The sequence below is a fragment of the Diadema antillarum genome, unplaced genomic scaffold (genome assembly GCF_040938485.1).
Source record: "Diadema antillarum isolate AM-2024a unplaced genomic scaffold, OU_Dant_1.0 seq00001428_RagTag, whole genome shotgun sequence".
In the NCBI taxonomy this organism is placed as follows: Eukaryota; Metazoa; Echinodermata; class Echinoidea; order Diadematoida; family Diadematidae; genus Diadema; species Diadema antillarum.
In genome coordinates this window covers 19,476-141,371 of record NW_027272180.1, presented here as the reverse complement: position 1 = coordinate 141,371, position 121,896 = coordinate 19,476, and the positions used below count along the sequence as shown (strand labels likewise).

At 37.9% G+C, this 121,896-nt stretch overlaps 3 protein-coding genes across 3 annotated transcripts; 2 read left to right on the top strand and 1 right to left on the bottom strand.

The window, feature by feature from the left end:
* Nucleotides 1-865: 865 nt before the first annotated feature.
* Nucleotides 866-75,057, top strand: LOC139709374 (transmembrane protein 198-like). Its single transcript, XM_071621333.1, has 5 exons — nucleotides 866-973; nucleotides 43,902-44,240; nucleotides 55,598-56,161; nucleotides 68,056-68,189; nucleotides 74,757-75,057. Exons 2-5 carry the CDS (start codon nucleotides 44,027-44,029, stop codon nucleotides 74,979-74,981), a joined length of 1,137 nt encoding a protein of 378 aa, XP_071477434.1. The 5' UTR covers nucleotides 866-973; nucleotides 43,902-44,026; the 3' UTR covers nucleotides 74,982-75,057.
* Nucleotides 22,685-26,734, bottom strand: LOC139709367 (52 kDa repressor of the inhibitor of the protein kinase-like). The gene is made up of 4 exons (XM_071621325.1): nucleotides 26,706-26,734; nucleotides 24,139-25,998; nucleotides 23,551-23,755; nucleotides 22,685-23,044 (listed from the first exon to the last, which is right to left on the bottom strand). The coding sequence occupies exons 1-4, from the start codon at nucleotides 26,732-26,734 to the stop codon at nucleotides 22,685-22,687; spliced, it is 2,454 nt and encodes an 817-aa protein (XP_071477426.1).
* Nucleotides 75,058-91,568: 16,511 nt separating the features above from the next.
* LOC139709368 (zinc finger MYND domain-containing protein 11-like) lies at nucleotides 91,569-121,446 on the top strand. Its single transcript, XM_071621326.1, has 13 exons — nucleotides 91,569-91,634; nucleotides 94,397-94,690; nucleotides 95,797-95,946; nucleotides 97,419-97,502; nucleotides 99,965-100,057; nucleotides 102,043-102,186; nucleotides 105,008-105,088; nucleotides 112,330-112,448; nucleotides 113,672-114,056; nucleotides 117,364-117,453; nucleotides 118,474-118,686; nucleotides 119,522-119,695; nucleotides 120,172-121,446. The coding sequence occupies exons 2-13, from the start codon at nucleotides 94,409-94,411 to the stop codon at nucleotides 120,292-120,294; spliced, it is 1,938 nt and encodes a 645-aa protein (XP_071477427.1). The 5' UTR covers nucleotides 91,569-91,634; nucleotides 94,397-94,408; the 3' UTR covers nucleotides 120,295-121,446.
* Nucleotides 121,447-121,896: the final 450 nt, after the last annotated feature.

The following is a 121,896-nucleotide window of genomic DNA, read 5'->3' as shown; positions in this document are numbered from 1 at the left end:
CTCTAGACACATAATCTCCTGTAAATGAATAGAACTGCTCTTCTTCGGACACTTGTTAGTCTGTTTATGTCCTTTTGTAGATACGGATCCCAGGGCCCCGTCTTATAAAGCCTTCAAATCAATCACAAGTCCCCAAATCAATTGCAACTTGCATTGCAGCTCTCAAAAAACTTGTGATTGATTTCTATCACAAGTCATTGTAAGACAGGCCCCAGGCAGTGGCACCGTAGGCCTATTCAAGAAGTGATCTTACTGTAGTAAGACAGGTTGAACTCCGTGCTCGGAACTCGGTTTGGTTGTATGGATGGCAATTATATCTGCCACCTGAAGTATATATATGGTTGGCGATAGTATATCTGCCACCAGGAATATATATCATATATGGTCGGCGATGATATTATATATAATAATATATGAAATTCTGCTTCCTTTCCCCTGCCTTAGATTCACAATATGAAATTTTCAAAAGAAAAATGAAAAGTTAAAGCTTATAATCAAAATGATACTGGATTGGAAGGTATAAGACTATATTAGTCCACCCCATCACACGCCCAGGGATGTGCCCGACTTCCACCTTCAATGTTCATAAACGACGCCCAACAAACAAACCCCACAGAAATCCGGCTGATTGCATATGGAAGAGCGCCATCTAGTGCTTGACTTACACACATACTACTGTAGTAGGCCGAAAATTCGATTGCACCGCAAGTTTACACGGTACCAACAGTGAACATTATACATTCACACAGGTATGGTTATATTCTGCTGTGATCAATGCCGCCGCCAGCGCGCAGTCAGTGTCGTCAACGCCGTGCGTCCCCGCCCGTTTATATGGCCGTACGTATGACTACTATACATGTTTACGTGACTGTCTGTCTATTGCATTTTGAAGACGTCTTGGAAGAGACCATCGTCTAAGTAAAATATTGAGGAGCATGTCCACCGTCTGACGGAATATTGAACGAAGGATGAGGTATGAACGTTTTCTTCCTTTAATTTAGAAACTCTAACGTTAGTGTAATTATTACAGTCTAACATTGGGCTAGGGGGTCTGGTACCAGTGGTAGTGTTACTGTTAATGCTAACTGCGACCAGCAGCCCCATACTCCTATGCGCGGCGTATGGGGCTGCTGGTCGCAGTAGCTAACGGGGGTCTGTATACAGCCCTGTCGTTGTACTGAAGTCGCGCGGCGGCTGATCGGCGGGTTAGTAATTTGTGTGCACTTGAAACCGGGAGAAGATGCCAGATGAGTTGTTAGAACCTCACAAGAGCTGCACAAACGTGCGACTGCACGGTGTTTAAGATCTGGTTCTGGGTGTTATGACCATACGTGGTCGGACCGGACAAGTTGTGGGACCGGACTAAAAATTTACTTCCTCAAACACAATAAAATCCCATAAAAATAAGCATAAAATACAATTGCTTTTGAATAAATATTTTAAATTTATACAATTTTTTAGGTAACTTCTCTAACGTTAACGTCAAGTACGGTATGGTCGCCACTTGTGTGTAATATTTTCCTATGCACTTCCGGGTTGGGGAACTAATATCGGCACTGAATTAGTTCGCCGCCCATGCATAGCCTGCCACATATTATTAGCATGTGTGTTTATGCACACACTTCAATGAAGGATGCATCGTCCGTCACCACGTTTGAAAACCTCCCTTAGTCTGCAACCTGAAATCCATTCTAAATCAAAAACATCCTCACATTAAAAATGGTTTTATCACCTCTTACATATGCCAAATGGTAAAATATATTTTGATTACAATTATTTGTGTTTTTACGGAGGAAAAAGGTGAATTACGAATGTATTTTGAGGGTAATGAAAATCCGTCGCCCAAGCTGATCTCCGATCGCGGCGCGCGTTACATGCGATGTGAATGTCTGGCGACCTTACCGCAGTGGCGACCATACGATAATTGACGTTAAAGCAGAATTCGGTGATTTGTTTCATGATTTGTCAACCAGAAGAAGCGCGTAATATTCTATCACACGCGCAATGTGAAACTTGTGCGCGTGTTTGAGTCAGAAACAACAAACCTCAGTGTTAATCCATTCCCAGCATCTAGGCCCTGTAGACAATACACACAGGCTGGCTACAACGTTCAAAATATATTTGCAAGGGTTTCAGTTAAGTTCTCTAATTACGACAAAAATTGATTTTGTTTGCCTTGCTTTGGAAGAACTGTTAAGTTTCATTTTCAGAACCTCATCATTGTGTAGAATCTATTTGAATATTTTTATTGAGAATGGCAATGTGAAAAATTCATCTAGGGCTAGGCCCTAACAGTTAAATCTCAACTTGTAAGTGTCCGGGTACACAACCCCCCATCATACTAGACCTTCTAACGTCAGTAGTGTCTTTGTTAAAAGTTTGCTCTTCTACTGTTGAGTATACAGCTGTATCTACGATAAGATATTTCTAGATTTTAGAGAGGTTACACAAATTGGAGGCTATAAGTGATAAATGGTGTAAGGTGGAAGACTTGTGTAAAAAGCTTGAATCCGACATGAAGGACTTGAAAGACACCATAAAGTCTAAGGACGTGAAAACTCATAGTGATGTGCTTGAATTTCATAGCGATGTGCTTGAATCTACCGTCGAGTCTATTGTCCAAGAAAAGAGGCTGAGGACAGGTAAAGGGAAAAGAGAAAACATTAAATCATTATATCAGGTTTGTCAGAGTTTAGTTCTGAGGATCCGAAGGAGCACACATACCACGATACAGCCAAAGTCTGCCAAGTCTTAGAGTGTCTCGAGGTGGACTACGAAGTTAGGCGAGTGCAGCGGCTGGGCAAGAGGAACCCTGAACAGGAGTCTGAATCAGAGAAATCCCTCCCATGCCCCCTACTGGTAGAGTTCTCAACTGTTGAATCTTGTACCGCCACCAAGGCAAGGGCAAGCAAACTATGTTTCGCTACAAATGACTTCGAGAAACTGTATCGATCCAGCCTGACAGAACAAAGGAATGAGCTGAAAGGAGAGAACTGGTTAGGGAACTGAAGAGAAAACAGGGTGAAGGTGAAGGAGAGTGGATAATACATGGAAACAAGACAGTAAAGAAAGGGGACTATAGGTCCCAGCATAGAAAGGATCCTGCCCCCCGCAAGCGAGGCCAGCCCTTTCGAGAAGAGTACGGACAGTAATACTGCAGATGTCAAAGGTAGAGTTGACAGTAAGGTTTACAGTCAGGTTTTTAGTGATGATATACATGTTGCAGGAAGAAACTGTGTTAATCGTTTATCATGTGTATTTAGTAACGTTGATTCTCTTAGTAACAAGAAATCTATATTGGAAGCAAGGATTTCCATTACCAATCCAGATATTATAGCATTGGTGGAAATATACCCTAAGAACAGTTTGTATTCAATAGATGAAAGTGAACTTCAGTTGCCGGGATATAGTCTGTTTTTACCTGTCAAGTGTCAAAGAGGAGTTGCCATCTATTACAGAAAGAGTCTTCACTGTAAACAAGTTTTCTTTGATAAATCTGACTTTGAAGAAAGTGTCTGGTGTTCTGTGAAGGACAGCAATGAAGAGTTACTGTTTGGCTGCATTTATAGAAGTCCAAATAGCCTCGAAGCTAATAATACAGCTTTGTTACAACTCTTTCAAGAAGTTGAGAATTCTCAGTACAAGAATTTGCTTATCGTGGGTGATTTTAACCTACCAAATATTGATTGGGAGATCCCTGCTGTATAGGGAACAGGTGCAAATGACTTTGCAAATGCATTTGTTCAAGTCATTCAGGATTTATTTTTGATGCAGTTAGTAAATGAGCCTACTAGAATCGTTACACACATCTTCCCCAGTAGGCAAGAGTGACCATTTAGTTCTTGAATTTGAACTGTATTTGCCAGGTTGCTACTTATCTACTGAGAAACCTGAACGTTATGCATTTTTAGAGGAGATTCTGATGGTATGAGGAAACATGTGTGACAATGACATTTTTGATGTGTTGGATACAGAAGGATATATTAACACTGCAAATTATGTTTTTGTGAATGTAATTGGAATGCTTACTGACAAGTTTGTACCTGAAGTCAAACCAAGAGTGAAGGAGAAACCTCTGTGGTTGAATAGTTCTGTTAAGCAAGCAATTGTCATAAAACATAAAGCTTGGAGTCGTTATCAAAAGACAAGAAGTCAGAAAGACAGAGACTGCTACAGAAAAGCTAGAAATGAAGTAACTAGAGTGGTATCTGGAGCAAAAAGGGATTTTGAATGCAAACTGATATCTGAATTGCGTTGTAACCCCAAGAGTTTTTGGAGGTACAAAGTGCAAAGCAAAACCAAATTCAAACCCTATTTAAGTATTTTGGAGAAACCAGATGGAGGTAGAGCAGTAAACTATGCAGAAAAGGCAGAAACACTGAACAACTTTTTTGCCTCTGTTTCTACACATGAAGACTTATCGAATGTTCCAGTTCTGGATCCCAGGATTCATGATGTACAATTAGATACAGTCATTTTTACAGAACAAGTCGTGAAAGATGTTATATTGAAACTGGACCAAAAAAAAATCCCCCAGTCCAGATAATGTGCAGAATCGTATTTTGAAAGAAATTGTAGATTGTGTTTCGAAACCACTTGCAGATTTATTTACTATGTCAATGTCAAAAGGTGAACTTCCAAAGACATGGGAGAATGCTAATGTTTCTCCAATTTACAAGCAAGGAGATAAGAAGAAACCAAATAACTATCGGCCGGTGAGTTTGACTAGTAATATTTGCAAGTTAATGGAAACCATGGTCAGAGACAAAATTGTACAACACATGGACTCAAATCTGTTATTTACAGAGGAGCAATGTAGTTTTAGGAAAGGAAGAAGCTGTGGTGCACAGTTATTATCTGTGTCAGAAACATGGACAAAAGTATTAGAAAATGGCGGAAACGTCGATTGTATATATTTAGATTATAGTAAGGCGTTTGACAGTGTACCTCACGAACGACTGATTGGGAAAGTAGAAGCGTACGGGATCACTGGGAATCTTTTGAAGTGGATTAAGTCTTTCTTAAGTGAAAGATCACAACGAGTGGTGGTCAGTGATGTTTCATCTTCACAAACTGCGGTATCTAGCGGAGTCCCACAAGGTAGCGTTCTGGGGCCAATTTTGTTTCTGTTGTACATAAACGACCTTTCTGATGTGTTATTAAGTGGCAGATTTGAAGTTAAGCTTTTTGCTGATGATACCAAGTTGTATTCACAGATATATGACAGTGATGATGTACTGAATCTGCAAGCTGATCTAACCAGAGTGATGGAATGGTAAAAAAAGTGGCAGCTTCCTTTTAACCAGGAGAAGGTAAAGTTATTCATTATGGAAGGAATAACCCATGTGTCAATTATACAATGGATGAATCAGACCCGCCCATTCCATTAGCTACATACATGTACATGTATGTACAATGTAAAAGATCTTGGAGTAAATTGCGACAAGAAGTTAGATTTTACTCATCATGTGGACACAATTTGTACTGCAGCGAATCGTACACCTGTAGGATTGGAATTATTAACCGTACATTTTCTAGTTTCAATGAGAAAGGATTTATTCAACTGTACAAGTCTATTGTTAGACCGACATTAGAATATTGTTCGTCAGTGTGGCATCCTCATTGGAAGAAGAATGTTGTAAAAGTAGAGAATGTACAGCGTCGAGCTACCAGAATGATACGTCCACTCAGACCTAGGAGTTATAAAGCAAGACTTAAACACTTGAAATTGCCTTCATTGGCATATCGACGGCATAGAGCTGATATGATACAGATTTTTAAGATTGTGAATGGGATTGATGATATGAAGTCTTCAGACTTTTTTGAGTTCTCAATTGGAGGAAGGACGCGTGGTCATAAATTTAAGATACTGAAGAAACGTGTAAAGTCCAAAGTGAGACAGTGCTCTTTCTCTCAAAGAGTTATTAGTGAGTGGAATAAGTTGCCATCATTTGTAGTTGACAGCCCATCCATGAATAGTTTCAAGTCAAACCTAGAGAGGTTCTGGAGTCAAGACAAGAACAAATACAACCCCGATGGGATATTTTTTTGTCCATGTAATATTGCACAGCGCCTAACAAAAAGTTATTAATGTCATGTAATGACAACATCGAGGAGCAAATAAGTTAAGTCTAACTTTACGCCCACATCCAAGGTATGTTTATCCAAGGTATGTTATATCTGCAGTTACAAGCATTGATTGCAGTCTCAAACCTTGACCAAAAGATTGGTTTGTATCTTGTCAACGGGGATATGTTCTGCAGCAGAGTCAGAGACAATGTCTGGCTTCATGGGATCCCCTCCTATACAGAGGAGAGCCGTAAATGTCAAAAAAGTGATAAGCCACAAACTGTGTATGGATATTGAATCTGCAAATTCAAACTTATCTTGTAAAATCAGCATTTCATAAATATACATATTGTAATGCACTCACCAGCTGTTTGAAATATCCAAGATTTGGGTGAAATTTTCTTGGGAAACACACAACTACTAGCCTGTCGATACATTCGCAACAGCTCTGCAACATATTATGAATCTGTTAGCCAATCAAATGTGATGCACATGTAACGGGAATGGTCCCTTCGGCCAGAGCATGGCTTATGTACACGTATCAAATGGCGACTGACAGCTAGTGAACGGCGATGTTGAGATATCAGCGATATGGATACAAATTTCTACGATCTAGCCTAGTTAAATGTGAGTATTTCAATTGCACAATGTGGGAAAGTTACCCCAAATATTGCTACATAATGTGTCATATCATGTCAAACTTGTTTGACTGTAAAAAAGCTGTAAGAAAATGGGGTTATGGTAGCATTTGGTCTGTGCGCGACAGCGGGCAGAGCAGCCCTACAGGAGCCAGGACGACAGCCTTTGGTCTGTATAGGAGGGGATTCCATGAAGCCAGACGTAGTCTCCGTGGAACATCCCCGACGACAAGGTACAGACCAGTCTTTCTATCAATTATGACCCCCAAAACGATAGATGTCTACTCTTTGATCATTCAAATGACATAACAGTAGAAATTCTTACATGTTTCATCTTCCCAGTGCCATTATTATAACAGTTCAGTTTGAGCAGTCAAAAAATGAATTTACAGCCATAGATATTGCGTGATGCACTCGAAAATACCATGAAACTGGTGAACGAATTACCATCACTACCCGCCAAGAGCAAAACAGCCGCCACTGTCCTATGGTTCTTTGCTGTTTAAAGCCATCATACCCTGGCGATGTCGCGGCAGTGGCTCACTAACTTCATCAGGGAGTGCACGTATAACAGGCCCCTAGACAAATGCATGCACGCTGATAATGCTTAGCGATCGACGAGTACCCTAAGTCTCGGTCACACAGTGTTTTTTAGTGCATCCAGCAATATTTATAGCTGTAAAAATTCATTTTCAACTGCTCAAATTGAACTGTAATGACGGCACTGAGAAGCTTAAACTTGGAAACAAAGAATGCTGTTATAATAATAATAATAAGTATAGCATTTGTGACCCTACACCTCAAAAGAAACAAAAAGTCGCCAGACATGAATTTTTAGTTAAGACCATTATTCTGAAAGAGCAGACCTTAAGCTTTAAAATGATGTATAACTCATATCAAATGGATTCTCCTAACCTATCTAAATATTGGAAAGAAAGCACAAACTCAGGAAAAGTGTGAACTGAGAAAAGAGGCTCTGAAGTACAGTGTCTGTTCAAGCGCTTAATCTTTACCTAACCATGCTGGCTGTGCAATGAATGGGACAAAAAACAGGAAGTAAACCACCAGAGTAACAACAATGAAGGGATTATCAGATTAAACTGAAATTAAGCATGCCTCATTAACACATTCTGTCCATAATTAATGCCAACTTTCAAAGCAGTAGCACTATCCTTTCATAAGTTATTAGAGTTGAAAGTGAAGAGCGTGGACAAGGTTTTTCAGAAATGAAAAAGGGATTCTAAAGACACACCTAATCACACTATTCTACCAAAAATGTTCGAGATAAACTGCAAAAAAAAGAAACACTTTCCTGCCCGTCTTATGATACCAAATTTTAGCATATTGTAAAAGAAAACCCGCTCTTTCAGAAAATATGAAAAAGTCAAGTTCGGCTAGGTGGACCCATTTCACTTATTTTCAGTCCTCACGCAAAATCAGTGTGTGCGACTTTATGTTCGTTTTGAGGTGCACGGTCACATTTGTAATAGAAAATAGAATAAAGAAGAATAAAAAAAAACAAAGAATCAGTACAGATACAGAAGGTGATCCGAGAGGATACTCGGATCACCTAACAAGATGCGAACATACATGACTTCAGAAGCTTTTTAAATATGTCAATGGTTTCTGCTGATCGGATCCTGTTATGTCATTTGAATGATTATGATGATATCCCATGAACCACCACGCACCACAGAGTTCTTGTAGGGAATGCCATTTGACAAGTATTATTTGTTTCAAGCCCTCCTCACACTGCAATTTTGACTAGTAGGTACAGTAACAATGTATTTCATGGAACACTATACAAATGATGCACAGGATAGAGTGCGTTAGTGTAGGCGTAGTGCACTCGAGGGTATTTACAATTGTGAAACATGCACGAGGCGAAGCCGAGTGCATGTTGCACTACATTGTAAATACCCGAGAGTGAGCTACGCTACACTAACGCCACGAAATAATCCTGTGCATCATTTGTTTTATAAATGGGTCGAAAATTCGAAAACTAACATCATTTTTCAGCGTTTTTCACTTACCTTTGTGGGTCAAGACGTCCGAAGATGTTCGTCCCAAACTTTTACGCACGTCGCACTCGCGGAAGTCCCGCACATACAGTATAAGTATAATGGGGGTTGGGTTTCCGGACACCCGCATGAAAACTTACTTATTTTACATAGAATATGCACCCTTTACCTTAAAGACTTGATATAGACTCCTCATATAGGCCTACTAGACAACATACTCTGAAAACGGCGTGAGAATTAACCTGCTAAATCGTTGGATTTGCTCTTCAAAGTGACTCCATGTACGCGTCCGGTCCCATAACGCTTGGTCTACTGTACTGTACAAAGTGTACGTATAGTACAGTATAACGTACGTACGCCACATATGTTACAAGGGAAGACAGGCCGGCCGGCCGGCAGCCCGAACTAGAAGTTGTTTACAGGATTGACAGCGCGTACGCGTATGCATGCAATTCATCAAAGGAGCCGCCGCGCGCACAGACGATCGGCAATCTACCATAGGATTACAGGCAGTGCAGTTGTACTGAAGTAAAGGAAGGAGGTGTGTCTCATTTCAGCGCTTCCTATTGGCTACATTCTTGAACCCATTTTATAATGAGCGATATCGCATGCCATTGCTCTCTGTTGCAGGATTAACAAGTTTTACATACCTTCTTATTCACATGATTTTAAGCCCACCGCACACTGATTTCTTGCAATACAATTTTGCATCACAGATAAATTGCCAGATAGTGCAAAGTGTGAGGAAGTCTGTGCTATGACAGGTGAACAGCCTCCGTTTTTTTAACATCCTAGCTAGCCACGTTAATCATGTAGATATTTTTATGCCTCTTGCATCCATCTGCCACTGCTGCAATTCGCGCAAACCACCCATGCAGGTGCGGCGCATGTGTGTGTGTGTGCATTAGCACCCTGTCTGCTCGATCACGCGGCGCATGGAAGGGCATTTACAATTCAGGTACCGAGTATGTGGCGCCGTTTGCTCTACAATTATTGTAGAGCAAACGGCGCCACGTACTCGGTACCTTAGGTGCACACACACACACTGCATCCCCACACGAAATTCCACACTCCATACCAGAACACATGTTGTCGAACCCGCAGTGCTTGATAGGTTTTCGAATTTGCATGCACTGCTCGATTAGGGGAAAATCTTCAATCGATAATTCAGGGCCCTAAAGTGCATGATTGCCAAAAATTCTATTTAGTGTATAATTATGTAATTATTCTGTGAACACAAAAATGGGCACTTAAGTACTGGCACTAATGTACTTCCGTATCCATGTAGATATCTTGAATTCCACTGAACCAAATTGCACCAAAATCATACAATGTATGATAGACACTTAAAAACTTTGAACCAAAGTTAGCCGTCTAATGTTATGTGAATGGGGACTCACTCAATATGGGGGCTAATGATTGTAGCAAGTTGAAAGAAGTTGGTTATTGAGAAATGTGTGTGTGTTTTTCTGTCTGTCTGTATTTTACCTCCCTGACCTGTCTGTCTGTCTGTACTTGTGTGTGTGTGTGTGTGTGTGTGTGTGGTCTTGTGAGATCTAAGAACTGTATTTCTCATCCAGCTTCAGTCAACTTGCCATAAATCATATGAACATTGATTTTTTGTTCCCAGTTACTTGAAAAGTTCGCTGCATGATACTAGACAGATGCATGGTTTTTTAACCAATGGGCGTATCATACTGAGTGCGCGAACACTTGCTTAGTGCGCGAACCTTTGCTACGAGTGCGCGTACTCTTGCTACAAGTAAGCGATAACATGTTTACTCTGTGAGGCAGCATGTGGCCAGTAGAAAATCAACACACTGTTCTCGACCAATGAGATCGCAGGATTTTCGCTACCCATTTTATAATGTACACTGCATGTACAGTATTGTATCTAGTGGGCTTGTTTATTTATGAGACAGTCATGCTTCTCTTTATATTTTACACCCGATACATGTACGTATGTAAATTTGAAGGACATAGATATTGCTTTCAGTAAAAGATTGTAATTTTACATTGTAGGTCCACATTTCATGCCAGATATTTGTACGGTCCATACTGCACAATGAGTTAAAAATGCAAGATCTATAATGATGAGAAGATTTCTCACTGCCATACTACCGGGTACATATGGTATTGTATATTGTGACCAAGGTGTTATCATTCACACTGTATTGTGACACAGATGCAAATGAAAGTATTGACTGGAGGCTACTGATGAAGGCATTCTTTGTTATGATTCTATGGACAGGCTAATGTACCATACACATCCTTTACAGTTTCTATGTTCATGAACAGATTTTGAGTGGGTGGAACAATAAGAAATCTTCTCTTTTTTTTTGAATCTCGTGTGATTTCCAGATGGCTGCAACCATTGTTGGAGACCTCGCACAAGTCTGAATGAACTTTGCACTATAAAGGCAGACATAAACTGTACAGTGCACTTGTATGTCACAGTGTATGTTAGTTTGATAAGGGATAATTTAGGGGGGGGGGGGAAATGACAAATTGTAGGAGTACATGTAGAAGTCTCACTCACCACCGATTATCTACAATGCATCAGCTCTGTCAGGGTGGTTGGGGCATATAGTTGAAGAAATAATAGTAGACATGTTTATTACTCTTCTTCCTCTCTGTGTTTTTGTTTTGTTTGTATGTTTGAGGACCAACTGTCATCCCTTCAACTTCCAACTAAAATGTCAGCGTAAATGACATTCACATCTAGTGCTCTGACAATCACAGTTACATGTACAGTCTGTACATGCTGTTAAAAATAAAGTGGTAAAGGACCATACTGATATTTCTACAGAGTAGAGTGAGCTGTTCAACATGTCTGGCATTCAAGAATGTTAAATTGCTACATGATTACATGGTTACTGCTCACACTGGCTTCAGGACTGGGCAAATTGTTGCCATGGCAATCCCCAATGACATCACAGGTCAACCTAGCCATTACAATTTTCCAAGCACATGTCTCTTGCATAGCTGGCAATGTGTGTAGTGTTGGTCTTGCTGTGTTTGCGTAGTGCATTATGGTTCTTGAGAAAAATTAGATTAGATTGCCTATTAATCATGTGATTTATGTGTAATATCTGCAACAGCAGTAAGGCAAAACAAATACATTAGGGTATCCATTGTTGAATGGTACAGAGATTGTCCAGGTTATTTTCCAAACGTTCGTGATCTACTTTATTAAGGTGAAGGTGTAATTTCTGGTCCTCTGTCACTATCAATATTATAATATTACCAGTGCATCTATCAACATATCTATGTATATTTTTATTTTAGATTAACTAAGCAAAATTTGATGATGATCATTTTAACCATACATGGTTATATTTGATGAACTGAGTTTATAGTCCTGAAATCAAAATTAAATACATGTGTATGTATTGAAGGGAGGGATGTACTGTGGATATGCAAACGTGCATGTCTTCAAGAGGAGGACAGCATGTAGTGAGCTATGAGCGGCCTGTTCTCATCTTGGAATGCAGCTCATTATATCTTGTTGCCACAGGCCAGTCTCCTATCACTATTCATTCACATTCCTCATGACACACACACTTTATCCTACACCACTGCTTGACAAGAGGTTGCTGATCACAAGCCAAAGATAGCATGCCTGCTGGAATTTGACAGCTAGGGCAATGTCAAGTTATTTGTCAATGATGTATCTTCTTTCTTTTTCCTGTGGTAATTTTGATACTGTTCAATCATTTACTGAGTTTTCAAAACTGGGGAAGTATACCCCAGTGTAATACAGATGGCGCTGGACACAGATACACAGGATGTTTCAACCCCATATAGAGCAAATTGCAGGTACAAGTTAAAGTACCAGTTAACAAAATATGATTATCAGTGTTAGACCAAACAAGGAAGAGGGAGACAAGATCTTCTTAATGACTAGAATGTCATAGGCTAAAATTGATACACCATTTATTAAATGACCATGCAATATGTACACTGTACAAACGTGTACATAATCTTTCATGGTTACCCAATAGATGATACTTTCAATTATAGTCACAGCTGCTGTAGCATAAGCTTTGATTTGATAGCTATGCAGCATTGTGTACATTGCATTCAGGGCATTGGGTTAAAGGACAAGTTCACCTTCATATACATGTGGATTGAGTGAATGCAGCAATATTAGTAAAACACATCAATGAAAGTTTGGGGAAAATCCGACAATCCATTCAAAAGTTATGAATTTTTAAAGTATCTGTGCAATCACTGCTGGAGGAGAAGACTGCTACAGTGTATGATGTCACATGCGTACAACAATATAAGGAAAATAAAAAGAGAATTTCATAAAACTTGACTTTTTGAATAAAGTGCACATTTCTTCGACATGTTACTGACTTATATTAGGGGTAATATTATTTCCCGTGACATCTGAAAGAGAAAAGTCGAGTGTTCTTTTATTATATGAGAAAAGTGAGAATATCTTGAATTTTATTTATATTTCTTTATATAGTTGTACCCATATGACATCACAAGCTATAGTGTCTTCTCATCCAGCCCTGACTGAGCAGAAACTTCAAAAATTCATAACTTTTGAACGGATTGTCCGATTTTCCTCAAACTCTCATTGATGTGTTCTACTAATATTGCCGCATTCACTCAACCCACATGTCTATGAAGGTGAACTTGTCCTTTGAAACCATCAGCACTGGCATGAAGTACATTGTATACGTTATAAAGATCATTTGTACATATAAAAAAGTACCTCCATAACAGATGGTACCACAGTCATACATTTGTTTCTCTCCAGTTAAATTTAAATTTTGGACAAGAATTTCATTATTGCTGCTTTATAAATAGGCACTGGGAAGAAGGTTGTTAAAATAATTCTAAAGGAAGAAGAAGAAAAAAATGCACAAGATTTCCTACAAAGATTATCCCACAAAGATTATCCCATTAAAGGCATGATTTACCATTTGCAGATGAAACAAAAACCCAGCATTAGTGCTTTAAAATAGTTCTAAAATGTGAGTTAGGGATAGAAACAACTACTGTAAAAATTTTAATAAGTAAAATCAATGTTAAATATTGTTAAATATAATAAAATGTGAACAATAGTTATAATACAAATGTTTCTAGACTAAACCGCGTACAGTTATGGTTTATTGAGAAAAATACTGATATCTCCTTATATTTTAGGCTTTATTGCAAAATTTTTATATGGTAGGATGTTTTGTGGTACAACAGACCTACACATATCTGCATGAAATATGATACTAGTATCTTGAACATTCTTAAATCACTGCTCCCAAAGGTAAACAGGACCTTTAAACTCCAAGTGCATTCATCTCTATGATTCTTACCAATATAAGAAATGTTACATTTGTGATAAGCAGACAGAAAATCCAGTCCAGTGCAAGTGCTCTACCAAGTTAAAGGCATAAAATGTCAAGATTATTTCAAAATTGTATGGTTTTCATTATGATCTTCTGCATGTACGACTATTTAGTGTGTGTATCTCAGCCAGGTGTATGCAATACATACTGTACATGTACATTGTACATGTGTAATGATACATTTGTAGCTATGAAGTTTTGCCCATCCCATTTTGATTTGATCGTAGTGATAGCAAAGTGTGAAATACAGTACATCAGAACTTTTATTGTCCAGTACAGGTTGTACATCAGTGACTAGAAAAATGCTTGTAACCAGATGCAGAAATGTGACCTACAATTTGAGACAGACTGTCACTCACAAAGAGGTACCCATGTATGTCTGTTCAGTCACAAAAGATGCTGCTCGAGCCAAGCTAACAGCAAGTACCGGCAAGATACTACCCATGTCCATTCTTTAATAGTCAGTGGCCCTCAACCTGTAATCAGACTGGAAATATATGTTTTACATAAGATTGTTTTCAAAAAATGTAAGAACTACAATGTGTGGTGGAAACAGAAACATGAATTACACTGTGTTCAGATCATTGGAGTTTGAGTGTAAGTGGCATAATGTGTAATGTGTACCAAGAATATTTTATTTCATTAATGTCTCTTTAAAAGTAGCATCTTTCACTGATGACAAATTTGCATATCACTTGTCATTGATGTTGGGGATACAGGAAGATACATTGTGTAGATGTCTGATGAACTTCTCAGTCTAATGGAGACGTCAGATGTCAAAAGGGTTTCACCACAAGAGGAAGGCTGGGAATTCATGTTATGGGCCATTCTTTGAACAGCCACTCACAGTGCACCATCAGACAACTTCTTTTAATTTGCTGCCACTCTCTTTTCTTGCACAAAGGTACCATGTGTTTTAACTACAGAGGCATGTATCTGTTAAATTGAAATTAGTTTTAAACATTCATACATCTAATATTTCTTCAAGGAACAGGTTTTGTAGGAACTATTGTCTTGTGATGCAGGTTAATCGCTGTTGAATGATATCTGATGTTCAAAGTTGCAAGTGCTTTGACAGTTATGTGTGTTGAGAGCAAATTTATTTGTCCTTTTTGTGATTGGTAACTTTTGAAATTATACATGTCTGTCAAGCCACTTGATGTTCCAAATTGAAATAGGACTGTCAGAATACTCTTTTAGAGCCTAAACCTGATTTTGTTATGTGCCAGTTTGTAGTCTTGAAATACATACTGTTATTTTTTGTTCATAATGTATGAAACAAGATATTGATACTAGAAATGAGATTTAATATTGAAAGTGATCATAGAATAAATGTTTGCATTGCAAAATGAAGGTCTATACTACAATACAATGTATATAACAGGAGCTTCTAGAGGTTGAAGATTTGTGTGCAAAGTTCAGGATAAGCTAAGAGTGCCCAGGCACTTTCATATCTTCACAAACATTCACAAACATTCACAAACTTCACAAACAGCTTGGTACACCGCCCACTGAGTTTGTGCTCCCCCCAAAAGATGACAGTCATATTGTATGCGAAGCTTAGCTTGAACACAGACTGAGCCCAGGCTTAGCCCAGATTGAAGTGAAATATGAAAAAGGTATACCATTAGTTGGACACCACAGGGAAACAAACTTTATACCCAGCTGGAATGAAAGGCAGAAATCAAATACTATGGGGTAGGGGCCTATGTATGGAGGTCTCACCCTGAATGTGATCAAGTGAATATTGAAATCATGTCTTGGGTGGGAATGCACTTGAAATGAAAATGTTATAAATGTATCTCAACATTTCAGTCATGGTTATGATGTTCGAGAATACTGATTGTCTAGCATCATTGTTTGTAATGAAGAGTTAAAGTACATGTGTAGTAACCTTTTTGTTCATTCCCCCACACACACCAATTTACAAAAGTTATATGTAAAGTGTCCCATACCTTTTGTAACAAACATTGCTGACCACATAAAGCTTACTCTGAGGCCTGCTGGACATACATATATACTTTACCTTGATAGTTTCTGCTTAAAACTGTGGGCAGTAGTAATTCCAAAATAGTACTATATTCACCCAGAGGCACAGCTCCAAGGTGAATAATGCTCCTGGAGGCTCTGAGGCCCATAGTTTTAACCAGAAATTCCAAATTAGGCAGAGGATATTTATCTTATATTTTGAATAAAAATCTAAACCAAAAGGTGGGAAAAAATTAGGGGAGAAGTTGTGTGGTACACGGAAGATGCGACGATGTGGAGGGATCCTACCGACTGTGCGAAGTAGGGCGCAATGCCACAATTGCTTTGTCATTTCACAAAGTGACCGTATGAAGCAGCATGCAATGTCACAACATCATGTCACAGGTAGTGTACTACAGTGTATTTGGAAAATGTGATCATTAAAAAGTGACAAACAGTATACAAAGAATGAATGTTTATGAGTGCAATGGACAGAATATTTCATTAGGTGAAAGATGAAATGATCCATTCAACTCTGCTGCGCCTCGTTGAATGGATCAAACATTTCATCTTTCACGTCATGAAATATTCTGTCCATCGCACGAATGAAAAACATTTATTATTTGTTTTATATAACGCCTAAGATAGATCCCTGTCATTTGATGTTTTATTAATTTAGAAACAGAGAGAGATGTGAGATCACGAGAGTGCTCACTGAGTGCTTTACACTAGCGCGCTGTTGGATGTCACACTGCAAACGCAAGCGTTTTACATCGGCTCTCAGCGAGCGTGCAATGGATCAAATCATATGGACCCAAAATTGCACGGTAAATGGAGTCACATTGCACGGATGATGATGTCATAGTGAAATGGGCAGAATGATCAGTATCAAACAACCAATCAGATGACAAAGATCTCTTCGCATGTTATATGATATACCATGGAGTGTCAAACAGGCCAACATTCTGAAATAGTTGAAAATATGTACATTATGTGATAATGAAGCTCATTCAACCAATAAGTAGTGGATAAGTTTTTTGATCCATAATCTAATAACAAATAATGCATGCAAACTGGATTCCAAGTACTGAAGTGCATTAAAAATGTGGTGGTAGGTGGAATAGCTGTTTACCAGGTCCTCCAAAGGACTTGTATCCATATACAAAACATACTTTAATTCATCATTTTAGTAAACCAACCCATTGTTCCAAACTGCCACATTATGTTTCTATGAGATAGGAAGACATTGCTTTAACTTTATTGCCTTTGAATGCATGTTATCAGGTAAATACAGTAAATGCCTGCAAATAGTGAAATATGACTTCATAAGACAAATTACAATAAGTGCTTTATTACTTTGAAGGATCCAGATCTGCTTATCAGCTATTAGTTGCACAAAGCTCACACAAGAAAACAAACTTAGTCGAAATTAAAGCCTTGTATAAACACATACACATACAAATATTATAGGGACACGTTTGTAACTTGGAACATTTGTAGACAGGGGAACTTTAAGCCTTGAAACTAAAGAAGGAGATAGAGAGAGAATGAGGGAGATAGAGACTTTGAGATTGAAGAGAAGCAGACATTTGATTGATCATGCTACCTCAAGAAGAGGAATTTTAGGGAAGTAGACACCAACACTCTGAGGTTCTTCTGCCATATTTATTATACAAATGTATTTGCTCTATCAATTGTCATAATGTGAGAGAATACAGAGAAACCATTCTGGCACCACATGATCTGAGTTGTTTAAAGCAGTTTCTGCAGACTTGCCTTGTTTTCTACATCTCCTTCATCAAGCACGCATAAGAAGCCAGGGTTAGTGCCCCTCCCTGCTAGTCCTCAGCTTTGGCGTCAGTCCCTGTTTATGGGTAGCTACAAACAAAACTCCTTGCATCTCTTAGGGGCACAAAGCCATTGATTGGCATTTCAGAGCAAATAACATCAAATTCAGATTTCTTTAATACCCTTCCTCATCTTCCCTAGATGTTCTCTTTCTTGGTTTATGAAGGCATTCTTTCTAATACAGTTGTGTGACATTTGAGAAAGTCACTGTTTCTAGTGCAGTTTCAGGCTATGTTGAAGAAATTAAAGCATGTCTGTCTGCAGACCAATTTCTTGCCATCTGTAGAAGTGCTGATATCAGAAAGCCCTCTGTAAAGGGAAAATTTAAGTTCATAAAATTCAGTGTAAGTGTTCTTCACCGCATTGCTAAAATTGTGCACAGAGTTCCTGATAAGGTAAGTGCACTTGCTCTCAGTTCATTCCATTCAAAAAAGATGGCAATGTTTTTGCAACCTTTTCCCCATTTACTACTAGACATTATTATATTGTGGAGGGCAATGTAATGCCAGAACCAGTCATATTGTGAAGTGCATCATTAAATAAAAAAGGTAAACAAAATCTGTTTATCATGAAAATAGTTGATTTATCTTTTGTTTCTCACAGAACTCATTGTAAACTCAGCTCCAACCTTTTACGCTATCCAGGCAGCATCACAACCACCAAACTTTCCTGTCTGTAAGAAATGTCATGGTTAACAAGGACCGGATACATAAGAGTAACTGCTCTCCTACAAGCTGTTAATGCATGCTTTTAGCTTGCAACTTGAAATGACGAAATTATTTCAAGGTGGAAATGTACTTTTGCATGTAACTACATTTGATCTGTGCTATTTGTATCTAAGATCAGATGCTTAATCTGTTCTATTTCACAAACGGAAAGTAATTTAGTAAAACCTTGTTAGGCTCCAACTTGCCATCCATTACTTGCCAGGCTAGGTTACCACAAGCTAGACTGAATGTTAAAAATGTCACAATTAACAAGGACCTCAAGCATATGAATTGCCTGTGCCATGCAAATTTCAATGAGTTAACCGTATATAACATAATGCCAGGTAGATACATTTCCACCCCACTGTTCTCATCCCAATAGTAAATGGGTTGTAGGTGATACCAGTTGCAGGGAGCTAGAACTTTTGTTTTTCAGACATAACCCTCAATGCATCCCTGCTAGTAAAGCCTCAGTGTGAAATCATTTTAAAACATCAAATAGTGTATTTAAAGTTGGCAAATCAAATGGAAAAGAATTTTTTTTCATGTAGATGGTATTAAAGGGAGAGAAAATGAACTTTTTTTCATTTAAATACCTTCAGATACAATGTGTATGTGGGACTCAAACACTAATTTGATTGACTTCTGCTGGACTCTGGTCTTTCTAGAGCATTTTAGCAGTGATTGATGGAGAGATGCCCATTTTTATTGTTTCATGGGAAAAGCTATGCAGAAATCAGATCAAGTTATAACCATTCAACTCAAGAGAGAGAGAGAGAGACCAAGTGTGGAACTTTTTTTCTCACCTGTAACATTGAAATGTAAAATACTTGCAAAGCTGTACTGATAGGGGAGAAGAGTTTTAGTAAGTTCTCCCTCCATCAAAGCTCTCATTAGCACTACAACAAATCAGTCAGCACTGCATTGAAATCAGGTCATTAGCATGTAATGTTGCATTTACTCTATGTGTACATGTCTGTACTTTATAGGAAAATCCAGGACAATGTAAAAGTTAGTCCAAAAAGACAGAGTAAAAATTTAATAATATTTGGATGAAAGTTAAGAAAGTAATGAAATTGTGTAGTTTTACCAATACCAGTTCTTGAACAGTCAATATGTTTTATGCAAAAAGTGAATTGATAATGTCAAGGAGCTTCAAAGCTCCTTGATAATGTCATGTCCTCACAATTTGCCACTGTAATGTCAAGGAGCTTTGTGTTTGAAGCTCCTTGGTAATGTACATAAAATGAAATTTCCAGTTACTGATCAAACACAATTATACCCCTGTCTCAAATCCTGATATCTGACTTACTATTTCTAAATCATTCAACCAGGAATAACATTATTTGTTATACTTTTAGACCGGAGTAAATTAATTTTTGCTATTTTTTTACATATTCAATGGAAAATTGTTGGTGACATCTTCAGCTCACTTATTTACATATTATTCATATTAACTGTTCAAGAACTGTTGTACAAAAATAAGCAAATCTTTTGAATTTCATAACTTTCTAACTTTTAATTCAATTCTGATTAAATTTTCACTGTTGTGCTTGTCATATATTATTTCTTCTTTTCATACTAAATTTTAACTGGTCTGGACTTATCCTTCAGTTTTGGTGGAGATGCTGGGGAATCAGAATTTAACTTTTTGCGAGATAATTAAAACAACTTATGAAATATTTAAGAGCACACAATTCTAAGAGGAATTCAAAGTTTATTTGATGGAAATCAATTTAGAAATGGCTGAGATGTCACAAAACAAAGTAAAACACAGTGGTCCTAATAAAAGGTGAGTCCAGCCTTTTATTAGGACCTCTTTGTTTTTTATATCTCAGCCATTTCAAAACCAATTTTTATCAAATAAACTTTGAATTCCTCTTAGAATTGTATGCTCTTTCATGTGTCATAAGAACTTTCTCATCTCTCAAAAAATGGAAATCTGAAGCCCCATCTCAACCAAAACTATACTACCCTATATAGGGTGTGGGAGGGGGGTATCCCCCCTCCCACAGTAGGGAGATTTTTCATTTTTAGGGTTGCCAGCTTGCGATTTTAAGCATACTTGCATGCTCTATTTTTTATCTTTTTTGCTGACCCTGGCTGATCCGCGGTCCCTGGGTTTGTGATGTCCCAATGGCGATGCAGAGCATCGTCCACAAGGCGATGTCTGTGAGCCACGTGGAGCCGCGTGGCGTCGCGCCGATTTTTGTTTTTTGTTTTTTTTTGTTTAGCTATTTGAACCCCGTAAGTGATGTTTTCCTGGCATCTACTAACGCAATGGAGAACATAAAAAGCAGTCCATGATATTACGTCTTATTAGAATAAGATCAAATAACAGTTTAAAACACAGTTATATCCAGAGTTATCATGTGTTTGGTTATCAATTACCAGATGAGTTGAATATTATTATATCTTCACACAGTATTTGCACTTGAATTGTTTTCTCTCTAGTGTGCGTTCTTTCTTTTTGGTCTAACTCTAACAACATGAGATACAAATGAAAAGTAACTGGGAAAGATACGTGATAAAAAGGTAGATTTAAGACAGTGTAACATATGTTGAATTGCATAGTACCACAACTCTTAAAGTAAACTCTGCGATGTTGATTATACTGGAGTTCAGGCCAATGAAGTAGAAATGAAAATTAAGTAGAACTAAATGTTGCTTATAAATTCAGCCAATTGAAGGTTGTGCATAAAATTTGAGACTCAAATAAACAAACTTTTCACAGGTGCCACTTGTTATGCTACAATCATACAATTTAGTTCGATTTTCGATCTTCACATAAAATCAAGTTAACTATATGCAAGGATTCTACTGTGAAAAAATTGTGGTCAGATGTGAACTCATTAGGTAAGAATTATCATCAGTATACTTGCGACAATTGTGTACGTTTTTATGGGATCTCTTTGTGTCATTGAATGACACTTACTCAATGTTGTTGGTACACTGTTGGTCATAAAGGTGGAATATTTTTGTGAGTTTCAATCCTTCCACTTAAATCATTGTAATTTGAATACTTTCAGAGCATTAAAGATGATATTTGGACACAATGTTATTTAATAGTTTTTGCTGAGTTTAGATCAAACACCAATGGTGTAGATCATTTCATGCTTCACTGAGCAATGGTTTTATCCAGTCAAAAATTCAGAATAATTGTGAATAAAAAAAAAACCGCCCCCATTCTACAAAAGCAGAATTTTCACCAGGGTAAAGAGTGTAAAAAATTTGTTCTTCATCCCATAAGGTAATCCGTGACTATCACGTATTTTACCACGCTTCACTGAGCACATCAAGAAAAAAGGTGTGTTTTTGGCAAAACCAGAATTTTACCAACTTCGTTTTATGCTGTGCTCAGTCATGCGTAAATGACCGTCAACTAAAAAAAAAAATATCAAACAAGGCTTTCACAAGTTGTTACGCATGACTGATCACAAATTAATGGCAGATTTGTAAATGTCCTATCTCCAATAAACCATTTCTGCGTGCTCAGCGAAGCATGAAAAAAATCATTCAAGTTATGATTTACGTTAAGGAAAGAGAAAGAAAAAAATTGGAACATTGAAAATTATAAATTTTCGCAAGTGTGCAAAACGGGGCGCACAAAACTTTTGCACCATCATCCACATTGTTGTGACTGGATAAAACCAGTGCTCGGTGAAGCATGAAATGATCTACACCATTGGTGTTTCATCTAAACTCAGCAAAAACTATTAAATAACATTGTGTCCAAATATCATCTTTAATGCTCTGAAAGTATTCAAATTACAATGATTTAAGTGGAAGGATTGAAACTAACAAAAATATTCCACCTTTATGACTAACAGTGTATGTTAATGCTCGATTCTCCTAATGTAAACAATTTCAAGACAAATGTTAATCCTCCCAGCCATGAGGTACACTACAGCTGGTGTATCTTTGGTACATCTTTTAGCAAGTTTGGTTCTCAAGGCATTTTTTTATTTCTCCCAATCATGTCATTTACCTTTAAACTTCATATTTCTGCAAAAAAGTCATTTTCACAAAATGTTGAGATACGAGCTTTTATAAGCCCATCGACAATATGTGGTCTAGTCAAATAGGATGGAGTTGCACAGGAGTCGCCTTGGGTTAACCCTGACGAACTGCTTGATCACCTCTGCCGTGTCTAGCTGTGCTGCATGTCTGAAGTGTACTGCCATTAAGGTGAGGCCCGCCAGTCTCTCCTCTGTCATGGTGGAACGGAGGTATGTCTTCACACGTCTGAGGGCACTGAATGAACGCTCAGCTTCGCAGGATCCGATTGGTGACGTGCAGCCAACTAAGATCAGTTCCCTGATGTTGGGGAAGACGTCACCATCAGCTAGTGGCAGGGTGTCGACCAGATTGTCAGGGACGTCACCTTTCTGACAGAGTGCCGTACAGAAACTCTTCCAGCGTACCAGCTCTCTCTGAAAGCACAAAATTAAAAAAAAAAAATACAGAAATAAACGTATATTAAAGCCACTGTATAACATTGTGGAATCCCCATTTAAAAAAGTATCAAACTTTGCTATCTGACACATATGTTAGTGTTAAATTGGACCAAGAATCACCCTAGAACACATAAATTTAGACAGTTCAGCTGTCACTAACAAATTGTGTACCGATTGAGAGCACATGATTTACCCGTCCGGGGTGGACTCAAAATCTACTACACAGCAGTCTATGGGGAAAACTGGAATGGTCTCTCAGTGGTTTTCACTGTTCAAATGCACTTAATGATCATTTTGAACTGCAATTTTTTCAGGGCTTCATTCTTAGACCTCATCTAAGACACTGGTAGCATGGGGAATCATGAAGTTCAGATTTTTTAACTGGAAACACTGTTATACAGTGCCTTTAAGATTCATTTTATACAATATCTGCACAATCTCCACCACCTTTTCACTGTTAAATGTAAAGTGTCATATCGTACCTTCAGGGCCAGGGGGAAATAGAGATCCTTCTCCCAGAAGAGCAGATCCTCAGCCAGTGACTCGGCATCCGCGAGCCCTACCATCACCAGAGGGACAAGTGACATGATTGACTTCAGTGCACGGTTGTCAGCCGAGAACCTGTCGCCCAGCTCCTGTAGAAAGCTGTCCATGAAAGGAATCCCAACAGTTCTCTTGTAGTACTCACTGCAAAATACGAACATTGCAAAGGCTTGAGACACTGGTGACACCATCAGAATATTGTCTCTGTTTAAGGCGCATTACAAGAAAGGTATAATGGTAGCTGTGTGGAAACTGTACGCTACATAAATAGCCCCGTCCCATTCATGCCATGATATGACTTTTAAATGAGCATTAATGTACTAACTGTTTGGTTTTTTTTTTATAACTAAAGCATACCATAATGCACCTCCATGCCAAATTTGAAGTTAATCCGAGAAGAAATGTGGCCAGTACAGCACTCACAATAAAATATATCTACCGCGGACTCAGCGGTGTGACGAGGCCAAATCCATAGTATCCCTCCAATTCCGAACTCTGTTCGGGAGATACAATAAAGTAATACAAACCTGGCTGTGTCAGCTGGAGTATTTGCACGGTGTGTCTGGTGCTTGGCTCTTCTAGGGACCGCGATCTCTCCCCCAACATCAGCAGCAATCCTCTCGGCCTCTGTACACCAGTTCCTCCAGACCGAGTCGAAGTCCGCTCTCATTCTTCTCACCTCATCAATAGCTGTGTCGATGAGGTTGTAGGCGGCAACCACATCAGCATCTCTCTTCTGGAGTTTGGTGCTCAGGCCTTTCACCGTATCCAGACCATTGACCAGGATGACCAGGGCTATGATGTTGCGGCCATTCCTGAGAGAGGCCATGAATCCCTGAGCCCTGGTACGGGTTTCAGCATCCCAATCCCACGATGACTCGATCTCTGCATATTCACCTGGTTGCACCATGGCGTGTACGCATGTGAATACGTACTCATACAGAGAACGGAATATTTCCAGACAGTCGTGCCTCTCTGTCCATCTCGTTTTGCAGAGCCCTTTGAGTTTTTGAACGCGGCTTTCTGGTGCATAGGTGCCGAGTATCGTTTCCAGGAAGCGTTGTCGTTTCGGAGACAGATGGAAGAAGAGATGGATCTCATTAATCACGTCGATCATGTTGCGTAGTACTTCTACTTTGCATGCTTTGCCAATGGCCAAGCTCAGAACATGTGAGCGGCAATGCGTGTACAGCGCCAGTGGGTTCTTCTCTTTGATCACGGCCTGAGCTCCTCTTTTGTCACTAGCCATTGCAGATGCTCCATCATATGACTGCCCACGCATATCCTGTACATCAAGGCCATGCTTGTCGAGGAGGCTTAAGATGGATTCTGCAATCCTCTTACCAGTCGCCCTCTGTAGATGAAGAAAGTCCAGGAAGACCTCCCTGACGTGAGGCTTCGTATCAGTGACATCCACAAACCTCAAGCATAGTGACAGTACTTCTTGATTTCCGTGTGGATCGGTCACCTCATCAGCAATGACGCTGAAGTATTTCACGTGTTTCAGAGGTGCCAAGATGTTGTCACGCAGGCAGTCCGCAATGACAGTAATGATCTCATTCTGTATTGTTTTTGATGTGTACTGTTGGTTCTTCTTTCCCTCCTTCAAATGTTCCCGGAGGATCGGATCACATTTGGCAGCGTGCTCTAGAATTGCAGTGAAGACTCCTCGGTTGGTGAGCGGGTCTGCTGTTCTGTCATCTCTGTGACCACGTAACGGTAGGGCCTCCATGCCACACAGCTTGACGGTATTTACAATCACTGAGAGGATGTGCATGTTCTTACTGGAAAGCGCCTGGCCCTTTTTGTCAAGAATAGTGTCAATCCTGGCTTCTGGGTTGTTGTATGTTGCCAGAAAAGCCTTCCCTATCACCATTGCCTCATGGTGGTATTTGTATGCATCATGTAGTGTGAGAATGCCATCTTTGCCTTTGGCCTTGCTGAAATTCTTGAATGGGGTCTTCACCAGGGTTCCAAGCACTCCTTTGGCCAACTTGGCTTGGAACAAGACACAGTACTTGCAGTAGCCTCCACCTTGTGAATGGGAGTATGAAAGCCACTCATAGTCTTTGAGCCATGACTCTTGAAAGGTGAGCGGGACTCGCTTGCCCTTCTTTGTGACCTCATATGTTGCAAACTCTCGTCCTTGGTAGCTATGTGTTAAGTAGTGATAGCGATCACTGTCAGACGACTGCCCCGACACCAACAACCCAATGTCCCAGTGGTATGGTACCTCTGTTCTTGTAGTGCTGCTAGCCTGGGTTGGGTCACTCGGGGGTACTGAACCACTGTCTTGAAGCGTATTACTGTGATCAGTAACAGTGGGGGTGGTCCCATCACCAGGAATGTCCGAGTGCAGGTTATGTTCAGTTACAGTCGGCGCACATCTGCAAAGTACAAATAAACAGAAGACAGATCAGGCATTTAAGAAATTTTAAGAATATTATTAAAGGGGAACTCCAGAACAGGTTTAACCCTAGGTAGTAGTGGTAGTCCGCAAAGCGACATGACACAGCCGGGACGTTTCATTACTCTTTCGTTAAAGTATCTCGCATCTTTAGAAACTAAATTTGTCGCACCCGCGTATACTGTTCATAAACCACAAAACAAATCCATTAACCCGAAAATCGCTCAAAAATGTGATTTTGAGTACAAACTCAATGTAAATTGTTTTTACAATTTATAAAAATTCATATTTCAGTGCTAAATTTCAGTGCTAAAAACAACAAAAACAAAAGGTAAAAAACAAAGAAATACGTAAGAAATTCACAAAACAAAAAAACATAAAAAAATAATTTCAGTGCGGCAACTTTATTGTAACTGAGATAATTGATAGAAATGTTACAAAGTATATTTTGACCATAAAATAGCTTTCCATAACTTTGTATCAGAAATATTACAAGCGAAAATTTGATTTTATGAATAAATTTATTAAATTAATTAAAAATTAAAAATTCGATTTTTTTTTTATAAATATTTTACTCTTCTTACAGTTTACATCGGACTTTACGTGTGCAAATTTTTAACAGACTATTGGAGTTAACATACATTTGTAATTGTACATCTATTCAAAGAAGATTTAGGGAAGTCTCACTTTATCAAGCTGAAAATGACCTCTGTCATTTTTGTATACCACGGGTGTAGATCGGGGGGGGGGGGGGATGTGGGATATAATATCCCCCACATTTGGAGAGAGGGGGATGGCCTGTACAATCACCCCCCCCCCCACACACACACACACACACACTTTTCATGATAAAATGCTGATTTTGGGGGAGGGGGGGGATTTAGCTGTAAAACCCGATTAAAATGGTGTATGAGTGACTAATTTATGCCAAAAGTTCCTACCGTGGAGGGGGGACACTCCCTCCTACATCCTCCCCCGCTTGGTCACTTCGCTCTCTCGCAGTCATCCTCCCACTCCTCCAGACAAATCTACGCCACTGTTTACAAAGTGAATGGAAAATTTAAAACGGCCGGGGAATCGCTTAGTTTCGACTACTTCGTTCAAGGCAGCCACTCGTAGGGGAATTCCCTTACCATAGGGGAAAATGGACCTCCGTAGCTAGTAGGGGATACCTACGGGGAAAATGATCTTCCGTAGGGGAAAGTAGGGGGATTTGATGTTTCTGAAACTTTTCTTCAATTCTGTGGGCAAGTTTAAAAAATACCCCTCAATTCTCAAAGGGTTTCAAAGAATTTTCGCATTCTCCAGTGCGAACACACATTGAAAATTCCTTGGCAACTACCCGGGGGCAACTATCATTTACTACTTTAAGGTTATTTGTAGGGGAAAAGTGTTTTTTGTAGGGGAAAACTGGGTTTCGTAGGTGAAAAATGGGGTTTTAGGCAAGGGCGTAGGGGGAAAATGGTGTCCGTAGGGGAAAATACGCATGCGGCGTAGGGGAAATGAAAATTTTGAGTGGCAGCCCCGATTCCCTGCCTTCACAGTTGGGATCACTGACCTAAAACCATGGACGGGGGGCGTGCGTGCTGATTTGCGAACAAAAGTGATGCCACCGCCATGTTAGGACCATGACAACATGCGTTTCGCAGCACGCATGCGCCCATTGTCGGCGTTCATGGTCCGCCTATGGTGGCTGAAAAGCTGCTGCGACTGGCATCATCTTTCGCATACGCCACCTCCCGTCCATGCTTTTACTTTTAGGTCAGTGGTTGGGATATATAGTTTTGTAGAGTAACGTTAGAACTACAGGGCTGCCAAATCTCACTAAGAAGGAGACTCACTCATTTTGGGCCAGTTTCTCACTATAACATTTATTTCATTTGCATGCATTTCTGTTGATCTCACTCATTTTGATCCCTGTATTATATCATTGGCCTATGGGAATCTCACTCTCAACTAGTTTCCAATGTTGGCAGCCCTGCAGTAGGCCTAGGCTACAGTGCTATTGTACTAGTATTTTACCCAACACGCAGGTTCGAAATGCTTTCACTTCACCTTGCACGAGCGAATTACTTACGCACATCATAATACCGTTACGCACCTCATTTTGCATTCGCATTCGCCTGTCAAAATACAATTGAACAGTAATGTACTGTAGCCAGTGTAGGCTTACCTGAAAAAGTCTTTCACAGACGTTTGCTTTCTCTTTTTGGGGACGTGAATTTCCATGACAGACGGGTATTCTGTAAATCGCAAAGTTGATGAGCCGGCTGGGTCCCGGGAACATACGCTTGTCGATAGGCGATAGCGCTAGGGCTAGGCCGGCGTGTATGTAATGTGCAATACGTACACTGCATCAATACAATACGCGCGCGCACTGCATGCATCCGATGCAATACGCGCACCGTCATCAGTGCTACATGCTTGCGCCGCGCACTGCATCATAAATGGGTCTAGATACGTGATGGCGTTTTTCTGTGCGCATCACAGTGATGTGCATAGAAAAATTAACACATGTTCACTTGGTGGGGGGGGGGGGGGTTAAAACCTATTGCCCGAGGCTGAGCCTGAGACAGAGTGCTACAGGAACATATTGTATGCGTCTGGACATTATGGTGGCGTTTTCCTATGCACATTATATTTTTTACTTGGCAGCCCAAGGGGGGGGGGGGGTTTAAACCCCCTAAACCCCCCCCCCCCGTAGATCCGCCACTGATCTGATCGCTATCTCACACAATTCATCGGCTTTTGTATGTCAAGCTTTACAGCATGTGTGAATGAGAACATCAGCATCAACATCAACATTTTGCACACACATGTTAAATTATTCTTCACATTACATGCTCAATTATCTTTCAAAATCTGACTTGGAGCCTGTGCCATTTGGTTGGTACATGGTCTGTAAAACGTTAAGTGGTGCAAAACAAACACAAAATCTTTTTATTTACCAAGAAAAAACATGAAAATATACAAACGATATTTGTTATCAAAATTCAGAAGCGTTTTGAAAGTTTTGATCTGAATGATTTCTACTGTTTTTGCAAAAAAAAAAAAAAAAAAACACCTACTGTTCTGCTGTTTTTTTTGTTTTTTTTTTTTTATTTTATATAAATTTTAGTGCAATGAGATTTTTTACCAAGTCGGTGGACTGGGCATAACAAAGCAAGCCAGCTGCAAGTATGAAACTGTGGTCATGAAAGTGTAATATAAGGGGTTTGCATCTGGCATACTGTATGTGCCGTATATTTAGCGGGTCTAATTTTTTATGCCTCCGCCACGAAGTGGTGCCGGAGGCATTATGTTTTCGGGTTGTCCGTCTGTCCGTCCTTCCGTCCGTCCGTCAGGTCCGTCCTTCCGTCTGTCCGTCCGTCCTTCCGTCCGTCCGTAATGAATTCTGTGGACAAGGTAACTATCAAAACCTGTTGAGGTATCCTAATGAAACTTGGCATGTATGTGTATTAGGGGGTGAAGTTGTGCCTATCAACTTTTGGGTGCACATGCTGAAGGTCAAAGGTCAAAAGGTCAAGGTCAAATACATAAAATTTCATTATTTCCACCATATCTATTGAATGCCTGAAGATATTTTCTTGAAACTTAGTGTATGCATGTATTACCCAATTAAAATTCTCTGGTGATAGTTTGGGTCATGAGGTCAAAGGTCAAAGGTCAAAAGGTCAGGGTCAAATACAGAAAATTTCACTATTTCCACCATATCTATTGAATGCCTGAAGATATTTTCTTGAAACTTAGTGTATACATGTATTACCCAATTAAGATTCTCTGGTGAAAGTTTGGGTCATGAGGTCAAAGGTCAAAGGTCAAAAGGTCAAGTAAAAATATTAAAACTTCTTTTTTCTCCGTACCTTGGAAAATTGTTCAAGGTATCTTCATGGAACATAGTATATAATACATGTACTGACTGGAAGTGATTATCTAGAGAATGTAGGGTTCATGGGGTCAAAGGTCAGGGGTCAAAGGTAAAGTGCAACACTTCAAAATATTACTATTTCCCTCATATTTATGCAATGCCAGCAGGGTTATTTTTTTTTTTACATTTGGTGTATGCTTGTGTAACCTAATAGAAATTCTCTGGAAAGTTTTTTTTTCTTCTTTTTTTGCCTCAAAGGTCAAAAGATCAAAGATCAAGTGAAAGTGCTGAACTAACTTTTTCCTCCGTATCTCGGAAGTGGCTCAAGTTCTCTTGAAACTTAGTACATATTATGCATGTTCTACCTGAAAGTGATTATCTTATGAATTTTAGGGTCAAGGGCCAGATGAAAATGGTAACAATTTACTATTCTATTCAGAAATTGCACTTTTTCTCCACACCTGTACCTTGAAAATTACTCAATGCCTACATGTATGAATGGGTCAAAGTCAAGTTAAAGTCCTTAAATCCCTAGATACATGCTCTCCTATTCACCCAATTAAACCTAGGTCAAGGAAGGTGAACATTCAACACATTTGTGACAAACTTGTCATTTCAATATTTTGCCAATTTTGTGAAAATGTAATCACACATTGTCCACATGTACTATCTACACCTATTAGGAAAATCATTCATTATGGCGGAGGCATACCAGTCGCCAAAGCAACATTTCTAGTTATGTATTGGGACTTCCCGTCAATTTCGCAAGTGGTTAAATTTGCGATTGTGGAGTACAGTACAGGACTAAACACAGAATGTATGCATGCACGTCACACTCGTGTCAGGATCAGAGCTCATATTTTCACATGTTTTTAAATCTGTGAATAGCACCCGACTTGCGAAAATCATGAAAATAAAACCCCCCGAAATATTTGGCTAAAATACACTATACTGATGTCCCAACTGCCCCTTGAAGTATTGATTAGAAAAGCTGAGACATAAAATTCTCTGATGTTAGTCATTATCAGTTCTTTCCCCAGACATTTGTCTTTTCCTGTCATCCCAGGAAAGAGCTGGGAGGGGGGGGGGGGACATGAACAGAGGGAAAGAAGCGATTCAAAGAGGAAAGATTCCTCCTCCTCCTCTTCAGACTCAAGACGCTGCATCCTGTTCCTATCATCTATTCTCAAATCTTTCTATATATCTGGAGACAGCACGGTCTTCAGAGAGAGGATGTGAATAAGTGTTTGCGAATGTCCTGCCATTTGATGCTGATCAGCACTGTAATTGGTAAGGCAGTACACATTTGATGGCTACATCAAACAGCTCTTGCTGAATTTGGTTGACATTCCATGGTTTAGCTTGCCTCAGTTGCTCACACATCCTGGCTATCTGGCCATACAGAATGACTGTATAACTTATAAGGGAAAAAAAAAAACAAACTAAGTAACACATAAGACCATCCAAACACAAAGCACTTTGAAGTAGATCATCATCTTTGTAAGAATGATTTGGTAATACATTAAAATCATGTGCTTTTTGATGACATTCTTTTACAGGTTTGTGTTTTAAATATGTTATGCAGTGTTACTATTGAAGGGAAAGACATCAAACTTACAGTTATGGGATTTAACATGTTTTTTTTTTTTTTTTTTTTTTTGACAAAGTACATTGTGCGTACCACGATTTTTCCTGTGTTGTGTATGGTACGATTTTGGTCTATATTTTATGTCAGGAGTACGGTAATCTATATGGTTATTAAAGGCATTTTTCTTTGCACATTTCCTATTTTTGATAAATTTTGATAAATGTTTTTCTTTTTCAGAGATTATTACCGAATCAGGGTTTATGTAATTGTCCCGGCAAAAGTTTTATTTGTTTGAAGATAGACTGGGGTTTTTGAGGTGTGTTCTGTAATCTACAATGCGTGGATTATTTGCAGTAAATAATATTTGATATATATTGCCTGTGGTATATCATAAGACTTTATACTCATTTCAAATATAATTTATTACATCTCTCATTTATATTGTTTTGCTCTGTATTTTCTCATATAATTCCAAATGTATCAGTTCTTTCAAGTATAAATCATTGATTTTATACAATATGATTCCAGTTGGTTCAGATTTGTATAAGATATTTCCCAGAAAATTTCATTTTTACTATTATTATTTATAATAATTAATTATTTTCATACTTTGGGAAGCAGAAAATTGTTAATAATCAATTATATTTCAGTTATATTAAAATTCTTCATAATTATATGCTCTTTAGATAGAAAAATGAAAGTAAACAGATGCTAGGATTCGTGCACGTGTTGTATTCACACTTGATTGTTTCCGTTCAGCTTTGTTCCTGATCTTTGAAGTCTAGTCGTCGTACAAGCCATTCCTTAATATACTGATGTTTTCATGCTTACTGTTGTTCTTCTGTGAGGTTAAGGAGAGGTGTAAAGGAAATTTTAAAGTGTGAGTTGTGTTTGTAAGATGCTGAAGTTATAGAACAGACTATTCTTTGCCTGCGTTACGTTTGTATAGCAGGCAAATGTTGTTTGTTCGTTAATGTATTCATGCTTACGCATTCAGTCGGAGCCAGAGAATCCAACGTATGAATGGTCCGGAATGCCACAGATGGCTTGTTAGAGTAAGGTTTTCAATGTTGGGCATATAATAGTGGCGTTAACGTGCGCTAGTAAATCATTCTAGCTTGCATCTTCACCACGACCAGTTTAATTTATTTGTAATAATTTGGTATTAATGTATGCTCCTTAATGAGCCACAAGGTTTTCCAGAGTTTTTAGGTCATTGAGTTTTATCTCTGGTTTTTAACCCCGGGCTTATTAGGGGTTTATTATCGCAAATACTCAGTTGTGCCATATTACATGTTGAAAGCGAACATAATTGCATTGTGTCATTATATGCATATATACTGACAATAAACGGCCTGCTCTAATCGTCGTGCAAGCCATTCAAACCAATTTATATATTCAAGCCATTTTTTGAAAAAGCCAAGATGTCTGCTGAAGAATGTTCACATGCTGGTACTGAACATGAACTTGTTTATGGTAAATAGGTGATTGAGTGCGTGCTTGTAACTGACTGAGTGTGCATTGCTAAAGTATGCAATTGTGACTTCATTGAGCATGATTACAGCAAGCCCACATTCTCTGAGCGGTCATTAGTATACGGTCAGTGTTAGAAACTCATGCCCGCTGTGTATTTTAGGCAAAATGAAAGACAGGTTACTGTAAAACACGATATATTCGCGGCATGAATTTTTCGCGAATTGGAGCCGACGGGCTTTCTCACAGCATGAAATTGTCGCAAATTGCCACTGGCATCCAATGCATATTGTGTAGATACATGTACATTGTAAGAACTTTCACGTGCATAATCTTGTGTACGTGATTGCTCTCAGCCAGTCATTTGATGAGGATCTTTTAAACCGTTTTATAAAAAGTTTTAAAGTGATGAAGTAATGAGAATGTGACTGAGCCGTAGCTTGCTGTGTAACCTGTAACAGTATAGCCTGTGAATATTCCAGTATGGTACTGGAAATGGTAAAGGGTGCAGACTATTGTGCATAACCAAGTTCAGTTCACCAGCTGAGAAGTTCATTAACCTGTAGTTCACAGACAGGAAGTAACTAATTTGTGTGGTTATCCCAATGTGATAATAGGGAGTTGAGGACAAATAGAGAGAGAGAGATAAGCACTTCCCGTATCTGTGTAAGAGAGATAGAAGTAATGTTTTACACATTAACTGTAGGGATAACAAGTCAAGGCAGATAAAGAGTGGCCTGTGCTATTGATAAAGTATTGGTCACAATCCCTACGTCACACTGGTCCTAACACCGCAGGACTTTCCCCCTCCAATACCGTCATGAGGATGCTCACTGGGATCCCCCCCCCCCCCACCTTTCCTGCAAAGTAACTCAGGTCCAGGGACAGAATTATGAAGGGAGAGTGACGTAGGGCCATAATTGATAGCGCCCAGTTGTATTCTTCATATTGTGCTCATGCACAAAGTTTTGTTTCAAGTGTTCGGGCCACTACTGCTCAGGGACAGTCCAGACACCAGTGTGGACGGTCAGTGGTAAAAGAGGATGAGATCTCTTGTGACACTCTGAACGATGGGGGGAGTCCAGTGTGAAGGGAGTGGGAGGCAGAGATGTTCTGATCTGTCAAGTTTTTACTCTGGGTTCAGTACCCACATGACATGAGGCAATCAATAAGACTCAGGAAAACCACTTCCTCTGTGATAGGAGATGCTGCCCATGGCTTGCCAAGATTCAGATGGTGGTAGGATAAACCTGTGGTCACTACTTGTTAGATAGTGCAAGTTGATAATAGCATGGACATACGTTTTGTACGTAGTGTTAATGAAGTACCTTTAGCCCGTTGAGGACAAGTCTTGAGTATACTCAGGCAGTGTCTATGGGAAATGTGTGTTGTAGCAAAATCAACCTGTCCTCAACGGGTTAAGCCAGAATACAAACTCCTTTGATGGCTCATTAATTTCTTGAGGCTTCTCAGCAATTAACAATGAAATTCAAACTGAATTCTTTTCAGAGTCGATTACATTTAAAGAGAACAAGAATCCGATGCTGATTCCTACTCGGGTTTAAACCAACAACATTGAAAAGCTGGTCACCAAAATGCTTGCTGCCTGGTGGTCAATACTTTCATCTTCTCTCTATTGAAGGATTCAATCTTGATATTATCAGTACAGGGGTCAACAGGGCTGTGCTCACACACTAGAATGTAAAGATTTTTTTGATGGCTTTTTGCAAATAACCAGTAATTCTTATATGTGGACACAAAAATCACTATTAAATCATCATGATTTGCATCACAATGCTAAAATGAGTCCATCTTGATTTTTTTTCTTTTTTTTTTTAGGGAAGCCCTCATAATGATATGTCTCATGCAGTGTATGTTATGGCGCACAGAGTTTGTTTTTTTTTTTTACTCCCATGATGCAACTCGCTGCACTAGATCCAGGGTGAGGATGCCTAGGGTCATGCTACGTAACGTTCATCACTTTGGCACGTGCAGTTTTTTTATAGATTTAAAGTTGTTTGCTTTCAGCCAAATGAATCTCTCTGGCCTTATGTAAATGGCAGGGAATATGATCAATTTTGGCGTGACGATCAGAAACGTGATAGCTATTGTGTATGAAAGGACCTTTTGGACATCGACTGAGCCTGAGCCTCTCCTCTCCTGACCCCCGTGATACCTGATGACATTGATGCTGCTTTTTTTTTTTTACGTTGTGCAAATGAGGCACTGAAAATTATGATTTGAAAAAAAAGAAAAAGCTAATTAGTCCTTCCCTTTTCCACTGTCAGGACTGAAATTGTTTTGTGGTATCAAACTCGCAACTTTGATAATTTTGGCTCAACTTGTCAGTAATGTCATGGGATGTGTACTGAAAATACTGTATTAATTGAAATGGCAAATCTTTGTGTCTGATGCATCTAGATGTGATCATATCACCATTATCACTGCAGAAAGTAGTCATGGTATGGCATAGTAAACATTTACTGAATTTTGTAAGGGAAACTGCTGTATGATATATCATTAGAAGCTGCAAGGGACTCATTCCTGGTTACTTTGCAATATTAAGAGGGAAAGATAGAGTAAAAAAGTAGAATGTAGGAACTGTGATTTATTGTTGCCTGATAGATGTAATACTATTCTAGTGCATCAGCACTTTTTTTTTGTATTACTTACATAGTAAGTTTTATCCATCTTGTTCCATATATGGCATACATGTATGTATTTCCCTTATTTTTTTGGGGCAAAAATACCAAAGTAGTTAGCTTGTGACCACGTTTGTCTATATGCACAATATATTCATGGTCTGTGTAAAGTCATCTTTTTTTTAAAGCAATGCTCTTTGATGTGCATTCAGTGTTGCGATGGTTGCTTGAGATCAGACATCTCTCTACTGATGATTATTGTTGAACTTAGACTGTGTACAGGGGAAGAATGAGATCGTTTTTCCTGCTGTCTACTCAAGACAAGAACTTACTTTGAAAGAGCATTATGCCCTTTCAAAAATAATGCCTTTAATGAAAGTTGCCAATTGCTTTAAATTTTGCTCGTGGTAAATTTCAGTGAATCTGTCATACTCTTTTGCAGGTGAGCAGGTTTTTTGCATAAATTTTCGTGTACCTAAGAGTATTCCCATGTTATCATTTCTGAGATACTGGTAGTTTTGTTTAGCATAAAATGTGTGAAATTTACAAACTTAGCATTTCCACTCTTGCGGTCAGCTGCCTTAAAGAAGAAATCCACCCCCAAAATGAATAAACTTCAAAAGAAAGAGAAAATATTCTCTACAGAATGACACCAATGATGTTAGACAAAAAAAAAGAAAATCACATTTTCTTTTGATACTCGCACACATTATGAATGCCATAGCGTTTGTAAAGCCTAGTTTCACTGCAGAATAGAATGAGGTTAAGTTTTTTTGAGACAGAATTTTTGAGTCACTTTGTACAATGTATGTACAACTCAGCAAAAAAAGAAAGTAAACACTTTTTCAAGTTTATATTTCTCATAGAACATTTGAGTGAAAGTTAATGTATTATATACCATTTGAAAGGTAATTTGATTGGCTATCAACCTGGTAGGCCAATAAAAAGGGAAACTTTACGCATGAGTGAACGCCATTGTTTTTCTCTTCCAAAGCACAAAAGTAAAAATTGCCAAAATGAAAAAGTTGTCATTCATGCGTAAGTGCTCTCCATTTAACAATAAGAACAAAAGACAAATTTAACGCAACAAAGAACATGAATTAAGTTGCAAAAATTAACCTATGATCTTAATAATATCTTTGAAGCCCAAAGGATCAATAAAGGCTAAAAGATGATGGAGGAAAATAAAGAATTTTCTGTCAAATCCAAATTCAAATGAAATGAGAGAAGAAGCAATATTAATAAAAATGAAAGGAATTTGAATTGATTTCTAAGATTTCATTCTTGAATACTGTAAAACAAGGAATTTTCGCGTGCACTTTAATTTCGCAAATTTCGCGAGCGCCAAGATTCGCGAAATTAAATTGCACGCGAAGTTCTTGTTTACACTATATGCATTGAACGCCATTGGCACTTCACGAAATTTTCATGCCACGAAAAAGGCTGTCAGCTCCAATTCGCGAAAATTTCATGCCGCGAATATATCATGTTTTACAGTATGTCTCATGAATTCTTAGATTATTATTTAAATTACAAGAATTAAGTAAAGATATTCTGTTCATTTAATCATCTTTGTGCCCTTAATCCCTATGTCATGTGAAATTCAAGTTGATATTAATTCTTATTTTCCCTTTTTAGTTTCCGACTTTGATTTTGTTTGAGGTTATAAAGAGATAGATACAACAAAAAACTTACTTTTGCTATTTTACTCATGTCTCATTGTGTTAGACTGATCATTTGTTATCATTGCTCTCTTAAAGGGCATTTGCAAACGAAAGAGAACATGTCAATTTTTGCAATTTTTACTTTTGTGCCTTAGAGGACAAAAACGAATGTGTGCACTCATGCGTAAAGTTTCCCTTACTATTGACCCACTAGGTTGATAGCCAATTAAATTATCTTCAATATGGTATGTGATACAGTGATTTATGTCAAAATCTTCTAAGAAAAATATGAACTTGAAAAAGTGTTAACTTTCTTTTTTTGCTGAGTGTAGAAAGGTTTTGATGGGTTGAATAGCAAAGCAAGACATTCAGATTTAGTATGCTTTGAGTTAAAAACAAGCAATCATCATCATTCCCCACAATACACACGGCAATAGTTCATGGCTTCATTCCCAAATTCACCATAAGTTACACATTTATTGAAGATTTCCTACATCACAGGTGTAGTATACACTTTTTTAAGTGTGTTCGGTTGGAGTTGACAAGAAAAATCATGCTCTCCCCTTCCAGCTCAGCTGTGCATCCTTGTCCAGCAAGCTGAAGGGTCCACATGCCTCCAATCAGACTCTGAGAGAACTGTGTGCCCGTGATAGGAGTCATCACACTCTTGCCTGCACAGGGATTAAAGCCACTGTAATTTGTTCCAGAATTAGCAAGCTACTTTGGTAAGCAAATCTAATTCTGAGCCACTTGCATAGTTCTCGCCAGTAGCCTGATGAGCAGGAAGTGGCCAACGTTCTCCATGACATGTGCGGATCCACTGTAAATCAGCTACAGACATGTGGGACTCGCCAAGGAAATTCTGGTTCCATTCCTATTAGAATGAAGTATCTTTTTTCTTTTGATATCGCATAATGAAATTGACCACCGCTGAGAGTGACTCAACCCTTCTTATTGGCCCAACTATTTATCTACAGAAGAAGGGACAACCCACCTGACTTCAGGTCAATTAAGGACGCTGTGATAAAGACAAAGACTGAAACCCATGGGTTGTCTTCTCCTACTTACAGTATAATGCAGTTTAGGTTTGCAAGGTTAGCCAAGGATGACTGAATGAGGCTCTGAATGTGCACTGTACTACACTCATTGCTGACACTCATGAGGAGCCCACCAGTATAGTTCTCTCAGTCTCAGAAATTTGTGTTTACATTGTATTTACTTGCATACAATGTACATCTCATTTGAATGTGGAGTAACATCAGATGTGGCTGCCTTCATTTGTGTATTGTTTTTACAGCTCAATTAAAATCCCACTTTGGATGTGTTTCTTCTTTTTTATCATTGTCAAGTTGTCCTACTAGAGGATGAAGTGCTCTCATGCAAAAACCTCCATTTCCACAAGATTTCTTGAGCTTATGGCATTCATTATTTGTTGATGTACCAATGTATTTGATATTGAATGCTACCTGTTTAAATAATTCAGTATCCACTAGTGAGGCCAAACATACAATATGCCAATACATATGCATGGATATATACACACACATGGTTGAAAGTCTTGTAATGTGTCTAAAATAAACTATAAAGAGTAAATGCCTTTTTTTTTGGCTGCTGGCTCTCGGCCAGGAGAGCTTTGGTAAACAACAAAGTAAAATTTTACAGAGTTCTACCCCAAGTGTCGGAAAAATCTGAAGAAAAAAAAATCATGGTCATGTTTTACGAGAGTGTTTGTGAAAATTGTGTTGTAGAAACATAGGGAAAAGTTTCTAGTACATATCATGCATTTTATGTTTTAACTGCCTTATCCAACTATTGTTCTAAAGTGATTGTTGTGTGCCCGAGATTGCATTTTGAAAGTTTGATTTGTCAGAAGGATAAATGATCCAATGATGTTTTATTCATCACAGTATTATTTTAATTTCTGTGGTGTGGATCAAACTCTATTTTTCACCCTTGTTTTAAGGTGGAACTCCAGCTATGTGGCATAATGCTGTGCATTTTATTTTAAGCACCTATAAACAAAGACATGCTTTCTTTCAGTATTGTTCTGCTACAACACGAAGTTCTTTTTTTTTTCTTTTTTTTTACATTGATGTAATGCACATACGTCCCTATGGGATGCATAATACAATGTATGTAGGTAGTGTCTTGCTCTGTGCCATCATGGAAGGGAGGGGAGTGGGCAGAGAAAGTGAGAGAGGCAGCAAGTTTGAGGGTGGGAAGGATGTGAAATGTCGTCATTCAGGGCTTCCATCTATTTGTGGCTGCAAGAATTGTGCTGCAGAACGTATGTGCTGTGAGACATACAGTGTACAAAGATTGTAGATGTGCGTATGTAGACAGCGGATCATAATTTTTGTGTGGTCTTGACACCAGCACTCCTGGTCTATTTTGATCTGAGCCAATTATGAAAGCGTACTGCGCATGATGTGCAGGTCTCCATCCATGAGACGGATAATTTGTGCACAAGTGTACAAAGCTAGACAAGATGTTGCATAATCAGAATTTACTTCTACCACTGGTTCTATTGGATTTAAATCTTCAGGTGCTATTGGATTGGAATCTTTCTGCTGTCATCTCCTTTTCTTTGTCACCAGGAATTTATTTGTATCATGGACTAGCATGTGCAGTAATGGATTGATGCCTTGTAGCCTGCCCTTCTGTCTGTCTGTCTGTCTGTCTGTTTGACAGGCCAATAAATCCTGGCCATGCCCCACAATGGATAAGAAGCAGGTTATTTTTTGTTTTTCTGTTTTGGGGGTCATTCTATCTGAAGGTCTAATCAAAGTTGTACTTTTGAGTGATTTCTGGAGCATTTTTTGTAGTTGAACTTGAGTGAATTGTATAGTGTGTGTTGTATAATGTATGCTCATCCTACAAATTGTATAAAAAAGAGAACTTGGAAACATGTTTAACTGAATGAACCAACAGACTGTATAGCATATAACCAAAAAGCTATATATGTAGGGATACTTTTTTTCCCTAAGGTTGATGAAATGTGCCATTATTTATTTCAATTAAGCATTATACATCTGTATTACAAGTTTATGAAAGCAAAACATGCTGTTGAAAATCCATAAAATCTTGGCTGTGATGAGCGAATACAGGCACACTAGTTTGAGCTTGTCAGTGATAATTACCCGGGGTAGCTTATTGTATGGAGTGGGATGAATCACTTTCTTATCACTTTTGTTTTGGACAATTGTATCTAACTCCTTAGTCATCTCAATTGATTAGTTTAGAAACTGTATAGTGAAAAAAAGTGCTCAACTGAAAAAAAAAAAAGACCTGTAAGAAATGCCAGCATCAGTGCCTGTTAGACAAAGTCGATCTTTAAGTTGTGATTACATGTACTTCCAAGTTGACTTTAAATGTGATGTTTCTATCATGGGCAGTAAAGTACTGTATGCAGTGCAGGTATTCCAACACCCAGTGTAGCACCCTGTTGTGGGCTATGTACAGCATCTGACTCATGCAGCTTCTGGAGTGACTCATAAAGATTCTCTGAAGTCTTGACTTGATATTACATATGTATGAGTGTGGTTCTTGTGGATGGGCAAATATTGGCATTCTTGATTTGCTTTTTCCCCCCATCTTGCTACTCAGAAAACATGGTGGGTTTGTCTTGCGGTACAATCTGGTCTGTAAAGGGAGGTTCTTTTGATCTCATGCAACAGTTCATCTTTTGTAGTTTTGTTATTGAGTACGAAACCTCTAGCAAAAGAATGAAAAAGTAAATAAAGTTGTATTGAACGGAAACACTCTTTACCAATATGTTGTGATGCATAAGTAAACAGACAGTGATAATGGTTGGCGTTGAGTATTCATATGAATCATGTTTTCCCATATTAATGGTCACCATTGGATAGTCTTTAGCCCCTAGTTTGTTAAAGTAGCCTTTATACAGTAGGTATTTGCTACTTGATCAACATTACAGAGGAGGATACCAGTCCTTGCTTGTTTTGTATAAAGTTAAGAGTTGCTGGTTGACTTCTTTGAGTCAGCTACAGGCATAATGCAGTTAGAAACAGTTCATGTCAATAGAGGTGGGCTATAGAGGGTCAATTTTAGGTCATATTTTCAGAACATGCTCATCACACCTTAGTTTGATGACTTTTTGCCTACTGACACCATTTTTGAAAAAAAGAACGATAAAAATGCAAAATGCGGGGTGCCCTGGCCGAAATCGTAAAAAATCCAAGATGGCCGCCGTTTTGGCTTTAAAAAGACATTTTTGGCTATAACTCGGCTATTTTTTGGTCTATTGTGATGGTTTTGGTGTCTAACCCCATGTTTTAGGGGTCAAGGAAATGGATTATCATGATAATTTTAGTGAAAAACCTAAGCTTCTACATGAAACTAACCTTTTTCCCATATTTAGGGTTGAATTTCCTTCTCCTTTACCCCTACCCCAATCGCCATTTTTTGCCTTTCCCCCCCCCCCTTTTTTTAAAGTCATGTTAACTACCATACTTTTAATAACAAGTTCTAGCAATCCATTTTTTTTTCTACCGACAATACAGCAAGAAATATACAAATAACTTACGGTATACATGTATGTGTCATGCCAATACTGATATGTGGCTGGTGCATTCAGAATGCATGGTAACTGTGGAACCAGTATTAGATACTGTATCTGCTTTATAGTGTCCATTAACATTTTGGTCCTAAGACCTTTAACAATATATATAAATAATAACAAATAACTCATTATATATGGTTTACATATGTGTCATGCACATATCGGTATATAATATAGTGTGGCTTGTGCATTCAGGATGCATGGTACATTGTAACAGAAGCCAGTGCTTATACTGTATCTGCTTTGTAGTGCTGATAAACATTTGGTATTCAGACCTGTAGTGCATGACACATATGTAAACCATGTATAATGTAAGTTATTTGTATTTCTTGCTGTATTGTTGCAAGAAAACACCATATTGATAGCTAGAACTTGCTATTAAGAGTATGAAAGTAGTTAACATGACTTGAAAAAAATATGGAAAAAAGTGCAAAAAATGGCGGTTGGGGTAGGGGTAAAGGAGAAGGAATATTTATTATCATATCTATTTATTTATATTGTTAAAGGTCTTAGGACCAAAATGTTAATGGACACTGTAAAGCAGATACAGTACAGTACTGGTTCCACAGTTATCATGCATTCTGAATGCACCAGCCACATGACCAGTATTGGCATGACACGTACATGTATACCGTAAGTTATTTGTATATTTCTTGCTGTATTGTCGGTAGTAAAAAAAAAAAACAGATTGCTAGAACTTGTTATTATGAGTATGGTAGTTAACATGACTTGAAAAAAATACGGAAAAAAGTGCAAAAAATGGCGGTTGGGGTAGGGGTAAAGGAGAAGGAAATTTAACCCTAAATATGGGTAAAAGGTTAGTTTCATGTACATAGAAGCTTAGGTTTTACACTAAAACTATCATGATAATCCATTTCTTTGACCCCTAAAACATGGGGTTAGACACCAAAATCATCACAATAGACCAAAAAATAGCCGAGTTATGGCCAAAAATGTCTTTTTAAAGCCGAAACGGCGGCCATCTTGGATTTTTTACGATTTCGGCCGGGGCACCCTGGATTTTGCATTTTTTTTCGTTCTTTTTTTCAAAAATGGTGTCAGTAGGCAAAAAGTCATCAAACTAAGGTGTGATGAGCATGTTCTGAAAATGTCACCCTCTATAGCCCACCTCTAATGTCAATGTTAGAGTGTTGTTTTTTTTAAATAAATGAAAACATAATAATACAAGAGATTTATATTGCTGGAAATATTTTTGATAGTCAAACTCCATATATATTTTTGATCTGGTATTTGATACAAGTGTACTTGTATGTTACTGTAATTTGTAATTTGAGAGCTTGTTATAGTTACAGCATTTCTTATAATGCATTTACAATTTAGCTTGAAAGATGGCATTGTTTTGATATCTTGAAATACATTTTAATGTAAATGACCATTAAATACACATTATCAATTTGCCATAATGATGGGAACAAACTAAGGCAACCATTCCTGGAAATGAATCCTTTTTTCAATACTTAATATTTGCAACTAAAAAAAAAAAAAGAATTAACTATTTTTTCAAAGATATTTCCTTCATAGTATTATAATTGCTTGTGTTATTTAACATTGGTATAGCTATCTACATTTGTGAAAACATTAACTTACTACTGGTGTTCTTTTTTTTTCAAAAAGAAAGAAAGCGGATAGCACAATGTGTGCTTTGTTGATGTAAATCAAGTAGAAAATAAAGGAGAGCAGCAAATGAGAAAAAGGGATTTGATGAAAGTCATATCTCATACGTAGTGGTACTGTAGAAGCTTCTACCATATTCACAATGGTTCTATGGAAGATGGGCAAATTTCTTCTCTCTTAATGTTATGTCAGTTTGTAAAATCATTGGCATGAACACGTTAAAAGTCCAGTTATTTTTGTTCTTAAATTTTAATGATGAAAAAATAAACAGCCCGTAATTGTATATTTGACTATCATTAAGTGGGAACATCATCCCTTTTTGCATGTTCTGAAGAAAAAGAAATCTTGTAGTACATTGAGTGCAATGCTCTGTAGTGAACAGATGGTTGATGATGCAACATTTCCCCTCCTTTTTTCTTTGCTTACTACAGCATACAGCATGAAGTTCCATCTCAGCAAGTGCTGTCCAACAACACAGATGACCCGTGACACCTGGAAGGCATAACTCAGCTTGTCATAATCAGTTGGGGGCTCACCAGACAAAGGGTATTCTTCCATGGACCCCTCTGTCATATCTTCGTCATCTTCAGATTACTCGTACCAGGCTCCAATGGATATCTCCAATGACACCATCGGTCCCATCTTTCCCTCCTCCTTCTCCCCCACCCTCCCACCTCCTGAATGTGGAGTGATGAACTACCACTACAATGTACCTACAGCAATTGTGTGTGGCATCAGCTTCATCTTTGGAATTATCTTTAATTTCTTTGGTAAGTGGTTCTTTTTGTGCAATATTTTAATGTCTTCAGCATTATATGTGAAAGATAACTGCATGGTTGAACATTTTCAAATACGGGTAAGGTGCAGATATCAATGAAAGTGCACATTACAGTGTTATTGAAATAAACATATAAAATTCGCTTTTCTAGCATAATGAAAGAGCACTCGACTAACCGCTTTCAGAAAGCAGGGGGAATAATTGCTACCCTTAACTGAATGTCACAAGTTGATGGAATGTGTAATTTTCATGAAAAAGGAATTTTTGTGGAAGTCTTTTATATTTTCTGTTGTCCACACATACGTCATAACCTAGCTAGTAGTCTCCTCATCCAGCAGTTCCAACACCAAAATTTTAACAATTCTTAACTTTTGCATCAATTGTCTGATTTTCCTCAAACTTTCACTGATATGTTCTACTAATGTTGCTGCTTTCACTCAATCCACATTTCTCTTTGGGTTTGGGTTTCCTTTAAGTGGTTCCTGATTAGCGGGTGAGCACTGTACTGAAATAATGTGCATGCAGGAAGTATCACTGTGTGGGTAATATTAAAATAACTCACAGGAGAGAGAGGAAAGAAAGTGGCAGAGTGATTGGTTAGATCAGAAATCTAGAGGGGCTCAGCAACTGCCATGTGCCTTTGCAAGCAAACTGCCTCCAGCTATGAAGAAAACTTGAAGAGGGACTGACCCCAGTGCATTTTATTTCCAGCAATGCAGTTTGGACTTTAATAGTGAGCATGTTCGTTAGTTTATTCTAAACTATGACCTGCTGATATTGATTTTTATATTCCACATACTAAGAAGGTTGCAATAGGATTGGTCCAGAGCTGATCACGTGATGAAGCGTAGTTTTGCCCATCACATCACCTGGGAAGAAAAGTTCGTTACACTCTATGTTGATAGTCCCTGTTGTTTCGCTGATCTCCACACAGCCCACACAGTCCTAATGCAAGATGAGTACGCGCGAAATAAAAGTGCGTTGCACTGTGGACTATCATGTGACCTAGGTCACTTGATAGTACACAGTGCAACGCACTTTCACTTCGGTGCCGCGCGGTGCGCGCAGCAAATTCATTGTTTTGTCATCTACTCTACGCGCACACGTAGCCAAAAAACCTAAAGACAGCTAAAACGTTTTCAGATGTGGAATAAAACCGGAATTTCTAGGACCCTAGATGTGGAATATAAAGCAAATAATCAACTTTTAGTTTCAGGCAATGAGACAAACTATCACGTCCTCAGCGATCTGAATGTGTATGCTATCTTTCCTCAGCTGCGCTTCGGAAAGATAGCTACATCCAGATCGCCTCGGAAGTGATAGTTTGTCCCATCACCTTCACCAACGTTGATTATTTGCTTACTATACATGTAGACATTGAAAATGATAGGTCTAGACCATTAATTGAATATCACAAAGTTAACATTTTCAATGAAATTTTCCCAGGCAGTGAGTTTTATATGGCTCGTGTACGAGAGATTGCAGTATCCAGGACTCTGCTGTGAATGTATCAAGGATGTGCACATCCTTTTGGACATAGGGCATTGATCCTTAAACATTAAGATTTGTAACGAGAAAGTTATCAATGTTTACTGTATGTTGTGTCACACCAATACAAGTGACCATATCTGTCTTCTGTAAGTAAAATCATGATAGTGTCTAGTTTTCACTTGGTCAACCCTTTGAAAAAGTGCTCCAGGCTTTGATAGTGTGCCACTCCTCAGTGTTTAAATCCCACATGTATTTGATAGCAGCTATCAGCAGGCAGAGCCGGCTTCCTGGTACATACTCCATCCCGTCAGTAGGACGCAACCTGTCTCGGTGATTTAGTTCACTTTCCTGCACATTACCTGTTTGTGCTCTAGCTTCTAGTCTACCTGTGACTCATCAGCTATTGTACAATGTACATGCATGGCTCTCGCCAGTGCCATTTTGTTCAGACTGAGTGGATTCCATCCAGACATTTCCATAGATCAGACATCTCTGCTACACTAATGCATAATACTTACAGAATATGTGATCCATCCCACTTATCCTGGCTGTGTAATTCTTTGGGTTTTTTTTTTTCTTTAATATATCTCCAAAGTGATTCTGTAGATTTCCATGGTAGATACATGGTATGCTGAATAAAGGTGAAGCTTGGTTTTAAACAGCACCATATGGTAAATACTCGGATCACCTAAAAATATGATCTCAAGAAAAGATGCTGAAGAAAAAAGATAATATGATGGCTCATCCCATGCAACTTCATAGATTCAAGCAGTTTGAGAACAATTCACATAGGACACAGAGTTCATTTTTACTTATTTGAAAGGAAGACATTGGGCAATATGTCTCTTTTAGCCAAAAAAAGGAAAGGGAAAAAAAAGAGTTGCCCTTACTTTGGTGGCACTATAATGACAGTATGATTTAGTGCCCAGTGCATTGTGCAAATATGTTACCATGAAATGCATACATACAACATCACATACAAGTTTTAGCTCTTTTGCTCTTGACTCAGTTTCAATGTTTTAATCAACTAGTAATACACCATACTTGTACTTGTGCAGGTAATTGTAGACAAAGGCAGCCGAGGTTCATAGTATAACAAATGAAATAATGTACTGTAACTCATACTATGCAGTAAACGAAGGCAGCCTAGGTTTATAGTATAACAAATGAAATAATGTAACTCAGACTATGCGGGGAATAATTTCTTCTTCTTGAAATTGAATAGCACTTTTTAGTTGATAGACATACTTTATATTTTGAACAAAATGGTATACAGTTCCACGCAGTGAAATTGCTACCCAAGTAACATTTTGTATAGCAGTCATATCCAATCTCATCGCCATATGCAATACCAGGAAAATTGTTCCGTGCTATGTTACAGTTATCATGTCTCTCAGCCATTAGTACAGTGCTGTTGGCCACTTTCATTGTGCTATTGATAGATACACATTGTCTTAAAGTACTAAGTAGTCTTGGAAACACACAGTAGACTTGCCTTGTTGGTTCTTCTTGGTGACTCATGATTCTTTCTAGACAGTAGGGGAAAGAAGAATGGATCAGAAATTTGTGTTGCCTTGTTTTATGTCTGCAGTAACACTTGTGTTTTCAGACCTTCATTTGTTTTTAAACTTTGATGAATTAACTACTAAGGAAGGAATAAGTTCAAAGCTACCTTTTTTAACAAGGTAATTAATCTTTTTCTGCCAAGGTAGGATGTTTTTGAATATATTCATTAAAGAAGGAAACATTTTTGCAGCGAGCATTTCAACCTACTCTTGTAGCAAACAAACATCAGATGTTATAATGTTCTCATAATTGAGATCATACATGTACCCCCACCCAACCCCAAAAGAAAAGAAAAAATGTGACTAGTAAATGAAAAAAAAAAGTATGTGTACATGTATATTATCCCCTGTATACTGGTCGTGCTTAATTGTACGCAGTAATTTTGCTGGAGGTAACGCATGTCTCTTGTATGTACAGTATAGGAATGAATTGCATATTTACAAGCAATAGCAATATCCACAGCAACAGACTGAAAAGTGACAAGACGTACAGTACAGCTTTTAAACCCATATAAGCAACCTGTGATACAAAGCATGGATGACTCATGACATAGAATTCAAACAATTACTGGTAAATAGCCATTGTAGGTGCCTTGTTTTGCTTCAAGGGTGATATATTGACATGAAAGCATAGCATCATGATTCATTGTGTTGAATGTGCAATGTACACAAGAATAGAGCAGACAGTCGCCAAATAATAATTGTTGCACATACAGTAACTGTACAAAACTGTACATGGGAACTTGAGGAGCCCCTAGAAAGACCAGGGTGTACATTTAGGTGTATATTATGATGTAATTTGAATGTCTTGTACTGTGTCATAAACAAACTGAGGGTATTTACAAACTTATCTAGGCAGTACCAAAGACAAAAATAAAAGTTCATACACAATGGTATATCTAAAATCATATGAATGATAATTATTTCTTGGCGGAAGGTCTTACTGGTTTTGGGTGTTGAATGTTTCAGAAGTATACATGTAGGGGTAATTGGGAATCAGAATTAGGGCTGTTACTGTGATGGCATTAATGCAATACATTGCATAATGCTATTTTTACCATTAATCTTTAACATTGAAATGAGAAATCTAAAGTTAAAGAAATCATGCTTGAAAACATGTTCAAAAGAGACTAATTTTCAGTCTCTTTCTATGGATTTTTTTTTTTTTTTTTAGGTCTATAAACATGATTGCAGAATTTTTTCAAATTTCACCTCCAAAACATTTGTCATCAAAGTACGTTGTACATGTTTGTTGTTGTTGTTGTTTTGTACAGCTGAGTATTGTACTCAGCACATCTCATGAATGTCAGCATATCTCATAATGACATTTAGATGTCAAGTTTAATGTGACCATTGTTAATATTGAATGTCTTCTCATTCATTTACAGGGAGCAAGAACAATAATGTTTATTTATGTGATAGCAAAACTTTGCAGTTTGACAGTTCATTTATAATATTCCAGTAAATCACTGTTGTTTAATGAAGATGTGCGCATGAATGACATGTACTTTAAACATTTCAGTAATGACCATGATGTGTACTGGATGCTTTATAACTCAAAATTACTTTCAACAAAATACAAAATATGTATTCTACTAACCTAGCGTCTTTGATGTTTTCAATGAGAATGTTAAATAGTGCTCTTTGCTGATATTTTCACAAGTCAATTAGTTTAAAGCGTTTAATTTTGAACATTATGAAGTTATGCTTGAAAAGGGAGTGATAATTTGTACATATTGAACACAGGTATGATAGTCAATGATCAATGCTCAACTCATTATCATTGTATGTTTATAAAGGTTGTCTTCTTAATTCATTGTCGTTGTAAGGGTAATGCTATCTTGGAAACTATTCCTACAGCTTGGGGTTGCATGTAATTTTCAGCTAATGGAAGATGGGTAAGAGGGAGTGAAAAGCATGAGAGTCTTCATCCATCTTTTCTGATTCTTAATTCAATACCGAAAGTCTTCATTCATTCACGTTTGCTGATTCCTAAATTCAATACCTGAAGCATGAAATTTGAGCATAGCACCAACCCGAGGCATCACGCATAAAATTGAGCATGGCGCTTGACGTCATAGAACACCTGTGTCCCCAGTCCTTCGAGGGGTAGGTCAGTATCCCTTCTATGATTTCTGAATATGATGCATATCCTCTGTGAATGCATAATTCATGATTTTAGACTACAACATGATATCTTTTTTTATATCAGGATATGATACATATCTTTATCTTTTAGCTCTGTATACTTTGATACCTGCAATGCAGAGTAAAATTCCCTTTATACACAGCTAGAATTTTGATACACAGTGAAAGCCTCTTCATTGTGTAGCTGTGTATTGTTGTTGGCATTTTATGTGTTGATATGGGATCTAATTGTGTACATACATAGGATACTGGACAAGTTGACCTGCACAAATCCTTATCTGTAGTCATATCAGTCCACACTTACAAGGAATCAGCTTTCATGACATGTACAAAATTTACATCACAGAATTAGTTCAGTCCTCGGACCTAAAGTTTTATTCAAAGCTTTACTATTTGTAACCCATTGCTACTGACTGATATAATTCCGATTGCTTATCTAGAGTTAGGAAAACTATTAGAGAAGCTCACTGCCAAAAAGAAGTAGGGGCTTTAGTATTATGATTACTTCCTGTTCAAATTTCAGATATATACAAAATTGTTTTTAAATTGGAAACATTTATTGGTATTTTGATTCTGAAGCATGTTAATTTGAGCTACAACTACAAATATGTATGAATGCCTGATCCCAGCAAGCTTACAGTAACTACTTCTGAACATTAGAGCTATTTTTTTGAAACCATTTCAAAGAGTCTAGTTGTTTTTAGTGCAATGAAAGGTTGTTGTAATTTGAATTTCATATTGTTTGAAAGCTTCTGCAGTCTAGAAAACTTGAAATACTTATTATATAACAACACTGTTATGTGACTATCACTATCAAGTATTGTGGATCACAGTTTATATTTTTCCTTTAACAGATGATTCAAAGGGCTATCTTTATAGCACATATTCTTGATGCCATCAATAATGAACTCTCCGTCTGACATATTACAAACATAGATCCAGTGCAATAAAAATCTGAATTTACCCTTCCCCTTGCAGGGCAATCATGTTTGAGGAGCTTACAGTGCAATCACCAAGCAATAATATGACTCTAATGCTCTTTGCTCGCCATACATGAAACCACACTTCTGAGAGATAGTGTTGCAATACACATTACTGCATAAGATTTGATTGGTATATTGAAGTGTCAAGTGGCTAGCATGCCCTTCTCATATGCCAATCCCCTCTTTCTTGCCCCACCCAACATTCTTCAGTACACAGCTGTGCAATCCCTACAACCTAATCAGGCAACATGGGATTGTGAGAAGCATGTTCCTTAATCACAAACCCACATACACCTGGTATCTTATTTACAAGTGTCATTATTGCAATTAGCAAGCAATATTTTAATCCAAGCTGTGGATTATGCCCAAGTTGACCTCTGTTTTTGGTTAAGAGAGATGAAACCAGTCAGGGACTGTACATTGCCTTCATAAACTCTACATGCTGGTTTACTTGTCATCATGTAGACTTCAATAAACTTCCAATTTACAGTTTAAATGTAATTAATGATATGTTTCTGCCCTTTTATCGATGTGCACATCACTTGATTTTCCTGCAGAAGTTCCTTGGAAAAGAAAAAAAAAATGGTTTTAGACATATTTCTAAGAATGTTTTCAGGACAGTAGAATATTTCTCCTCAAAATTTGAATTGTCACTGCAAGTGACAAAGTGATTATGGTATAGTAACTTACATGTGTAGGTGTCATATGTTGTATTAAACCATTGATACAATAATGATTCTATTTCAACAGGATAATATTCCCTTTTGCCTAGAGAGACTGAATTCGAGATGTGAATTGAATTACTGTGAAAAATGTATGTCACCTCAGAAAGGGATAGAGTGTCTGCATCACGACATAACAATTAGCATTGAAAGTTGAGCCTTTTGAAATACTGAAGTTCAAAGGATAAGACAACAGGCCATCTTATAAAGCTTATGGTTGTATGTTTTACACACTTAATACATTCATCTACAAATTACACCAAACCTGACCTACTGGAGCAAAATATGAACTATCTATTCCTACCAAATTCAAACAAATGCATTTTTGATATTGTGATTTTTGAAAATAATTTTTTCTATGGTTGAATTGTAAATAGAACTCATGATGTATGTCTAATCAATCATACTATCAAACTGTTGTATAATTTAGCTAAAGGTAAGACACTGAAATCTACTTGGTGATCTAATTTGCAAATTTACTTCATGCAGTGCGTGGAGGATATACCCAAACAATTGCAATTCAGTGAACTATGTTTTGTATGGCAAAATACAGGATGCTGTTCATTTCCCTCTTTTATGACCTGGGCAAGTCCAGCGTCACGGACATTACATTTCAGACATTTTTTGACACTTTATGAGGTTAGTTTTAAAAGAGAAAACATTTATTTGAAGCTAATACTTGGTGATCACACACCACTCATCTAGATAAAACAACACTGTGAATATAAGAAAAAAATATACAATCGTTGTTTAATTATGCCAGAAAATGTTGTGCGTCACGGACATTACATTTTTCGGACTCAACTCTTTACATGCCAACAAATAGTTTACAAACTCTGTGAGTTTAATCATCTTAATAAGACATTTTTCCTTTACAATGAATGTTTTGATATTGCTGTAACATATTTCAAACAAATTAAAATTAAAAAGTGTTTCAAATGACAATGATGGAAAGAAATCTGGCGTCACGGACATTACATTTTGAGCGTCACGGACATTACACTTTTGTCCACTTGTTAAAAACTGAAATTAAGGTTAGTGAAAAACTATTTTTTTATGCTTTTTCTGAAGCAAAAGGACTGTAGGGTACATAAAGATACTTTTTAGTCCATTCTGTGAAATAAACAATGTTTTTCAGTTTCCATGGCAACAATAAACAACTCAATATTATTTAATAAAAGTATATAGATATGGTAAAATTAAAGTATTTCACAATTTAGACTATTCTACATGGTATGTCTTCTACAATCATCTAAGAATACATAAACACTGTCATTGAAGCAATCCCTAAAACTTAAACTGAAAAGAAAACTCAAAGAGAAAAGTCTTAAAACGTCACGGACATTACAATCTTATGCACTTTGAAAATATATGAAATATCAGTCAGTTACTTACTTTCTTTTTCTTTTGTTTTCATGTTTTCTCATTTTTTAAAACATACAATGCCATGAAATAAATCATGTCAGCTTTAAATAATTTCTCTGAAATATTTATGTCTTCTCTTTTCACCTTCCAAGGTAAAAATAAACATGTTATATGAATGATGCAATGTAATAATACAAAAATGAAATGATATCAAACAATGGCTCAATACTGACAAATGAAACAATCTTCATAAGTAAATCATAACATGAAGAATATATAATCAGTAATATTGATATTTATCTCTGATATTCGAATGATATTGATGATACAATGTACAACTTTTTGTCCCCGCCGAACGAGTTCGAGCAGGGGACTATGAAACGGGCTCCGTACGTGTGTGTGTCCGTGTGTCCGTCCGTCCGTGTGTCCGTGTGTCCGTCCGTCCGTGTGCGTCCGTGTGTGATCAAAATCTTCAATTTGCTACTTCTCTGTCATTTATGAGCCAATTTTGATTCTGTTTGCTTTATATGATAGCACTACATGGGAGCTTTGAAACTTCTACACAGAATTTCAGTTGTGACCTTTGACCTTGACCTTTGACCTATATTGTACATTTTGCAACAAAATGCTACTCCTTCGCCATTTCTAACCCGATTTCGATTCCGTTTGCTTTATGTGATGGCACTAGGTGAGGGCTTCAAAACTTCTACACAGAATTTTGACCTTTGACTTCTTTGACCTTTGACCTTGATTTTTGACCTGTATTGTACATTTTGCTACAAAATGCTGCTCCTTCGCCATTTCTAACCCGATTTCGATTCCGTTTGCTTTATGTGATGGCACTAGGTGAGGGCTTCAAAACTTCTACACAGAATTTTGACCTTTGACTTCTTTGACCTTTGACCTTGATTTTTTGACCTATATTGTACATTTTGCTACAAAATGCTACTCCTTCGCCATTTCTAACCCGATTTCGATTCCGTTTGCTTTATGTGATGGCACTAGGTGAGGGCTTCAACACTTCTACACAGAATTTTGACCTTTGACTTCTTTGACCTTTGACCTTGATTTTTTGACCTGTATTGTACATTTTGCTACAAAATGCTACTCCTTCGCCATTTCTAACCCGATTTCGATTCCGTTTGCTTTATGTGATGGCACTAGGTGAGGGCTTCAACACTTCTACACAGAATTTTGACCTTTGACTTCTTTGACCTTTGACCTTGATTTTTTACCTATATTGCACATTTTGTTACAAAATGCTACTTCCGGCGGGGACATATATTACGCACCGCGTAATTTCTACTTTTCCTTGTTTATATATGCATAGGAACAAGCCTATGGATGTTACAGATATTACACCTTTGATGAACCTTGAACATAATAAATGATTAACTTTTTGTTTAGTTCTTTCTGCTGACATCTTTTTTGTATGAGCTAGCTGTACAACATATAGCATTTCTTTGATACATGATTTTCTTTAAGTGGCAATAATAAACATGAATGTACAATCATGGTACAATACAGACTAATTTAAGTGGTTCAGTATACCACAAAATTAAGTACAGTTAAGAGAACACATAACCAAAGCAAAAAATGCCTAGATGCAATTCTTATACAGGGTAGATTGTGAGCTACTGCTACTGCTATTTTGTAAAAAAGTTTAGTTATTCAGCTTCAAAGTTTTGTTTAAAGGAACATTTATTTCGATTGTCCATTGTTGAAATAGAGAAGACAGACACTCAATTATCTGTGTCTTCTCGATGAAAGACTCTTCTTCATTGCTATAGACGAACAGATTAGATGTACACTGTCTTTTCATGAATGTAACAGTACATCCATCTCCATGAACTGCAGTGATTTGAGCTACAAAATATTTCACTGACTTTTTGGTTAAGAACTTGACTCAAACGAACGACCCAACTGCAGGTTGGTGAGATAATGAAAGTAGAAACAAATTAAAGGCAAGGGTAAAGATTTGATGAACAAGGTATTACCCCCCCCCCCCACACACACACACATACATGTACCTGCCCCCCCCCCCACACACACACACACATTCACACTAACAAAGAAAGATTACAGGCAATATTAGAAAACTTCATCATTATTTACAGGTATTTCTAAATTTTTCATACTTCGTAATGTCCGTGACGTCTATGGGATTTTATAACATTGTAATGTCCGTGACGCATTTTACTGGAAAAGTATTCTTGTGTTTCAAAACTTAATTGATAGTCTTGTGTAACAGATTGATTGATAATCAGAAAACATTGTTTAATTACAAAACTTCAGCATTTTTTAAAAAGTATTTCTAAATTTTTCATACTTAGTAATGTCCGTGACGTCTATGGGATTTATAACATTGTAATGTCCGTGACGCATTTTACTGGAAAAGTATTCGTGTGTTTCAAAATTTAATTTGTAATCTTGTGTAACACCATATTCTAGCTTTGCAAACCAAATTTTAACTTGGATCAATTTTAACTTGGATCAATTTTAACTTGGATCAATTTTAATCTCTGTACAAAAACTTTTATACCTAAAACGTCACGGACATTACACTTTCAAAAAGGTAGAAATCACCAAATTTCAATACGCTGTGATTTTCTTAATATAATATATTTTTGAAAAATTCTTTTTGTTTCATTTAGTGCATTCCATGGACAGTAGAAAAAAAATAAAATGCAGACAAGATGGGCTTAAACATTCTAATTTTTTTATCTAAATATAGGCTTTTCTGAATGCTTTGAACATAAATTCAGTTAAAGTCTGTGAAATTTATTTTTTCACCCTGAGGTAACTTTTTTCATGGACTTGCCCACCTGTCTTATGTCAAATATTTCCAAACACTAAGGTGCTTTTCTGTCAGTAAGAGAGGTTTCTAAACCAATCATCATATGAATACCTGCTGTTCATGAATGATCAAACTGAAATGAATGTTGTTTTTCCATTGAATTAGATTTTTAGGCTGCATCTCGTGTTTTGTATTATGTAATAAGACACAATTCAAATCCAAAGCCTACTACATGTATTTTAAAAAAGGTTTCATGTTTCTTGTTTTGTTCTTCTCAGGATACCGCTGCTTCAAGGCCATTATGTTCTTGGTGGGCTTCATCCTAGCCTCAGTGGTCTCCTTCCTCATCTGCCAGGAACAGAGCAGCCTAGCAACAGGAGCCAATGCTGGTATTGCCCTCTCCGTGGGCCTGTTATGTGGTCTGATCACCATGCTGATCCAGGTTATAGGCCTCTTCATGACAGGGGTGCACATGGGGCTCTTCCTTGCTATTGTTGTATTGATCATTTTGGAACAGTTTATCCATGTGGACCAGCTCCTGGTGACCATCGGCATTGCTTTTGGGCTTGGCGTCATCTTTGGTCTCCTCACGCTCAAATTCCAGAGAACGTTTGTCATTCTTGCCACGTCTCTGATTGGTGGCGCCATTGTGGCCACATGCACGGACTATTACCTGGAATTATTTCGGATGGTGAACTACGTCTACGATCGCTTTCGGTTGGCAGAATCCCTGCATCCTTGCTGGTATAGCTGGCTTATATTGGCACTCTGGCCGTTCGTGTCACTTGTAGGAATCATCATTCAGTTCAAGGTTACTGCAAAAGGATTTAACCATAAACAAGGTGAGTTTTGAGAAGGGTAATTTCCCATTACTAACAGGTGTTCAGTCACACACAAAAAAATTATACTAAAACGGTATAGCTATACGATAAATTTATACATCTGAATGCTGACTAATGAAACGACGTATAACGAAACGACGGTCAGAGCATCGTTTTAAACTAAAACTTGATAACGAATCAGCATATAAACTGGCGTGCATCTGAACATGGGGTTAAACTTAGCTGATGTCAGTTTCTTCTGGAGAGTCAATTTAATGGTGTAGCCACATGAAGTAGCTAATGCCTTCCGTATTGATGTTCTAAAGATGGAAAACAGGAATTGGTAGGTAAGGAATATATATTTCACGTAATGGAGAAAAAGCAGAACTAGCAGTGGCATTCCAATGTAGAAGGTAATTATGTTAAATTGTATTCATTAGCATGTAGCATTTTGAAGTAAGGGGGCCATAGCCTCCTAATAAGCACTACACTTTATATTGGATCGCATCCACAACAGAATAGGATACAAACCAAGTTAAGCCACCATGTTCTAGTCTTAGTTCTGCTGCTCGATGCTGGCTGCAGAATGTATTGTACATGTGCTGTGTAGCTTTCCTTACACAACTCACTTACAATAAGTACCTCCACATTATGGCATGAAAATCACCCTGTATCAGCCAGGGTGGAAGAGTACAATACTGTAAAAGTGGAAATTTTCGTGGCGTTGAAATTTTCGCGCATTTCGCGCTGCCTGAAACCAGCGCGAAAATAAAAGCACATGAATATTTTTGCATGCCATACATGTATGTTCCAGTGGTTGATGTCTTGATTCCGCGGAATTAAAAACACGCGAAACTCTTCTCACCCGGCCAAGCGCGAAAAATTAGTCGTGCGAAAATATCCACCTCTACAGTACCAGAGAGTTTGTGAATTGCAGTACACGTATGTTGTTTCATCAGGAAACCATTGATACACATGAAAGGTTGGTCATGAATGTGTATGTACATAGAGTACATGTATGTACCTTTTTTTCCAAACACTAACCTCATGTTGTCTATTTTGCACTATGCATTCAATCACTAATAGTCATCTCAGTTTAGAGAGTCAGTACAATCCAATGTTTTTATTAATTAATTTATTTATTATTATTATTATTATTATTATTATTATTATTATTATTATTATCATTACTACATGCATATTGTGCATGCTGCCATGTCAAAGTTTGGGTGGAATTTATGTTAACAGTTCAAAGTAGCTATATAAAGGAAAAAGATGGATGGATGGAGGGAGAGAAGGAGAGATAATGAGAAATGGAACATGTACATTTTATCAGGAAACATTCTTATGAATGAAGGTTTAAATCACAATTTTAAATCACAATACAGCAGAGGGAACCTATACTGCTCTAAGTACCCTCCCACTTTTTTTATACCCCCGCCAAACGAAGTTTGAAGGGGGTATATAGGAATCAGCGGACGGTCGGGCGGTCGGGCGGGCGGTCGGGCGGTCGGGCGGTCGGGCGGTCGGTCCGTTGCAAATCTTGCGTCGCGAACTACTTCCTCAGTTTTCAACCGATTCCCATAAAACTTGGCACAGATGTGTGCCTTGGGTTGTAGATGTGCAAGACGTATTTTTTGACAGTACCCAAAAGTACGTTGCCATGGTAACGGCATATTATGGGCAAAAATGGGTACAAATCTTGCGTCGCGAACTCCTCCCACAGTTTTTGATCAATTTTTATGAAATTAGGTACAGATGTTCATCTGAATATGTTAATGTGCAAGACACATATTTCCGCAGTGGCAAAAAGTGCGTTGCCATGGTAACGGCATGTTATTGGTAAAATATAGGGCAAAATGCTTCATGGCAAAACTGCTTCATCAGTGTTCTTCCAATTCTCATGGAATTCATATTGAATGTTTGTCTTAGGATATAGGTCAGCATGACACATTTCTTGACAGTGACAAAAAGTATGTTGCCATGGTAACAGCTCACATATTATGAGCCAAAATGATGGAAAATTTTGTGTTGCAAACTACTTCCTCAGTTTTTGCCCAATTTCCATGAAACTTGGTACAGATGTGTGCCTTTGGTTGTAGATGTGCAAGACGCATTTTTCGACAGTACCCGAAAGTACGTTGCCATGGTAACGGCATATTAATGGCAGAAGATCAAGGAAAGATCTTGCGGATTTAACTACTTCCTCAGTTTTTTGACCAAAGCTTATGAAATGTTGTTTTGACCAAAGCTTATGAAATGTTGTTTGGCGGGGGTATAACCAGTCGCTGTAGCGACATTTCTAGTTTCCATCAGCAGATAATGTGACTTGTCACTTTAATGAGGAAGATGATTGTATACTACCCATTTGCAAAGCAATAAAGTCTGAAAATGGCCTGGTGCAATATGTATGTCTTTGGTATTGAGCATTTTTACCAGGGAAATGATCCCTGTGCTCTCAGAATAATCTACCTGACAGCATTGTATGTTGGATATGGTTGGCAGTGCAAATTTGTATTTGAGTTGAATCATAATTGTTTGAAATCCAACTCAATATTCTGTGTACCAAAGATTGGTTCTGAGAAGGTGAACTGAATAAATAGTTGGAAATGTTTTTATTTGCATGCAGTCTAATTACTGTATGTAGTTTACAGGTGATGTACAAATGTATGAAGGAAATAAGATATTTCATCCTTCAAATGAATAAAAAGAAAAGTTCACTGGTTATATATGATCAGGACAACATGTTATTTTTAAGTACAAAGTGAAAGTGACAGATATGCAAGGAATTACATGTAAGGATTAAACAATAGCTGTTTTTAGAGACAACATAATGATGTACATTATTGCTGTCCTAAAGGGTGTGAAATATTAATGCTTTCATATCAGTGCTTTGTCTGATGATGCTGGTGAGCTGTAATTTTTTTTTTCAACGAATTTTGCTTCACTTGATTAAAGGGATCGTATAGTTGAGACCTAACTTCATGTTTCTTACATTTTTTTTTTGTGAGATGAGAAACCTCTTTACATGAAATATGAAAGAAGCATGTAATTCCATTGCAAGTGGCATTCAGTGTTTATTGGCTGAAAGTTGGGTTTGAAATTGCTGAGATCTCCAAAACAGAGCAATCCTTATAAAAGGTGGGACCCACCTATTATTAGGATCGCTTTGTTTACTTTGTTTAATGTCTCGGCCATTCCAAAACCGATTTTCATTTCATAAACTTTGAATTCCTTATAGAATGGTATGCTCTGTATTATTTCAAAAGTGGTTTCTTTGTATCTCGCAAAAAATTAAAAGTCCAATCCTGATCTCCACCAGTACTATACCATCCCTTTAAAAGCAGAAAATGGCAGGGAAAGGACCCCCCCCCCCCCATTTCGTGGCCTATAATTTATAGGGTTTAATCTACATATTGTATGGAAAAAGACACACTTTGTGAGGTGTTCTGTATTACCTGCACACATGTGACAAGCCTTGGACCAACCTGGCAAATAAAAATTCAAGCAGCCTAGAGCAGAACGTTGAGGGTGAGTCAGGTGACAACCAGTTCCTGTGCCGCCATTCTGGGTATCGCCTGTTAAAACAGGTGGCCTCTGGCAACCCCCCAGTGACTTCTCAAAGAGGTAATTGTCTCTGAATAGTAACACACTTGCCATGTCTGGTCTATAAGAACTGACTTGTCTCATTCTCATTTTGATGGTATGGTAAAAAGGACAGCATGGCATAAATTAGTTAGACAAAAATTGTCTTTTTGCCATTAAACAAAATGGTCAGATATCATTGAATGGGTCTTTCTATAGTATAATGGTATGTCTGTTTTGATAAACCCTACTAATTACTAATTTCATGACATAGTTTTGTGAACTTAAAATGTTCACATATATATTCTTTATTTTTCCACCCACAAAAGATGGCTCTCCAAAGTGTCAAACTAAATGAAATTACCATGTACAAGGAACTTATCTGTAAAACTTACAGAGCTGGCAAGTGCTGAAATCTGTGAGTGACCATTTGTTGTGATACATACACAGTATTTCTCTGTCATGTATTTCCTTTCTGTCTACAGAATGATGTGAATGAGTACAAGTCTGCAACGATAATTAGTTGTCAAGGACGATAATATTGTATCCAACTGTATTGGGGCCTACAGTATGTCACTATGTGTGTATGTGTTCAGAGTATTTTGCTATTCATTTACCTGCACTTGCAACAGCTTCACATGGTCTTTGTTTAATATGCAAATGTCTGACAATTTTTTGATTCCACATAGCAACGAATGGTTAGGAACATAATCGTGTCTAGTCATCAACTCATATATTACAGGAGGAGGATGTCACAGCTAGAAAATGATCTAGAGGATTTTGAGGGGGGAAAAAAGTGTTTGAAAGTATACATGCATGTGTGGTGCATATTTTCACAAAGTTCATTTAAATTCAGTTTATTCAATTCATTCTAATCGCCCAGTAGAAATATTACAGGAAATTCTGTGCAGGATTTTTATATACATAAATGACTGGTGTTTAAATCAAAATGTTTAGAACATGAAAAACATGTACAACCAGTTTGTCATAAGTAAATACATATATAGGGCCTACATACAAATCAAATAAAAAAATATATTAGTGATCTGGATATGTACATAGCAAAATGCATCAATGGAGGTCAACTTACATTTGGATTGCAGGGACCTTTTAAATAATTACATATTTTAGATTTTGCTGTAATATCATGTTCCATGTTCAAGCTTACTATGGAATAGAGAACATCAGACAAAACAATGAAAGTTTCATCGAGGTTAGATAAAGGAATGACCACAACAAAAAACATGGTATTATATTAACATTCGAAGCAGGAATATCAGTACCAGTCACCCTGTGTTTTACATGGTGCAATAATGTCTATACATTACAGCTTTCCATTGGTGCTATAGGGCCCCTTCAATCCCAGATCAGTGACACCTACAAAAAAAAGAAATTTTAAATTGTTGTTTCAATAGAAATGATTTGTTTATCACTGATGACAAATTATGGTCACCTGGTTATGCCATGGGTTAGGTTGATATTCCCTCAGTTCTGCACTATCCCTCTCACCTTCCTCACTTCTTAGGGCTGTCATGACAGGTGCATATTCTCTTAATCCTCTAGAATCTAGAGGATGGTGAGATCTACAGTCTAGGCCTACATGCATTATACACTGTGTATCTCTATAATAGAGATAACACACAATTGTGAATGTGTACATACATGTAAATTGGTGTAGTTGTACAGTATTATTTGTTGTGAAAACAAAGACAAGGCATTTGAATAGTCATCGAGCTTATTTGTTGTGAAAACACTGTTTGAGAGCTACAAGTGTATGGCACAACATGGCTATCTAATGATGGCTCTGATACCTACCGTATGCACATCTACTGTAGGCCTAACATGTTGTATGAGAGCTATATTTACGATATGCCGTGCATGGCTCAGTCTACAATATGTATTCAAAGTTCTGCTGTAGTCATTTGAAGGTAACATGTATTTGTAGTACACATGTATAATTCGAACAGTTTGCTATCGCAATTCAAAATCATATTTTGCAGTACAGTACTCGTACAATTGTACAAATCAGCTCATAGAATGATAGTAAGAGCATTGCACATGTGTAAAGATTTTTTCCCTTCCTCCCTCTGTGGTGCTATTGAACCTTCATTATTCTCTGTTCCTGGCAACATTTTTAGCTTTGATATGATTTATGTATTTACTGAATAGACATTCACCAAGTTAGTATCGTATCACAGAGCCTGAGGATACAATACAAACAAGACAAATTGCTCTGTAGATTCACTATATCCATATTGTGAGTCAAACTACACAAATCAGCAGACACAAATGGACACAAATTCCATATGATTCACTCTAACTTTGAAATCAAACTTTGATTAAAGTCAAACAAAGTTGTGAATGGTGGGAAAACCTGCAATCGCATTCTTTGTTCACTGATAAATCTTCCAAGTTTTGATGATTTTTTTTCTGATACCTGTCCTGAGATCCAATGGCTTAACCTGATAGGAAGTGGAAAGTTTCAGTGATATCTACATGACATTTCAACGCTGTGCAAACACGGCCAATGGAAGAAGCTTTTGACTTGACAGACCTGCAATCATATTGTCTCCTTTTAAAAGTATAATAGGTGAAAGTTGTTTTTTTTTTCACAAGTCACTGCTTTTTGTATTAGATGTTGACCCTAATATTAAAGACAAACACTGAAAGAGCAGCTGTACAATCGTTAAAGGCTGGAAGTCAAGACATATTTCGATCAACAGTTCCGTGCAGAGTTAACCCCCGTGTCTGCAAAGATTACTGGAAGGGAAATGATTCTACACTCTGAAGTACATCTAGGGATAAATATGGAATCATGAATCATGCTATTTTTTGTAAGGGGAGTTGCTTCTGTTGGATATTTTAAGATTCCTTGACATTGAAATATGTCTGGATCTCCCATTTAGAATGTCTGGTAGCTTTTACGTGTATATCTTTGGGTCTTTATCAAAAATGGGACAGAGAGTATGATTGTTGCTCAACTTATTTGTTTCAAAGAGCCCCTGTGTTTGTTTTGAAGCTCTTGATATTATACTAATTTTTAGCAATGCGTGGCAGTATATTGTTTCATTGTAGTTGCTTATGGTTGCTGCATGATAGTGCCCCAAACCAAGGAGTACCTCCTTGCCCAAAGTTCAGTGGTAACATGTATTATGTACAGTTTTACACATAAAACATCCCATGCTGGCTGTAGTGGAGCATTCTGTCTTTACGCAACCAATTTATTTAAAAAAAAAAAAAAAAACAACCCACTAACTGATTCGCAAATTGGTGAGTTAGGTCATAAGTGACATCTATACCCTAAACTGAATTGGATTGGGTCAAAACAGACAGATGCATACAAAGCCTGAATCACTCCCTATTGAATTTACAGGTGAGGCCATTCCTTATGTGTGTGTGTTTAGTTTTTGTTAGTTAGTTTTGTTGTGTTGCGCAATGAAAGGAAATTCTTAAAAGGGAGTTTATTCAATTTCAAGAAGATGTTTCATTGCTGGTATTAGGACAGGCATTTCATTCATATTTGGTACCATTGTGCACTGAACTGAAAAAAGTAAAAACAAAAAACAAAAACAACACAAGTGAAAGAATGAGTTCCAGTTGTGACTAGAACAAAATATAAAGGAAATCAGGAGCGTTCACTGTGCCCCTTTAATATCAGTAGGTTTTACCACAAAATTCCTTGTGAATGATCAGGGGCCCGTTGCATAAAACTCCAACCGGATTTTTTTCCGGTTGAAATCACAAAATTCCGGTTGGAAGCTCCCAACCAGAGTTTTTATGCAACGGATTTTACATTCTTAGATTAGCAACCTTAAAAAATTCAGGTTGGGCATATCCCAACCTGAATTTTCTAAGGTTGCTAAAAAAGTTTTATGCAACGGGACCCAGGGATGACACATATTGTAATTGAGTGAATATGTGCCAATACCTATCTGAGGGTGGAGCATGCAAACTTCCTGCTAAATTGCTGTTTCCAAAAGGCATGAAGAAATTTGTTGTGACAGGCACTGGGTTATGTGTGTAGCAGGTAGTGCAAACTGAAACATGTAGTGTACCGGTACAGTGTACTCTATGTGTAACCAATTTTTTGTTTGTCGAAAATTACAAAGTTCTTCACTTTAAAGGTACTATATGCCATTGGGAGCAGTGATTTTAAAAAAATGTACAAGATATCACATTTATGTTGTATCACAAAACATCCTAAATTTGCAATAAAGTGTAAAATATAAGAAGATATCACTATTTTTTCTCACTAAAGGGCAAGTCCAAGCTATTTGATCACACAAGGCTGAAAATTCAAAATGGGTCAATCTACATAAACTTGATATCATTTTAAAGCTAAGAAGTTAAAATACATGAATTTCATAAAGAAAAAGTAAAAATCCTTCCCCATAACCAGCAATAAATTAATTAATCTGCATAAATTAAAATTTAGAGTAACGCGTGGGACATTCAAAAATTCTGCATTTTAAAATATATCTTTTAATTTTTACAAGTTTTTTATGAAAATAAGTATGGTGACCATAAGTTATAATGACTGTGATTTTCAGTTTCTCAACTGATTTAATATGCAAATGAGGGATGGGCCAAAATTAGCATGTCCCACGCGTTACTTTTTTTAGGTCATTATTTCTCATTTGCATAAAAGTTAATGATTTAATTGACTTGAAACTTTCAAAAGACCAAATTCACAATGGACCTAATCATATCCAAGAGATAAAAAGTTAGTCTGATAAATCTCATACTTGCAATTTTCAATTAAATTTAGTAACGCGTGGGACGATTTGTGTACAAGTCAATGGAGGTGTACTAAATCTTAGTTTTCTATGGGAAATGTGTACATTATTGAGGGATTTTTTGTAATTTTCTGAATTCTGACTCGAAATTTGGTGAAAAGTTGCACTTTGGATGAATAATTCACAAAAGATCATTGCATGCTATTTTCAAGGTCACATTCAAAGTCAAATGTCAAAAAAATAAAGGATAACACAGGCATTTCATATTTTTTATTATATCTATTATTCTGATGGGTCTAAATCATTTGAATATTTGCAAGAATTTATTAGAAATACATCTATTTAGTTAATTACTACCCCAAATTAAAGTTTCTCTGAGCAAATGTGCAATTCACATCACAATATTCATAGTGACAAAAATGTCCCACGCGTTACTTGTCCCACGTGTTACTATACCTATCTTTCTATAATTGACCTTGAGAGAACAGTTTCATGATTTTTTCTAAAATGTTTTGTTTCAGGTACAGTTATTGTTGTAGAAAAAGATGTTTGTAATGATTTTATAGTATACCAAGTATTTTCACAATAATTGAGATAAAAGTAAAGGAAGAAAAAAGGACAATTTTTGTGGTCCCACGCGTTACTGGAGAATAAATTTGCGTAAATTAAATACTGAACGCGTGATTCTCCTTATTTCTGTTGTTTTGAATGAAGATACCTACTAGCTATCAAAAGCAACCCAACATATGAAATTTCAATCTTAACAGTGCAATATAGGGCTAAATCTTCTTGTGATGTCCCACGCGTTACTGGTGCAAAATAGCTTGGACTTGCCCTAAACCATAACTGTAGACAGTTTAGTCTAGAAACAACTCTATAATAACTATTGTTTACTTATTATACTTAACAATACTTAACATTAATTATACTGATTCAAATTATTACATTGCTTGTTTTTATCCCTAACTCACATTTTAGAACCACATTGAAGCACTAAATCAGGGTTTTTGTTTCATCTGCAAATGGTAAATAATGCCTTTAACGCTGAATTTACAGCCATCAAAGTCCAAGCTTTCTACCAGCTTACTATTTTGCGGACTATAGACTAACTCTACAAGTTTCAAGTTGTCTGCTGAATTTGTGTGGTGTACATTATAGTTGCAACTTCTCTTCAGTTTACTACAGCCTACTGTATTGTAATCAGGCATGTTATCAGAATTGGATTAAAGTGGGACATGCTTTGGAATCTTCTTGCTGGTGAAAATGCACTATGCATTCTTCATGTAGCACACCATAGTAGGCAATCCCAGATGCAAGCTTTCCTCACCTGTTCAAAGCTGGCCACTGGCATTCTCAGAACTCACGTTCCTGTGTAAAGCAAACTACCAGGTAGTAAATAAAAAATGTCCAGAGTTCTAACACAAATACAGTCAAACCTGTCTTGGCGGCCACCTCTCTATAGCAGCCACCTGCTTACAGCGGCCACTGAAAAATCCCCTGGATGAAATTACTGTATTGTGGACCCTTTATATAGCGGCCACCTGCCTATCGCGGCCAGTGGCCACTCATTTTGTATCCCGTAATGAATATCCTGCGTATAGCGGCCAGAAAAATTCAGCTGAACCGTTAAATCAGCCATGAATACGATGTCTTTTACGTTCCTTGCGTGAATTCTACCGAGTCCTAGCTCAGTCACAGACACCATTGACAAAAGTAATGCAGCTCTTTGCCACGAAAAGCCGTCTTACCACTAACTTGACTAGATTGGATTTAGGCTTCAGTAATGCCGCCCTGAATAGATGCTACAAAGGCAAAGACAACTCCTCGTAACATCTTAGAATGTTACTAAAATGCCGACTAATTAGTGTTTAAGTTCCTTTGAACCATGCAGGACAATATGGTACTTGTCTGGGTACTGTTTGTTATTTACGTAAGCTTCACACATTATCAGTCTCCATCGAACTCAGCACTCATGAACCCAGTTCATGCAAACCGGTTCGAAACAGAGCAGTTCGTCAGGTCTGAAATGTTGTTCTTAAAACCAAAAGAACAGAAGCAGGCAACATTTTTGTGCAACAAAAATCCCCATAATAGCTGCACATGCAAACTTATTTGCTGGTTGTTGTTTTTAAGAATAACATGTGATATTTTCTGCTATTATGAAATGCAAGTGTTGAAATTCAAAATGGCCACCAACCTGTCTATATCGGCCACCTGTAGTGGCCACTTTTTTATTTCCCTTGGATGGCCACTATAGACAGGTTTGACTGTACTTGTACTGGTACAGTGCACTCCTGATATAACAGACTCGGTTGTAACCAAGTTCACATTACAACGAAATGAAAGTTCAGGTCCCAAAATTATCTATATTTTTATGTACTTTACTGTTTGACTGTTCGATATAGTGAAAAAAAAAATGCCAGTCCTGAGGACTTTGTTGTAATGGGAGTGCGCTGTAAACATTAACAGGTTGCCAGGCTTGGGTTTGAATTATAATACAACATTTGTTAATTTGATGCTACAGACATATAGTGACCTTGTTGATGAACATGTATATCAGTTGACAGTATCCTGGGTAAAGTTCTGTTGAATATTTCCATATTGCCTGGTACATTTTCCAGCAACATACAAGCGTAGGCATAATCATGCAGGTGCCCAAGTATCATCATTGTCAACTCATTATGAATAACACAAAAATTATTCCTTAACCACAAGCTTTATTCATGTATTGCTTATAACCAGTAATAGGAAGTTTTTGTAGCTTGATTCAATGAGCACCACTTGATAAGTGTCAGAAGTGTGTAGTATGCCACATGTGGTGACGATAGTCCCTTGCAAAGTAGTATACCGCATGTGTTAGTGGGAAAGTGTGAATCCTTGTGAATAAGACTTTGTAGCACCACAAGCACAATGAAGTATAGCCGATGATTAGTAAACTTGTTCCTTCTGGAACAAATACATGACTTAAGTACTATTGAATATGTTTGATACATTTGTATGCACTTTTGTTTAAAGCTATTTTGAATGCAAATGCTGTAAGGCACTAAACAAGCAGCAGTTCTGCAGCACTTGCAAAGGGTTAAGCTCAGCCACAAGCTTTATCTTTTCAATGGGCCACTGACCACAGTGCTCCATTGGGGCATCTTTTCTCAAACGCAAGAAATTCTATGGTTATGAGCATCAAGTAAACGTATCTATGTATAGGTGATTCAAAGTTATACCGAAAGAGAATATCCCACTTTGGGGCTTTCTGGTCATCAAGGACAGCTGACCTTAAGTTAATACCTGAAATCTAAGCCAGTTCAACTGGTCTTATTGTCAAAAGATTTTGTGATGTGGCTTTTTTTTTCTGATTTTAAGAGTAGTTGAGATCATAATCTATTTGTACCTAAAATATAAAATACAAGTACAGATTTTTTGTTAAGTTTGTTTTGTTATTATTCTATAAGAAGTAGATTGTGTGATCCCTGTCTCAAAGGCCCCACAACATTTTATAACCTCATCTGATTTGATGACATGCATTCTTTCCTTGGCTCTCAGGTTTACATTGTTCAGGATTGTAATGGCTGGTCTGTCTCTTTGTTATAATGACAGTTCGAGGGCATTCAAAGACAAGGCGAGTGGAGCTGCAGAAGATGAGACAGCGAGAGGCAAGGGAAGAAGTCAGGGTGCAGAAATATTGTGATCTCTACCGTGCACGTAGCCGAAATGCTGACATAGTGACACAAGTAAGTGATTGTAATCACAAGACAGTACTAGGTTCTTTATGTCATTTCTTAAATGCATATTTTCATTGTCATGTCATGCTACCCTGTTGATGATATCTGTTACAAAAGTTGATTGTAATTAGCTTATTTTGCAGAAAAATAATGTATCAATTTGCATTTGTCCCACTAACAAAAGATTAAGAGCAGGCATCTGGGAAGGTGTGGTTGGATTAAAGGTATTTCAGGAAGGTAAAAAGTCAGCAAAACCAGAGCAAAAGAAAAGGATGTGAGCGTTCAGAGTTTACTCTGATTTCAGATTTTGTTTTTTACTCTACCCTAAACCCACTCTTCAGACTTTTTTTGCAGATCAAATGCATTGAAATGTTCACTTCAGACTTATATTCTTATAAGTTTCAGATTTTTCTAAATCTTCTTTTGCAAGTACTCTCACACCCCAAACAGATCAAGGAAAGTGTTCAGTATAAATGGATAGGTCTCAGGGAAATTATGACCATTTGAATGACAAAACATGTAATTTGTCAGAACCTGATTTGGTCCTTTTGGTCAGATTGTCCAGTGTCATTGCACGTATGAAAGCCTCACCTCTTGTTGAACACACACACACACACACAAAAAGAACAACCCTAAATGTGAATTCTCTGAGAATTCTGGCTTTTCCAGGTAAGATTTACCACAAGAGTGTCTTGACAAACTGCTTACCCAGGTGTTGCCTGGATGTTACCCTGAGTCTACCCGACATTTGTAGATGGTCCAGGGTAAAATTTACCCTTGGTTCCTGCAGAGATTACCCGGAGGTTGTCTACTGTCATGCATCTCACCAGTCATGGGGTAACAATGTTCCTGGGATGTTCAGTGGAGGCTACCCCAAGTTCTGTGGTCTGTTTATATCTCACAGGGCTTTAGTTGAAATGGTTGGAATCTTACAACCCACTGAAAAATCACCGCCCATCATCCTTGAATAGGAAAAAAGGGTAGTTGGTTCTGGTTGGATAATGACCTACCTTCACATCTGTTTACAGCCTCATGCACATGCGCACACAAACACACACACAAACACACTCACTCACTTGCAGCTCTAGACACACTCAAGCACACAAATGTCCCTGATATCTGCACAGAAAAAAAAAATGCCCTTGTAAGTTATTGATCGTTGGCTGCTGAATATGTGGTGGAGCAAAGATTTATCCTTTCAGTGTCATAAAATTCAGAATGAAGCCATGATGGTACACTGTCCCCATCTGAACAACTGTGTACTGAGTGTTCTATGAAGGATAGAGTTTTACATCTACAATTATTCTTAATATATTGACTGAATTTTGACCAGTGCCCACAGATAGCTGCTGAGTCATCACACCATTTTCACCATGGTTATATTGTTTATCAGGTATTTTGTGTCAATGTTAAATTTCTAGCAATACTCTCTCATATTCCTGTGTCTGCTGAGAAAGATGTGCCAAGATTTTGCTAGGATTACAGTGTACTCTTAAAAGGGACTGTACAGTACTGGTTGAGGTAAGGGACTGTACAGTACTGGTTGAGGTAAGGGATTCATGTTTTGAACATTTCTAAGTGAGAAAATGAGAAACCTCTTATGAAATATGAAAGAGCATGTAATTTCAAGAAGGATTCAACGTTTATTTGATGAAAATTGGTTTTCAAATGGCTGAGATATCCAAAAAAGTGATAATAATAAAAGGCGACATGCCACAACTTTATTAGGATCTCTTTGTTTCACCTTATTTTTGGATATCTCAGCCATTTCAAAATCGATTTTCATCAAATAAACTTTTGATACCTTTTAGAATTGCATGCTCTTTGACATCCTCAAAGAGTGGTTTCTGAATATCTCGCAAAATGTTAAAAGCTAAATCCTCGCCTCGACCAGAACTGTACACACCCTTTAAATTTGAATGTGAATGTGAAGGTGAATAGAATACTTTTAAATCTTCACTGCATGTACATGTACTAATGTGAAATTCATTGTGTAACTGCAAGTGTTTGTTTTATGCAGACTGGAGATAAGTATTGGATATGACTGTTGCTGAAAAGCAGAAGAAAAAAATTCCTCGCAAAGACTTTGCAGATTACATCATTGTCTTTTAAAGGATACTGTGAATGTGTGATCCAACAAAATGATTCTGACTTACTAGGATATTGTTCATGAAATCTGTATGTTGCCTTCGATTGGGATTGAACATTTTTATGTGGCAGTTCGTAAGATATTGTATAAGGTTACTGGATTTCATTTGCATGACATGAAAACAAAGCTGAAATGCTGTTTTCAAAGCTGATCTTGTTTTGACAAATTGGCAAGCTGAAAAGATTTGAACTTGAGTGTGTACTTGTTGCTAGGCAACAGCAGACCCACAGGAGGGCACCAGCTGCTGAAAGAAGAGTGATGTGCCAGCCCCTCCTGCATAACCTATAAAATGCACTTTATTTTTGCCCAATGGTATTTGCATGTGCATATGGTATTTCACTAAAAGGTAGAAATCCTTTGCAACTCCAGGTTTCAGTCATGTGACAGTGTTACAGTTAATTGCAGATTAACTGTGATTTGGACACCAGAATGATAATAGTAATGATTGCTACTTGTATAGCACACAGGTCCACCTTTTGATGCTCATAGCACTTATGTACAAACAACCAACTACATATGACATGATACACAGGAACAGAGAAGCAATTAGGCAACAATTACTAATACAAATAAGGCATAAGTGATTAAAGGTTGAACAAGTGTGTTTTGAGTTTTGTTTTAAACTTGCCTTGATTGTGAAAACTTGGCAAATAGTCTTGGGAGATCATTTCACAGCTTGAGACGTGTAAAGAAAAAATGCTCAATCACCCCATGTATGTTTCACTTTTGGTACATGAAATATAAGTGCACCTGCATGTGACTGATTTACTCATTAATATGATTGGGTGAAGATATATCAGCAAAAGGATTTTAAAGGAGATTTGTTTCTTCACAGGGAACCGGTGAAGAGACCTTAGAACTTGTTGAAGAACTGGAGATATAGATTAGGGTTTGATTTTTTTTTGAGTGAGCATTGAAAGATGAGCTGCAGAATTTCAAAGTCACTGGTGTATTGATACTTTTTTCCTCGGGAGATTGCAGTTAAATGGATGGTACAGTATTTGTGGGGATAAGGATTGGGCCTTTAACTTTTTGTGAAATGCAAAAAAAAAAAACACACATGAAATAATACAGAGCATACCATTCTATTAAGAGGAATTCAGAGTTTTTTGATGAAAATCAGTTTTGGAATGACTGAGACATCCAAAACAAAGTGAAACAAAGCAATTGTAATAAAAGCTGGGTCCCACCTTCTATTAGGGTCATTCATTCATGCATCACAAAGAGTCTGTGCTAACCCTGTGAAGTGGTCCTCCACCTGTACCCACACAAGAAAAACAGACAAATGATACTGACTCCTCAGTCAGCAAATGGTATCAACCAGGCACATTGTGCCATACACTTGAATGAAAATTGAAATGCTGCACTTGATGGATTCACAGTGTCATCAATACAGACTTTATACAAACTTACAAAGATTGGTGATTTGTTTTGGAAAGCATTTGTTTTGGAAAGCATTTGTTTTGGAAAGCATGTGTTTTCATACCATGGCAAGAATTCAGTTTTTGAGGCAAATGAAATTCTTGCACGTACACCTCAACCTACATGCTATATTGATTTAATTCATGAAAAAGCCCATCCATGGAGTTACCCTCTAGGCCACTCATTGCCAGTTCAAACAGCCTGAAACTCTCACAGGTTGTGGGATGAGATGAAGAGATGGGGTATCGATTAGTCATTCTCTTTTCCGGTACATGAGGCCTGCCAGAGAAGCCTTCTCTGGCAGTATGTGTATGCCCTGTATGCAAAGTTCTGCTGGAATGTGGAAACAAGTACCCTTGTCTGGCCCCTCTGCAGTTAGATGTGTAGCAGGACAGCAATCTCTTTTTAATTGGTTTTGTTTCAATAGTTTCAGTTTTCAGTTTTCAAAGAGATTTCCACATTACATTGTATGTTTCCACATGAGTTGATTTTCATAAACAGATTTAAAAAAAAAAGGTTTTTCTAAAATCAGACAGATAAAGAAAGGATTGTGAAGTCTGTGTTTTCTCAAACAAATATATAGCTGACGATCACATCACTGATATGAACTGAGGTTGATTTCTTTCGTCCAGTTCTGATGACATACAGTACATTCTATTCAGGGTGATATTAATGGTAATAAGATAAGATACAAATTTCTGGCAAATGAAGTGCCTTATAGACTTGCTTGATAGCTGCAACTTAGTGCTAGTTATTGATGGTCAGGCCAGAGTCATGCGCACAACTTCATCAATCGTAGATTTAGTCATTACCTAAGGAAAGCATGAAAAACTTAGTCAGTCTGGTGTTTTGCCTATTCCTCCTAGCGAACACTATCTACCCCTTGTATTATACTATATTTAGTACTAATAGTAGAATAAATTCTCTTTTGATAAAGTAATTTTGAGTGAATTTGTTGAAGATGTGAATAAAATTATTTTGGATGATTTTGAAACTGTGCATAATGCTCATGGTGCATCTTCTTTGAAGAAAGGTTCATGAAGGCAAGTGATAAACATGCACTTTTGAAGAAACAAAAAGAAAAACTCTCCATGGATGACTGTAAAGATAATTGAATTAATTCACAAGTGAGAAATACTTGGAAAAAACCTGTAAACCTTCTCCTGTCTTTAAAAGAAAAGTCTTCTTTACAACTCAATGAAGAGGATGACTGAGTTGTGGCTGTTCTGATGAACAGAAATGCAATATGTGGAACTGCTACCAATGCATGTACACCTTTCAATTTGATGTGGCGATGAACTTCGTTCTACATCAGAATTTGTTATTATACAAATGATGCACAGGATAGAGTGCGTTAGTGGAGATGTAGCGCACTCGAGGGTATTTACAATTGTGAAACATGCACGAGGCGAACGAAATAATCCTGTGCATCATTTGTTTTATAAAATGGGTCGAAAACTAATAGCATTTTTCACATACCTTTGTGGGTCAATACCAGTCAGCTACATGTAGCACTCGCTCAAGAGTCAAGCTGTCCGAAGATGTTCGTCCCAAACATTTACGCACGTCTCACTCGGAAATCCCGCACTAGGCTACTGTACGTATAAGAGTATACGAACGCCACACATGTTATGCACACAAGAAAGGCCGGCCGGCAGCCCGAACTATAAGTTGTTTACAGGATTGACAGCGCGTATAGTAGCGCGCAACGCACTTGTAACAACTGACTGAGTGTGCACTGCTAGTGTAAACATTGCGACGTCAGGCCGTGCATGTTAGTGAGAAATTAATGCATGCACACACGACTCATTTCAGCGCTTCCAATTGGCTACATTCTTGAACCCATTTTATAATAAGGTTTAAAATCAATAAATTTCTGTAAATGACTAATCATGGTTCCAGGCATTAGAAATGTAGAGTCTCATACTTTCAATGTCAGAAGGAAATTTCAAGCAGCACAACAGTATCATAGTGCAGGGCTCGACACTAACTTTTTTGTTTGGTGGCCCGATGGGGCCACCAAAATCCTCAATTTCAAATTTTTGGTGGCCCGAGAGAAAAATTTGGTGGCCCCGAAAAAAAAACAATAAAAAACATAAAAAGTCCTTTTTTTTTTAATGAGTCAAATATCTAAGTTTTATCCAGTCATAGTAAGAATTGGAAGTTGGACATACATCTACTCATAAATAAACCTAAACAAACTCGCAACACTCACTCTCAGGCACTCATTCAGTCCTTTTCATCCATCCTTTAAACAAATATAACTGCTAATTTCCGGCGCAAAAAGTTACGAATTAATTGACGTACTTTTCAAAAAAAATTTGGTGGCCCGAGGCGGGCCACCAAATTTGCACTTTTTTGAAATTTGGTGGCCCGACTTTCAATTTTGGTGGCCTCGGGCCACCGGGCCACCGTTAGTGTCGAGCCCTGTAGTGCTTTGAAGTATTAGTAACACGCACACAGATAGAGTAGACCTGGTACAGGCTAGCTATTATTATGCATGCACTTGCATTGGTTTTGACTGGTGCATGCAGGGGCCAGTGATATACTGATTCATGATGCTGCATGAATGCATGGAGAGATGTATCATTGTGGAGCATCACCTAGCAGAAGATTGAACAAATATTGTCCTTTTGTTGAGTTGGTATTAATTTTTAGATGAAATAGTCACACTTCATGTTTATGAGTGGTGTGTCTATTATATATATCAAACACACAAAGTCCTTTGCCTAGTGGTACCCTTTATTCAGATTTTTGTAAATGGAATGAGTGTAAATAAAATGAAATTGGTATCAAATAGACTCTTATAGGCTTAGTGTATCTTGCACTATTTTTAGGGTATTCATATTGCCACATTGAAGTACTCCGTACTTGCTTCACATCACCTACAATGTATATCACAAAGAAGGAAGGAAAAAGAAGAAAGAAGAATGACGTTTTTTGGGTTGTGTGATTGTACAGTTATCATTTCGCATCTTATTTTTTTCTATGTTTATCCACAACAGAGTTACTTGCAAAGCATCCAAGACCACCTGTCACCAGAGATGCAGCGCATTGCCTCTATCCAGCACATCCCTCCTGAGCCAGCAGTCCCTGCTGCTTCCTTCACTGACACCAACACTGACACTATGACCACCCTGCAGACCACCATGGATGAGATTCCTACCAAAACCATTGATTCTGTTGAGGGCATGACCAAGGTAGACGAAGCTGAGATTGTTGAGGTATAGCATCTCTGGCAACCACCCATCGGATACAAGGGATTCTGATGTACACTTACACTGCTTCTTGTTAAACAGATATCGAGGGGACAGATTGAAAATTCCAATATGCTCACTTCAGTTTGTTTGGACCCACAAGGAGGATACATTATCTGCACTGTACATAGACTGAAGAATGCTTGATGAACCGCAAGGCAGCAAAGACCCCGTTTACAGTGCGGGGCTGGGCCGGGCTTTTAATTCAAACCTGTCAATATTTTGTCATAGTGGCGCTCTGCTTGTTAACAAACGCAATTTCGTATAGTCTGGTTTCCGGACCCTTTGCCAACTGGACTCCGCGGCGTTGACAAAGTCGCCACCTTTGCCGAAGGAAAAATCCTCTGCAGGACAAAACTACCTTAAACCATACTAGTTTTCGACGTTGAGGGCGTTAATATCCTGAACAGCGAAATAGTACGGACAGAGGGTCTGGAAGCCAGACTAAATTTGGTACCGCATTTGGCCCAGTTTGCGTTTACACGGAGAAAAGGCCGGGCTCGGCCGCGGCCGAGACCACCTCCAGAGCGTGGCCGTTTTGGCCTTTTGCACGTTTACACTGAAATGAAGGCTGGGCTCTGCCGCAGCCGTGCCCGGCCTTTTCGCTCACTGTAAACGGGGTCAAACTTCATGAGCCTTGTATTCTCTAATTTATTCAGTAATCCAGTTACCATGATTCTGTGACCTACATCACCAGTCATTTTGTTTACCTGGTCATAGAGATCAGGGCGGCTGTCAACTGAGTATCAGCATGAACCAGCAGTTTGGAGGCTTTCAGAAAGTAGCTCATATATTCAACTTACCAGAAAAGTGAAAACTGCAGAGGACTTGTAGACAACAAAAACTGAACACTTTACAACAAACTGGAATATTACTTCTGTGGTTTGGAGATTGTAAACTTGCATGAACTCAGCTGACGACTGGTAGCATTCTCCAACATGCTAGAGAGCCAGAGTAGAATGTTACACAGGTACAGCATTGCCAGCTTAAATATAAAAATGCCATTTGGGCCAGATGTACACGATAACAATCTTTGCTAACTTTCTTCAGATTAAGATTTTACTTTTAACTAAATGCATGATTTAAAATTGAATTAAACAGGATGCTTGCTTGTTTGAAAAACACTGTTCCTGCAAGATGAAGGAGAAGAAAAAACAAGCTCCCTGGTCATGCATGTTGTTTTGTGTGCTGTACACAACAAAGCTCCAGTGTTTGGCTGTACACATAGATACAGCATGCTTTCTCAGTTAGCAAAGCAATGGCTTTTTGTCAATTTGTGGATCGTATAAGTGTATTTATGAATAATTGTGGAGTTTTTAACTTCACTCATATATTGTCTGAAGAAGATAGCATATGAATTATTCCCGAAAGTCATGTTCCATTTGTAACTTACGAGTTGTCCATTATTGGGTAATTGTGAACTTATTACCCTTTGCAGTTATAACAGAAGACATAATGATAAAATGTTATGATTTACATTTGTTTCTTGAAAGCCATTTTTGGGACACATTATCAACATGTGATGTGGATTGTGCTGACACCATTTGGGAGTTTTCATTGTCAATTTCAAACAGCTCTTAAAGGGCAACACACACACACACACACACACACACACACACACACACACACACATCATGAACAGTAAGCTTCCAACCCATGTTGAGCCATGAAGGCTGAACTTCAAGCCCATACTTAAAGATCAGCTGACTGCCATACATATGAAGACATCAGCAATTTCGCCTCAAGTTGAGATGTACATTGTAACAGTAAAGTCCCTTGTAATGGTGTGATACAGCTATCATTCAGCTCTCCGTCGATCTGAAACATTTCTGTTAATGTCAATTTGCTCATTCTGTATCCCATTTCATAATGGTGTTGCAAGCACTGTAAATTGCAATAAATTGCAGCGACTGCAGTGACATTTTGAATATTCACAACTTAATTGTTGTTTCCTGTCTGTTGCCTTAGTAAATGAAATCATTGCAAATTGCTGTAATTGCAAACCTCTTGAAATGGACTCAAAGTCTGTATTCACATTGTATGTATTTCAAAAGAAGTACTGCCATATTGTTACGATCATCTTCAATTATGTAATGCTAAATCTTTTGATCTCAATCTTGACAAAAAAGAGAGAAAAAGTCAGAAGCTTGTGTCACATTTGTTGTACAGCACAATAAAATAGTGTCACGATATACAGCTGTACTTGTTAATTTATGAGTGTGAAGAAAGCATTTGAGTACTGGTAGTCATGAATAAGGTTGCTTCACTCCCTGTGCAATGTGATTATTCACTCCTGTTTTTTCTTCTGCCTCTGCCGCCTCTCACCCAACTTCAATTTTGCAGGAAATATCTTTAAATATTCATGATTCCTGATATAAATCACCTGATTTCTGGTTGAAATTGATAAGATCAATGCAAATATACTCCTGAAAAGGCATTAGGAAAGAACTATCATCTGAGTTTCCGACTCAATATACAATTAGCATGAATTTATAAGTGATTACAATATGAACCATCCAGCTTGCTGTGGCATTAGAATTTTTTTTTGAAGATGTTCATGAAAATATGGATGAAATTGTTTCTGGTAAGGCTAGGCAAGGTTACCTATTGAAAACATACCTACCAGTCATGTTACCTTCAGAAATCTGTTGATGCATCAATATTGAAATTTACTCAAAAGCTGTACATACAAGTGTCTGTGATGTGCTAGAGAATGTGAACAATGCTGTAATAAATGCAAATAGTGAGTAGTCCAAGATCAAATAAAGGTTTGCTATGAATTGACATATTGCATGTACATATAAAAGAGAGATTATTTGCCTTTGATAAGCTTGTATTCAGTCTCTAGTTTGATCTCGTGTTTTTATGAGTGCTGAGACCTTAACCTTTTGAAGACTAGTCCCGAGTATACTCAGGCAGGTGTCCATGGCAAATGTGTGTTGTTGCCAAATCAGCCCGTCCTCAATGGGTTAAGGTTTGCCTGAGTTTAATATGAGTGAATTGCAAGCTAGTAGTGTGTAGATGATGGAAAAGGTAGTGAAATTAGTGTGTGGAGCAAATGTGTGTTTTGTGTCTCTGAAAAAGTGTGATACTTGTCATTAGATTTACACACCTTGCATTTATTGTAAAGGTAGTGTGTCTTTTAGTCTAGAAACTGAGCTGTGTCTGCTGAATAAGGATTGAATGCCAAACCCTCCAACTATCCAGAACTATGTCTGGATGTGAGAGTAGGTATGAAAACAGTACTCTTCAACGTTCCTCACACTGCCTCATAGTTTTGTGATGATGAATCACTTTACCCCGTATTGTTGCTTTTATATATGATACAGGTTTTTCAATTTTCAGAGTAACTTGGATTAATTAACCTTGTTGTTTAGGTCGCGCTAATCGTCAAATGTGATGGCATGTTTCACTTCGCATGTTGGTTACTGCAAGCAAAGTTTTGTAGAGCCAAATGTCTTGTACATATTGCAGTTGGGAAATGCTGCATTTGAGTCTGACTGAGCAAACCTGAGACTGAGTAAAGCTTCTAACTCTGAAATGATAGTTTGGGCTCATCTACCCCTTCCCATGGACTGAATCATGGTGTATTTAGGGTCATGTACTATGGGAGGAGAAAGGAAAGAAACCAAGAATTTTTTGACTTCTTGAAAAACAACAACTTATAGAACAAATGTCATGTTACTGTTTTTCTTTTTCTGATATTTCATTGCAAGCAAGATAAATCCAGGTCAACATTTTGCAATCAGATCACTCCTATGTATGTTATGATAATTGCTGAATGCAGACTCCTCTGAGAATTAACTTCCTAATAATTGTGTATAGTTTCAGTTTTGTGATATTACGTTTTCAATGTGCAATGTTATACAATCCACTTATGATGTCCATGTTTTGTGAATGTATTTGTTTGTGTGCATTAGGGAGTTTGCACCAGGCTATGTATTGTATAGAGTTGTAAATTACAGAGCTTAGTAATCATTGTAGCCCAAAGGCTTTGTAATGAAGAAATGTTAAGCAATATCAGCTCCCCATGGGAAAAGACTCCTTTGTTTCTTGCTCTCTAATTTGTCAGCAAAGAACAAAATTTGTTGGTATGCATACTATATGTTCAGTCTTTATTGAAATTAATTAATTTCTTTTTACTTTATTACTTTTTATAGCCACAAAGAGAGGAGAAGGAAACTTGAAATCAGCATTCATTTGCATGAAAGCAGTTTTTTATTCGATGTGTTGCTTTAGTGTGTTATGAGGTGCTTTCACATGCCTTTTTTTCACATTCACAAGTGCACTTGTAATAGTTTTTATCAAATGTAAGTTCTGTCTTGTTAACCATTTTAGTTAATAGTTGTTTACCTTAAGGTGTGGAGCTATAATTACAACGGTATTTAAAATGATGAAATACTTTGTTGTAAATTTATTTAAGATTATTACTGACTGCTTAGATCAAGACGATGCCCTCATGTTTATGGTAACAAAGCCGTTGAGAGGTTGGGTGGCTTCCTGTAATTTAGAACATTTGATATGGAATCATTATTTCAGAACTTTGGTATGATAAGGTAAAGGAGACAGATAGGCTGTTAAATAGGCTGATATATTTTTATGATTGTGTACATATGCTAGTTTCTTTGCTTGCTGTCTTTTATAGGAGAAAGCCCTTTCTATGTCCTGAATGCATCTCTAGTTAAATATTTTACGTTTTTAGTTCACTTCTAAGCTACTTCAGGAAAAAATAGCTATCTACATATTCAAGGACAAAGCATAATGTTGAGAAGATTGATATCTATATTTCTTGTGTTTAATACAAGACCTCTATTCTCGAATACTGTATATGGCACATGTTTCTGTAATTGATCAGATATGGACTTGCTTTTTATGGCAGTTCTAAAATTCAAGTAATGCTGTGACATCTTTACACACGTTTAATTGTGTTTAAACACATATACATATATTACTAATTTACCATCTTGTGGTCCTATGGTTTATAGGACCATAAAATGGCAAATTAGTAGTATTTTGTCTCTGTTATTTTGGATCTATAGAATCACGTCTGAATGAATTCTCCACTTTTTCTTTCTACATTCTCAAATTTATGACTGATATTCATAGAATTGTTTCTCATGTTGGACTGTGCTTGGTCATATAATGTACTGTTCTTCTTGCTTTCTCTTCATTCATATCTTGCGTATTGTCACTTGGTTGACAAGACCTAGTATTTCAAAGTTTGGTGGGGTTTTTTTTTAAATCACTTTTTTTATTAATTGTTAAATAATCCTGTCCAAATCCTACAGGCAATTCCATGAAAAATGTTACCCAAGGGTGAAGAAATGAAAATCAAGAAACAACTTTGTTTTACCCTGGAAAGTATTCAGAAAGGGTCATATCAAACTGATATGATAAAGAAATTTGGTCCAATTTTGAAAAAAAAAATTCTAGCTATTGAAATAGTGTGTTCTGTATAATTTCCATGTTAGTCATCTGAAGTAGGAATTTTCACTATACAATGACTTTCAGGTAATTATAAATGCTATAATATAGCTGATGACTCATTTTGAACATCATCCTTCTTGGTATAGGAAGAAAATAATTCTTTTTTGAAAAATGAGCATTTATTTTTTTTTTAAATTTCCACCTCTTTTATAGTGTATTGTCTGTAACGTTTTAGATGTAAAAGTTTTTGTAGCACACTATGTGAAGGTCAAATTTTGTTCTACATTAAAATGCAAAGCTGAAATGTGATATCACACAACATGTCCACTCAGTTTTGCAAGAATCTGCATAATTCATTTTAAGAAGCGTTACGGACATGTTTTTACACTCTCCTGAACATTTCACATTTTTTAGATACGAGGTTTTGTCACCCCAACAGCACAGGTATACATAGTATAGATAAGAACAGTTTGTATACATGTATGCATGCTTTATCGTGTCTTGACAATGTGCCATTTAAAGCCATTAAGATTTTATGTTTACTGTGTTCTGCAGAGCTATGGGATTTTGTTTGTGTCAGTACTCCTGGGGACATAAGTTTGATATTTTAGTGTTGCTACACAAGGAGGAAATCGCGATTTTTCAAAAATTATTTTATTACCGGTAAGTTCCTAGAAGACTGTATGCATTGATGTAGTGAGTCTTGCATCTTGTTCATTGTAGGTAAATTACATGAAACTCAGAAGACATACCTTTATCAGAAATCATAACGTCATCTACAATTACTGTTTTTTAGATGTTAAGGGAAGAAATAGAAGTGTGTATGTCTTGTATCTTGTGGATCCCTTTTGGGTACAGAGTGGTACTGTGGGTCTGTCCTTGTGGGGATTTTTTTTTTTTTTTTAATGAAGTTAGAGCAAAGTGGACATTTAGAGATGACTGCTTTTGAAAGATTTCACATTCTAAACCAACTGATCCATAATACCACAATATAATTTCTCTCAAAATATATTTTGATACCATCAACTTGAATGTTCGGAGTCTTGCCTCTTGTTCATGAAGTTACAAATGTAGGCCGATTTAGGTAATTGTATTGTAATATTTACATTACTCAGAGATGAACGCTAACCTTTTTCCTCTGGTTTGCGCCATTTTGAATTTTAGTTGCTCGCTTGGTCCACCAACAGCTTTTTTGGAAATTTGGTGGCCTGATATAAATTTTTGGTAGCCCTAGGCCGCTGGGCTTCCACTCATGTCAAGCCCTGCATTAATGCTGTAATGTACATATCGTTCTACATGCCATCCCATATTTTCATGATCCATGTGAAATTCCCAACAAAATGTCCTGCTGTTAATTAATCTCCAAATTCTATAGAAGATAAGTGTGGGAGATGTTTTAACTTTGGGTGCTGTTCGTTATTCCGAAGGTTCGTTAATCTGAAACACACAAATTCCCTATACCTAGAGGTTCGTTAATCCGAACATTTGTGGCGTTATTCCAAAGGTTCGTTATTCCGGTTCGTTTATTCGAAAATGAAATGGGGTTCGAAGGTTCGTTGACCCGACAATGAAATAGGGTCCGTAATGAACCTTCGGAATAATGAGCTTTGTTTAATTTTCGGATTAACGAACCTTCGGAATAACGAACCTTATTTCATTTTCGGATTAATGAACCTTCGGAATAGCAATCCTTGTCACATTTTCGGATTAACGAACCTTGGGATTAACGAATCTTCGGAATATCAAACCTTCGCACTAAAGAACCTTTGTAATAACGAACCTTCGGAATAACGAACTGTAACCTTAACTTTATTGTGAAGAGTATCACTAATGTTAGATTAAAGAATCTTAGGAATAGAAAGTAGCGCCTGCCAATACTATTAAGAACTGCTGTGAAGCCAGTGATGAATACCAAGTAGTAGTATGGAAGTCAATTTTAGTGCTCTTAAAGCAGTGTCAGTTTCACTAACATGAAGCTACATCTCTTTATAGCCAGTTATTCAGCCATTGCATGGTGAAATCATGATATGTTTCCCTTTAAAGGCTACATCTCTGTGTAAAGACTATATATCTTAGTAAAGCAATTACTTTTTTATATTACTATACTTACATTTTTTTCATGCCTTGTGTATATTATATTTATAACTTGTTTTTGTGCCTACGGTCTGTAAGTATTGCAGTTTAAAAGACAGTTCTTAGAAGACTTTCTGCATCTGTTTTACCATGTTCTATTTTGACAAGTTTATTTTCAGTGTTGTGATATATTAATGACTGAATTATTTGTCCATGAAGTGCATATCGATACCATGCTAATATCATCTTGGTTCTTGTACATAATCAGTCTTTACAGATTTCTTAATGCAAAGTGGCAATCTGTTCAATTATTTGAATATTGATTGTATATTAAAAGTTGATGTACATATTCCAACTGTACTGTAGCACTTCAAATTTCCCCAGTGACATAAAGACAAAGTTATTGCTGTGTCAGGTAGTGGGGAATTCTGGGTTGAATGTGCTGGGGTGGTGTTTTGGTTTTGTTTTGGTTTTGTTTTTTTTTTTTTTTTTTTTTTTTTGGGGGGGGGGGAGTTGGTGGTTTATTGATTTTTTTTTTTCTTTCTGCTCAGCTAAAGCTTCTTTGAATTAATGTGCCATCTTACTTCTTCAAATATTGAAAGTAACATTGATAAACAAGCTAATAGTAGTCAACCTTTCAAGTCATAATCTACAAAAAGTGGCACTTAGTATATTCTCATGTTTGTGCCCAGTAGTCTGCTGTGTGTAATGAATTGTCAATAAGCATGTAACCATAGTCAAGCTACTCGTTAGCAAGTGTCTGCCATGTCATGTGCACATAACCATATGTATTGTAATGATGTATTCTTGTTTATGACAGAATGTTCAAGATGAATGCATTTTCACTTGTGATGTGATGGATTGCTATGAGCTGCAATTAAAAGTGGAAAAAGCTTACATGTGTTGTCTAGTGTAGATCAATTTTTTTTGCAGTCCATTTCAAACTATGATACTCACTCTGATTATTTGTTGAACCTAAAGTGGAATAAAAGTAAAATTTAAATGTGGATTGAGTGAATGCAGTAATATTAATAGGACACATAAGTGAAAGTTTGAGGAAAATTGGACGATCCATTCAAAATTAATGAATTTTTAAAAGTTTTGGTGCAGCCATCACTTCATGAGAAGACTACTACGGTTTGTAACATCATATGCAAAGAACGGTATAAAGAAAATATGAAGAAAAGTACACATTCGCTTGACTTGTTACTGACATATGTTAAGGATAATATTATGCCCTCTGCTCTCTAATAGAGGTAAGTCAAGTACTCTTTCATTATGGTAGAAAAGTGAAATATGTTCAATGTACTTTATCTTTTTTCCTCATATGTGACCCTGCACCACAAAACGAACAAGAAGTCGCCACACACAGCTTTTTAGTTAAGGGCAGATTCTGAAAGAGCTGACTCTAAGCTTTAAAATGATGTATAACTCAATTCAAATGGACTCCCCTTACATAGCTAAATACTGGAAAGAAAGCACACACTCTGGAAAAGTGTGAACTGAGAAAAGAGGCTCTGAAGTACAGGGTCTATTCAAGCGCTTTAAAGGAAACCAAAACCCAAAGAGGAATGTGGATTGAGTGAAAGCAGCAACATTAGTAGAACACATCAGTGAAAGTTTGAGGAAAATCGGACAATCGATGCAAAAGTTATGAATTTTTAAAGTTTTGGTGTTGGAACTGCTGGATGTGGAGACTACTGGAGGTTATGATGTCATGTGTGGACAACAATATAAAGAAAATATGAAAGGAATTCCACAAAAAATCACTTTTCTAGCATAATGAAAGAGCACATGACTAACTGCTTTCAGAAAGCAGGGGGAATAATTTCTGCCCTTAACATATGTCAGTATCAAGTTGATGGAATGTGAAACTTTTATGAAAAATGAATTTTTGTGGAATTCTCGCTATATTTCCTTTATATTGTTGTCCACAGATGACATCATAACCTCTAGTAGTCTCCTCATCCAGTGGTTCCAACACCAAAACTTTAAAAATTCATAACTTTTGCAACGATTGTCCGATTTTCTTCAAACTTTCACTGATGTGTTCTACTAATGTTGCTGCTTTCACTCAATCCACATTCTCTTTGGGTTTTGGTGTCCTTTGATCTTTTACAAGCTGTGCCAGCTGTGCATGGAAAGGGACAAAACACAGGATGTAAACCAATGGAGCAACAACAATGAAGGGATTAACAGATTAATCTGAAATTGAGCATGTTCTATCAACACATTCTGTCCATGATTAGTGTCAACTTCCAAAGCAGTAGCACTATCCTTTCAAAAGTTATCAGACTTGAAAGTAAAGAGTGTGCAGAGGATTTCAAGAAATGAAAAGGGGCCTCTAAGACATAACTGATCATTCTACTCTCCCCAAAAAGGGTAGTAGAAAAACTGCTAAAAACACACTTTCCTATTGATGCTATGATCCCAAACTTCAGAATAATGTAGAAGAAAAATTGCTCTTTCAGAAAATATGGAAAACTGAATATTGACTTGGTTGACCCATTTCACCTTTTTTGAGTCCTCACATAAAATCAAGGGGTGCGACTTTTTGTTTGTTTTGTGGTGGACGGTCACATATTGTTCTTCATAGTATGTGATGTCACAAACTATAGTAGTCTTCTCATCCAATGATGGCTGCACTATAACTTTAAAAATTCACAAATTTTGAATGGGCTGTCCCATTTTCCACAAACTTTCACTGATATGTTTTCCTAATATTGTTGCATTCACTCAACCCACACGTATATTTACCTCCGCCAAGGAGGTTACTGTAAAACGAGGAATATTCGCGTGCATTTTAATTTCATGAATTTCGCGAGTGCCAAGATTTTCAAAATTAAAATGCCCACGAAAGTTCTTGTCTACACTATATGCATTGAACGCCTGTGGCAATTCGTGAAAATTTCATGCCACGAAAAAGGCTGTCGGCTCCAATTCGCGAAAATGTCATTCCGCGAATATATCATGTTTTACAGTATGTTTTTGCCGGCGTTAGCTTGTTTGTTTATTTGTTTGTTTGTCTGTGTACAAAATAACTCAAAAAGTTGTTAACAGATTTAAATGAAACTTACAGGAAAGTTTTATCATGACACATGGAACAGATGATTAAATTTAGGTTGTTATTTGGAAATTTTTATGAATTTTTGAAGGATTTTTTTAATCTTTTGGCAGGTAGGGTCAATGAACTTGGGAGTTCAAGCTGCTTGTATTTTTGAGGTTTGCATACGCACACTACTCTGAAGTGTGTGCTCTGCTTTGGCAAGGCCCCACTCAGCTGAAAGCTGATGATGTAAACAAAAGATTTCTATTTTTGGAAAAGGGGCAATTTTCATCATGTATACGTATGAGTGGAGATCACTGATCTCTATGGAAGAACAAGATCAGTGGTGGAAATGATCTGTTTGGTGGAGGTCTGCCCTCTCAGAGTGCTTTTCTAGTTGGATATCTGTTGATGATCCAAGTTGACCCTCTACGGCCAAATTCTGTATTTCAGCCCTAGACACAGTTAACGAATTTCTGCAGAATTTGGCTGTACATGGTACATATTTTGCATCAAATAACATGGCTCAAAGTCCAGATCCAACAACATTTGGACCCCTTGCAGACTTGTGCGATAAAAAGTCTCATAACTGACAATTGATTATGCATGCTTCCTGAGTGACTCTTCCTGTAATTTGACAATGGGTCATTTCTCCATGAGCACCCCTCCACATTATGCAAAGCCTCAGAGTGTAAAGCAAGAAAAAAAAAGACAATTGTAGAGTTCATAGCATATTCTTCTTAATTTTCTAAAGTGCATATTTTACATATATGATATTCTGTAAATGTACAAACAAATATGAGCAGACAAGGTTAAGTTAAAGCAATTCTTTTGATTAAGCAAACAGCTTTCAAAGTCAGATTTAATTTGGTGGGGGGAGGGGGAAGAGGAGGAGGAGGAAGTTGATATGAAAAACAAAAATAAAACCATCAGAAACCAACAGAAATGTTTAAAAACAGCAAGACAGTTTTTTTAAGCTGTCACATCAGTGTAATATTGACTAAGGCAAAGCCTCATCAACATAATCCCTCTCCACCTCCATTTTACGGTAGCACATACATCTATTTATTCTACCATATATCTGCTTACTTTTCTTTGTGTGCTTAGTTATCTAGTTTTCTTCTTTTTAAACTTCAAACAATTATTTAATATTCACATGTCTGATACCATTAGACACTGTAGCTTTATACAACTGTTTCAATTACAATGTCGAACATAAAACAGGAAAGATTACCAAGAAGTAAAAGCTAGCTTCAAAATTTGAGGATAAGTATGGATTTCAGAGTCTGAAACAAACAATGGTAGAAGTATTTTAGAATAAGTCCTTTCAATATTATTAGTTGTGGCTATTTGCATGTGCATATTGATATCAAGTGAACCAAGTATTCAAATATGGCTCATAATGTGTGAAACTGACTTCATTTTTATTCCATTCCTAGTTGTTGTTGTTGTTTTTGTGTGTGTGTGTGTGTGTGAAATGAAGAGGCAATCAATTCCTTAACCCTAACTTACCTGGGCTATTTAGCGAGCTTGAATTCCTGGGGGGGGGGGGGGGGCATTATGGCCCCCCCTTCAGATCTCGGCCGTTGATCACGCGATCGCCGCAAAATTTTGCATGAACATAAAGCCGGATGTAATCTACAAGACTGTTAAGTTAAATTTTCAAAAAATTTGCATTTTCTATTTTAAATCAATTAATTATGCAAATATAAGCAAAAACCTCATTTTCGTCTGTAATTGGCTTACAAAAGCTTATGGAATGCTAATTTTTGGTGTGAATATTCCTAGTGACATTCCAAACATTTGTGTGTAAAAAAAAATTCAGTATCAAAATTAATTTCTTATGTTTTTTATTGTTTTATCAATTTTTTATGTATTTCCCTGTTTTTTCGAACTTTTGTTTTTGTTGTTTTTTTCAGCAGAATTTGTCATACACATTTTTTGAAGCATAATTATACTAAAATAAATTGATTTCAGCCATGAAAATTAAAAATATGACTCTTTATATGAATTAATTGAAAAAACACAATTTGTATTGACTTTGTACACAAAATCACGTTTTTGAGCAATTTTGGGGTTGACGAAAATTTTTTGAAGGGGCGTGACTTCGGAACGGTATGCCCGGGCGTGACAAATTTGGTCTCAAAAGTTGCGCGAGACCTGAAAGTAAAAAGTCAGCGAGCGCGCGGTCAAAAAATTTTGCGCACCGGAATGGTCGCGGAATTCGTCGAGGGGGGGGGCCATTATGGCCCCCCCCCCCCAGGTAAGTTAGGGTTAAGGGAATGTTACTTTGAATAAGGACATTGGCACAAGAACAAGTTTGCCAGAAGTTTAAACATTCAGACAAATTGTAAATCATGACTGTATAGAGGCAGGAAGAGCTTCCTTTTATATGGCACAAAATGGAACATGATAAAAATCATTATATTCCCCAACTATTATGTACATACTGCATGCAGAGCGCTGCACATTTTCTTTGCATGCAAACAAGCAGAACTAAAGTTAATTGAATATGGTGTATTTGACAGATTGACTTTGATATGCAAGGATATATTTGTGATATGTATTGAGAGAGGAGGCTTCCTGAAGCATCAATTGAGTCACATACATATGACTGACACTTCTGTAGAAATCAAACATTACCATAGGTTGCCATGTGAGTTTACTTATTGTATTCTGTTGGCTGTATCCTTTTGAACATTTGTCTAATCTCACTATAATTGTCATTCTAATGTTCATTTCACTTTACTTATGCCATGTGTGTGTGAACTCAGGTGATGGCAACTACCAGTATTCTCCAGTATGTCCCCCCACCCCCCCCCCCCCCCAAAAAAAAAAAAATGCAATTGGATTCCACATTGATAACTTTCAAAATGATTAAACAATATAAGTGCTGTTTCAGATAATGAAACTATAACTTGACCAACATTTGGCAGAAAGCCCCATTCAATTTGGTGGTCACACAGCAATGTGTAACATTGTAAAGCATGACATGAGTCCGTTTCTTCCCAGTATAGCACTTGGATGCTACTGTGTATTAACCCGTTTCATACAGGAACCTGGTGGCATGCATATTTAAAGTCTATGGGCATTTCAGAATTCAGTATGGAACGGGTTAATATGTGAACACAGTGGACAGAACTTGGAGGGAAGGGATTCCATACATGCTCTCTAGACCTTTGTTTCTCTTTGACCACTAAAGCAAATCAGATTCTGTACGGTGCAGGTAATAAGTTATAGTTTCATACCTTTAAATTGCATTTGGATTGATTCTTTATTTTCAAAGTTATCATGGAAATTGCAGTTGGAGTTTGTTTGTTTTTTATGGGGGGGGGGGAGCGACATAACGGTATATCAGTGGCTGCATGATGAACTGATTGAAAGAGAGAGAGAGAGAGAGAGAGAGAACAGAAAAATCTATTATGAAAAACTGGCTTGAATAACACAAATGCAGCCAATACTTCACCCTGGAAACCTATCTTTTTTTAATAGAAGCACTAAAATGAGGAGAACAAGAGGATGAAAGTTTGATCAAATTCTGCTAAAAACTGAGAAAGTCATGACTTTTTAAAGCTGTCATTGATCAAACACAAATTGGCAGTTCTGCGATGTCACTTGCAAACTCAGCCCCTATTTGTAAAATAGGACATTTTCCTACCAAGTAAATTTTCTATCATATGTGCACCCTCAATACAAACTCCATATTTTACTATGCAACCACTGATTGCAATATATAAGTATATGTGTGTGTGTAGGCACCTAGGCCTATGTATATACATTGTATATGTATATGAACATATAAATGTTATTATATGTATGTATATACATATATATATATATTATATATATATATATATATATATATATATATATATATATATATATATATATGTCATCATCATCATCATCATCAATAATGAAAAAGGAGAAAATGGATATTTGTATATGCACAGAGCAATAGGAAGGTGAGCTCATATGATTATTACATTACAAAGTTGTTAATTTGTGCCTGGTTGATTAAAAAAATAATAATGATAACTTTCCTACACATGTAGTTTTGATCAGAATGTCCCGTTCCTGTCATTTTCTACTTTAATTTAGACAAACAACTTTCAGGGCGGGCTACAAATACTGAACAGATTCTGAACTCCAAATGCTCAATCTGATTTTGTAAGATGAATTCAGGGCTGCCAACATTGGAAGCTAGTTGAGAGTGAGACTCCCATAGACCAATGCTATGATTTAGGAGTCAAAATGAGTGAGATCAATAGAAATGCATGCAAATGAAATAAAGTTTTAGAGTGAGAAAGGACCAAAATGAGTGCGTCTCACTCTCAATGAGTGAGAGTTGGCAGCCCCGTGAATTTCATTTTAAGAGGGCGCTATTCCTCAATGTCCACTGACAAGATGGAACACAGCAAGGAGTACGTACGCCTACTAATGCACTTCTGTTCAAAGTCCATCACTTTGCATAGTTACCCATTTATTTGTAGCAGTAGATGGATAGGGCATTTAATGCATTTTTGAAAGTTTGCATGCAGATTCAGAAAAATTAGGGCATTATCTGCATATACATGTATAACAGAGTACACAGTTTCAAATTCATAAATATTTAATTTCATTGTGATTCACAACACCTTTCTTTTTTTTCTTTTTTTTAAAGAGCTTCTACCCCTGTTTACTTTTCACTAAAAATTTGCTTACCCAAACCGGTTACCGGTAGTCATTTAAAAATATTGCAGAGTATTGGGGATAAGTTTTCACCTTGGCAAACTCCACTGTTGCATGAAAACGCTGGTGATTTTCAGTTGTCTTTCATTACACACAACTTCGCTTGCCCATACAAATGAACGACATAATTTTTACAATTCCAATTGATTCTACATTGTACTTTAATTGCTTTTTATTTTACTTTTACTTTTCTTCTTCTCCTTCTTTTTACTTTTAGTCTGTGTATACTCGGTTACAGCTCGTCATTCCGAAGGTTGTTATTCCGAAGGTTCTTTAGTCCGAAGGTTCGTTATTCCAAAGATTCGTTATTCCGAAGGTTCGTTAATCCGAAAATGTGACGAGGTTTGTTATTCCGAAGGTTCATTAATCCGAAAATGAAATAAGGTTCGTTATTCCGAAGGTTCGTTAACCAGAAAATGAACCAAAGCTCATTGTTCCGAAGATTCCTTTGGACCCTATATCACTTCGGATCAACGAACCTTCGGGACGAACCCTATTTCATTTTCGGATAAACGAGCCTTCGGAATAGCGAACCCTATTTCATTTTCGGATTAACGGACCTTCAGAATAACGCCACAAATGTTCGGATTAACGAACCCTTTTTCATTTTCAGATTACTAGTAATGAACCTCTAGGCGTGTGTTTCGGATTCGAAAATTCGGAATAACGAACCTTCAGAATAACGAACAGCACCCGTATACGAATATACCACGGTACCGTACTCGATACATTCTTTCCCCGTAGAAATTAGTCACTTCAGATTAATTTGAGCCTATCTCACATTCATTGCTAGTAATCACTATGTTGATGAAAATTACAGTTAAAAGTCGTTCTTAAACAAACAAATGAACAAACACATCACGATTTACTAGTTAGTGATAGTAGAACTTGTCGTGAAGTGTTCCGTGACATGTGTCTGAAAATGGCATCAGTCCGGATAATACCGCGCAACTCGTTTACAGGAGACGAATGCAATACAGATCTTGAGGTATGGAACTACTAGTGCGCGTTTGCCATCCGCCCATAGATTCCGTGGTTCGCTCTTAGTTGTGCTATGATATCTTGACTGTTTTGTCTTGACATCCTTGGTTCGGTTGTGGACGTGGTGGTGGTACATGTATCTTTTATTACGATGAATATGTACAGCGGAGGTATGGCTGGCTACGTTATCGCATGCAGTGACAGGGCCAACCTGGGCCAGCTAGACAGGCTCGCTCGCTCGCTGGGTAGTAAACGCGGTGTATTTTTTTTTGTACGCGCTACACGTACACGTACGTCTTTCATGAAGCTTGAAGAGGACACGGAAGTTCCTTGCATTGATTGTCGATCAATGTGATAGCATCCCATCGGTAAGCGACTGGATTTAGCATTTACATAACAGTTTTATAAGGCACTTCCGAAGTATAATGTGTTTACAAGACGCAGAGTCTAAAATGATGATTGAGTTATGACATGGAGAGTAATTCTGGACGTTTGATCCAGGATCGAACGAATCATTTTCTTGATAGCGCCAAGTATTATGGCTGCTGCATGCGGCATAGCTTGGGTAGTGCACTGTCCCTGGCTTGGTGCGGGTAAGGGATTTAACTCCCTAACGTTAAAGACCTGTGCAGTGGGTTTTATCGTGCTACTACTTCATCATGGCTTTCCATGAACACGATAAGTCTATTGAAAATCTAATGAAAATGTTTTTAGATATATTGTATCGTGAAACTCCAACCACAAGTTCTGGTGGATGGCTATTGACGACGTACGTTGTATCGTTAGAGTGTAATGTAATGTCTCGCGTGAGTGTTGGGTTGTGAGATATGTATTATGTAAATTACTAAAAAGCAGTGCAGTGTGTGTAGACGTTTCTAAACTAAACCTATGTTATTATGAAATGTTAGATGATCAACAATCCTGGAAAAAAATAGTAATGTGTTTATTCACACATTGTGGGCAGGCTGCATTGAACTTATTCTACTTTAGTGCATATTGCCACAATAACTCATCACCAGATGGACAAATGGCACACCTTGAACTGAGATATTTTAGTCAGATTGCAATGATTTAGGAATCATTAAATGTTGAATACTGTTCACGACATGATATAATTTCAAGAATTTTTAATTTCCTTACGGCACTCTTGCATAAATTTTATCATAACAAAGATTTGGAACATGTACAATCTTAACATGGTTCCATGCCTTAAATAGTCATGATACAACTGTAACACCACAGCTTCCAGATCTTTTAAATTCTGTTCAAAGTATTCATTGTCAGTTATGGGATGTGTCACTGAGCATTACTGTATATCAGTACAGAAGCCAGTCTCTAGCTAATGCAAGGCTGACACTTGCATGACTTTTGGCCACGTTTTTGTCGTGGCAAGTCGTGCCATTTTGGGGCACGAACTGGGAGGCTCCCGCACTGTTCACGACTAGTTCAGGCATAGTTCACGACGAGTTCACAAATACTTCACGAACGCGTGCCCATCAGTGTCCACATTGACACAAACTGGCACGACGAGTTCACGCATAGTTTGCGCATAGTTTGCCCATAGTTAACGCACTTCCCGCATCGGCACGACGAGTTTGCGCAATTCGGACAGTGTCATGCCGACTTGGGCACGCCATATAAAAAGGGGGCCTCCCCAACCCCTGGTCATTTTTGGATTGGTTGCGGAAGAGACAACATGCTGAATACTTGTACATATTTGTTGTTTGCTGTTTTCATGTTTATAAATTGCTATCTTATTTCAAAACACTCGTTTTTCTTTTTAACCTTAAAATAAAGTTAAAGAGAAACGAAAACGAAAAGAAACAAAAAAAAATTAAATGAAAAAGAAACGAAAAAATAAAGGACAATGAAAAAACCAAACAACAAAACTCCCCTCCCCCACTCCCCCCCCCAAAAAAAAAAGTAAAAAGGAAACAAAACAAAAACGAAAAAGAAACGACAAAAGAAAAAAAAGAAGAAACGGAAAAAGACACGAATAAAGAAACGGAAAAGAAAAGGAAAAAAGAAAAGGAGAAATGAAAACGAATAATAAAAGAAAAGAAGTCCCCTCCCCCACTCACCCCCCAAAAAAGAAAGAAGAAACAAAGAAATAGAAGTTAACGAAAAGAGAAACGAAAAGAAAGAGAAACGGAAAAGAAACGCAAGAAACAAAGGATGTCGTAGTTTTTTTTTGGGGGGGGGGGGTGGGTGAGGGGACTTTCTTGCGTTTCTTACCCTATATATACCCCCGCACCGACGCGAGCGCCACTGTCGCGCAGTAGTCATGAACTGTTCGTGAACTGCTCGTGAACTTGTCGTGAACTGCTCGTGCCGTGTGCATACTGTTCATGAAGTCTGTAAACTAGTCGTGCCATCAATGCGTGAAGTACACGTGACCGTGTCAGTGGGAAGGCACAGCCACGCTGCGACGCGCACCAATTCGTGAACATGTCGTGAACTACTCGTGAACCATTCGTGGCAGTTCGTTTCAGTCGTGGCATGGCACGCACTGCCACGCACTAGCACGCATCCTCCCGCATCGTCCCGACGAGTTCACGACGAGTTCACGAACAGTTTGAGCATAGTTCACGACCTAGTCGCGACATTTTGTCGTGACCAAAATTTTGAACATTTCAAAATTCTCGTCCCAACATGGCACGCAGTCACGACGGATTTATGCACACTTCACGCCAGTTTACCACTAGTTTGCGCACTAGCACGACTCGAGTCGTGCCAATGCCTGCCACAGAATCGTGCAAGTGTCAGCCTGGCTTAACAGTGGTATTATACAATGTGGCCAGCTACTGTAAAAGTGGATATTTTCGCATGACTAATTTTTGGCGCTTTGCCGGGCCGGAAGAGTTTCGCGTGTTTTTAATTCCGCGGAATCAAGACATCACGCACAGGCACATATGGCAAGCAAAAATATTCGCGTGCTTTTATTTTCGCGCTAGTTTCTGGTTGCGCGAAATGCGCGAAAATTTGAACACCGCGAAAATTTCCACTTTTACAGTAACCTATTATAAACGTTATATTGTCACTAAGTTCATCTAGCAGTTTACTAGGGCTAGGAATATAGAAACTTCTTGTTAATGTCCTACATTTAACACAATGTTTATTACATCGACAGTGATATTCAACCATGGTAAAGACAGTTAAGCGACGCATGTCGGATCCCCAGGTCATCCTCCAGTTGTGGGAGGCCATTACCTTTATACGCCAGCAGCGGCAGGTGGCCAACATGGAGCGTATTGTGGCATTTATGAGCAAACACTACAGCTGCTCTGCCAAGGAAACGCAGCGCCAGATTGTCCATGCTGTCAAGGAGAACCTGCTGGTCAAGGAACTGTCCAAGTCCAAGGTTGGCAGCAGGGCTGGGACCACCCAGGATGGTTTCTGGTGTGCTGAAGAGAGGACAGAAGAAGTAAGAACATAAGTGGAAAGTTGATTGATGATGTCATATATTTTGCAAAGTTGTAAGGATCACACAGTTTAAAGCATTTAATAAAGAGATTTACTCTGAATGAAATAAAGTATTTTCCATGCTTCTTTACTGTGAAAGTTGTCAGTTAGCTAACTGCTTTGGCATGTGAATCAAATACCTTGGCATGCATTAACAGCATCTAATTTTTAGGAAGTTTGCATTTGTTTCACTTTGATAAATTTTGAGCTACGCTACTGCGGGCCTCTTCATTGCAATAAAGACATGGATAATACAATTGTGTCACAGATTTTGGGGACACGCGATTTCATGTAATGTCAACTGGATAATCCAGTGCTGACATGGGCAAGACAAATTAGAAAATCTTGACTTCTCTTGTGTGTCCAGTCAGACAGTGATATGATGTCCGAATAGACCAGTTCCAGTTCATAATTCCACTTTGCACATGAGCAGAAAAAGGTCATTTGTACCGACAGGCATTTTGGTTTGTTAATTCACTGAGTGTAAGTATCTGTGATGTCATGATTATTCATGTGATCCTTTTCTAAATGTGCTTGCAGCACATCCTCCTGACAGCAAGCCTGGTATTTGGCATTATCAAAAGAAAAAGATTGTTATTGCATTCAATACAAAACAATGAGATGGATGCCTGCTAATATGTCAACTGACATACTATTCTGGTCATCTGGTCTAAACACAAGTTCATTCTTTGTTTGAACACAAATTCCATTAGTTGTTACGTCCTGGCAAGCTTATGCATTATGCCGCTTTGAAAACGAGTGAAGTGCCTAACCAACTGAGAAAAAGAGAAAGGTCATTTGTACCACTTTGTATGTGAGCTGATTACACACTGACTTATTGCTCCCTTCTGTGTACAATAGCCACCAGTTGACTTACCACATTTCATAGCAACAGAAATTGGGCTACTCATGGAGTGATACTGTACTGATAACTTTGAAATCTGAAAGTGATTTTTATGTGTTTTTATGTTCATGCTCTAATGATTTGTCAATCACGATGATATTCAGAGCATTTTCAGCTTTTGATAATGAGATTATTAGTTCAACTCATTTTTTTTAAACATGTAGTCAGAAGAGCCCCATGACTGGTACTGCTTCAAATGTCACAAGGGAGGTGAAGTGTTGTGCTGTGGCACCTGCTATCGTGTCTACCATCCAGAATGTGTCAACGTTGAACCAGAGAAGGTTCTCAGCCTCTGGATCTGCCCATACTGTGAGGTAAGGTGATAGTCAGAGTCAAGTCTTAGTGATGATGTACCAGGAGACGGGTGCCAAATGATTAGATCCCTCATTCCTTTTCTACAAATATAGGTTCCTTAAAAACATGGTGATTCCCCCTACAGTTGATACGCGGGAGACCCAGTTCCCAAAGCATTTGGTTGATATCAGACCAGTCTTCAAGGAGCTGATCTATAATTTGTCCCTAAGTTTTGTGTTTAAATAAAAAAAAAAAATTGTATGCAGATGTCTCCATGCCAGATACCCCTTTATCAGGTACTCTGCGGAGTAGGTAGTTTTCATAACATATTCAAACTGTGTGCATACCTTTTAAACAGAGGTTGTTCTTGACAACCTGAAAGCATGTTTGAAGCTTGTCCAATATAGCAACAAATGATATACATATGCAAACTGGACTCCAGCAGTTGAATTTTATTCAAGAAGAGCAGGTTAATGGAGATTACTGTACTATGAAGTCATTTACATGAACAAAAAGAAAAATACAAGTATTTACCGACCATTGTTACCTTTTGAACTGTCCTTTGTAGATATGATAAGGTCATATTGATTTTCCCACAGAGATACTGTACATTCTATTTGACAACAATATCTGTACTAATTAACATATATACCGACAGTGTGCTTGTTATTTGCTATTTGTCACTCTTTCACTTTCACTTCATGTAATTTTGTTTGTGTGTGTTTGTTACATACATGTTTACGATTATTATCATTATCATTATTTATGCTTGTTCTGTGCTGGATGTTTCTCATTCAGTATCATGCTAAGCTTGAAAAGGGCCTTTACATTTGTTAGCCCTTAAAAGGCCATTGAACTTACCATATTTTCTGGCATAGAAGCTGCACCCCCCTATATAGGTCCCTAATGGGAAAATTGGTTTTAATGGCAAGAATTGTCTGTGGAGGTAGTGGCACACAAATGTTGGATAATTACATGGAATGCTCAGGTTTTAGACTAATCTTTCTTGTACCAGTGTATAAGCCACACCCCCTTTTCAGCATGTAATCCAGTGGAAAAAGGTGCTGCTTACTATTAGTATACACTTGCAGATACGGTACATAGTTCTGAAAAGAGGCATTAGGACTAAAAGGCACTGAAGAGGATGGATGGGTTGAAAGCTAAAATAGGACTGTTCATTTTTTTTTCTTTTTTTTGCAAAAAAAAAGAAAAGAATGTAGACATGTTGAGCTGACTGACACTTCTTGAAAAATTGAGCTGTCATTTTGCCAAGTTTATGGCTGTCCAGCGAAAGCAAAATTTGTGGTTGCTGGTTTGATTAGGCAGGAGTCTGGGCAGGTTTGAATGTATTACATTTATAGAATGTTGAGAAGTCTCAACAAGTATGTTTCATGATTGATAAGTCCAGGCATGGAAAATACATCACCAGATCATTTCAATGAAACCCCAGGTTGAATGAATGTCCTGTGTCCTCATGTTTTGTCTGTGGCAGGCTTGTAGGAAGAAGAGTGTGTCTACAAGCAAGTGGGAGCTTAATAAGATTCTTCACCATGTCATCAACAGAATGAAAGATAAGGTTTGTACACTAATGCAAAGGGCTCCAGACTTCTTCTTGTAGAGCGTCTGTATTCAGTCATCTATCTACCCATGGCTCTATACTAGCTTTTTTTTTAAATAATCTTAACCCTAACAGGGCCGGGGGGGCAGAATCCGCCCCCTCCTCAACGTTTCGTGCTATAATTCTGTAACGCAAGAAAGCCTCGTCGCAAGGCCCCTTGACTTTCTTCGTTCAAGTCTCGCGCAACTTTTGAGACCAAATTTGCAACGTCAGCGCATACTTTTTCAAAGCCATGCCCATTTTTTTAACGGCACGTCGCCCCAAAACGGGCACAATCTTGTGATTTTGTGTACATTTCCGATGGAAAACAGTGCTCTGTCATGAAAGTCATAAAAACCTGATTATTTTTACAATTAATCACTTTCATTGATTAATTGTATGCTAATTATGGTAGAAAAGTGGTCAGTGACAATTTCCAATAAGAAATAAAGAAAAAACAAAAGTTGAAAAACAAAGAAATACATAAGAAATTCTAAAAACAATGAAATACATAAGAATTGAAACGAGTTTTGGAAGTTTTTGTGATGCACAATTGTTGAATATGCTAAAACAGATATACAGACCAAAAAGTAGACTCTTAATGCTTTGAAATAGGCTAAGATATGATCTTGAGCTAAATTTGCATAATTAATTAATTAAAATTAGAAATTGGTTGTTTCAAAAAATCTTATGACACAATCTTGTAGATTATGACGTGGGTGTCACACATGCCAAATTTCATCGCGATCACACCACCGATGGCCGAGATCTCGGGGGGGCAGAAACCCCCCCCCCCCCCCCATCCAGTTTTAGCATCGCCAAAAAAGCCTGGCCTGATTAGGGTTAATATATCTGCTGTGAAGATGTACTGACCAGTAATAGTCGGTGAGCATCAGTTAAGTCAAAGTCGTAAACTGATGTTTCCTCCTAAACATATCTCCTGATTTTGAATTTTATATTCGGTAATGATTAGTGCAGAGACTCCAACTCTCCTGCTTTCGACGGGAGATCTCCCGCCGAAAGCCCGTTTTTGCAAAATCTCCCGTTCTCCTGCTTGAGATGCAATTCCTCCCGCCCTGGCTCTGTGTCTCCCGCTTGAAGTTATATCTTACTTAGTATCATCGTATGTCAAAAAATAAGCATGAGATAGCACGAGAGAGCATCTGAAACCCTAAAGCTTCCAGGGCCCACCCAGGCCGCAAGGGACTTCGCGCTCGTGATGTGCACTTCGCGCACATAAATTTGGAGTCTCCCGTTTGCAAGGAGTTTCAGGCGGGAGAATCTCCAGATCAGAAGGCGCTTGGGATTGGAGTCTCTGTTAGTGTTGCATGGAAAAGAATAGAAAAATAAGGTATTATTTTATAGAAAAGACTCAAAATGTATGACTATGGGGGACATAGGGAAGTACATAAGTCTATGCACATGCGTGACTCTTGTGTGAGAGTCGGGCATGTCATACTGCCAGCATCCAGATCAGTGCCCTGTCACACATGATAACCAATTCTGCCTAAGCACTGCACGTGAATTAGTAAGTGGGACTACACAGAGCCCATCATGTGTACGGTGCAAACAATCACAGGTTCGTGAATGACATTGCATTGAAATTTTACCCCCCAACACAACCGTTTCGTGCATAGATATGGAAAGATATTTGAAACAGAGCTTTGTTATATATTCATCAATCATATGTGAAGGTATTAGAACCAACAAATAAATTTAAATGAGTCTTGTTACAACATGTTTTTCACATTTTTAGCCATGGCTCACCTAAAATTTGTTGTACAAACAGGTGAGAGTAATGAAATTGGTGTTAAGATTTTAATCTCAATACAAAATATTTACCTCCAGAAATTTCAGCTGATGATGCTATACAGCCTTCATCAGCGGAATGACCCGTCTTTGCCTTGATCACATTCAGTTGGTGAGCGGGTCATAGACTTTTGGAAGTTTGTAGCGCCCTCCATCTTTGTTGAGAGAATAAGAGCTTTCTTTTTCATCAAATTTGACATTTAAATTATTTCATTCCATGATTGCTGAGACGAGATATGAGCTGTGCCATGCTGGTAATAATTTGGGGGATAATTGGATATTTATGCAAATTAGCATTTCTGTCACAGAGCTTTTGGTGAGTTAATTGCTCTGTTGCCCACCCCTGTGAAAGGCTATAGGTATTGTATTACCAGTATACAAAAATGCAATTGAGAAGGCCTAGACATCCAGACTCTACTTGAGCCAAATCTCCTGTTTGCTGTACTTTGAATTTTACGGTAGAGATACAGTGGTTCCAATATGTCCTTCATTTCTTTTTAAATAGCTCATATGAATCTGGCATTCTTTCATATTATAAATGATCATCACACTCAATGGAGTGTACACATTTCACAATTTCAACCCAAGTTTACTGTGATGATGCTTCTCTTACCTTTGTATGCTGACTGTAGTCTCGAGACTTGACAAAGAAACTCAACCTGAATGAATTGCCAAACTACTACAACTTGGTCTATCACCATGTAGATCTTGCCACAATGATGCAGGTAAGGATTCCTAATTCTGCAGTGTAAGTAATTTGTATTGCATATCGGGTGATGCCCCCCAAGTGCTTGTATGTGATACATTTCCATACATTATTGATATTATGAAAGCGAATGATATTTGCAGTGCTCCCACCAAAACCTCTTTTTCTTAGACTGTCCCAGTATCCAAAATTTTCATTGAGTAATACAAGGTTACTTGTCTACCTGTACTTTGAAAATGGATGATGCGTCATCATTTTCAATTTTTATGCCTCCGCCACAAAGAGGCATTATGTTTTCGGGTTGTCCGTCCGTCCGTCCGCCCTTCGTCAGTCCTTCCGTCTGCAATCAATTTTGTGGACAGCATATCTAAAAAACTGTTAGAGGTATCGTAATGAAACGTGGCATGTATATGTATGAGTGGGCGAAGTTGTGCCTATCAACTTTTGGGCGCACATGCTTAAGGTCAAAGGTCAAAAGGTCAAGGTCAAATGCTCAAAATTTCACTATTTCCCCTATATCTATGCAATGCCTGGAGGTATTTTCTTGAAACATGGTGTATACATGAACTACCAAATAAAGATTCCCCAGAGAGAGCTTTGGGTCATGAGGTCAAAGGTCAAGGGTCAAAGGTCAAGTGAAAATGTTAAAATTTCACTTTTTTCTCCATATCTCATTAAATATTTCAAAGTGTCTTCATGGAACTTAGTATATATGCATGTACTGACTGGCAGTGATCATGTAGGGAATTTAGGGGTCATGAGTCAAAGGTCAGGGGTCAAAGGTCAAGGTCAATTCATCAAAATGTCATTATTTCTCTCTTATCTATGCAATGCCTGCAGGATTTTTTTCTTGAAACTTAGTGTATGCATGTATTATCCAATACAGATTCTCTTGGAGGTTTCTTGCCAAAAGGTCAAAGGTCAAGTGAAAGTGCTAAATTTCACTTCTTCTTTAAACCTATAAAAGGGTCAAAAGTTGGGTACAAATCCTCAAATCCCCAAATACCTGCACTCTTAGACAGTATAGCCATTCATCCAAATAAACCTAGTTCAAGGAAAGTGAACACTCAATGCATTTGTGACAAACCTGTCATTACCTCCACCAAGGGAGGAGGTTATGTTTTCATTACCGTTGGTTTGTTCGTTCGTTTGTTCGTTTGTCTGTGCGCAAAATAACTAAAAAAGTAGATAACGGATTGGGATGAAACTTGCAGGAAAGGTTGAGAATGACACGAGTAACAAACGATTAACTTTTGGTAGTGATCCGAGAATTTTTGGGGAATTTATGAAGGATTTTTGATATTTTGGCAGGGAGTGTCAGTGAACTTGGGAGTTCAGGCTGCGCATATTTGAGGTTTGCATGCGCGCACTAAAGTGCGTGCTCTAGTTTCTGCTGGGGTGAGGCGCGCTGTGCAGCTGAGGGTTTATGACGTAACAAATTCTTCTATATTGGGAAATCGGTGACTTTCAGCACAGCATGGGTGGAAATATCTCTATGGAAGAACAAGATCAGTGGTGAAAATGATTTGCATGCTTGGCGGAGGTCTGCGCTCTCGGAGTGCTTTTCTAGTTTTAATATTTTGCCAGTTATGCGGAGAACCATGCATTATGGCGGAGGCATACCAATCGCCATAGCAACATTTCTAGTTTGTTTATTTATTAATCTAGACTTGTCTTTGGTGAAGTTGATGCTATTTTGGCTAATCTTGAACTTCTCACATGCTGTTATCTTTCATATGGCCGTGAGACACTAAGGTATTGTTACTGAGTAGATAAGTGATTGTATGTCACTTCCTAATTTCTTACAGATGATGGGAGACATAGTATCAGATGTGCTGGTGTTTGCTGAATGGAGAAAGTTAGATCAGTAATCAGCTTGCAGCAAATGGCAAACGTCCTGAATTAAATGATTACAATCAAACTACCCTGTTGCTAATTATGTCACTTAACCATTTGAAGATTTATGTTGCACCATATAACCATTTGGAAATATATCTTGCACAGAAATTGACTGAGAAGAAGTACCGTTCCATTGAAGAGTTCCAGGGAGATGCAGACGCCATGACCCATGTCGCAGCCATCTACTATGGGACTGACAGTGACAGGTTTAGGCTGTGCATGTTGATTCTTGAAGACTGTCTGTATGATGTGAGTCAAAGTGCTCTGGATTATGTTCACATTAATAATAAGGCAAAAAAAAAAAATTGTTGCATTGGCGTAACCCGCCCAACCCTAAAAATTCCGCCGACCCTATGTTTTTTTATTTCTTTTTTTTGCTATCGATATCAAGTATCTTGTTCGATCGCAAAAACCCGGAAGTGGAAACGGCTCTGGGGATGAACGAGGGAAGTCGCATAGCCTCGCTTGATCGATACGTCATCTGTTTCCAATACGGACGAGACTCTATCAAGATTTATACAATGTATACTTTGCATTCAGACTGCAATGTGTTGTGTACAGTTTTGCCATAGGTTTCTTGTGTGGAGAACTTACACAAATCTAAATATGTGGGACTGTATTAGAGATCTCCGTGTGCGATGAAAAGATCGTACACATGGGTCAATTTGCATCTATCTTATCTAAGTCAAAATAGTAAAATATGAAGTGAAAACATTCAGGATAGGGATTTCAACATCTTTAAATTCAGTGTAGGGGTATAGTTCCAGTAATATCGGCCTCATAAATGATTTGTAGAATAGATGAACACTGCACATTCGGTGCAGCAGTTGTACAATGTTTACTGAGCACTAACAGCAGTGCCAGCAATGAATGGGTCTCTTAGCCGGGGCCAGCGGGACATCGACAAGGTGTAAAGGATCTACGGAGCAATAGGGTTACAGTAGCCTCCTGCTGGCTGCCTGAAATGAAGCTGTACAGTCTTGACTTGGGTGTAGTATGTTGACTGTTTATTATTATTACACAGGAACCATCACTATGCGAAACTTTAGTTCAATGCAGGTTTATCAAAGATAAAATAAAGAGTCTTCATATGGGATTTCCTGGCATTTGACGATAGAATTTTCACATCTTAGAGCTGTTGTAAAAACTACAGTCATAGTCAACCTTGCCTATTAAAGCTGAATCTGTTATAGGACTGAAGAAATAGCTTAGATTTAAAGAAAATTTGTCTTTAAAACAATAGAATATAAAGAGGAGAGAACTTTATAAGACCTTTGACTTAGGCGATTATTTGACTTATGCAAGTTCAATTTAGGCAAGGTTCACTGTACTAGTTTGTTTGGTTTTTTTTTTTGGGGGGGGGGGGGCAGTCGCCGAAGGGGGGTACTTGATCCGGGGGAAATTTTGGGAGGGATTTATTAGAAAAAAAGTAAAAAAATAAAAAAAATCCCTACCAACCTACCCTATTTTTCAGTGACCCGATACTCCAATGCAACATCTTTTTTTTTTTTTGGCCTAATGATAATTACAGTTTGCAACGACGACAAACCAGTGATATACTGTCAGAATTGATCAGTATTTGACATTTCTTTTACTCATGCATATCTCTGCCTGTTAATGATACTTAAGGCATTACATTTCTGAAATTATGGCAATAAGAAGGCAAAGGTCACTGCATTTTGGTTTAGATGGTTATTTTCCAGCTAGTGTGCAACTTCTTGCAGGAATGTCTCAGGGTAATATCATCTATGAGAAAATTAGACATGAATAATTATTAAGTTGCTTGAAATAACAAGTACAATGTAATACAAGTTAGATCACCCAAATTTAGTTAGAGTGCTATTTTCTGGCCTTAGATTGCATTCATAAGTTAAGATTACATGGTGTCATGGCTTAAGTAATTAGGAAAACATTTATTTTGTGCAGAGAGGGTTAAAGGTTAAAGGTCAATCTTTTTTCAGTGACCAGAATCTGTGAACTCAAAATGTAAATGAAAGGCCTTGCATATGTACAGCACATATAGTGATTGCATGAGTAGCATGGGCATCCTAGTTCTAGTCGACTGCATGGCAGTTGAATTGCTCCAGATTTATTGCCTGTAACATGTATTTCCTCTTTCATCTGCCAGAATGCAACATTATATTTTCACAAGGTCGGCATGGTCTTCATGTGTCGTTCACACACACTGCTCAGGGCAAATTAATTGTGAGAGTTTCCACAAAAATCAAGCTGGACCGATGATCGCATGACAATGTGTATCCTGAGTGTTAGAATACCATTATTGCAAGCATCAGATTTTAACAATTGTTAATTTTGGATGTTTGTGAGTGGGCCCACTGTTAGTCATCCTTCATGTTTGAGTGAATCGAACACAGAGGAGGATTAGCAGCTTGGCACTGGCTAAATCCGTAGTGGGCACTTAACCTGTTGAGGACGGACTGATTTTGCTACAACACGCAATTCCCATAGTCACTTGCCCGAGTATACTCGGGACTCGTCCTCAACGGCTTAAAAGTGCTATTCCACACCACATTCAAGTTGACTTCAATGACTAGTGTGAAGTCAGATGAACAGAGTGGAGAAAGTTTCACCAAAACTAGACTTGAAATAATACAATTTATATTACAATTTATCAAAATAAAATTTTGAAGTTTCACCAATTAGCGATTGGTTACAACCCCATTAAGCAAATGAGCTGATGTCATGATGACATCAAAATGCAACTCTCCCATTGGTTAATAAGAAATTGTATGAAAGAAAAAAATAATCGTTTTGGGTTGATGATTTAGCAGCCACATCCCTTTACCCCTAAATTTAAGCTTGTTCAACTACAAGTAGTTCAACACAGCCAGAATTTCATGCATAGAAGTTTTCCTGCTTGATTTTGTGTCACAAACTTTAAAAGTGTGTGTTACTTCCTTTTTATCATTGTGCATACCGAATACCAGAACTGTTCAACCTATGTATATTCCATCAGAAGAGAGACAGTCTAGGTCTTTCTGAAACCCAAATATTGTCTTTTATATCCACTGTCCCATTTGATCTTTGTCTTCTTGTATTTTGTTTGTAGCTCTCTGAGATTCGGTTGTGTAAAGACTGCTACATCATGTCCAATGACAGGACACAGCATGACTGGTTCTGCAAACCTTGTGTAAGTCTTTTCCGTTCTAATATGTTACCAGTTCGTGACGTGAAGTGTAGATTCAGTATGTTGTTTTAAGCAATACACAAGGAAGGTGTCATGATGCTGTGTACCATGTGTGTTTGATCATTTATGAACAGGAAATATTGGATGGGAAATGAATCACTTTGAAGTCTGAATGCTAAAGCAAATTGCATCCACAGTTCCTATTACTCTCTATGCCCTAAATATGATGTATTAGTTTCAAAAGCATTTTATTTGGGGGTTGCCATCCATCATTTGATGAAGTTTTTAACAAGATCTGTCCGTTGTATAAATATCTTTACCACGATTGCTGAAAATGACTGGGTCATTGTAGTGAATATCGGTATGAGGTATGCATGTATGACATGATGTCACACAGGCTTTACCCATGGTAGACTACTATGATCCAAAAAAAATACACCTGGGCCCCGTTTTATCAAAAGGTAAAATTTTAAGTCCAGAAAATCAATGATTAATCTCCCAAATCAACTATAAGTCCGTAAATCAACGATTAACTTCCAAATCAACTATAAGTCCGTTTTATCAAGATACCCAAAGTTGAAAACAACTTTAACTTCCTCCCAAATCAACTATAGATAAGTTTTCACAACTGCTCCAAATCCATGATAACTTTATAGTTGATAGAAAATCAACTAGAAGTAGAGACATGGTAAGGCAGTTTATAGAAGAAAGATGAGTGTCACACTTTCCTAGTCTAGCTGGGGTCCTGTCACAAATGTTTGTATGTTAACTGCCCACTTTCTCTAACATGTAGTTACGTTTCTTTCATCTAGTTATGGTCTTTTCCTTTCATGAAATTCACGATCGGCATGCATTGCTTACGCGACTGCTGCACGCAAACACCTAGAATCTACAGCAGTCTCAATCCCACCCTGCGCGCCCGGCGCCTCGGCCCGCCCGCCCATCAAGCCATCGCCAGCAAGGGCAAGTAACTGAGCGCTGGAACTGCGTCCGTGTGCAATGCATATCTTGCCAAAGAATATGCGAGGAAAACAGTGATTTCTGACGTGTGTAGGCCTAGGTAGAGCTAGTTTGTCGATAGATACTAATTAATAGTTTAGTAGGCCTATACAAAAAGTAAAGAGTTTAATTCTTTAGTACAACCATTACGACATTAAGATCTATATCTGTAGAACCAGTTAGGCGTAATGTTACAGCAGGTTGTTCGTACTACACTGTTAGACTACTAGGTCTAGAATTTCGACGTGTAGACTTGCGATCTATTCTTTTCAAAGCCGATCTGCGCCGTAGATGTAAAAAAAAAAAGCTAGTCACCACGCTCTCGCAAGTTTCCAAAACCTTAACACACAAGACTTGACACAGTGCATACACGACCTTCACCTTCAGTCCCACTGCAGAAATCCTCTGTGTCAGATTATCCATGTCAGTGAATACTATGTAGTACAATGTATATCATCAAAGATCCTACGTAGTGTGTAGGTTCTTTGGTATTGTGTATCATTACTAAGAGTATGACGTGCATACACAGGTTTTTGTCAAGCTCGAGGTGTGCTAGATCTATCGACCTACTTTCATCAATACAATGCAGAATGATGTATTTTGCAGTTCTGTTGCAAACATACTTAATTGCAGCGGCTGTAGTGCTACTATGGCGCACTAGCAGACTATGCTTCTGCGGCAGTGGCAAACAATCATGAATATTCATATTTTTTTTAATGTATTGTATTGTTTTTAAGCAGACAGTACCGGAAACCAGCCTCGTCCTGTGTTTTTTTATTTTGACTAAATCAATAATAAGTTATAGATCAACTATAACTATAATCGACTGTTAAGTCTATTTGTAAAACCTAAACTTATAGTCGATTGAAAGTTATAGCGGATTGGAATGTTATCATTGATTTCACAATTGACTTTTAACTTTATCATGATAAAACACTGCCCTGGACTCCAGTGAATTTTGTGTAAATAAATCATAGATTTATTTTATTTTCCTAAGTCAAAGAAGAAAGAAAAAAAAAGACAAGTCATACATGAGTTTTAATGAATGATTACATTTATGACCAGAGGCATGTACTGGGCCTGTTTGCTTTACGGGATACAAGGGTAGAAGATCAATTCCAGTCTCATAATACAGTATCTGTTTCATACTTGGACCCACACAAGATATTAAAGGTAATATGAACAAAATACTCACACACACACACACACACACACACACACACATATTTAAAAAAAGAAAACTTACCCCAAAACACAAGGATTAACAGTTGGCTAGAGTTCAGAGAACAGTGCATGTGTGGTTAGATTGACTCTGTCCTGATTGAAGTCTGTCAGGCAGGATGCCACAACAAGTTTCCCACTAATTCCCAAGAGGGCAACGTCCAGTAGAATGCATCACACTGACATTTAGAGGAACTGGATTGGTGATGTCATTGCCCCAAAATGCGTGCAACCTTGTATTTAAATGCAAGAGCGTTGCTGAAAAGACTTGTGTTTGATTTCCTATGCAAATATCAAATGCAACTTTGATGAATCAAACACAACTTTAAGCCCCGGTCACACAGCACTTTACGGTTTAATCATGGCCAAAACCCATCTAAAAGTGGTCTCCTGTGAAGCAGATGATGTTGTTCGCTTTGATGTTGAGTTTAAGACGAGCTAGGTCGATTTATAGACGTGGCAGGACGCGGGGAAAAATCGTAACGGCGTCGGACGCGGTAAAAAGTTTTTAACTGCTCAAAATTTTACTCCGCGGACGACCACGGTTGGCACACGTGGTAAAGACGTGCAACACACGTGAAACACTCGTGATAATCCTAGTTCTGGCAGTGATTAACATTTGGGGAGATGCAGTTAGACGCGAAAATTTAGCGGGCAGATGCACGCTCATTTGATGCGTGTTACGCATTGGTATCACTGGAAATAGCGTGTGTTTAGCGGCTTATCACTGACAAATTGATTTTCCTCGTACATACACGTGGCTGGACATGGTTAGCCGTGCCTAGGTAGTGCTTCAGCAGTGGAACAGCCGCCAATGGCCATACCCCGTACAAAGCATGGCCAAACCAAAATTGACCAAAATATTACCACTTACGACCACGTCCACCAGATTTTCATAACTTTTTGTACATGATTGAGACGTGGAGTGCTGTGTGACCGGGGTATCATGTTTGATTCTGACAAAATGCAAAGTTGTGTTTGATTCGTTAATAGTCAGTAAACTACCAACATTGTAGCTGAAACGGTGTCCCCTACTGGATTTGTGAGTAATTTCTAAGTTTTGTCACTGTATTGTGTGCGAAAGTCATGCCTATACAATGATTTTTGTTGAGCCCACTGGAGGTGCATGGAGACTAAGAGATCGCCTACGGCGTCCGTCCGTCCGTTGTCCGTCCGTTGTCCGTCCGTCCGTCGTCCATCTGTAACGTTACAAAAACTTGAATAACTCTCTACTGAGGACTTTAATTTTAATCAAACTTGGAGGGAAGAGTGGTTATTCAAAGTTACACATTTTACCAAACATGAAGGTCACTTGAAGGTCAACGGTCACAGACAGGGGTCAACAAACTTTAGCGCCCCATATTAAGTTTTTACAGTGCATTTTGATTATGGCTCATAAAATTTGATGTATATTTCCGTTTGTGACCAAACTTGGATGGTAGATGTCCCTTGGGAAGTAGAAGGCCATTACAAGGTCAAAGATCACAGACAGGGGTCAACGAACTTTTAGGGCCCAATGTTAAGTTTTTACAGCGCATTTTGATTATGGATGGAAACTTTTGATCTATATGTCTGTTTGTGACCAAATTTGGATGGTAAATGTCCTTTGGGGGGTTCAAGGTCACCACAACGTCAAAGGTCACAGACAGGGATCAACGAACCTTAAGGGCCCAATGTTTAGTTTTTACGGCACGTTTTGATTATGGCAAATAACTTTTGATCCCTATTTAGTCCATGGGCCAAGACCCGAAAAATGGGTTGTTGGTACCATCTGAGGTGGCACAACCTTTTTGGTGTCATTTTGTTTGTCGGGCATAGATATGCTTATCAAGCTATGATAGCATTTCCAAATGAGTAGCTTAGTCATAATAAATGAGTTTTAAACCAATTTGGTCTGGTATTTATATCCCTATACTTCTGAATCGAAACTAAACAGCTATACAAAGAAGAGCACTGCCTTCTGTATGTCCACAGGTGTTCTGTTGTAAACGCGGTGCGCTTAGTCTTTATTCAAGGCAGCGAAGGGAATATCCAAAGGGTTATGATGTCCACAGCTGTCACGCGGTGCGCTTAGTTCTTTATCTAGACCAATGTACCGTTATCATATCTAAAGTTCCTCATAAAAGGGATTATCTATACTGTTTTTATACTACCCTATCAACAAATACATCAGTTTTAACCAAAAATCACTCTGTTCATTTACAATATCATTCATTATAATGTATCGTAGTGTACCGGTACATTGTTTTTGCATTATCTTATATTGTTGGAGGGAAATAAAGCGACATTGGCGTGGTATCAGCGTTTTCACCGGAGCGTTTTCGCTGGAAAATGATAAGTAATTGAAAGATACGGTAAAATTCACGAGGAATTGCTTTTGTTGTTGTTGTTGTTTTTAGATAAAAGGATACACTGTATCATACACTTTGGATATTCCCTTCGCCGTCTAGAATAAAGACTAAGCGCTGTGGACATCATAACCTTTGGATATTCCCTTCGCTGCCTTGAATAAAGACTAAGCGCACCGCGTTTACAACAGAACACCTGTGAACATACCATAGAGCTGCATTTTACAGCTCTATGGAACATACAGAAGACAGTGCTCTTCTTTGTATGGCGGTTAGTTTCGATTCAGAAGTATAGGGATATAACAACGAGACCAAATTGGTTAAAAATTCATTTACTATGACTAAGCTACTCATTTGGAAATGCTATCATAGCTTGATAAGCATATCTATGCCCGACAAACAAAATGACACCAAAAAGGTTTTGCCACCTCAGATGGTACCAATATTTGACCTGGCCCATGGACTAATGTCCGTTTGTGACAAAACTTGGATGGTAGATGTCCCTTGGGAAATTAAAGTTCATCACATGGTCAAAGGTCACAGACAGGGGTCAACAAACTTTTAGGGCTCAATGTTAAGTTTTTACTGCGCGTTTCGATCATGGCTCATAGCTTTTGATCCATATTCCTGTTTGTGACCAAACTTGGCTGGTAAATGTCCCTTGGGAAGTTGAAGATCACCACAAGGTCAAAGGTCATAGGCGGGGTCAATGAATTTCCGGGATTTAGATAAACATTAATTTCTTCTACGCGAATGGGTGAGACACATTTTGGCACTTGCCTTGTTTAATAGCTGCTAGTCATTTGAAAGAAAAACAATCATAGATTTGTCATACAATTTACATCAAAGCATTGCTTGGCATATTCACTACAAATTTATTCATTACATGTCCAGGGTAACAAAAATCTATAAAGCTATATAGATTTGAAAAAGGAGAATGTTTTCCCAAAGCATGACTGCATTACTGTCTTAGAATAATGTGGCACACAGGGAGTTTACACCATGACTCATAAAGAGTTAACTTACTCCTGGCATACTGATTCCCCTGTGCTTTGCGGACGGAAAATTTCAGCTGGCGTGGCTCAGGTGCGCCGCTCACACAAACAAAAGCCAATTCCCTATGAACAGGGCACAAGTGACACGCTACAAAGACAAAAGACTCACTAGTCATCCTTTTGAGATAGCTCAAATGCTGGAAAGTCACAGTTCAGACAAAGTATCATCAATAGCATGAATTGGATCAGCTTTGTATTTTTGGACAGTGTACTTGGTCCATTTAGGATAGATCTGGTCAAGTTATCGTTACTTTTTGACTCTTCAACTTGTGTGACATGTTTTGGTCTTGTAATAATTCAGGAAGCATAATGCATGGAGAACAAGATGTGGTAGCAGATCCAGTTTTTACTGAGAGTAATGTCGGAGTTCAAATATCACTTTCACATTTGTAAGCAATGAAGTCAGAGTCAAAAGGGATCTGAGCTCCTGATCTTAGTAGAATCTTCATCAGAGGCAAAATGATAAACATGTAGGGAAAGCAATCACACATATGGACTACACACAACAAACACAGTCTGAAGAAGGCTAGGGACACAGAACAATGAAATGGAAAAGGATGGGTTAGAAGTCAAAGGCAGGGAGCCAAACAGGTATAAGAAAGGGGATTAAAGCAAGGGGGTGAACAGACAAAAGGCAGACGTGGGTCAGTGATTATCCCAAGGATCATACAAGGCAGTCTGTGAAGGATAAAAATGAATAGGGTGGCAACATCAAACAAGATAAGAACAAGACAAGGATAAAGAAAGGAATAGAGTGAAATAGCAACAACATGATTGGAGGGTGTGGGGGGGGGGGGGGGTGAACAAGCAGGGAGCTCTAAACCTAGTGTACAAAGATGTGGCAAAAAATGAAAGTGAAAGCACAACCAACAAATGCAAAGTACAACATTATTAGTTGCCAGTTAAAGGATTCAATAATAGTAAAGATAATTACAATGTAGGAGGCTTTTTACAATTCTCCATGTCCAAGTAAGTATTGTGATCTGACCAACAAAGAGATAAATTGAAAAAGAATCTATTCTAGCTTGAGAAATACTAACAATGAATAGAAGGAAAAAAAAATATAAAGATGTCGCGCCAAAACACAGAAACATGAATTATGTGACTTGATTTAATGATTACGTCTTGGGTGAAACATTGGGAAGAGTAAATATCCAATCAAAATTTACAGAAGACAAACTATGACAAGAAATTTTTGTAAATTCTGTACTTGTACAAGGACAAGGTGATACATCAACAAAACTTGTTGCTGTGCCTCAGTGAAAAACATAAACAATCACATGTGTCAGGGTGACTGAATCGAAAGAAGAAAAGTAGAGAGAGGTACATTGATGAGCATTGTAACTTCATTCTTTTGAGGTTGTAGATGTTGTGCATATCTTGTAATGGTATATTTAGGATATTGCTAGTCATGTCATATCTTGATTGCCATACTTGGATGAATGTCAAAGAGATGTATTTGTGTGATAGAGAGTACCTTTATGAACTCATGGAAACATGGATTCAATGCTATTTTCTTACCCTCTAACCCTGGTTTCACTCTCTCTCTCTCTCTCTCTCTCTCTCTCTCTCTCTCTCTCTCTCTATCTATCTATCTATCTATCTATCTATCTCGCTGTAGAATCCTCCCCATGAGCTGGTCTGGGCTCAGATGACAGGATTTGGGTACTGGCCAGCTAAAGTATTGCAAAAGAATCAAGATAAAGTTGATGTCAGGTTCTTTGGGTCCCGGCATCAAAGGTGAGTATTGGGGGGGGGGGGGGGGGAATCTTTTCCATGTAAAAGCAGGTTCAGTATACCAAGTTGTTAACAAGTGTTTGAATAAATGTCACCCAGATATTGACAGGGTTCTTACAGTATTGTTTTTGTCGATATGTTATTGTTCATAAGGCCAAAAAAAAAAAATTGTTGTATTGGCGTAACCCGCCCAACCCTAAAAATTCCGCCGACCCCATGTTTTTTTATTATTTTTTTTTGCTATCGATATCAAATATCTTGTTGATTGCGATCACGATCGCACAAACCCGAAAGTGGAAACGGCTCTGGGGATATCGGATGTACGAGGGAGAGATCTAGCGCATCGCATAAGCCTCGCTTGATCAGTACGTCATCTGTTTCCAACACGGACGCGTACTCTAACAAGATTTATTCAGTGTATACATGTACTTAGCATTCGGACTGCGATGTATTGTGCACAGTTTTGCCATAGGTTTCTTGTGTGGAGAACTTACACGAATCTGTATATGTGGGACTGTAATAGAGATCGCCGTGTGCGATGAAAAGATCGTACATATGGGTCAATTTGCATCTATCTTATCTAAGTCAAAATAGTAAAATATGAAGTGAAAACATTCACGATAGGGATTTCAACATCTTTAAATTCTGTGAAGGGGTATAATTCCAGTAATATCGGCCTCATAAATGATTTGTAGAATAGATGAACACAGCACATTCGGTGCAGCAGTTGTAACTGTTTACTGAGCTGAGCACGAGTTTTACACATAAAATGCAGGTAGCAAAAAAAAAAAAAAAAAAAAAATCCGCCCGACCGACCCTATTTGAAAATCTCATGTTACGCCAATACAACCTTTTTTTTTTTTTTGGCCTAAGCTTATGTTCACTGGTACGTGACATACTGAAGCTGTCATACAGTATAAGCTGAGTCCACCATCCCTGGCAAGAAGGTATAAGGGATATGTGTCATGCTCTCATGTTCACATGCTGTGGTGAAAAAAACAACACACAGAGAAACAACAACAGACAGGAAGAAGAAGCCATGGGCTGACTGAGCTATTAGTGATAATTTGAAAAACACACTTAATTGCTTGTACTGATTGAGTATAAAATCCCAGCCATTACTGGAAGTATTTCAAAAATTTGACTAGTAAACCAATTGCTATTCGTTGGATGACTTGCACCCTCTGTTCATGTACTACTGAGTACATTTCTCCCTTTTCTTCAAGAGCATGGATAGAGAAGGTGCATGTGGTAGATATCGACACAGACCGAAAGAATCTCCGTATAAAGGTGACACAGGGATGGCGTTCAGCAGTTGATGAGATGCAAAAGTACCAGGATGCCTGCAAAGCTGTGAAACAAAAAGGGGGCACCAAAGAGGAGGGACCATCATCTGGTAGGAAACGAAAAACCAAGGACAAGACAGCTGAGAGACTGAATAAGAAGGCAAAGGGTGTGAGTTCTGGTGAGGGTGAGGAGAATGATGATGAGGAGGACGAGGACAGCATGGAGGGAACTGCAGACAGTGTAGAAGAAGGAGAGGACAAGGAGGATGACCAGAGTGAGGCAAGGCATGTCGTCAAACTCAGCTCGACTACAGACGCTGGACAGGTGAGCTTTCATCCTGATACCAGAATGCATTATGCCACCATTTCTCTTCCTCCTTCCTGCTTTCTTCTTTTTTCTCTATATTCATTTATAAAAATGGTAGTAATTCCCAGACCATCAGCCAATATTCAGATTGTAAGTTCAAGAGCCTTACCCAGTGCAAATTTGTCAACATATCGTCATATTGTCAACATATGTAACCCAATTACAGAAGCATCCACAATCTCTCATGTTGTTTTGAAATATGAGGCTCACTTTCTCTCAGGTACCATTAGACTAAAATTATTTGACATTTTCCCTGTAGCCGGTAAACAATGTGGTGCTCAAACTGAGATATCAGTATTTACAGTACTTACCCAATAATCAAAAACCACATTACTAGGAACAAAATTGAAGGTAACAGAACATATGTGACCCGCTACAACAAAAAGGTCCTAAAGTCGCGCACGGTCGAAGCCGTGAAAATCGAGTTTGAAGTCAGAGCATTAAAATTGGTCAAAACTTACGATTTTCTGATTTTGATATATTAGTGGAGTCTAACATGTCTTCTATCATCTGTCGAAATTTTGAAGCAAAATGATCAAAGGAAAGATAAAAAAATAACGTTTTTCTGAGCCATGTTTTTTGGCGTTTCAACGAAGCAGAAACTGGTTCGAAAATTTGGATTGAGCGCCACAGATAGGCTCCGCCCCTAACAACGACCAGAGTGATCTCATTGGTCAGTTTGCTGCTTGCTGCTAACCGAAGCGTGAAGCTCGCACACTGCCCAGTCGACTGGTGCGTGCGGGCGGGGTGCGCTATGCTCAGCCGCTTCTCACATCCTGGTCACTGATTGGTTGGTGAGGAGACTGCCGACGCTGATGTGCTTGAATGAACTCTTCGGGGGTTGCTAGGGCTTACCTTCTATTGTCCAGAGGTGAAAACTGACTTGCGTGTCCCTTGATCGCGATTGCGTCGAAAGGAAGACTTTTAGGGCGCTTTTCTCGAAACAGTGATTTTTCAGACGTCTCGACATGCTCTCTTTTAAACATCAATATCTCCGCAGCCGATTATTTTTATAAAATGTGTTATATATCAATTTAAAGCAGAAAGATTAGGGGATTATATCATGCAATTTTCAAATAATCGACCTCGCCCGACTTTAGGATCATTTTGTTGTAGCGGGTCACATATACATGTTTATTTCACCACATATCAGAACCTCATATTTCAGCTGGCACACTTCCATTATTCCTCATTCATATATGAATGTGATAAGTAGATTCATAAAAATAATCATCATAAAATCTTTTGTTTGCCAGAATGGTTACTTTCTAACCAATACTTCTGCTCGCAAAGCAGTCATAGCATTTGCCATTGGGGAGAAAGACATAGTTAGTGGGACTACATAGCATGGTGACAATGTGCTGGCAGTCATATCTATGTGCTTCTGTCCACATGCAGTGTGTGCGTGTATGTACATGTGTGAGAGACAGTGAGAGAGTAAGATGATCTGGCACATGGCACAGCTGTGTTAAGGGGTATGTAATGTGTTTATGATGATAGTGTGTTCACCATCAAGTTTTTTGCATTGTTCATTTTGTTGATAAGAAAGAGGTCACAAAATACTTTCAAGTTTACTGTGCTGCCTATTTCTCTGCATTCACATGGTCAAAGGCGTCCTGACTTGATATTCATTGTAAACTTGGAATAGGACTATTTTGCAACACAATTTTTCCAGTGTTTCATTTATCCAAACTATGAGAATGTCATTTTCAACCGCAATCTATCTCTTGATGTTATAGCCCTAGCAAACTTGTTGCAAGGGATATGAATTTGGGCAATAACTGTGCACATTTTAGTGTAATGCCCACATATAAGGTTTCATGTGGGGTGGTTCGTACAGTTCAATAAGGATCGATTAGACTGTGGTGCCACATGCATGTGTATGTTGCTCATGTCTTCACAGTAGATCTGTATGATGTTAAAAAACTTGGTGAATTGATCAAGACATTACTTTAGATTTAAATTTTATGCATGCTTCATTTGCACTTTGTTCCTGGCGGCCACAGAAATCACATTTCAGGCCTCTCTGGCCAAAATGGGATGGATGTGAGACAACATATACATATATGTGTACCATGGACACAAACATGTTCCAAAGCCACTTGCTGTTCACATTTTATCTGTAGAAAGTCTTGGCAGCACATGAAAAACATGTCAGACTTTAATCAGAATGTGAGGAACCCCATCAGAATATGACAGGTCGAGAGCGAACATACTGGCATCTGCAGTAGACAATGGGCCAAACCATTACAGCATACCTTTGAGCCTCCTGAACTCAGCAGCCCCTTTGTGGTATGGATGGTCCATCACAGATACAATGATACACCATGATAAATCTTAGCCAGACATAACCAAATTTGAGAGCTGAGGAAAAAATAGCCAAAATCCTATGATGCACCATGTTTTGGTCCATGCCATGTCTTGGAGCTGCTGTAGCTGCTGGGAACATGATATAAATGAATCATATTAATTGTTACAGGTGTTAGTATAGGAAACAAGTAGTGAGGAGATGTGAGGTCTGCGAGAAACACATTCAGGAGCCTATTATTAAAATGAAAAATATAACATTTTGCACGTTCAACATGACTATACATAGGTCCTCATTTGAGGGCTAATCTTACTTACATAGTATACATGTATGCATGTGATGATACCAGTTGACGTGTATTAGAATCACAGTATGTTATCTTCCATTGCATTCATTGTGACCATTGTCTGTATGAGCTGTTATTTTCGTGAGGGTTTAATTTTCGCAAATTTCACGAATCACTGTTTGACCACGAATTTAACAACATGCGAAAATGTCGCCATGCGCTACAGGCTACCAGTGCACTTGCAAACCTTGGTGTCAATTCGCAAAAGCAACATCTTGCGAAAATGTCTATGTCCAGCTCATTGTCAAAAATATCTGTTCGCGAAAATAACAGCGTATACAGTATATGAACCAGGATAACAATGGAAGGAATGGAGTTATCCAGCAATTCCATTGCACACTGTATTACCAGGTATCTTGCTTGTATCTTCCCAAATATGGTTGTTTTCTGTATGTGTGTTTAATCACACATTTACAATGCATGCAAAAGCTACTTCAGTCACAGCACCCTCTAGTGCCATATCTGTATTCTCTTTCCTTGAGAAGAATGTCCATTTTCAGAAAGCTTCTATGTAGACATCCTTCATGTAGAAATGTTGCTTTCTGTAGTTTATTATCAGGTGCAGTTAATATCACTCTGACTTTCTTCCATTTTGCTTGTAATGTACCAAGGACCACAGTGTGAGCACCAGTCAAACATCCCCTGAGGGTGTAGATGACCCGCAGGTCAAGAAACAGAAGCTGGAGACGCCTGCTACAACGGTCAGTCCACACTCTGCTCTGACTTTTGTTTGTACCATAGTCGATATCATCATGTGATACTCATGAAATCCACAGGAGGCTTTCTGTATTTTATATTGAGGATTGTTATTTGTGCAACACTGTGTTCACACCTTAATGTACCTCTGAGAAGACTAAGCCTTTTATAATGGGTGAGTGTGAGTCATCTTCTCTCCTCTCTGAATCTTAACTGTAAAATTATTTATATATTGTGGCTATTTGTGTATTCATACTTGTTTTAGTGCTAAGTTGTTTAACAATAGCATAATTACAAAGTTTGTGAGAGAGTGACTGTCTGTTGATATGGAACTCTCCCTAAGTGACACATAACACCAGACTCTTAATTAAAGGGAAAAGTCCACCCTAAGAATAAGTTTGTTGAATAGAACCAAGGGGGGGGGGGGGGGGGGGGGGGGTGAGAGGAACAGGACAAGTAACTAATGAGGCAAAGGAAATCTCAAGCTGCAAACACTCCTGAACTAAGGATGGTATGGGACTCAGAAGAGCCTGTGAGAAAGCCAAATATGGGCTAAAATCCTTCTGTGCAGATTTCTTTCTGTTGCTTGTACAGCAACATGTCTTTCAGTGGGAACCATTTACATCTTCACTTATTTACATAGGGGCTAGAGTAGTAACCTGAAAGTGAAACAAACATGCAGGGGTAGGAAGCACATGAATGTAAGTCCAGTTGATAACTCCATGTCGGGTCAATGTCATAAACAAATGCTTTAACACTGACAACATTTGACGCTTTGAAACAAAGACTGAGAGAGAAATAAGACACATGAGCATTAAGCAGAAAAAAATGTTAGACTGTCTAACCTTCCAAAGACAGGAAGATTTGACTTTTGAAGATGCAATGATTCCTGGAAAGATGCATAGTGAGATGGACAGATGTGATGGGAAATGTGTCGTGCTCTTGAGAATGTTGCCAGAGTGTGATGAATGTGGTGAATCCATCATTCTGTGATTACTCTCAGAAAACTTATCCTGAATGTACAGATGCAGTCAGAAACTCCAGATGAAGTGAAAGAAGAGGAGATGGATGATGCAGAGCCTGAAGAAAACACACCGTCCCCAGCTATTGATGAGGGAGAGTGTGATGACAAGAACACAGTCAGCGATGAGGACACAGCTGTCTCAGAGCTCAGGGCAAAGCTGGAAGCTGATTTCAAAAAGAAATTAGACAGGGCAGTCAGGGAGGCGGTTGAAAAGGTAAGAACAGGAAAAGGACATTAGATATGAGGTTTTGTTCTCTAGTATTTGATATGAAGATGCTTCATTGATTTTGTCCAACAGCATGTCAGATGAGGCTCATTTAAAAATTATTCACTATCTGATTTGTGGAGACTTAGACAATACCCCAAGGGAAACTACATATTTGAGTATGATTATGCAAAGTTGCATATTTTAGAGTCAATGAAGTTGGGAGTTCAAGCTGCGCATATTGGAGGTTTGCTTACATGTACTACAGTGCATGCTCTGCTTGAGGAGCTGTGCAGCAGGAAGCTTCAGTAAACACTTCTAAGCTTATAATTATTGTTTTCTCTTTTTTTAGCAATCATTATTGGGCAATTTTCAGCATGTGTGTATGGGTTGAAATGAGCTGCTTGGCTGAGGCCTGCACTCACCGAGTGCTTTTCTAGTTTGCTTTATATTTTCATGATGAAGGTAACTTGTGTATTGTACATAATAGCTGCTGTTAGTAAACTTCAATAACATTTGGAGAGGCAAAGATATTTTCACAGTTGCTTCTCACACTACTAATATGACAATAGTTTCTGCTTGAACCTTATCTGCTTGCTGCATATAGTCATATAAAACATACATGCAACTCTTAAAATAACAACAAACTAAACTATTAATCTACTTGACAAATCCCAGACTAACTGAACAACTTGTCAGAAATTGTATATACTCAAGGGCTTTAATTCTAGAGAAGAGCTTGACACTAGCATGACACATGTCCCCTTTAAGTCTTAATATTAGCGCAATGTAAAGGGATGCTTGTACAAGTAAATGTGTTTGTCATATTATGTATTTCTTTCAGGCCAAGTTGGAATGGCAGGCTGAAAAAGAAAAGCTACTGAAAGAAGCCAAGGAGAAGCTTACTGCTGAGGTACAGAGGGCTAAAAATGAGACAGACCAGAAATGCAAGAAAGACTACAGTGAGCAGATTCAGAAGCTGACTGATGAGATTTCACAGACAAAGAAGAAACAATGGGTAAGCACAGTATAAGCGATGGCATCATTGCACTGCTTTTTAGTTAGAGCTACAAGTGGACAACACTTATGAAGCTTCTGAAGTAGTACAAGTGGAATATTGTGGCTGTGATGTGTTGAGGAACATGAGAGATGAGCAGACATTCATGCTGGCATTTATGGTTAGTGAAAGCAAATGATCGTGTGCAGGTCAATGATGACATGAAATGTTGGTTTAAATGGTTGTTGACCTTGAAGTTCAGCAAAAGAAACACTGTTCAATGATTGGACCTGTGGCACAAGTCCTGAATGGGTGGTGTTGATGGTCACTGTCCGTTGACTATAGTGGTGGATGGTTACACCAAACAAAGGTGAATTTCATGTAGCAGATAAATTGCATACTTCAGTTCTATACTCTGATGAAGAGAACCATTTGACGTTAATGAGAATTTTTAAAAACTTGTTAGATATATTTATCTACTCTTTCCTCTTTCTTAGTGTATTAACTGTGAGAAGGAGGCCATGTACCACTGCTGCTGGAATACATCCTACTGCAGTATCAGCTGTCAACAGGTCCACTGGCACCAAGAGCACAAGAGACTCTGTAGACGGAAGCGATAAACCTGGTGGGCAAACTTGGAAACTCTAGCACTCCTAGACTGAGAGTGGTTTACCACAAGAAGTCAAGTCCAGATACAAGCGATTGGAAGCCAGGCAACCAGGATGCCATGCTGTGCTGTCAGGCTTCCTTGGAGTGGGAGCACTATGAATATGACTCGTGGCAAACATGTGCCCAAGAAAAGCTGCCATCGGTACGAAGAAGTGATGGCAGTCTTTGACAAATTACAGTGAATGAGATTCATGATTTCCCCTTTGAAACAAGACTGCTTCAGAGCTTGTTTTTCACTCAAGCAAAGTTGAAATCATCGCTGCAATATACAATGTGTCTGTTTATATTTGTGAAGAGATGATACATGAGTTGGAATACCACAAGTCTTACTGGAATGCCAGTCTTGTCCCACTTTAATTGGTAGAGTTTGATCAGCAATTTATTCTCTGTTAAGTAATTTTTCTTCTTGTTTTCAGTCATATTTTAATCATATTCAACAGATGACCCCCAGGAAATATGTGCCAAAATTTACAATATGAATAAAGTTTTATGGAGAGGTATTGAGCTCCAGAAAAAAGTAACAATGTAAATGCACTTTTATTATAGTGGAATGAAATGCCTGTACATAATGTAAAATATGAACATGGTAAAGGTTATCTCTTTTTTTTTTTTAATACAAAAGTGCGTAGCATTAGTAGGTTCATTTCAAACAAGAATATATCCTGAACACTGCAGAAATGAGAAATCGCCTTGAAATACATGTATGTGGATGACACCATGCATACCGCAAGCATGTAGCTGTGAATAAGTACATGAATGATATTTTTTGTGGCAACAGTGATAACCTTTTCTGGGCTTCTCTCTCCCTATTGTAATGACATATATGGCAACATATTAATGCTAATGTTAAGTTTAAAGGGATCGTATAGTTTTGGTTGAGAACTCATTTCAGGTTTCTACCATCTTTTGGTGAGATAATGAGAAACCTCTTATGAAATATGAAAGAGCATGTAATTCTATGAGGAATTCAACATTTATTTGATGAAAATTGGTTTTGAAATGGCTGAGATATCCAAAAAAGAGTGATATCTTTTAAGTGTGGGACCCACACTTTATTACAATCGCTTTGTTTTACTTTGTTTTTGGATGTTTCAGTCATTCCAAACCCAATTCTCATCAAATAAACTTTGAATTCCTCATAAAATGGTATGCTCTGTACTATATCATAATTGTTTTCTTGGAATCTCGCAAATAGTTAAAAGCCCAATTCTCATCTCCCTAAATACTGTACCATCCCTTTAAGGGTTTAATGATGAAGCCCTTGGCACATATATAGTGTGGGAGGAAGTGCTACAAGTTTTTAAAGATACTTTTTCTTTGATTTGATGCAACAGTAGAATTTGCTTCTTGTTATGTCCAATGCATGTTGATCTAGTGGAATTACGATGACTATTCATCAGTCCATTATTTGTGAGTATATGGTCAATAATTCTAAAATCAAGTGCACAAATGAAATGAGTATTTTCCCCCGTTTAAACATGCAAATTGTGTCTTTCTTTGTCAGCATTTCCCAGTAACTATAAATTTTAATTTCTATGGCTTCAGTGACCACA

Bases quoted from the DNA above. Each gene is read 5' to 3' on its own strand.
- LOC139709367 (XM_071621325.1), bottom strand. From the start codon at position 26,734: ATGACAGAGGTCATTTTCAGCTTGATAAA. The intron at 25,999-26,705 runs GTGAGACTTCCC...TGTACTTTGCAG, and splicing joins GTCATTTTCAGCTTGATAAA to ATGTGCGCCGACTGTAACTG. The intron at 23,756-24,138 runs GTTTGTATTACT...CGTATTTTGCAG, and splicing joins ACTCCAGCTGACACAGCCAG to TGAGTACTACAAGAGAACTG.
- LOC139709374 (XM_071621333.1), top strand. From the start codon at position 44,027: ATGGACCCCTCTGTCATATCTTCGTCATCTTCAGATTACTCGTACCAG. The intron at 44,241-55,597 runs GTAAGTGGTTCT...TGTTCTTCTCAG, and splicing joins AATTATCTTTAATTTCTTTG to GATACCGCTGCTTCAAGGCC. The intron at 56,162-68,055 runs GTGAGTTTTGAG...TTATAATGACAG, and splicing joins AGGATTTAACCATAAACAAG to TTCGAGGGCATTCAAAGACA.
- LOC139709368 (XM_071621326.1), top strand. From the start codon at position 94,409: ATGGTAAAGACAGTTAAGCGACGCATGTCGGATCCCCAGGTCATCCTC. The intron at 102,187-105,007 runs GTGAGTCAAAGT...TTTTGTTTGTAG, and splicing joins TTGAAGACTGTCTGTATGAT to CTCTCTGAGATTCGGTTGTG. The intron at 112,449-113,671 runs GTGAGTATTGGG...CTTTTCTTCAAG, and splicing joins TTTGGGTCCCGGCATCAAAG to AGCATGGATAGAGAAGGTGC.